This window comes from Lathyrus oleraceus, chromosome 3 (genome assembly GCF_024323335.1).
Source record: "Lathyrus oleraceus cultivar Zhongwan6 chromosome 3, CAAS_Psat_ZW6_1.0, whole genome shotgun sequence".
Taxonomy (NCBI): domain Eukaryota; kingdom Viridiplantae; phylum Streptophyta; class Magnoliopsida; order Fabales; family Fabaceae; genus Lathyrus; species Lathyrus oleraceus.
In genome coordinates this window covers 225,836,650-225,977,233 of record NC_066581.1, presented here as the reverse complement: position 1 = coordinate 225,977,233, position 140,584 = coordinate 225,836,650, and the positions used below count along the sequence as shown (strand labels likewise).

At 36.9% G+C, this 140,584-nt stretch overlaps 3 protein-coding genes and 1 non-coding gene across 4 annotated transcripts; 1 reads left to right on the top strand and 3 right to left on the bottom strand.

Moving 5' to 3' along the window:
* Positions 1 to 49,201: 49,201 nt before the first annotated feature.
* Positions 49,202 to 50,654, bottom strand: LOC127130538 (uncharacterized). Its single transcript, XM_051059527.1, has 3 exons — positions 49,999 to 50,654; positions 49,646 to 49,907; positions 49,202 to 49,528 (listed from the first exon to the last, which is right to left on the bottom strand). The coding sequence occupies exons 1-3, from the start codon at positions 50,652 to 50,654 to the stop codon at positions 49,202 to 49,204; spliced, it is 1,245 nt and encodes a 414-aa protein (XP_050915484.1).
* An 18,351-nt stretch (positions 50,655 to 69,005) lies between these two features.
* On the bottom strand, positions 69,006 to 81,641 carry LOC127130537 (uncharacterized). The gene is made up of 7 exons (XM_051059526.1): positions 81,213 to 81,641; positions 72,277 to 72,354; positions 71,869 to 72,179; positions 71,003 to 71,658; positions 70,681 to 70,899; positions 69,684 to 70,541; positions 69,006 to 69,583 (listed from the first exon to the last, which is right to left on the bottom strand). Exons 1-7 carry the CDS (start codon positions 81,639 to 81,641, stop codon positions 69,006 to 69,008), a joined length of 3,129 nt encoding a protein of 1,042 aa, XP_050915483.1.
* On the bottom strand, positions 76,780 to 76,852 carry TRNAA-AGC (transfer RNA alanine (anticodon AGC)). The gene has a single exon. It is a non-coding gene; the product is annotated as a tRNA-Ala (tRNA).
* A 7,296-nt stretch (positions 81,642 to 88,937) lies between the features above and the next one.
* Positions 88,938 to 90,377, top strand: LOC127126450 (transcription factor bHLH106). Its single transcript, XM_051055380.1, has 2 exons — positions 88,938 to 89,369; positions 89,726 to 90,377. Exons 1-2 carry the CDS (start codon positions 89,055 to 89,057, stop codon positions 90,164 to 90,166), a joined length of 756 nt encoding a protein of 251 aa, XP_050911337.1. The 5' UTR covers positions 88,938 to 89,054; the 3' UTR covers positions 90,167 to 90,377.
* Positions 90,378 to 140,584: the final 50,207 nt, after the last annotated feature.

Here is a 140,584-nt window from a genome sequence, read left to right as displayed (position 1 = left end):
TTAGACAAATGCAAAGACATATTTTTGGTATTTTGGTTAGTAAAATGATAATATACAAGTATGATATAATCACAAAGTGCTTGGTGATCTCTCCCAAAACAAACCCAATGAAAGAGGGGCAAGGCGGATGCCAAGGCATGATCCCAATGCTAATGCTTATGAAGAAATTGCATGACAGATCTTAGGGTCAAAATTGGGGTCTTATAGCTGCCCCTATATAAGGACATTCTAACTGAGGCGGTGAAGGTTAAAATCTTCGGCTCAACTTAGTAGAATGGGCTTAAATAACAACATAAAAACAAACTTTGGTCCCTAAGAGACCTCATGATGCATATGAAAAAGTTAATGCTCTGTGGGGAAATATTGCCACAAAGGAAAAAGAAATTAGAGAGACCGAAAATCCGCGGGAGCACAACGCATTCCATAAGGAAAACTCACTGGGGAACCGAGACTCGGGGGGGGGAGGAGTTATGCGTAGGCCAGGCTACGACTTAAAACTACTGGGGGATTTGAGGAAATCCACATAAAATGGAAAGACTCAGCCGGGGAAATCATGACATCTGCAGGGGATACGAGTGAGTCAGGATAAAACTGAAGTACTCGACTCGTGTAGGGGAACAACGATTTCACTAAGGAAATGCGCACTCAACTCAACTGGGGAAGAAAAACTTCAACACAGGAGGAGCAGAAATCTATTATCTACTATCCGTTATTGGGTAAGGAGATAATAAAGATCTGACATAGAGAACACTTGTCATCGGTTAAGATGAACATATCAAGGATGACTCGCTGGGAAAAGCCAGGAGGGGGTATTCATTATCAGTTACTGGGTAAGAATAAACCTTGCTGGGGAAAACTGCAGAAAATAGGATTTACATCTACCAGTTACTGGGCAGAAGACCAAGGGTGAGAGTATCTGTCATCGATCAGGATGAACATATCAAGGATAGACTCGACAGGGAAGAAGATCTGTCATCGATTAAGATGAACATATCATGGATAGACTTTCCTGGAAATGCCAAGAAGGATACCCGTCATCGGTTAGGATGAACATATCAAGGATATACCAATTGAACAAAAGGGCAGGAATTATATCTATCGAAAACTGGATAGAAAACCATCGGAGAGAAAATCCGTCACCGCTTAGGATGAACAAATCGAGGATTAACTCTGCGAAGGGACAAAGAACATGATTTACAACTACCGGTTACTGGGTAGAAGACTAATCAAAGAGAAAATCCGTCACCGGTTAAGATGAACATATCAAGGATAGACTCTCAAAAGGGGAGCAAAAATAGGGATCACATCTATCAGTTACTGGATAGAATACCATAAAAGAGAATATTCGTCACTTAGTTAAAGTGAACATATCAAGGATAGACTCCGCACAGGGGGAAAAAGTAGGATTTACAACTACCGGTTACTGGGTAGAAAACCACAAGGAGAAGAAAACCCATCATTGGTTAAGATGAACATATCAAGGATGAGCTCTCTGAGGAACAAAATAGGGATTACAACTATCTTTTTACTCGGTAGAATACCAAAAATGAGAATATCCGTCACTGGTTAAAGTGAACATATCAAGGATAAACTCAGGCAGGGAAAATAAAGATATCTATCACCGGTTAAGATGACCATGTCAAGGATATACTTCCTGTGGAATAGATTCACTAGGGACTCTATTGAGGAGAAAAAAACGGCACTTTTGTCGGGTATTGGGCAAGAAGTAACAAACTGCAAACTAAGAAGAATATTACTAGTTACTGAGTAATAGATTCTTAGGGGACCAAAATATCTATCTAGGTAAGAGCTAGAAAGAAATAATCAATCAAGACTCAACCCAATGAGGACATAACTCAAGGGGAGTAATTCCATCCAGAAAATCTATTGGAAAGGAAACTGAAATAACAACCATCCACGAGAAAACAAACTCAGTGGGGAAACGGAGAAAGGTTAAAGTCTTTCTACTTACGGGGCTGACACTCTACAATTGAAGGAGGACAGACGCGAAATTTGGTATGGGGATAAAATATCACCATAACAGAGAATAAGAGTCTCAAACAAATCAAATATGAAGATGCAGGATATGCAAATTATGAAATTATATGAATGTATATGTATATATGATGGTTATGCTGACAAAACGTTCATAAAGGATACAGAGGTGTCGCAAAGAATTGGAACCATCGGTACAATCCTCGGTCAATCCACAAAATATGGAGACAACTGCTGGAAAACAGAGAGATCAACATCCCAAATGTTCAACCCTAGTTGAGGACGGAGGAGATCTGCTGAGGATAGACCATCCAATCTGTGGGGAATTTTAGGTCAACACCATCAAAATGGGGAGACAACCCTAAAGAGAAATAATCAATAACAAAAGCTGCTCAAAAACCAGAAGGAAACTCTGACTGGGAGCAAATTGAATGGCGATTAGTGGGGACACCAAAGCGGTCCACTAGGGAAGATCAACCATGCTAAGGATCCCTCTGCTGAGGAAATATGAACTGTTGGGGATATATAAACTCCGCTGGGGAAGGCAGAAACTCTGTCAGGGAAAACAACGCGCCGCAGGGTTTTTGAATCAACCAAATCAGCTGGGGACAAGGAAAGGACCTCCACCGAGGAACTGAATCAACACTAATGTCTAGGGATACCCAAAGGGTTAACTGCTTGGGAAACCACTGATGCTTCACACTTAAGGACTTGCTATTCATTGAAATGCTGTTGATATTCCTTTTACTTGCTTTGAAAAAAATTCTTGCTTTTATATATTAAAGAAGACTTTATTTTGATTTTTTTTAAAAAAATTAATTTCAAAATGATCATAATAAAATTTAAAACTATTGGATGAAGTAAATAAGAGTAGAAACAATTGGATAAAAGCTCAACTTTATTTAATAGAATGGTAGTCTGTAAATGACAAGACTCCATAGATTTTACAAAGTTGAAAATGGTAATTTACATGGAAAATGGTACATTGAATATAAATGATCCTTAATCCTTCTACCAACTCTTGATGTCCACTTTGCTCTTGTCCGTTGTTGGGGTGATGAATCGATGTTAACGCTTGTGCTTAAACAAACCTTCAAAACACTGAAGACCAGCAGAGTGCAGTTACTTGCCATAATCCCTAATTTTTGCATAAGTTTCCCCAAGGTGGGGTACTCAACTTATCAGGAAATTATTTCTGTTTTATGTCTCTAACTTTTGCATGGATCGCCCTTTCGGGGTTTTAATCCACCGAGACGCTCATTTTTGCCTAAGCCGTCCTTTCGGGTTTTCAACTTAGCGAGTTGTTCTTTTCTTTTTTTAGGCGAAGTATTTCTTGACTGCATTTGCGTTCACATGACGAGTGAACTCTTCACCATCCATAATTGTAAGAATCAATGCACCGCCTGAAAAGGCTATCTTAACAACATATGGGCCTTCATAATTAGGAGTCAATTTTCCTCTGGAATCTGGCTTGAAAGTCAAAATCTTCTTGAGCACAAGGTCACCTTCTCTGAATACACGAGGTCTGACCTTCTTATCAAAAGCCTTCTTCATTCTCTGCTGATATAACTGACCATGACAAATGGCAGTCAATCTTTTCTCTTCAATCAAATTCAGCTGATCAAACCTGGTCTGACACCATTCAGCTTCAGTCAACTTGGCTTCCATAAGCAGACGCAATGAACGAATCTCAACCTCTACGGGGAGCACTGCTTCCATACCATATACAAGAGAGAAAGGGGTTGCCCCTGTTGAAGTGCGAACGAATGTACGATACCCATGCAAAGCAAAAGGGAGCATCTCATGCCAATCCTTATATGTGACAACCATCTTCTGGATAATCTTCTTGATGTTCTTATTCGCAGCTTCAACAACCCCATTCATCTTGGGTCTGTAGGGAGAAGAATTATGATGTGCAATCTTGAAGTCTTTGCAAAGAGCTTCCACCATATTGTTATTCAAGTTCGATCCATTATCAGTAATGATCTTACTTGGCACACCATAACGGCATATGATCAGATTCTTGATAAACCTTACAACAACTTGCTTGGTCACATTCGCATACGATGCCGCTTCAACCCATTTTATGAAGAAGTCAATTGCCACCAAAATGACACGATGTCCATTCGAAGCTTTGGGCTCAATCATCCCAATCATATCAATTCCCCACATGGAGAAGGGCCACGGGGAAGAGATAACATTCAATAGTGTCGGAGGAACATGAATCTTATCAGCATAAATTTGACACTTGTGGCACTTCTTCACAAATTTGCAACAGTCAGATTCCATTGTCAGCCAATAGTAACCTGCTCGCAACATTTTCTTCGCCATTGCATGTCCATTGGAAGTGGTACCAAAGGAACCTTCATGCACTTCGGTCATCAACAAGTCTGCTTCGTGTCTATCCACGCATCTGAGCAAAACCATGTCGAAGTTTCTCGTGTACAGTACATCACCATTCAAGTAGAAATTACCGGTTAATCTTCTCAAAGTCTTCTTATCTTTCAAAGATGCCCCAGGCGGGTAAATCTGACTTTGGAAGAAACATTTGATGTCGTAATACCACGGCTTCACGTCTTTGATTTCTTCAATAGCGAACACATGAGTTGGCCTATCAAGACGCATCACAGATTAATTGGGAACTTCATTCCAATACTTCACGACAATCATTGATGCCAACGTTGCAAGAGCATCTGCCATCCGGTTTTCATCTCGAGGGATATGATGAAACTCAACCTTTATAAAGAAAGTTGAAATCCTACTCGCATAATCTCTATATGGTATTAAACCGGGTTGATTTGTCTCCCGTTCTCCTTTGATCTGATTCACAACCAAAGCCGAATCACCGAAGACATCCAAGTACTTGATTCTGAGATTCATGGCCTCTTCAAGCCCCATAATGTAATCTTCATATTCTGCCATGTTGTTTGTCCACTTGAAAGTCAATCTAGCTGTAAATGGTAGATGCGTGCCTTGAGGAGTAATAATCATTGCCCCAATGCCATTTCCATATTGATTAACAGCTCCATCAAATACCATGCCCCAACGGGAACCAGGTTCTGGCCCTTCTTCAAGCAATGGTTCATCACAATCTTTCATTTTCAAGTACAAAATATCTTCATCAGGAAAACCGTACTGTACTGATTGGTAATCTTCAATTGGTTGGGGGGCCAAATGGTCAACCAAGATACTACCTTTGATCACTTTCCGAGATCGATATTCGATATCATACTCTGATAACAACATCTGCCAACGGGCAATCCTCCCAATTAAAGCAGGCTTCTCAAATATATACTTGATTGGATCCATTTTGGATATCAAACAAGTGGTATGATTTAACATATACTAACGCAGACGCTTAGCATCCCAAGCCGATGCGCAACAAGTTTTCTCAAGAATAGAATACTAAGTCTCATAGTCAGTGAACTTCTTACTGAGGTAGTAAATTGCAAATTCTTTCTTTCCAGTCTCATCTTGCTGACCAAGAACACAACCCATACTATTTTCTAGCACAGTCAAATACATGATCAACGGTCTTCCTTCAACAGGTGGAGACAAAATCGGAGGTTAAAGCAAATATTCCTTGATACTGTCAAAAGCTTTTTGGCAATCTTCGGTTCAATCATAAGATTGATCTTTCCGAAGAACCATGAATATAGGCGCACATGTGGCAGTCATGTGGGAAATGAATCTAGAAATATAATTCAAGCGGTCGAGAAAACCTCTGACTTGCTTCTCAGTTTTGGGCGCAGGCATCTCTTATATTGCTTTGACCTTGGCGAGATCAACTTTAATACCTTTCTCGCTGACAATAAAGCCCAAAAACTTACCAGACCGAACACCAAAAGTACACTTATTGGGATTCAAGCGGAGTTTATACTTCCTCAAACGCTGGAATAGCTTCAACAAATGCTCAACATGTTCCTCTTCATCAATCGATTTAGCAATCATGTCATCGACATAAACTTCAATCTCTTTATGCATCGTATCATGAAAAAGAGTAGTCATTTCTCTCTGGTAAGTTGTACCAGCATTCTTTAGACTGAAAGGCATCACTCTATAACAGAATGTTCCCCAGGGTGTAATGAATGTGGTCTTCTACATATCTTCGGGTGCCATATTGATCTGATTATATCCGGAAAATCCATCCATAAACGAAAAGGTTTTGAATTTAGCAGTATTGTCTACCAACATATCAATGTGTGGCAGAGGGAAATCATCTTTTGGACTGGCTTTATTCAAATCTCTATAATCAACACACATGCAGACTTTTCCATCTTTCTTTGGCATATGCACAATATTGGCCACCCATTGCGGATACTCAGCGGTCACAAGGAAACCGATATCAATCTGCTTTTGCACTTCCTCTTTGATCTTCACAGCCATATCAGGATGCGTTCTTCTCAATTTTTGCTTGAATGGCGGGCATTCTGGCTTCAACGGTAACCTATGCTCCACAATCTCAGAATCTAACCCATGCATGTCTTGATAGGACCAAGCAAACACATCTGAATATTCTCGAAAAAGATCAATCAACCCCTTCTTAGCATCTGGACATAGTCGATACCCAATCTTGACTTCCTTCACATCATCCTCGAAACCCAAGTTGACTAGCTCAATCTTCTCTTCAAACGGCTGAATAATCTTTTCATCTTGCTCAAGAAGACGAGACAATTCATCACTCACCTCTACATCACTTTCCTCCTCGGCCTCAAACACAGGGAATTCAAAATTTGGAAAAGGAGAAGGATCATTGTATTCAATGGGGTTAGGAACCAACCTGCATAATGATTTGATATTTTGATTTTAGAGAAGTGAATTTGTGACCAAATATTATGCAGATGGACAATTATATTGTTTATTTATGTTTTTTGGTGATTACCATCTTCAGAATAAAGTAAAAAGTAAAAATAAACATCAAAGATGTGGATGAATAGAATTAATTTTTTTGATGATCAATTTAAAATGCCCAAACAATGTTCACTTCTCCCTTAGGCATAAGAGAGGGATTTTTTAAAATATAAAAGTAGTTACTTACATCGATGCAAAATAACAGGAATATCAACGACAATCCAATTGTTGCATGTCTTTCCATGCGTTACAAAGTTGGTGCAGTCTTCCTCTTCGCTATCCTCTAGCACAGCAGCTAAGTGTTGTTCATTGCCATGAATGAACCCTCCGTTACGGAAGCTAAGTTGCATATCTTCAGATCTAACAGTTGACGAGCCTTTCTGGAACCCCAAACCGGTTCTGCCTTTGTTGTCGGAGACCTCTACCATGCGCCCCCACTGATCAACAGGACCTTCTTCAACAATCTTCTGGGCATCTTTCAACGAGGACATAGGTGCCCCAACTCCCTTCTCAGCAGCAATAGACAAGGCTTGGAACGGAGTTCCAACCTCATCCTCAGCTTCAACATACGAGAAAGATGACAGGTGGCTAACCACCAGCGCCTTCTCTCCTTCAACAATCACAAGCTTGCCATTCTTGACAAATTTCAATTTCGGATGTAGAGTGGAGGTAACAGCTCCTACCTCGTGAATCCATGGCCTTCTCAATAAACAGTTGTAGGCCGGGTGGATATCCATTACTTGAAAAGTAATTTGAAAATCACTCGGACCTATCTTGACTGGAAGGTCCACTTCACCAATAATTGTCTTGCGCAAGCCATCAAAGGCTTTGACGATTACCCCATTGTACCTCATGGGCTCTCCTTGGTAAGATAGCTTTGACAAAGTTGACTTCGGAAGCACATTGAGTGACGAACCGGTGTCAACAAGAACATTTGACAAAGCTTCTTCCTTACAGTTCATTGAAATATGCAAAGCCAGGTTATGATTTCTTCCATCCTCAGGGAGTTCTTCATCGCAGAAGCTCAAATTATTACATGAAGTGATGTTAGCCACGATGTGGTCAAACTGATCCACAGTAACATGATGTTCCACAACTGCTTGCTCAAGAACTTTTTGTAGTGCTTCCCTATGCGCTTCTGAATTCATAAGCAGAGACAGTATTGAAATCTTTGAGGGGGTTTGAAGCAGCCGCTCCACCGCATTAAACTCTCTCCACTTTATCAATTGGAGTACCTCATCATCATCATTGGCTTTCAAATTTCTCGATTCACCAAACTTATCCTTTGAACAACCAACCGGATCTACATTAGGCACCTCCGTCTTCTTACCAACAATTATTTCTTCTTTACTTTCTAGGAACACTGACCCAAACACTCGACCTCTGTGGGTCACCTTCGTAACATTAGCAATGCTCACTACTGAATTAGTTGTAGGTAATGGGACCTATTGACCATTCTCTATCATTATAGCATTGTACTGGTACGGTACAGCCCTATCAGATGAATACGGGACTGGGCCCGCTAACTGTATTACCAACGACGATACTGATCTTTGACTAACATTCTTATTGCTGCTGCTATCATACTGGATTACCAACCGCTCTTGTTGCCTGAAAATGGGCACTATGACATTGACGTCGTCATCTACATGACGAAATTGAACAATCTGGATCATGCCTTTATCCATCAGACGTTGGATGTCCCTTTTCACCACATCACACCCTTTTGGGTTCACCTTACAAATAACACAACCATCATGGTCATGTTCATAGTCACTCACCATATAGATATCCTTATGCATCTGCACCAAGGATCTTCGGATAAACCGGACGTCAAAAACCTTGAATTCTCCAGAACAACCATCCACCATATTCACTGAAGAGTTCCCATGGACGGGAAAAGGGTTTGCTTTCACATTTGGCGCGCGGTCCTCAAAGGACACCATACCACTCTTCATAAGCTTTTGAACCTCATACTTCAATGGATAGCAGTTTTCAATATCATGTCCGGGTGCTCCTTGATGAAAAGCACAATGGAGTTCAGGTTTATACCACCAGGGAAGTGGTTCTGGGATCTGCGGTGGGTTCCTCAGTTGAATCAAGTTCTTGAAAACTAGCGAGGGATACAACTCTGCATATGACATAGGAATTGGGTCAAAAGAGACCTTCTTCCTCTCAAAGTTCTGCTGATGATGATTGTTGTTGGTATTGTTGTTGTTGTAGGTGTTTGTTCTTTGTTGCGGCTGTTGTTGTTGACGTTGATGTTGTTGTTGTTGAATCGGTGTTGCTTGTTGATTAGAAAATACCAGAACTAATGATGACACTTGATGATGATGATGTTGACGGGGTGGTGGATTTCTTATGATCTAAGGCCTCCTATGCCTCCCACTCATTATTGCATTGGTCTCGCTATCCTTCTTCTTACCAAAGTTGCTACCATATCTCTTGCTTGTTGACGCCTCATCTCTTGACAAACATCCCTCTCAGACTCCTTCCTCAAGCCTCATCCCCATATTTACCATTTCGGTAAAATCACTAGGGGCACTAGCGATCATGCGTTCATAATAAAATGAACTCAGGGTTTTCAAGAAGATTTTTGTCATCTCTTTCTCCTCCAAAGAAGGAGTGATCTGGGCAGCCAACTCCCTCATTCTTTGCGCGTACTCTTTGAATGTCTCTTTGTATTTCTGAGACATAGACCTCAATTGGTCTCTATCCGATGCCATAACCACGTTGTACTTGTATTGCTTTACAAAAGCCTCTCCTAAGTCATTGAAAGTGCGGATGCTTGCACTATCCAACCCCATATACCAACGGAGTACAGCACCAGTCAGGCTATCTTGGAAGTAGTGAATAAGCAATTGATCATTATCTGTCTGAGTAGACATCTTGCGGGCATACATCACAAGATGACTGAGCGGACAAGAGTTCCCCTTATATTTTTCAAAGTCAGGCACTTTGAACTTCATCGGGATTTTGACATTCGGCACCAAACATAACTTGGCAGCACTCTTCCCAAACAGATCTTTACCTCTCAACGTCTTCAATTCCTTGCACAACTCAAGAAACTAATCTTTCATCTTGTCCATCTTCTCATACACATTCGGACCCTCATACGGCTCAGAATGATAGATGGTATCCTCTACACGAGGCAAGGTGTGCACAACGGGAGGTGGCACAGACATGACCGGGCTAGATGCCGGCATGGAAGCAAATGTAGGCGTAAAGCCTTCGGGCACAAAGTTGGGCGGCATTCCCCACGGGAATCCGGCAGGCAGGTTTGGCGCGAAGTGGGCGGTAACAGCAGGCATGGTAGAGGTAGTCACCTCTGAAGTAACAGTCCTCGCGGGAGGAGTTGCAGGCGTTGGAGAAGCTTGACTCTAAGCGGCTAGAACTGACTCCATCATGGCAGTCAGGCGAGCGATCTCGTCCTTCAATTCTCTGTTCTCTTGCTCCAAATGTTCCATGATTTTCTGATGATTAGCTCGGGTGTTGTACCGGTGAGTCAACTTGGCTAAAGCACGGAAGAAACACCAATCAGACATCTGGCGAAAACCTGCTTATACAAATGATCCATCAAATGCAATGCTTGATTTTTATTTCAAGGAACTTACTATATCATTTGCAAATATAAAATATTTAAATGGCAATTGCAACAATTTAATATGACAAAAAATCTCTTTTTATTTATATAAATTGGAAGGATTACACTGAGTATAGTTTCAGAAACCAAAATAAAAAGATACAAGAGAAGAGAAGACTAGTCATCCTAAGGATCCCCAACAACAACGTCAGAAGATCTGGCTGAAGGCGCGTACTTCCTTTGAATGTGTCGAATCTCAGTCTCAAAAGAAGCCTTCATCTGAGTCTTCTCGAGGACAAGCTGATCAATAATCTTCTTCCAAGCAACGGAAGGCTGAGGCATGCTAGAAGATGAAACCTCTGGCTCTATCTGTCTCTTTGTCACTCGGTCTTCAAGTAGCTTAATAAGTGCATCTTTGTCCTTAGACTCAAACTGCAACTCTTCATGCTTCTTGCTCAAAGCACGAAAACAATCTTCCCACATATCCTTATCTTGCTTCATCTTGATGAGCGCGTCTTCCAACTCCTCTACATCTTGGTTAGTGAGAGTTAATGGCTCAACCACAACAATAGACATAGGTATTTCGCAAGGATAAGGCATCTTCAACTCCATAGCTCTCTTCTTCACCCAAAGAGTGTAAGCTTCCAAAGCTACACAATTGCGCGGACCAAGCTCGGATCTTCCTTTCCTATGCACATTATGCCAAGCATGCACAATCTTCTGCTTCAAATGTTGGGAATCTTTACTCTCTTGATAGAAAAGACCTTCTAACAACATTTTATTAGGTTTTTCTCTCAAGGGGAACCCAAGTTGACGACGAGCCAAAGCTGGGTTGTAGTTAATTTCTCCTTGTGTACCAATAAGAGGCACATTAGAGAATTCACCACGACTATCAATAATCTCCTAACTGATCAAAGATAGATCATACCAAACCATATCATCATTAGTAAGAGACATAAGTCTCTGAGACCACCTTAGACATTGTTTGTTCTATACAAAAGCAGGTGTCTGAGGCAAGTGCGAAATAAACCACTTGTACAGAAGAGGAATGCAACAGACAATAGTTCCACCACCCTTAGAATTCCTTAGATGCAAGGAGAAATACATATCACCCAACAAAGTAGGCACAGGATTCCCAATCAAGAAAAGTCTAATGGCGTTAATCATCAACAAAACCGTCAATGTTAGGGAACAAAGCTAATCCATAGATGAGCAACACAAAGATAGCTTCAAAAGCGTCCACACTACCAGATTGAGCAAAAGTAGTAGCTTCCTTGATGAGGAAATCAGATGGCAACCCAAACAATCCTCCTTTCTTCACCCAATGAGCCTCTATCTCAGACTTCTTCAAGTGAAGAGCTTCAACAATAATACTAGATCGGGGAATCTCCTCCAATCCACTAAAAGGCACTCTACTAGAAACACGTATCCCCAAGAGATGAGAATTCTCCTCCAATGTAGGCACAAGCTGAAAATCTGGGAAAGTGAAACAATGGTAGAGACGATCATAGAACTGCACTAGCACACTCAGAAGTCCTTCAACCACATCAACAGAGATAGATAAAAGCTTCGCATGGCGTTGTTTGAAGTCCAAGGGATCTAATACAAAAGATGCTAGCTTCCTTAACTCTTTCAAGTCGGGACATTTGAAAATGTACTTCTTAGTGTTCCTTCGTCCACAATCCATGGTCTGAAAATATTTGCGAATGATACCTCAGTTCCTTGAAATTTTCGTGTGATGAATGTTATGATGCGCATGAATGCATGAATGCAACAATCACAAATAAGGGATCACACACAAGGAAAACAAAGGTCAAGGGATGAATCAAGTCATTGTCAAGATCAATCATCCATTTTGGTGGATTATGGTTTTCACCTTATCAACACCCAAGTTCCATTGATATTGATAAGCTATTGACAAACTAGAGATCAATTAACAAGAGTCGCCACCGCGCTTTTATTGTTTCCAAGGGAAAAGGGAAAAAGTACGAACAAAACCCAAATAGTAAGAAGTTTTCAAATAAAAACTAATAAAAGTCAGAGATCACAGGTAAGGGGGTTGGTTACACAGAGGGAAGGTGTTAGCACCCAAAGTGTCCTAGGTACTCTAAGGGAGCCCTTTTTGTGTGCATATGTATTTTGTACAAAGTGATGTTTACAAACAAATAGAATGGGAGAGTGAGAAAAGAATTCATTAATTATATTTTTGTGTTTGACAAGACCTTCGGTCTTGTGCCTATGTACCAACATAAAAATGAGGAATCAAAACCTCGTAGTTGTAACACCTCAAAATTTGCCCTCCTCTCTTGGGACTAGCTTAGCATATTGCATTTCATATTTAGGGCATTAGTCATTGCATATTGCATATCATGTGGAAAAGACAAGTCATCCTCCTAAGTCTTTCTCAGAAGATAGAGAGGTGAAGAGATTCATGCCTGAGGGTCTTATTGAATTGATCACTAACCATCTGAGGGTTTGAGCTTCAATTAGGGTTTTCTTGATCCTTCAAAGGTTGAGCATTATCTTGTTGGCAAGGATATATCACCATCATCATGGTTTTATCATCACCAAGGGGTGCATTGTTCATGGTCATGTTCCTTGGGATTAGGGTTTTGACCTCTGGTCAACCCTAATCAGTGCCATTCTACCAGTCAGGGTTTCTCAAGGAGATGGGGTTTATTTCTTGGATGAGGATCATATGATTGTTATGTGAAGCTTACAAGAGCTAGGGTTTCATTTTGGAGCCAATTCCTCAAGTGGTTGAGGCTCAAGCTGATCAGAGCACTTCTAAGTCATCTGTCAACCAGAAAGTCAACAGAAAGTCAACTGAGGGTTATGAGGTAGAGAAATGAGTTTCAACATCTCATTCATGTCCCAAAGAGGCTTATTTATCATTACAAATGCATATCTTGAAGAATTTGAGGCCAGATCAAAACTTTCCAAAAATGGAAAATGACCTGTAATTGGAAGTTTCCAAAAATGGAAAGTTTTTGGTTCAAATTCAACGTGATCTTACATCATCAAAAAAATTTCAAATTAAATTTTGTCCAACATGAAAGTTGAATATCTCTCTCTCCTATTTCCAAAAAGTCCAAGATCATGAATTTATGATGAATGGTTGAGGAGATATGATCAAATCATTGCCAAGTGTGCATGGAACTTCAAAAGGCCATAACTTTTGACTCATAACTCCAAATTGAGTGCTCCTTTTTGCCAAATTCTTCTCATGACATGAACTTTCCAAATAATTCATCAAATTGCATGAAATTTCATCACATAATCATTTGCTCATTCATGTGATTTTTGGAGGGAAAATCATGAATTCAAAATTGGTGCATCATGTGGACTTTTTAACCATTCCAACATGTTCATGAGAGGATTTTAAGTGAAATTGCATGGCCATTGCTACTGTTCACGTGGGGATTGCATGCATGGGGTGAAAAAACCAATTTTTGCATAATACCTCTTTTCTCACTAAATTTCATTAACCAAGCTTAAACATGATTAGCAAATGGATTAACATGTCATATAAATAGCTAATCATAACAGAATTGGTCATTATTCATCATTTCTAGATCTAGAATTTTTTCCCTCCAAAATTTTCTCTCCATTGAAATTCAAATTTCTTCCACATAACACATTGATTTTCTTCCATATTCTTGTTCTCTGACCTTCATTTAGTGTAGATCAAGCATTGGTTTGGAAGATTCGAGCAGAAATCAAGCATAATCCAAGCAAGAATATGAAGATGGAAAGTGTTGTTTGAGCAAGATCTAAGCCTCTCCAAGCCTCAATTTCTTCACAAGGCCTCATAACAAGTGCTCAGGAGTAGATCTACGCACGTGTCAAGCCTTGAATCACCAGAATTCACTACTGCCATTGTTGGAGCTTCAAGAAGGTGCAAATTTCGAATCTCCTAATTCTATTTTTTTATGCACATAGAGTTGTAGAGCTTTTCATGCTGGAAATTCTGATATAAATTTCATGAAATTTGGATAAAAAATGAAGAAGTTATGTTGAATTGAAGTTTGTAGATCCAAACTTATTTCGTTCAATTCGTGAAATATTTTGAGAATTAGGCTTAGTTTTTATAATATTTGGAATCTACGTGATGAGAGCTTTCCATTGATATATGCCTTGAAAAATTCTGAAAAAAAAAAAAAATCGTGAACAGTAACCACCACCGTCTTCATGAAGAAGACGGTGGTTTCAGCCCGTAGCGTCCACCTAGCGTCCGCCTGGTTTTGTACTAGGGCACAGCATGTGAAACGACGTCGTTTTGGCCCATGCGCAGCCCTCCCTTCGATCCTCCGCTCCAGCGTTTTTTAAAATTAATCATCATTTCCTCTTTCCCTCCATTATCATGTTTTCACATTTTTTTTCAATATTTTCCTCAACTTCAAAAATTCATAATAAATTGAAAAATGATCCAATTAATCTCCAATTTTTTCTCACATGATCCTTGAGATGTCTAGAATTTTATGGTGTTGATCTCCTGATTTTATCATTTGTGGATTTGGACTGGTGGCTGATTATGTGGACATGTATGCTTTTGTGACCTTGCCTTATTCATCCTAGTGAGAAATGCTCAAAAATGCTCCAATTGCCATGAAATTTTGCATGATGATTCTTAACATGATGAAGGAATTGTGTGATTTTATTTGGCATTTTTTGGTATTGTCTTCACTGTTTGGGACACATGTACTTTAGGTGTGACAATTTGTGTCACACTATTTGATGTCCTATTTGATCATTTTCATTTCCATATAAAATGATCTCTGTTGATTCTGATTTTTTGTATGATGATTTTATTGGATGTGTTGTATGCTCATGAATGTTTCCAGAATTATTTGAATCATTTCTATTTTGATTTGGAATTTTCATTCTCAATGTCCAAATATGTGCTTTGAAATTGTCTTTGACTTCCCTTGCACATGAAATGCCTTTGCTTGATGATTTTGTTTTGGTCCTTTTTAGGACATGTTCATATGTGTTTGAAGTTGCATTGTGTTGAATTTCAGCTCCTGTTTTGAATTTTTTCTTCACCTTTGACCCTAGGCTTTGACCTAGTGGTTTGTACTTACATGTGAGCTTTGAATTTCAGGACCAAGCACCTAATCTCCATGGTTGATGTTGCTTCATCATTTGAATGTTGATATTTGCTATTGATTGCTAACATTTGATTGTTTTGTAGGTTGATGATAATTCACTTGAGTTTGCCTTATGGCATATATGTTGTACATTGGGATTGTCTGTTTGTTGTTGACTGTTGTCTGTTTGTCTGAATACTGTACTAATTTGTTTAGTTGTTTACACAGGTACCTAAGTTGCTTTAAGTTCATTTGAACTTTGCTTTGCTTTGCTTGTGGTTGGCATACCACTTAGGTATAATCCCTATTCTTCATGTAGTCTGGAAGACCTGTCATGTTACTTTGGCAGGCACCTGTCTGAAGCCCTCCTTAAGAGGCAATGTTTGTGTTTGTTTATCTTTGTGCCTTGTACATACAAAAACCTCCTAAGTGAAGAGGCATTGGCAGATAAAAGGGATGTGCAATCCATCCCCTGCTATTCAGTTGTGTCTTTCATCTTGCTCACACCATGTGTTGATGCACTTTGAATAAAAACCCAAAATCTTGTTGTGTCAGTCATGTGGAATAGAGTCCCACATTCTGGACTCCCACACCTTCATTGATCAAAGTTCTCCCAGGCCAGGGATAAGAGCTATGAGGTCTGATCCTCATTTCCCATGTCATCTGCTTCACCCAAACTCTCAATGTTAGGGTTAAGAGCAAACAACACCCCTTTCCAGTTGGCTTGTTTGTCGAGGTTGATGTGACCCCTTGACTAAAGCCCAGCCTTGTATGAGCCACTTGTTTGCATATAGTGTGTGTGTTTGGTCTTGTGATTGCTTATTCGCTATTTATCTGCTGTTTCAACTTGCTGCCTGTGCGAGTTAGGATATGTTCAGATACCTCAACCTAGGACTATTGTGGATTGCATGACAACTTTTAGGCTCGAGTCAGTCTCCCTTTTAGTTGTTATTTCCCGGTATCTGGTTTAGGAGAAAGTTTCTCCCCTGTTAAGGGGAACTACGTTGCCCTGATCCTCATACCAGATGAGGTACGTAGGCAGGAGATCGTGCGAGATCTCTCCGGGCACCCTTTTCCGTTTTTGTGTGTTTGCTTGATAGTTATTGGGCTCGAGTTCCAGACTCCCTATTAGCTTGTCTGTTTGATAACCTCTTGTGTGTGTGTTTGGAGTCTGACGTAAGTCCAGCGATTGGCAGTCGGTTTCCTGTGTGTGGTTGTTTGCTTGGAGTCTGACATAAGTCCAGCGATTGGCAGTCGGTTTCCTGTTTGTGTTTGTGTGTGGAGTCTGATGTAAGTCCAGCGATTGGCATTCGGTTTCCTTGTCTGTGTTTGTTGTTTGGAGTCGGACGTAAGACCAGCCATTGGCAGTCTGTTTCCATTTGTGTGTTTGTTTTGACGTCTCAGCGTCTGTGCGTGTGTTTTGTTTCGGCGTTTGTTAGCCGAACTACGGTAGCTCTGATTCTCATTCCAGATGAGATACGTAGGCATAGGATGCGATATCCTAGCGAGCCCGTTCCCCATTTCCCCGAACTACGTTGACTCTGATGTTTGTTTCTGACAAATTACGTAGGACCAGGATGCGACATCCTGCCGAGTCCGCTTCCGGCTCCTTCCACCTGTGTTTTATTCCATGTGTGCGTGCATTCTTTGAGCAGTTATCTAGCAACCTTATTCTATTCTTTTGAGCGTGGATCCCGTCGAGTACGACGGACGTGAGGGGTGATAATACCTTCCCCTTGCATAACCGACTCCCGTACCTTGTAATCTCCGGTCGTAAGACCATTTCCTTTCCAGGTTTACTTCGAGCGTTTCCTTTCCCTCCTTTGGGATAAATAACGCACGGTGGCGGCTCTGTTTGTTTGCTCTTTTCCCGCCGGTTGTTATTCGCGGATGCGACAGCTGGCGACTCTGCTAGGGACTAAGAAGTTGACCTCCTGCTGGTCCATCTTCCCTAAGCGAGTCATTCCTAGCGCTCTCTAGGATAGTTCAGGTTGCTTGTGTTGTTGTATTTATTGCATTTATGATTATTATACTGTGTATATATTTGCATAAATGTTTGCATGCATCATACTATCATTGTGCTGTCTTCTGTACAAGTGGTTCCTATGATTTGGGGTGGGTGTTCTGAGTGGGGCTAAAACCCAGGCCCGAGTATACACCTAGGATTAGTGTGGTCTCACGTTTCCTCACATGTTGGATCAGCATGTTGTTGCGACGTGACATACCACAAGCCGAACGAGGTTCTTTTGAGGGAGCTTTTCCTTTGTGGAGTATCCACTTTGGGTGACTCACCTCATCTGAGCTATTGACTTCGGTGAACGTTCTTTCCCGGATCTTTGGTTTAGACGATCTTATAAGAGCTGCAGCGGCACACCCGAAAGGGCAAACCCGTTGAGTATCTTATCCGATTGTCGAGACCATTATCCGCCTTAGGATGACCTGATTAGAATTCACCTGTGAGGGGAGGGTTGATTCTTACAGATGCATGTGCTGATGGTGACTTTCTGATGGTGACTAATGGTTCAGTTATTGATCAGAGTTCTATTTATAAGTCGGATTTATGGATTTATTTCCGAGACGCCGGAGTTCTGTCTGTGGTATTTATCAGTGGGGATCCGTTTATTTCTGGATTCCCTGGGCTGGTTCAGAGGGTCTTGTGGTTATCTGTTCAGAGGACTTTCTGATGATGGTGGTGATGTATTCTTAGTTCCGTTTATTTCGGAACTCTCGAGTTGGATTTATGGTTACTCAGTACCTCAGATGGTTGTGATCAGTTCAGAGGCCGTAACTCAGTGCAGCGGATGTTCAGATGACTTGGAGGATGACACAGTGCATTGCATTCATACATCAGCATCATTCACATTTTGCATTTATCTGCATCTAACTCATGTTTATCCATATGCAGGGGACATTCTTGATCGAGATCCTGGTTGAGAGACTTCTTTGTTCCAGACATGAGGCCCGGCTTGAAAGATGACGTCGTCTACAGTTTCTTCAATCCAGAGATTGATGTGTTGAAGGATATGGTAGCATTGATTACACTTGACCATGTGGGGATGTTCCGTGAGGATTTTGGTGGTATTCTGAAGGAGGTTTTCAGGCTTACTGATACAGATAAGAGTGTCATCCACACTTTTCTCCAGTTTTATGACCCGGGCTTGAGGTGCTTTGTGTTCCCGGATTACTTGTTGGGACCTTTGATGGAAGACTTTGCCAGTATCCTGGGTCTTCCGATCAGGAACCAGATTCCTTTCTATGTCACTAAGGACGAGCTTGATGTTGCTGAGATTTCTCGTGCTCTTTATTTGAGCCCGGAAGTGACTAAGGGAGGTTTGAAGGAGAAGGGAAAGTTGCCCGGTTTTCATGTGAGCTTCTTGGAGGCTAAAACCAAGGAGCATGCTGTTGTGGGTAATTGGAGGGCCGTTTGTGCTTTGATTGCTTTGAGCATCTATGGGATCATCCTGTTTCCTAATCAGAAGAAATTTGTGGACATTAATGCCATCCGGGTGTTTATGCAGAGGAATCCTGTTCCTACCTTGGTTGGGGATTTTTATTACTCGGTCCATAATCGGAACGAGAAGAGGCGAGGGGGATTGATCAGATGTTGTGCTCAACTGTTGCACAAGTGGTTCATGGGATATCTGCCTTCCAGAGGTGCCTTTGTTTCTCTTGATCCTACGGTTAATTGGGCGACCAAGTTGATGGGTTTGCGAGCTAAGGACATAGCTTGGACTCATAATGGTGTGGCTGGACGAAACTTCATTTACAGTTGTGGGAGCTTTCCCAATGTGCCTCTTATAGGAGTTCAAGGTTGCATTAATTACAACCCGACGCTTTTTAGGAGACAAATGGGGTTTGCTATGGAGGTTCCTCCTCTCGAGTGTGAGATTCAGGAGTCTTTCTACTTCCCAGTTGAGGGTAATCTATCACAGTTGAGGCAAGTGTCCGGGGCATGGCGCAATATTCAGAGGAAGGGCAAGGTTCCTTTTGGTAAGGTTAATAGCAGGTCTCTTCCTCCATTTGATGATTGGCTTAGGAAGAGGATTGAGCTCACACATTTACCATTTCCTGGAGGTGATCCTTGGTGTCCATTGATTGAGGGACCATGTTCTTCTGTCAGCATGGAAGAGTTTCTTGAGATGAAGAAGGCCAGAGATCAGCTGCAGGGAGAGAAGACTGAATTGGAGATGAGTGTTGCTAGGATTCAGATGGCTAATCAGGAAATCAAAGGGAGAATAGAAGATCAGGATAAGAGACATGCCATTGAGGTGAAGCGCTTTGAGATAGACACCGCGTATTATAGGAAGATCAGCCAAGCGTTGGAGTCGTCTACAAAGGAGCATGACATTACCAAGGAGAAGTTTGCTAGAGCTTTGAGGGATATTGAAGATGAGAAGAGGAGGCAGATCCTTGTGAAGACCCAGAGAGATGCCAGAGTCAAAGTCCTTATCGCCGAGTGGGAAGCAAAGCTGAAGATTAAGGAGGAAGAGAATGTGAAGATTATAGTTGACAGAGATCACTATCTTGCTGAGAGGGATCATTATTTCCGACAGATGAAGATTCACCAGAAGGAGATAGGAAGACTGCAGCAAGAGAACACTGAGCTCAGGTTTGCTGTGAAGTTCACCAGGATGGTTGATGATGCAGAACCGTCTGTAGGACCTTCTTCAGCTTAGACTTTTGTTGCAGTTGTTATCATGTGTTGGATTACCGTCAGGCCTGTTGACGGAATTCACTTGCTTGTATTTTCTTTCTGATTCTGGAGAATTGTAATTTGATTTGTATCAGGCTGATGTATGACTCTTGCACGTGCAATGCACTTTTGATATACAGTGGTTATCATCATTCAGTGATTGATCTTCAAGCTTTATTTGATTTTCTGTGCACACTCACAACACACACATGGTCGGGTGATATCTTTGCTAAATCATAATTATCTGCTTTGTATGGAGAAACCAGATGATTGATGTTAGAATGTTGTTGTCGGATTATCATCTGTCTCGATGAAACCAGGATCAAAAGACAGAATGTTCCTCATATGGATAGACATTGCATTCATGCGTGAGTCATAATAACCTGTTTTTTGTTTTGCAGGTGTCAGTTTCTAACATGTTTGATTGACTCAGGAACGATGAATCCACCCAACGCTGACATTCTCGAATTGAAAGAGATGATGAGGGGGGTGATCAACGCCATGCAAGAGTTTGCCTTGGGGCAGAAAGCCATCGCTGAGAAGGTGGAGAGGATTGAAAGCTGGATGAAAATGGGGGAAGTACAGGGAAATGCTTCGTCGTCTAGAGTAAAGAAGCCCTTGGGTGATGGTCAGCGTAAGAAGGAGGGCGAATCGAGTGATGTGTATACCAGAAAGGAACACGGTAGGGATCGTTACCACCCGTATGCTGCTACAGTGACGATTCCTACTGGTAATCAATCTGTGCAACAGCGACAACAGTCACCTCAATAGAGAACACAGAGAGTTGGGTGCCAAGTGACAAGAAGGACGACAGATCGTCAGTTCGATAGGCCACCCGTGACTTATGCCTTTCTGTTTAAGAGGTTGAAGGATCTTGGGTTGGTTCAGTCAAGGACATTGGTTCCAGTGAGACCGGATCAGAGGCTGGCAAACTATGATGAGAACGTCAGATGTGAGTTCCATTATGGTGCACCCGGACATCACATTGAGGGGTGTAAAGCTTTTATGCATGTCGTTCAAGATTTGGTGGATTCTAAAGCCATCAATTTTGCACCGACGCCAGATGTTAACGCTAACCCCGTGCTGGTGCATGGCCTTATGGGGGTGAACGTGATGTCAGAGGATAAGAGAAAATTAGAGGTGATGGATGTGAACCAGTTGAGGACTCCAATGTCTGTGGTCAAGAGACATCTGATGAAGAGTGGAGTTTTCCCTGGTTGTGATAATCGTTGTGCTGCCTGCACCGTCACTACAAATGGGTGTGTAATGCTGAGGGAGACGATTCAGAGAATGATGGATGAAGGACGTCTCCGATTTGAGAAAGTTGATTAGGGGGAGGAGGACATCTTTGTCAGCCACTTGTCATCGTTCAAGCAGGTAGAAATGGACGGTGAAATATTTGAAACACCATGTCAGGCAGTTGAGACCGTCAAGGTAGAAAATGCCATTTGTGTTGAGAAAGAGAAAAAGCTGTCCATTTCTTCTTACAAACAGGCCATGGAAGTGGTGAAGAACAGAGAGGCCCAAGGCTGGGGAAGAATAGTAGACATTGTGGTAAAAGCTGATAGGTTCGGGGTTGGCTATCAGGAAGGCCAAGACTCGTCTGGGCAAAATAGAGGCCGTCGTCCACCGTTCACATTCATCAGTGCTGGAATGCTAGATCCGGGTCACGCCGGTGCGGTGGGTGAAGAAATCGACAGTGACTGCGAGCTCGATAGTTGGATAAAACCGTGCGTACCAGGGATGAAAATCCAAAACTGGAAGGCCTAAAAAGATCATCACTATCACTCTATGTGAAGAGTAATATTTCTTGTTTTTCAATTCTGTCTGCATGAAAGCCATACGTTTTGCCCGAAACGTAATGGTTCATTGTAAGGGCCACCTCATGTGTTTCATTTAATAAATGGATGTTTTTCACATTAAAAGCGGTGCTCCCTGTTTTTCATTTATTTTTGCAGTTTAAAAACAAATAAAAATGGCAATGTTTGTTTTCATTTTTCCCCCTTTTGATTTGTCTCGTTCCGACTTCAAAAATAATTCTCCGGATCTCATTGATAACAATTCGGTTACACCTTTGAATGACTTCGACAATCCGATCTATCATGCCGAAGAAGAAGGCGAAGAAGATGGTGATCTGCTAGAAGATTAGCCAGATTGTTGAAACAAGAGGAGAAGGTGATTCAACCGCACGAGGAACAAGTTGAGCTTGTCAATTTGGGTACCGAGGAGGTCAGGAAAGAAGTAAAGGTTGGGGCCGCCCTGGAGGCGAGTGTCAAGAGCGGAGGTGATGCCATTCGGTCTCAAGAACGCCGGTGCCACGTACCAGAGAGCTATGGTGACTTCGTTTCATGATATGATTCATCATGAAATTGAATGCTATGTTGATGACATGATAGCAAAGTCCTAAACAGAAGAGGGGCATTTGGCAGACTTGGCCAAGCTGTTTGACTGGTTGAGACAACTCAGACTGAGGTTGAATCCGAATAAGTGCACTGTCAGAATGCGGGCCGGTAAATTGCTGGGGTTTATTGTAAGTGAAAGAGGAATCGAGGTTGATCCTGTTAAAAAAAAGGAAGAAAAGAAAGTAAAAGCAATAGAGAAACGCCTGAACCGAGAACAGAAAAGAAGGTTCGTGGTTTCTTAGATAGATTGAACTGCATTTCACGGTTCATATCTCATCTAACAGCCACGTGTGAACCCATATTCAAGCTATTGGGAAAAAAAAAGATCAAAGGTCAGGTGGAATAATGATTGCCAAGCGGCATTTGAAAAGATAAAAGAATATTTGCAGGAGCCTCCGATTCTGATGCCTCCTGTGGAGGGAGACCGTTAACCTTGTACTTGACAACCCTCGAGGGGTCTATGGGGTGCGTACTGGGGCAGCATGACGAGTCTGGTCGAAAAGAGCATGCAATTTACCTTAGCAAAAAGTTTACCGAATGTGAAACAATATATTTACTGCTCGAGAAAACTTGATGTACTTTGGCATAGGCTGCTCGCCGACTGAGACAGTATATGCTGGTTCATACCACTTTGTGGATTTCCAAGATGGATCCGATCAAGTAGATTTTTGAGAAGCCAGCATTGACAGGACGGGTTGCGAGATGATGAATGATTCTGACCGAATACGATATTCAATGCACCTTTCAGAAGGCAATCAAGGGGAGTGTATTGTCTGATAACCTCGCCCAGCAACTCGTAGAGGATTATCAACCGATGATGTTTGAGTTCCCTGATGAGGACATCGAGGTTCTCAAATCGAAAGATTGTGAGGAACCAATCCCGGAGGAGGGGCTTGACCCTGAATCCGAACGGATTCTGATGTTTGATGGAGTCGTTAACGTGAATGGAAGCGAAGTTGGTGTTGTTTTGGTTACGCCGAAAGGATCCCACATTCCTTTTGTTGCCCGGTTGATATTTGAATGCACCAACAATGTGGCTAAGTACGAAGCTGGTATCCTGGATATTGAACCTCGGTGCGTGCATCTACTGGGGCAACGCCTTTCTCGCTTGTATATGGAATGGAAGCCGTGTTACTGGTTGAGGTCCAGATTCCTTCATTGAGAGTCCTGATGGACGTGATATTGCAAGAGGCTGAATGGGTAAGGATTCGATACGAAGAGTTGAGCCTGATTGAGGAAAAGAGGTTGGCAGCCATCTGTCATGAACAGTTATACCAGCAGCGAATGAAGCGTGCTTTTGACCGAAAGGTGCGACCTCGGGTATATCATGAGGGAGATCTGGTATTGAAAAGGATCCTTCCTCCTCAGAACGATTGTAGGGGCAAGCGGACACCCAATTATGAAGGTTCATTTGTGGTCAAGAAGGTTTTCTCTGGTGGAGCCTTGTTGTTGACGACCATGGATGGCGAGGATTTTCCATCCCCTGTGAATGCGGACGCAGTTAAAAATACTTCGTATAAGAGACCCGCTGGACGAAAAGAATAAAATAGTCCAAGCAAAAATGGGCATCCCGGCGAACCGAAAAAAAAGAAATAAAAAGGTTCGGGCAAAAATTAGGGATATAAAAAGAAAAAACTATACACCCGGCAAGTCGAAAACCCTGCAAGGGCGACTTGGGCAAAAAAGGGTATCCCGGTGGACTGAAAACCCGGAAGGGCGGTCCAGGTAAAAGAGGGATTGAAACGAACAACTGCGTCTAGCATGATCGTTTGCTTTGGTTAAGACACCATGGATAATCCCCAGCAGGGATCGGTCGGAAGCGTCTTGTTCAGAAGGAAGAAAGTACGGAGAGTCTTGAGGACATGTGGGGTGTAACCGAGTTGGAACTCGATAAGATCACAGGTTCACATTGCCATTAGGATAGATTTTCCTTTTGTGCGCAATTACCTCTTTTCAGGAGTTGCTTCTTGTGTATTGCTCAGTTTTGAGCCACACTTTTTCAATCAATAAAATGCATATTCAGTCAAATAATTTTGTTTTTGTTTTCATTACCGCTTTGATTGCAAAAACATCCAGTTATTTTTGATAAAGAATCTTTGCATTTTGAGACGTGGAGATCCCTTCCAATGCATGTTTATAAGATTGAAAGCTTGAAATCTTGTTCGGAAGGTTGAGTGACCCAAGTGTTGAAATTTTGGCACGCCTGGGGCACGTTTTTGTCTAACGATCTCTTTTGCAGGTGCTGTTAGATATTTTCACTCACTTCCAGGTTGTGATGTGAAGCTTTTTGACAAAAGATCCCCGTGGAGTCCAATCAGGGACAAAGGAATTGACGAATGGTGAAGACAGCGAGAAACGTGCGACGATCCTGGAGGATTAATCAAGAAGACTCTTCAAAGTCTGAGGACTGGAAAGTTTGTATGAATCCAGGGAGTTCGATCTCCGTGGAGTACGGAGAAGTCGAGAATACAAGGTGATGAATCAGAAAAGTCCAGACGAGTCTGGGAGCTCTCAAAAGTGGAAAGCTGACACTGTGGTTAGATAATGAATACCAGGGTTTGACAAGTCGACAGGTGTTCCGTGCCAGATATTCCTTATTTCCCCTAGCAGGGTCGGGATTGTTATCTCCCCAGCGGGTTCAGGATCGGTGTTTCCACCGCAGTCAGGAATGAAGGTGGCAATTTCCGCAAGCAATGTCGGGATTGTTATTTCCCCAGCAAGTCGAAGATTGTTATTTTCCCCGCAGAGTGTGTTGGTGGATTCTTCCCCAGCGAAGTCCCCAAACGGATCAGGGTTCAGCGGAGGTCATCCCCGGTGAGAGTGGTCCTTTCCCCAGCAACGGTGCTATTCCCCAGCAGGGTGGAGGTTGGAGTGTTATCGAGTTCCTCAGCAGAGTGCTTCGAGCTCCCCAGAAGAGTCCCTTGAGGGGGATACTTTTTATGCATTCATCATTTAGATAAGCATAGCATATTGCATACCTAATTGCGTAGCATTTCCATAGTTATGGAGCATTACGCTGAAAAAAAATCATGCATCATCATTGCAAGCATAAGTTAGTCTCAAGTCGTGGTTACCGTTTGAGAAGTGGTTTCGCTGGTTGGAGGATCAGCATCAGCATTGCAAGCATCAGTTACTCAAGCCGTGGTTACCGTTTGAGAATTGATTTCGTTGGATGGAGGAGATTTCTGTCGTGCGAGATGGAAGTTTGAAGATGTTACTCTGAGGAGTTTAGCATCGTGACGTTGGGTCAACGGTATTCCCTAGTAGTGCGATACTGGAGGATATTTCTGTCGTGCGAGATGGAAGTTTGAAGATGTTACTCTGAGGAGTTTAGCATCGTGACGTTGGGTCAACGGTATTCCCCAGTAGTGCGATACTGGAGGAGATTTCTGTCGTGCGAGATGGAAGTTTGAAGATGTTACTCTGAGGAGTTTAGCATCGTGACGTTGGGTCAATGGTATTCCCCAGTAGTGCGATACTGGAGGAGATTTTTGTGGTGCGAGATGGAAGTTTGAAGATGTTACTCTGAGGAGTTTAGCATCGTGACGTTGGGTCAACGGTATCCCCAGTAGTGCGATACTGGAGGAGATTTCTGTCGTGCGAGATAGAAGTTGGAGGATGTTACTCTGAGGAATTTAGCATCATGACATCAGATCAGCAATGTTCCCCAGTAGTGCGATACTGGAGGAAAAATTTCCGTCAGGCAGAGATGGGAATGAAAATCAGAGAACGTTACGCGATCAGCGCGAAGGTCGGGGTTCAAATGTGGTGATCCGGGATCATCCGCGTGGAAGAAACATATTTGTTGTGAGGTTAAAATAAAATAAAAAAATCAGAAAGTTTTGGGGTTCAAGAAAAGAAAAAAATATAACAATCCCCAGCGGAGCGCAAATTGTTCGTCTGTTCTTGGTATTCAATCACTCTTCACCCTGATCATCTGAAAGTCGAGGCTATTCATATCGACATGTTCACAGTGGATTGAATAGGGGCAGCTGTAACACCTCAAAATTTGCCCTCCTCTCTTGGGACTAGTTTATCATATTGCATTTCATATTTAGGGCATTAGTCATTGCATATTACATATCATGTGGAAAAGACAAGTCATCCTCCTAAGTCTTTCTCAAAAGATAGAGAGGTGAAGAGATTCATGCCTGAGGGTCTTATTGAATTGATCACTAACCATCTTAGGGTTTGAGCTTCAATTAGGGTTTTCTTGATCCTTCAAAGGTTGAGCATTATCTTGTTGGCAAGGATATATCACCATCATCATGGTTTTATCATCACCAAGGGGTGCATTGTTCATGGTCATGTTCCTTGGGATTAGGGTTTTGACCTCTGGTCAACCCTAATCAGTGTCATTCTACCAGTCAGGGTTTCTCAAGGAGATGGGGTTTATTTCTTGGATGAGGATCATATGATTGTTATGTGAAGCTTACAAGATTTAGGGGAGCCAATTCCTCAAGTGGTTGAGGCTCAAGCTGATCAGAGCACTTCTAAGTCATCTGTCAACCAGAAAGTCAACAGAAAGTCAATTGAGGGTTATGAGGTGGAGAAATGAGTTTCAACATCTCATTCATGTCCCAAAGAGGCTTATTCATCATTACAAATGCATATCTTGAAGAATTTGAGGCCAGATCAAAACTTTCCAAAAATGGAAAATGACCTATAATTGGAAGTTTCCAAAAATGGAAAGTTTTTTGTTCAAATTCAACGTGATCTTACATCATCAGAAAAGCTTCAAATTAAATTTTGTCCAACATAAAAGTTGAATATCTCTCTCTCCCATTTCCAAAAAGTCCAAGATCATGAATTTATGATGAATGGTTGAGGAGATATGATCAAATCATTGCCAAGTGTGCATGGAACTTCAAAAGGCCATAACTTTTGACTCATAACTCCAAATTGAGTGCTCCTTTTTGCCAAATTCTTCTCATGACATGAACTTTCCAAATCATTCATCACATTGCATGAAATTTCATCACATAATCATTTGCTCATTCATGTGATTTTTGGAGGGAAAATCATGAATTCAAAATTGGTGCATCATGTGGACTTTTTAACCATTCCAACATGTTCATGAGAGGATTTTAAGTGAAATTGTATGGCCATTGCTACTGTTCACGTGGGATTGCATGCATGGGGTGAAAAAACCAATTTTTGCATAACACCTCTTTTCTCACTAAATTTCATTAACCAAGCCTAAACATGATTAGCAAATGGATTAACATGTCATATAAATAGCTAATCATAACAGAATTGCTCATTATTCATCATTTCTAGATCTAGAATTTTTTCCCTCCAAAATTTTCTCTCCATTGAAATTCAAATTTCTTCCACATAACACATTGATTTTCTTCCATATTCTTGTTCTCTGACCTTCATTTAGTGTAGATCAAGCATTGGTTTGGAAGATTCGAGCAGAAATCAAGCATAATCCAAGCAAGAACATGAAGATGGAAAGTGTTGTTTGAGCAAGATCTAAGCCTCTCCAAGCCTCAATTTCTTCACAAGGCCTCATAACAAGTGCTCAGGAGTAGATCTACACACGTGCCAAGCCTTGAATCACCAGAATTCACTACTGCCATTGTTGGAGCTTCAAGAAGGTGCAAATTTCGAATCTCCTAATTCTCTTTTTTATGCACATAGAGTTGTAGAGCTTTTCATGCTGGAAATTCTGATATAAATTTCATGAAATTTGGATAAAAAATGAAGAAGTTATGTTGAATTGAAGTTTGTAGATCCAAACTTATTTCGTTCGGTTCGTGAAATATGTTGAGAATTAGGCTTAGTTTTTATAATATTTAGAATCTACGTGATGAGAGCTTTCCATTGATATATGCCTTGAAAAATTCTGGAAATTTTTTTTCGTGAACAGTAGCCACCACCGTCTTCATGAAGAAGACGGTGGTTTCAGCCCGTAGCGTCCACCTAGCGTCCGCCTGGTTTTGTACTATGGCACAGGATATGAAACGACGTTGTTTTGGCCCATGCGTAGCCCTCCCTTCGATCCTCCGCTCAAGCGTTTTTTAAAATTAATCATCATTTCCTCTTTCCCTCCATTATCATGTTTTCACATTTTTTTTCAATATTTTCCTCAACTTCAAAAATTCATAATAAATTGAAAAATGATCCAATTAATCTCCAATTTTTTCTCACATGATCCTTGAGATGTCTAGAATTTTATGGTGTTGATCTCCTGATTTTATCATTTGTGGATTTGGACTGGTGGCTGATTATGTGGACATGTATGCTTTTGTGACCTTGCCTTATTCATCCTAGTGAGAAATGCTCAAAAATGCTCCAATTGCCATGAAATTTTGCATGATGATGGAGTTGTGTGATTTTATTTGGCATTTTTTGGTATTGTCTTCACTGTTTGGGACACATGTACTTTAGGTGTGACAATTTGTGTCACACTATTTGATGTCCTATTTGATCATTTTCATTTCCATATCAAATGATCTCTGTTGATTTTGATTTTGTGTATGATGATTGTATTGGATGTGTTATATGCTCATGAATTTTTCCAGAATTATTTGAATCATTTCTGTTTTGATTTGGAATTTTCATTCTCAATGTCCAAATATGTGCTTTGAAATTGTCTTTGACTTCCCTTGCACATGAAATGCCTTTGCTTGATGATTTTGTTTTGGTCCTTTTTAGGACATGTTCATATGTGTTTGAAGTTGCATTGTGTTGAATTTCAGCTCCTGTTTTGAATTTTTTCTTCACCTTTGACCCTAGGCTTTGACCTAGTGGTTTGTACTTACATGTGAGCTTTGAATTTCAGGACCAGGCACCTAATCTCCATGGTTGATGTTGCTTCATCATTTGAATGTTGATATTTGCTATTGATTGCTAACATTTGATTGTTTTGTAGGTTGATGATAATTCACTTGAGTTTGCCTTATTGCTTATATGTTGTACATTGGGATTGTCTGTTTGTTGTTGACTGTTGTCTGTTTGTCTGAATACTGTACTGATTTGTTTAGTTGTTTACACAGGTACCTAAGTTGCTTTAAGTTCATTTGAACTTTGCTTTGCTTTGCTTGTGGTTGGCATACCACTTAGGTATAATCCCTATTCTTCATGTAGTCTGGAAGACCTGTCATGTTACTTTGGCAGGCACCTGTCTGAAGCCCTCCTTAAGAGGCAATGTTTGTGTTTGTTTATCTTTGTGCCTTGTACATATAAAGACCTCCTAGGTGAAGAGGCATTGGCAGATAAAAGGAATGTGCAATCCATCCCCTGCTAGTGTCTTTCATCTTGCTCACACCATGTGTTGATGCACTTTGAATAAAAACCCAAAATCTTGTTGTGTCAGTCATGTGGAATAGAGTCCCACATTCTGGACTCCCACACCTTCATTGATCAAAGTTCTCCCAGGCCAGGGATAAGAGCTATGAGGTCTGATCCTCATTTCCCATGTCATCTGCTTCACCCTAACTCTCAATGTTAGGGTTAAGAGCAAACAACACCCCTTTCCAGTTGGCTTGTTTGTCGAGGTTGATGTGACCCCTTGACTAAAGCCCAGCCTTGTATGAGCCACTTGTTTGCATATAGTGTGTGTGTTTGCTCTTGTGATTGCTTATTCGCTATTTATCTGCTGTTTCAACTTGCTGCCTGTGCGAGTTAGGATCTGTTCAGATACCTCAACCTAGGACTATTGTGGATTGCATGACAACTTTTAGGCTCGAGTCAGTCTCCCTTTTAGTTGTTATTTCCCGGTCTCTGGTTTAGGAGAAAGTTTCTCCCCTGTTAAGGGGAACTACGTTGCCCTGATCCTTATACCAGATGAGGTACGTAGGCAGGAGATCGTGCGAGATCTCTCCGGGCACCCTTTTCCGTTTTTGTGTGTGTTTGCTTGATAGTTATTGGGCTCGAGTTCCAGACTCCCTATTAGCTTGTCTGTTTGATAACCTCTTGTGTGTGTGTTTGGAGTCTGACGTAAGTCCAGCGATTGGCAGTCGGTTTCCTGTGTGTGGTTGTTTGCTTGGAGTCTGACATAAGTCCAGCGATTGGCAGTCGGTTTCCTGTTTGTGTTTGTGTGTGGAGTCTGATGTAAGTCCAGCGATTGGCATTCGGTTTTCTTGTCTGTGTTTGTTGTTTGGAGTCGGACGTAAGACCAACCATTGGCAGTCTGTTTCCATTTGTGTGTTTGTTTTGACGTCTCAGCGTCTGTGCGTGTGTTTTGTTTCGGTGTGCGTTAGCCGAACTACGGTAGCTCTGATTCTCATTCCATATGAGATACGTAGGCATAGGATGCGATATCCTAGTGAGCCCGTTCCCCATTTCCCCGAACTACGTTGACTCTGATGTTTGTTTCTGACAAACTACGTAGGACCAGGATGCGACATCCTGCCGAGTCCGCTTCCGGCTCCTTCCACCAGTGATTTATTCCATGTGTGCGTGCATTCTTTGAGCAGTTATCTAGCAACCTTATTCTATTCTTTTGAGCGTGGATCCCGTCGAGTACGACGGACGTGAGGGGTGCCAATACCTCCCCCTTGCGTAACCGACTCCCGTACCTTGTAATCTCCGGTCGTAAGACCATTTCCTTTCTAGGTTTACTTCGAGCGTTTCCTTTCCCTCCTTTGGGATAAATAACGCACGGTGGCGGCTCTGTTTGTTTGCTCTTTTCCCACCGGTTGTTTTTCGCGGATGCGACAGTAGTGCGTGCTATAAATTTCAAAATGAGTGTGTTGGTTTTTAACAAACTTTAAGTTTGAAAGGCACAAAGGCCTGAAAATGGTTTGAATGAGTTAGTTCTTTTTGACTTTTTGAAAATTTAAGTCAAGTATAGTTAAATTTATTTACAAGTTTGATTTAAGAAATTAAGTTTGAAAATGCAATGGCATAAGGCCAAAGTTTCTATCTTTTTGAAAGTGGTCAAAGTTTAGGACAAAAGTAGTTCACACAAAGAAGCTTTTGAAAATGGAGGGAGAGATTTTGAAATTAATTAAATAGGGAGAAGATGAAGAGACTACCCTATGCACAAGAATTAAAAGTTTAGAGTTGAAAAGATCTGACCGAATGGGTAGCAATCCAATAGACAAGAATGTCAATAGAAACCCAGAATTCCCTTGGACTTTTTAGAATCAAACAACACACAAATGCACAATTATATTATCTTGAATAGCAAGGCATCAAATAAAGATGGCCTCATCCAAGCTTATCCACTTCATGATCTTCTTCAAAATAGCCCATGTAGCAGATGAATTCCACAAGTCACAGGTTCAACATAACAGCTTAACAATGATCAATGTTGTAGATGAACTGGAGAGATCTTCAAAGATGTATCAGATGAATTTCACATTGCAAAAACTTGGTTCTTCAATAGGTTGACATTGGCCAAGTCCATTAGCAAAGGAATGTTGCCTAAGTTCTAAGTCCATTTGGGCAAGATCAAACCAACAGTCCACTCAAAAGTTTTTTAGGGTTCTTGTTTTTATTATGTGCATTAAATGGTCAAAGACCAAACAAACAAGCAAAGTATAAACAAACAAAATATATCACACAATATGGTCCAAATGAACAAAGTGAAAATTACATTAACATAAACAACTAGAATGTTATTTATAATGGCAAATGATATAAAGTGCTAAAAGTAAATTGCATTAAAGTAAAATCTTGAAATTAAAAGTCAATAGTTAGTAAGTTAGAAGTTAGTTTTGCTTTGCTTTTGCTTTCAAGATATTCTTTGGAGAACACTCAACCCACTTGCCTCAAGCATGAATCCTTGAACCAAAACATCTTCCAAAGGAAGGAAAGAAGGCCAAGTTTCCACATAATACCATGGAAGATGGGAGACTTACAATCTCACTAACTAGAACGCTTATGCCTTTTGTGTCACAAATTTAGCGCTATGTTAAGCAATCGTAATTGGACTTATGTAGAAGTCACAACTATTTGAGGCCGGGCAATAGACTTTTGGTGTTAATGCATGTTGGAGATATAGTATTATGAGCTATGCTCATGAAACATACCACACACAAAAATATGCAAAAGGTGTGGCATAATCTCATCCATACTCATGTTAATCTTTCAACCATATAGCATTAGGACTTTGAGATGTCATTGGCCAAATGGAAATGAATGAATGAAGAAGGGTAATTAGATGAAGAGGGAAAGGGATGAATGAGATCAAATTAATATCTTTCATTCGTTTTGGGAGATGGAATGTACATTCCATCAATCCCCTAAATCCAATGATATTAATTTGACAAAGTCAAATCAACCTTGACCAAGACCGAACAACAAACAATAAACTCAAACAAGTCAATACAAATGGTCAACACAATTAAAATGGCATTTATTTAATTAAAAATAGTAAAATAATGCATTCAATTCAAATATGTTTTGTCCAATTCCTAAAATCTCATCAAAACACCAAAGAAATGTCCATGAGATTTATTATAGGTCAAACAAGGTCAAAGGACCTTGGAGAAAAAATTTCATAACTTTTGGACATTTAAAAATATTTTTAAACAATTAAAAACAAATGCAAAATCAATTAATTCATGAAAAATATTAATAATGATCCAAAAAATAATTTTAATTTAGAATATGGAAGAGAAAAATATTTGAAATTTTTTGGTGAAAGTATCATATTTTTTGGACCAATATTAAATTTAATATGAATTATTGAAGAAAATGCAATTAAAATAAAATTCAGAAAATGCTAAATTACGTGGACCATCAGATCTCCCTCATTAATTGAGGTGGCAGATATGATGATCCAAAACGCGTGTTCCATGTGTTCTTGAGTCAACTGCGTGGTACCATTGGTAATTAAAACAAACGCTTCAGATTAAAACGTGGCTTGAGGATCCTATGGTTCAGATGCAAGACACATCATCGCCGGAGCCAGAGCTCCGATCATCTTCCCCGGTGAGCTCCACCGGACTGGTCATCATGAACCATCACCAAAAAAAGAAACAAGGACATGATCTTGAAGAAAAAACATCACTGAGCTCGAATATGACCTCCAATTCCTTCAATTCCAAATATATTAAGAGATGTCTGGAACTGAAAAATGAGGTACATGATCTGAGTTGCTTCGATTTGACCTCAAAGCAACTCAATCTTCTTGCCTACATTGGTAGCAGTGGCGGAACTGAGGGGGGACGTGGGAAGGCCACGACCACCCCTCAACTTTTTAATTTTTTTTAATTCATATATATTAAATTACTAAAACATCCTTATTTTAAATTAAAATTAATTCTTATTTTTTCTTTTTCATTCAAAGTTAGGTTAAAATATAGATAAGGTAAAAAGCTCATACCTTTCCTTTCTTTCTCATATGGGTTTGCTACCGGCACCGGAATCGGAACAGATTAAAGTGATCGACATCTAACAGGTAAAAAACTTTATTCATTCTTCTTTTATAAAAAGTAACAAATTAAAGTGATTGCTTGATTTGTGTTTTTGAGACTTTTAGGGTTCTTCTTTCTTGATGTGTTAAAATAATCTATATGAGGTTTATTAAGCCAATTCATAACACTGTAATAAGGTTTATTTAATCATTGTTGCTGCTAATTTCTAATAGTAAAGTTATCGGTATTTGAAAATGGATTAAAGTTGATTAATTAAGTTTATTAATTTTTTTCTCTTTTAATTTTTATGTTCTCTAAATTGATTTTTGGATCTGATATGATATTATAGGAAGAGTAAAGATGAATAATAGGAAAATTGATTCTTTTTTCAAAAGGAAAGCATGTGAAATTGAAAGAGAAGAGAGAGATGAAGAAATTATAATCCCGACATCCGAATCTGAAACAGTTCTTGAGAATCCAACAATTGAAGAGCATCGTGGTTTTGAAAATTCTTTGGAACGTGATCCTGGAAAGCGTCCTCCGATTTGGCAATATCCACCAAATCAAGTGGATGCAATACGAAGAGCTTATCTAAAATGGGGTCCATATCAAATTCATTTAGAAAACTATCCTTTCTCCGATAACGAGAATCATCCGAGAAGGTTTCAACATACTTGGTTTAGCATATTTCCATCATGGTTAGAATATTCACCATCTGAAGATGCCGCATATTGCTTACCATGTTACCTTTTTAGCAAAAAACTAAGTGGACGTCCCAGATCACTTGTCTTTATTTCTATGGGTTTTAGAAATTGGAAGAAAGTTAGGAATGGAAAACATTGTTCCTTTCTTAAACACATAGGGAAGGATCCTTGCTCACCACACAACAATACAATGAATAATCGGTTACGACTCAAGACTTCAATTGACACTGTTCGTTGGTTAACACTACAAGCTTGTGCTTTTAGGGGTCACTACGAAAGTAGCAAATCAAGAAATCAAGGTAACTTTCTTGAGTTATTGAAACTTTTAGCATCCTACAATGATGAAGTTGCAAAAGTTGTGTTGGAAAATGCTCCACAAAATTGCAAGTATACTTCACATCAAATTCAAAAAGAGCTCTTGCAAATTCTTTCTAGTAGGGTGAAAAAGAGTATTCATGAGGAAATTGGTGATTACAAATTTTGTATCGTTGTTGATGAAGCTCGTGATGAGTCAAAAAAGGAACAAATGGCTATTGTATTAAGATTTGTTGATATAGTTGGTTTAATACAAGAGAGATTTTTTGATGTGGCACATGTTAAAGACACCACATCTTTAACTCTTAAGGAAGCAATATATGATATACTTTCTCGACATAACCTTGATGTTTCTAACATTCGTGGCCAAGGGTATGATGGTGCTAGCAATATGAGAGGAGAATGGAATGGTTTACAAGCCCTCTTTATGAAGGATTGTCCTTATGCATACTATGTTCATTGTTTTGCTCATCGATTGCAACTTGCATTAGTTACATCATCAAGAGAAGTCAAACCTGTAAATAAATTTTTTGAGAAGCTGATCTTTGTTGTGAATGTTGTTAGTTCTTCTACAAAGCGTCATGATGAGTTACAAGTTGCCCAATTAGAAGAAGTTGCTTATTTGTTAGAGATTGTAACTGGTAAAGGTGCAAATCAAGTTGGTACATTGAAACGAGATGGAGATACTCGTTGGGGATCACATTACGATTCAATTTCTAGCTTGATAAACATGTATAAAGCAACTTGTTTAGTTTTAAAAAAAATTGCAAAAGATAGAGGGAGTTATGCTACACGTGGGGATGTAGATAGTTGTTACAATTACTTGAAGGCATTTGATTTTATATTTATTTTGCACTTGATGAAAGAAATCATGGGAATAACAGATATGGTTTGTCAAGCCTTACAAAAAAAATCAAGATGTAGTTAATGCCATGAACTTGGTTCGTTCAACAAAACATCTTATTCAAGGTTTGAGAGAAAATGGTTGGGATATATTATTTACTAAAGTGGTATCTTTTTGTGAAAAGCATGGTATTGAGATTCCTGATCTTAATGATGTTCATTCAACAACAAGATTTGGATGCTCCCGTCTTGAAGAGAATCAAGTCACAATTCAACATTACTTTAAAGTTGAAATCTTTTTCACTACCATTGATAAATAGTTACAAGAGTTGAATAGTAGATTCAGTGAGCAGGCAATGGATTTGTTAACTCTTTCTTGTTCTTTATCTCCTAAGGATGGATATAAAGCTTTTAGTATTGATACTATTTGTTCTTTAGTTGAAAAATATTATCCTATGGATTTTAGTGATCAAGAGAAGAATAATTTGCAATTTCAACTCCAACATTTTCTATTTGTTGCTCGTCAAGCATCAAACTTGAATAATTTATCAACTATTGAATAAATATGTTCATGTTTGGTTGCATCTGGACACGCTGAAACTTACTTCTTGATTGATAGGCTACTTCGTCTTATCATGACTCTTCCCGTTTCTACGGTCACAACTGAGAGGTCTTTTTCAGCAATGAAAATTATTAAGACTAAGTTGAGAAACAAGATGGATGATGGGTTTCTTGGAGATAGCATGACAGTATATATTGAAAGGGAGATTAGTGCAAGCATTAGTTCGGAGTCAATTATTGACGATTTCAAGTCACTCGGAACGCGTAAAGCATTACTTTAAGGTAGTTTTAAGTCATGTAATTTAAATTTTTAGTAATTAACTTTGTATTTATTTTAACTTTAATGTTTTATTTAAAATACTATTTACATTTTATTTATAATCTTTATTTTACGTTAGCGGCCATCCCAAATTTTTTTATCTGGCTCCGCCACTGATTGGTAGGACTTCAGACAACCAAAGAATCAATGGAATTGAGCAACAATTTAAGAGAATCGAAGAGTTTAAAATTTCTGCAAATTACCTTCAATGGAGGTCTGAACTTGATGGATCTTGATCTGGATTGCACTTGGACTCACTCTAATTGCTTGCAGGAGAGGAATGGAAAGGTTTAGAAGCAATGGATTCCTGGAGAATTGAATTCCAAAATAGTGGAGATTCAAGCTTAAATTCAAATGAATTTATCAGGTTTATCCTATGAAAGTGAAGGGTTTTCAATGGAAATTCAAAGCTGGCGCAATGTGTGTGTCAATTCTGAGCAAATGCAGCTGTATTTATAGATGAATCCATGTGATATTTGCACACTCACTCCCATTTTCCAAAATTGGCAAAATGATGATGGAATGGTGCATGGGCGTGCATAGGCCCCTGGAATGATAGTTGAAAGTCCAAATTTGAAGTTCAGATGCTTTGAAGATTGATTGGATTGTAAGGTACATGTGCATTGTTGCTTGAAGTTGGATCCATGCAAAATGATATCAGTATGTTTAAGCCATGTGCAACCTATGCATTTCAATTCCAAAATGAATGAATTTGAGCTCTTTGGAAAGGTGAGATCAAGAGGAACAAGTTTTATGTTTAAAACTTTTTCATTTGGAGCTTGGAACTTGGAAAAAATGGACATATCAAACATTTTCTAAGTGTCAAGCCATATGTCTCAATATTCCACCTTGCTTAACTTTTTATGGGAGCTTCAAATTAGAAACGTATCTTCACAAAAGTTGTATCTCTCTCAAAGACCTTCAAAATGGTCACCAATTTCATGTCATTTGGATTTGAAATGATAGAGTTATGCATTTTTGAAGTTTGGAAAAATCACTTGATCAATGGTATAGGTCAAAGGTGACCTATAATGTAGCCTCATAGCACATGCTCAAAAAAGTTGAATTAGCTCCAACTCCAAAAATAACATTTTAATTAGACACATTTAATTTGATTGTGAAGCTTGGAAATATTTCATATAATAAAAATTGAGCAAGTTATGGCCTTAGGAAGTTGACTTTCAAATTAGGGTTTAGACAAAATGACCTATAATGTTTTAACATAGAAAATGATTTTCCGAGAAAAACTAGCTCTAGGTCTCAACATGAAAGTTGTTTTTAATGTCATTTAGAGTAAGTTTTCTCTTGGAATCATTTTCATATGGTGAAAAGTGTAGGAGATAGGGTCTAGGGAGACCCAGTTTTGATCAGATGGATTCATCTGGCCAACCACCATCAACCAACTTGCTATCCTCCAATTATCTTGACTTTCTTGGCTCATGGTAGATTAAATATGCATAAGATTATTAAATTTTAAGTGTACCTTGAGAATTTTGATCAATTGGTGAGATAGCTTGTTGGAGAAGTTACTCAAGATACCCAGTCAAACTAGGATTTCCAAGGCAAGTCGCCCTCAAACTCTTGAAGAAAACTTGATCAATATAACATGTATTAATCATTGGGACTCATATGTGATGTTCATAACCATTCTTGGATCAATTCTTGGTTGTGCTCTTTGTTCATGAGGGTCTCAAACCCTAGATGTGATCAATGAATCAATGAGATCATGTCCTACCTACAAAAGAGTTAGACATATTTTTTGGTATTTTGGTCAGTGAAAATGATAAAATACAAGTATGATATAATCACAAAGTGCTTGGTGATCCCTCCCAAAACAAACCCAATGAAAAGGGGTAAGGAGGATGCCACGGTATGATCCCAATGCTTATGCTTTTGATGAAATTGCATGAGGGATCTTAGGGTCAAAATTAGGGTCTTACAATTGGTCCCTCTTTGCAAATTTATATTTCCCAAACTGAGCTATATCCCAGAACCTTTATTTGGTCTCCAGATCCCATTTGCATTTGTTTGTGTTGCATAACCGCGTCAATTTCTCCCCTGTGTAAGTCAGATCCGGTTATCTTTGCCTTGGGATTGGTTTGTTTTGCAATTTCCAAGTAGAATTGGATGATTTATTAAGGAGTGTGACGGTCTTTGGTTTGTTCCAACAAGTCACAGTATCCCCAGCAATTTTCTCGATTCCTCATTCAGAGTTTTATCTCTTGTATTCCCGGAGGAGTTCATCTTCTGATAGGAGTTCCCTCTTTCCAGGCAGTGTTTGGTTCTCAGCAATATTTGATTTTTTTGTCCCCTGCAAGGTTATCTCCCATTTGACATGGTGTTGACTTAAAATTCCCCGCAATGTTGACTTATTTGGATCTTCAGGAGATCCTTCTCTATCCTTGGAATGTTTGGTTGATCATCCTTCAGCAGTGCTCTCTCCCCGCAGAGTTTGTCGTGATTGATTGGAAGCATGTTCTCCATGTCGTGATTAATTTGGAGCTAAATGATCCATTTTCATCCATAGCATATTCTTCAGTTGGTGTTTCCATCTTGTTGAGATTAGCCGAGTGTTTTAGTGATGATTCAAATCTTTGTTATTTGTATCTTTTGCGCTATTTTGTCAGCATAATCATAATCATGTGCATGCATATCCACGCATAAACACATCATCGAATATTTCATTGTGCATTTTATGACATTGATTTTTCTTCTGATCCCCTGCTTTGGTGATATTATTTTCCCATGCAGATTTGGTGTGTATGTCCTCCTTCAATTGTAGAGTGTCAGCCGTGTAAGCAGAAAGAGCGTATCATTTCTCATTCCCCACTGAGTTATTTCGTTGTGGATGATTATTATTTCAGATTATTATTTCCATATTGGGTTGAGTTGAGTACCTTACTTTTGCCTAATACCCAGTAAAATGTAATATACTTCCTTTATTTTCCCCAGCGGATTCATTTTCACGTTTCCCTGGTAAGTCTATCCTTGATATGTTCATCCTAACCGGTGAAGGATATTCTTCCTTTTTCATTTTCTACCCAGTAAAAAGGTAGTTGTCATCCCTACTTTTATTCCCCAGAGAGTCAATCCTTGATATGTTCACTTTAACCGGTGACGGGTTTTCTCCTCTTTACGGTCTTCTGCCCAGTAAATGGTAGATGTAAATCCTACTTTTCCCCTCAGAGTTAATCCTTGATATGTTCACTCTAACCAGTGACGAATTCTCTCTATTGTTGTGGTCTTCTGCCCAGTAACCGATAGTTGTAAATCTCGTTTCCTCTATTGAGTTTATCCTTGATATGTTCATCCTAACCGGTGACAGATATTCTCTATCTTTGGTCTTCTACCCAGTAACCGGTAGTTATAATTCCTATTTCTCCCTGGCAGTTTATCCTTGATATGTTTACCCTAACAGGTAACGGATATGGTTCCTCTTTCCCCAAGTGGTTTATCCTTGATATGTTTATCCTAACTAATGACATATATTCTTCTTTTGAGTTTATTCTTGATATGTTCACTTTAACCAGTGACAGAGACTCTCTCTTTGGTCTTATGTCTAGTAACTGATAGTTGTAAATCCTATTTGATCTTCTCTCTCCATTAGGTTCTTCTTACCCAATAATCGTTAATGAATATGCCTTTTTTTCCTCAGCGAGTCATCCTTGATATGTTTACCCTAACTGGTAATGAATGTCCCTCTGTCAGAGTGTATTGATATTCTTACCCAGTAACCGATAGTAGATAATACATATATTTTACTCCAGTGTTGAAGTTCGTTCTTCCCCAGTTGAGTTTGAGCGTGTATTTCCTCAGTGAAGTCACCATCCCCTGAAGATAACCTTATCCCCAGGCTGAGTCCTTCCATTGATTTATTTTCATGGAAAACCCCTCGTGTTTCCACCAGTTTTTAAGTCGTAGCCTGGCCTACACATAACTTTTTATCCCCTAGAGTCTATGTCTCCTCAGTGACTTTTCCTTATGGAATGCATTGTGCTCATTTGGAATTTCAGTCTCTCCGAATTCTTTTCCTTTGTGGCAATGTTTCCCCACAAAGATTATTTTAACATTCATATGTATCATGAGGTCTCTTAGGGGTCAAAATTTGTTTCTTGATGTTGTTATTTAATTCCATTCTACTAAGTTGATACAAAGATTTTAACCTTCACATCCTCAGCTATAATTTCCTTAAATAGGGGAAGCTGTAAGACCCCAATTTGGACCCTAAGATCCCTCATGATATCCCATCATTTGCATTGGCTTTAGGATCACACCTTGGCATCCTCCTTACCCCTTATTCATTGGGTTTGCATTAGGAGAGATCGCCAAGCACATTTGATTGTATCATACTTTGTTTTTCTTTGTTTACTAACCAAAGTACCAAATATATATATATATATATATATATATATATATATATATATATATATATATATATATATATATATATGTATAGCTTTGTTTCTTTTGTAGGTAGTGTGTGCATCCACCAATGCCCTATCAAGCTCACAACTAGGGTTTGAGACCCTCAGGGCAGGGAGATCAATCAAGAGATGGTTAACAATGGTTCTAAACATCATATATGTATCCCTATGTTCTTCATTTATCATTTGTATCAAGAAATCATCAAGAGTTTGAAGTTTGTTTGCCTTAGAAACACTAATTCATTTGGGTATCTTGTGTGACTTCCTCAACAAGTTTCTTCAACATTTGGTCCAATATATCAAGGTATATTTCATCTCACATCATCTTATGCATATATTATCCTCCATGAGCCTAAAAGATAAGAGAACTTCAAGTTTGCAAGTTGGTTCAAAGAGGTTATTTAGAGAAAGTCAACTAGTCAAAACTGAGGTTCCCTAGACCCTATCTCCTACAATATTTGTCATATGAAAATGATTCCAAGAGTGACGTTACTCCTTATGACATTACAAACAACTTTCATGTTGACATCAAGAGCTAGTTTTGCTTGGAAAGTCATTTTTTATGGTGAACAATTATAGGTCCTTTTGTATGTTCCCTAGTTAGGAGGTCAACTTCCAAGGACCATAACCTGCTCAATTTTTATGATTTAAAGGTCATCCAAGTTTAATGATCAATTTAAAAATGTAATCTTCAACTTTGATTCTTTGATAAGTTCCAAATTCAACTTGCAAGGGCATGTGCCAAGAGGAAACCTTATAGGTCATTTTTGGCCATTACCATTGAACAAGCAATTTTCATCAACTTCTAAAATGCATAACTCCCTCATGAAAAATACGAATGATGTCAAATTTGTGACCAAGTTGAAGAGGATTTAAATAGATACAAATTTTATGAAGGAACTATTTCCATTTGAAGCTCATAGCAAAAGTTATTCAAGGTGGAAGAAGTGGTCATTTGACTTGGTACTTAGAAAAATTTCAATTATGTTTGATTTCTCAAACTACCACCTCAAAATTCATCATGATCCAAGCTTCAAATAGAAAAATGTTCAACATAAAAGTTGTTCCCCTTGATGTTACCTTTCTAAAACTTTCAAGATCACTTCATTTTGATAAGATTTGAAGGACTTGCGCATGGTTCCTTTCATAGGTTTGTTTTGGCGAGATTTGAATTCATTTGTCCATTTCCTTTTGCGTGCTTACATGTTAATGCTACAAGATGAATTGTGCACGAATTGGAGTTAAATTGAATCATGAGTTGGGCCCAAATCATTGCCCATGCATCCATGCATCAAAGTTTCTAAAATTGGCAAAATTTCAAAGTGTGTGAAAAGAAACTTGCTAGGCTATATATACATGACCACTGTGATCAGAATGAGGATCCCTTATGCCCAAGCTTTGAACCCTTGCATCCCTATCCTCCATTAAAGGATAAACTTGAATATTTCACTTGAAATCTAGTTTCAATTCTCCTTCTATTTTGAGATTGAAACTCAAAGAATCCAAGCCTCTCTTTGATCCATTTCACTTCCTTCAAACTTCTAGAGTCGAGCCAAGGCAAATTGGAAGCAAGATCAAGCTGAATTGAAGCTACCCGAAGGTGATTTTTCTCAAACTTCTCTTCTTCGATTCTCCTTCATTTCTCAACTATTTTGCTTTATTATTGGTTGTCTGAAGTCCAGCAATGTAGACAACAAGATTGAGTTGCTTCGAGGTCAAATCGAAGCAACTCAAATCATGAATATCAATTTTCAAATCCATGTATCTTTAAATATACTTGGAATTGGATGAAATGGAAGTCAGATTTGAGCTCCTGAGCATTTTTCCTTTAAAATCATGTCTTTAGTTTTCATTTTTGCGATGGTTTGTGATGGACCAGTTCGGTGAGGTCCACCGGAGAAGATGACCGGAGCTAAGGCTCTGGTGGTGCGTTGGCACCTTCCAAACCATCTGATCCTTTCAAAACGTTTTAATCCTAGCCTTTCCTTTTGATTACCATGTGTGTGGCACGTTGACTGAAACGCATCACGGATAGCACACGCTTGGCCATCAGATATGTCACCTCAATTAATTAGGGAGATCCGATGGCCCTTGTTTTTATGTATTTTATGAATTTCCATTTAATAGCTTTATTTTATTTAATTCATAGAAATTTCATTTTTAATCCAAAAAATATGAGACTTTCACCAAAAATCTTTAAATATTTTTCTCTTCCATATTCTGAATTAAAATTGTTTTTTGGGATTAATTTTGGTATTTTTCATGAATTAAATGTTTTTGTGCATATCTTTAATTGTTTTAAAATACTTCTGACTTTTTAAAAGTCATGAAATTTTTTGTCTAAGGTCCTTTGACCTTGTTTGACCTAGGATAAATTCTTTGACCATTTATTTGGTGTTTTGAAGGGATTTAAGGTTTTGACCAAATTAAAATGCATTTTAATACATTTTTAAATTTATTTTTAATTGATTAAATGTTCAAAAATTATGTTGAGCCATTTTTATGGTCTTATGATATTTGAATTTGTGTTTGGGCCTTGTTCATGGTTGGTTTGATTTTTGTTTGATCAAAACTATTGGAATTAGGGGATTGATGAAATGTACCTTTCATCTCCCAAAATGAATGGATGGTATTGATCAGATGAAATTCCTCTCATGATCAATTTGTGTTTCTATTTCCCCTCCCCTCTTCATCTTCATCCATATTCTTTCCCAATCCTTCATTTGACCAATGATTTCTCTAATGTCTAAATGCTAGTTGGTTCATCAATGACCTTATGTCAGATGAATCAACACAAGTATGACTGAGATAGGTCCTTCCCACCTTTTCTTTTAGTGTGTGGTATGTTTTAGGAATTTGGTTCTTTGTACCAAATCTCTAACATGCATTAACACCTATATTTTTATTGCCCAGCTCAGATAGTTGTGACTTCTACATAAGTCCAATTACGATTGCTTAACATAGAGCTAAATTTGACCCTCCAAGCATAGCATTCTAGTAAGTGAAATTGTAAGTCTCCCACTTTTCATGGAATTATATGGAGACTTGACCTTTTTTCCTTTCATGAGAGCTAGTGGCATACTTGTTGAATTATCCAAGTTGGAGCCCTTCTCATGGAAGATGTCTTGGTTCCAGGATTCATACTTATGAATGAATGGTTGAGTGTTCTCTAAAGAATGACTTAATCAATTAAAACTCAACACTAATATTTGACTAAACATTGACTAACTCTTATTCATTTTGCTTTTACATTCAAGTCATTTACTTTATGCAATTTAAATTTCAGTCATTTATCATTCATTGTCATTTACATTTCATGCAACTTGTTTGTGTTTAAGTCCTCTTTCACTTTGCTCACTTGAGCCATATCTTGTGATTGTATATATTTGTTTGTGTGTTTTAATTTTGTTTGTGGTCTTATGACCCTAAAACACCTAATAACAAAAAAAGACCCAAACATTTGGTGAACTGTTGGGACTTGATCTGAACTTTTAGACTTAGAACTAGGCAACATTCCCTGTGCTAAAGGACTTGGCCAATGCCAACATTTGAGACTGAGTTATCTTTGACAGTGACTTTCATCTGATGCAAGACCTTGGATCTCTTTGATTCATCTGTTACTTTGTCTCTGTGCTTAATTGTAATCTTGTTATAGTATATGTATGATATTTTGTTCTGAGCTGATTAAGGAATATTTCATCTAATACATTGGAAGACACTGGAGACTGCTAGCTATTGGAGTGCTTGCTTGGATTTGGCTATCTTTATTTGATGCTTTGATCTTTATGATGTCTGGGTATTACTCATTGCTTATTGCTTGTTGCTTGTCAAAGTCCAAAGGAAAATGGGTTTCTATATGACATTCTTGTTTGTTGGATTGCATCCCATTGGCCAGATCTTTTCAACTCTTCACTTTTAATTTTTGCTTAGGGTAGTATCTTCATCCTCTCCCACTTCTTTAATTTCAAAATCTGTCCCTCTTTTCAAAAACCTTCTTTGTTTGTGATTTCAAATTTATACATGTTTTAATGTTAGAAACTTTGGCCTTATGCCAATGAATTTTAAAATATTTTCTTAAATCAAATCTGTAAATAAATTTAACCATATTGACTTAAACTTCAAAAGACAAAAAGAACTAACAACCACATTCAAAACGTTGGCCTTTTATGCCCTCTTCTTAAATTTTTTGTTAAAATCAACTCACTAGCTTCTTTGAAATTTTTACCACGAACTACGAGGTTTTAATCCCGAAGGTCTTGTCAAACACAAAATATAATCAATGAGTTATTTTCTCATCCCCACACTCTATATTTTGTCAAACATCATTTATACCCAAAAACATGTGCACACAAAAAAGGGCTCCCTAGGAGTACCTAGGACACTTTGGATGCTAACATATTCCCTCCGTGTAACCAATCCCCTTACCTGTAATCTCTGGAATTTTATTAGTTTGGATTTGAAAACTTATTACTTTTGGGTTTTGTTCGTACTTTTCCCTTTTCCTTTGGAAACAATAAAAGTGTGGTGGCGACTCTGGTTTTATTGACGTCGGGTTAACCCATAGCTTAATGGTCATGAATTTACCACTACAATCATCATCAAACTTTGATCCTCCATTCATAAGCAAGCACTAATCTTTAATGAAATGCATGTTCATATTCTTTTTGATAAAATCTAATCTTTCAATAGTAAGGGGTTTGGTAAATATATCAGCCAACTAATGATCAGTATCAATGAACTGTACATCTATCACACCCTTTTGAATATAGTCTCTAATAAAATGATGTTTTATTTCCATGTGCTTGGTTCTAGAATTTTGAATAGGATTCTTTGTCAAACAGATAGCAATAGTATTATCAAAAGAGATTGGAATATTGCTTCCACTTATCTGATACTCTTCCAACTGATATTTCATCCAGAGTAGTTGTGTGCAATAACTTACAACTGAGATCTATTTTTCTTCTGCGGTAGATAAAGCAATAATTGCTTGTCTTTTACTAGCCCAGGGTATTAGGTTTCACCTATGAATTGACAACTTTCACTAGTGGATTTTATCTCAATTATATCCCCAATATAATCAACATCAAATAATCCAACTAGCTTATAATCTAGGGATTTTGTATAAAGCAACCTTGATTGGTTGTTCCCTTTATATACCTAAGGATCCTCTTAACAGTTTTTAAGTGAGTCTCTTTAGTATCTGACTGAAATCTTGCACACAGACAAACACTAAATAAAATATTTGGTCTAGAAGCTTTTAAATAAAGTAGAAAGCCAATGATACCTCTATACAACTTTTGACAGACCTTGGTGATGCTTTCCTCTTTGCTTTGATTGCAGGTTGGATGCATAGGAGTGTTCATGATTTTGCAATACTAGCATGAACTTCTCCATAAGCTTCTTTATTTATTTTGTTTGATAAACATAGACTCCATATTTGCATTGATTGATTTGAATACCAATGATGAACTTCATCTCTCCCATTATACTCATCTCAAACTTAGTTTGCATTGTGTTTGAAAATTCTTGTCAAAGGAAAGCATCTGTGTAACCAAATATAATATAATCAACATAAACGTGGATAATTAAGGTGTCTTTATTAAGTGTCTTTCTTAAGAGTTTAGTATCAACTTGCCCTTTTTGAAAACCATTTTGTAACAGAAAATTACTCAGTCTCTCATACCAAGCTCTAGGAGCATGTTTGAGTCCACAGAGTGATTTCTTAAGTTTGAAAACATAATCTAAATTGACTGAATACTCAAACCCATACGGTTGTTTGACATACACTTCTTCAGAAATTACTCCATTTAAAAATGAAATCTTAACATCCATTTGGTATAAAATGATGTCATGTTTAATAACATAAGAGAGAAGTAACCTAATTGCCTCTGACCTTGCAACTGGTGCAAAGGTTTTGGAGAAATTTATACCTTCTTTCTGAGTATAGCCTTGAGCTACAAGTTTATCCTAATTTCTTACCAATTCTCCTTGCTCATTGAACCTATTTATGAATACCCATTTTGTTCTAATAATGTTCTTCTGCAAAGGTTTGGGTACCAGATCCCATACATCATTTCTTTGAAACTGATTCTACTCTTCTTGCACTACTAAAATCCAATCATCATCAGAAAGTGCTTCATCAACAAAAGAGGGTTCCATCATGTAGATGAGTCCTAACATTGAAGGATCTTCTCTAAAGGTGGATCTTGTCTTTATGGGACTATATTTGTTTCCAAGAATTAAATCTTCTAAATGAGAATACTTGTACTTAAATGCCTTCTTGGATTGTGATGCATCTGTGGAGCCATCTTGAGCTTCTTCAGAATCCTCAACATTTGGATGAGCGTCTGAGGTTGGATTAACTTATGGACCACCAACTTCTGAAGTTCTAATAGCTTATAAGCATCTAGCTTCTGATAGATTGATAGCTTCTAAACGTCCAACTTTTGGACCTCTAGCTCCTGATGTGTCTTCAGATGCATATATTTCTGAAAAACTTTGAAGTAGCTCTGATATTTTATTGTCAGGCTCTTTTTCATCAAATTTGATGTGTATTGACTCTTCAACCATATTGGTTTTAGAGTTATACACCCTGTATGTCTTTGAGCGTTCATAGTATCCTAAAAAGACACCCTTTTACGCTTTGGAATCAAATTTCTTCATATACACTTTATTATTTAAGATATAACAAGTACATACAAACTGATGAAAATAATAAATGTTAGGATTTCTTTCCTTGAATAGTTCATATGAAGTCTTATTCATAATAGGTCTGCTATAGATTTTATTCTGAACATAACATGTTGTGTTTACGGCTTTTGCCCACAAGTACTTAGGTAAGTTATTTTCATGGATCATGGTTTAGGCCATTTCTTGTAAAGATCTGTTCTTTATCTCTACAAATATATTTTTATGTGGAGTTCTAGGAGAAGAGAACTCGTGGATGATTCTATGTTTTTCACAAAAAAGTTCAAATGGTTCATTTTCAAATTCACCACCATGATCATTTCTTACCTTCAAAAAAATTTATTCCTTTTTAGTTTGTACTTATATGCAGAAGATGTCGAACACATCATATGATTTATCCTTGGTTCTAAGGAATTTAACCCAAGTCCATCTGCTACAATCATCAATAATGACCGGTCCATATTTCTTCCCATTGATTGATGCAGTACTAACAGGACCAAACAAATCAATGTGAAACAGTTCTAAGGATCTAGAGGTAGAGAAAATAATTTTAGTTCTGAAAGAAGTTTTACTAATTTTCCCTACTTGGCATGCTCCACAAAGAGCATCTGAGTGATAATTGAGTTCTGGAAATCCTTTAACAAGTAAAAACTTGCTAAGTTTAGAGATTAATCTCCAGTTAGCATGACTTAACCTTCTGTGCCATAGCCATTTCTCATCATTCACTAATAAAAGGAAAAGCACCTTTTGATAAACCAATTCAAAAAAAATCAATTTTATAAACATTGACTTTCCTCGTACCTTTAAACACCATGGAGTTATCATATTCATTCATTACTATATAGTTGTTCTTATTAAACGTGACTTCATAACCACTGTCACAAAATTGACTAATGGTCAGTAGGTTGTGTTTAAGTCTATCTACAAGCCAAACATTATTAATTGAGATAGAGGAGTTACCAATAGTACCCATACCAGTGATCTTTCCTGTCTGGTTTCCTCAAAATTCTACAGTTCCTTTCTCATTCAGAGCTAAGGCTTGGAACGTATGCCTTTCTTCTGTCATATGCCGTGAGCAACCATTTCAGGTACCATGACTGCTACATTTCTTCTCCCTTGAAGTATATTTGTAGCAAAAACACTTCGAGATTTAGGCACACATAATCTTATGGATCCTTTAGGGTTAGTTTTGACGAGTTTCTTCTTGTTTTGTACCTTTTCTCTCATGTGATAAAGCTTAGGATCATTTAAGACTTTTAATTTAAAAGTTTGTTGTCTTGAATTGATGTTGAACTTAGGTTTTGATCCTTTCAGAATCTTAGCTCCTGATGTCTTAGGTTCTGGCCATTTCAGAACCCTTGACTTTAGAGTCTTAGGTTCTTGTTTCTTCAGAACCCTTGACTCAACAACTTCAAGTTTTTACTGGTTCACAGTCTTTGCGTTTTCGGTATCAAGTACAAAATAATATTCAAGCCCTCTCTTAGCAGAGCTTGATGAAGAAGGATTTTTTGGTTTACTCAAGGTTTCAAACTTTAGATTAAAAGCTTTTTGTGAGTAACCTTCCCATTTGCTTCTACTTACTCCATAAATCATGGAAGCAAGTTTAGTTATATTAAAACCATTTATGATAAACTCTTGAAGATGCATTTCATGATCATTAAAAGGTTTATCATACACTTCCTTTACAAGAGCAATATGATCCTTCTCTAAGGCTTCATTTTTGTTTTGAACAAAATTTAATTCTTCCTTCAAGAGACCATATTTCCTTTTCAATATTTTTATGTGTCATGATTTCTATCGACACCTTCCCATGAGATCTTGAATGAAATTAATTAAATAAGAACGAGATAGTTTAGAAAATACCTCATCCTCTTCCTCAGACTTTGAACTAGAATCGGAGTCAAATTCTTCTCCATAAGATGTAAGAGCCATCAAAGCAAGGTTTGCATGCTCTTCATCCTTTTCAAAGTCTTCTTCATTATCAAGTTCATCGCATGTTTCCATGAGACTTTTCTTGAACTTATTTATGAAGCTATCCTTTTGAAATCTTCCCTTCTTTGATGTCCTTTGCACTTCAGGACAGTCAGTAGTGAAGTGACCAAGCTTCTTGCAGAGAATATATATTCTAAAGTGACCAATAAGCAATGGAGCTATATCCTTTGAATCCACTGCTTCTATCAGAGAATCTCTTGTTCCTCTTATCTAGATACTAAAACCTTTTTATGATTAAGGTCATTTCCTCATCATTTGAAACATCTTCAGAACCTTCTATATGATAAGCTTCTTCAGACTCCCAGACTTGATGAGCCTTGGTAGTTTTAGCAACATATTTCAAAGCAAGAGGCTTTGACTTTCCGACAGGTCCATCTCCATTAAGCTTCATCTCATGGATCTGGAAGTTGCTGATAAGACTTTCAAGACTTAATATGTTTAAGTCTTTATCCTCCTCGATAGTTGTCACCTTTGGTGTGTATCTGACAGGAAGCCTCCTAAGAATCTTGACATGATTAGAGGTAGTATATCTCTTATTCAGAACCTGAAGCCCAGATACAAGAACTTGAAACCTTGAGAACATGGTTTCAATGTCTTCATCCTCTTTCATTTTGAACAACTCATACTGGTGAACAAGAAGGTTATCCTTAGCTTCTTGAACTTGTTGATTCCCTTCAGAGGTAGCACATAGGGATTTGAAAATGGTCTTAGCAGAAGATCTATCAATGATTTTAATGTACTCTGAATGAGGTAGAACATCAACCAAGATTCCTCTAACTCTATGATGTTTTCTATAGATATTTTTATGAGCATGTGTGAGAGTTTTTCTACTAGACACGATTCTAACTTCATTGATTGGAATATCAATGCCATCTTCCATAATATCCTACAACTTATCATCAAGACCTATAATTTCAGTATACTCTTGCTCTTCTACAATTCAAACTCAGTAAAGTTTCCACTGAAAGTTGGAGGTCTAGCTGTACAATTGTTCTTTTTCTGAATTTCTATGATCATGATTAATAACAGCATGTGAATTAGGAGTACCACTGCCACATTCAGAAACTCCATACATGATTTGATATGTTTTTCTCATAATATTTTCTTCACCATTCTTAAGTGTTTAGCACAAACCAGACTCTGATACCAACTAAAGGTGAGAAAAACACAAGAAGTGGGATTTTAATTGTGTTGACTTTTTATTTCTTTTAGAAACTCTTGGTTAAGTTCTAAACACAATGTATAGAATCAGATTCAATAAGAGGTAGGCAGCAAATATGAAATGCAAGAAAGAATAGAGACATACAGAGTTATCCTGGTTCCTCTCACAACTTGAGAGTAATCCAATCCCCTTATACTTACAAGAGATTTTTACTATAACCACACACGATTACATTTGCTCAAGCCCATAAGCAAGAGACTTCCAATGTTCAAACACTAAAGTAAGAGACTTCTATGCTCAAGCACACAAGCAAGAGACTTCCAATGCTTATACACTAAAGTAAGGGACTGATATGCTTAAGCATACAAGCAAGAGACTTCCAATGCTCAAACACGTACAAAGAGACTTCTAAAAATCTACATAATAGATAAATGATTGTTTTAGAAAATACACTTGATAAACAATCAAAGGTGTAAAAAGAATACAATGCAAATAGACTCTCTTAAGACTTAGGGATTTCTAAGATATACAAGGATAAGAAATTCTAAGTTCATCTTGTGCTTTATTTTGACAGAGTAACTTCTCTTTTCAGTGTAAATAGTTGTTGTTTTAAGTCTTCAGCTTCTTAAATAGAGAAGAAAAAGATTCATTGAAGTTCCAGCACAATAGAGTCTTTGAGAAGCTTGAATATAGACGTTGAGATGTTTCTTCAATTGGTTATTAACGTTGAAATCTTGTATGAAATTCCTTTGCTGCGGAAGGAATCATCAATTGCATCTCAGTTGACTCTATGAAGAAAATAAAGCTTAGATATTCATTTTATAACGTAGGTTCAGAGGTTGACAATGACCCATCAGAGTCACCTTGGTCCTTGCGCTTTAATGTAGTCCATATCATGATTCTTCACTCCATTCAAATTTATGTATGGCTTGTGAATTCCTTGAAGACTATTAAAGGTTGGATTAGAAATTTCCTTTGTAATGGTGATGTGGATAAAATTAAATTGATTGTTGTGGCTTGGCACAAGTGTTGCAGGCCAACCATAGAAGAAGGATAAGTCTGAGATCTCTAATCACTCTCAATAAAGCATCCAATATAAAATTATGTTGGTATTTGGTCCACCCTTCTAAAAGATAGAGTTTTAAGAAATGGTAGACCAATTAAGCATGTCATTCTTTCATTTGTGTGGAATGGGATGAATGGCCAATTTATAACAGTTCAAGAAAACTCTTCTTGGTTAATTGGTAATGGTATGGAGGCTAACTTCTAGCTTGATAATTGGTGCGATACATCTCTTGCTTCCAAATACAACATTCCTAACATTTTTCACAAATCTCTATAATCTGAAGTGAGTGAGTTCATTGTAGATAAATGTTGGACATTTTTTCATAGTTTAAACGTGGCTTTCCCATATCTAATGGGAATTATAAATCATTGCATCATCCCTTTAGAGGACAAGCAATATAGTAGAATTTGAAACCACACTAATAATGATATTCTTAATTTGAAGATTTCTGATGATTTCCTTGATAGTCATGTCACACCTATCATGTGAAATAAATTCCTTTGGAATTCCTGCATTCCATCCTCTAAGTCCCGGGTGGTTTGGAGATTTATAGTTTCATGATGCCTAGCTTTTGGATATTAAGCACTACTTATTTATTATGTAGATGCTAATGACAATGCTGTTTTTCAACATTTGACACTAGAATTTTTGAGTTGTCTAAAAACTTTTGGATTGCCAAACCACTCCATTAAATTGAAAGTTGGAACAACCATCATGTTAATAAGGAATTTGGATCAATCAGAAGGGTTTTGCAATGATAAGAGATTGGGAGTTACTAGGTTGGCCAACCATGTAATCGAAGCAACAATAACTTCAGATACAAATATTGGAAACACTATTTACATCATGAGAAAGTCTTTGTCTCCTTCTCAATCTCCATGATCATTCAAACTTATTATATGATAATTCTCAATTATAGTATCATTTCCTATGACAATCAACAAATCTCAAGGTCAATCATTGGACTATGTGGGTTTATATTTGCCCAAGAATGTTTTTATCACAGACAACTATATGTCGCTATTTCAAAAGTGAAGAGTAAAGCTGGATTGAAAATCTTGATACACGACAAAGACAACAAATCCTTACCTCAAACTAGGGGTGGAAAAATGGATGAATTCGATGGATATGAATTGAATCGTTAATGGATGGATCAAAACAATCCATTAGTCCACTAACATTCCACTAAAAGTTTCTTAAAAATATCAAATCCAATCCATCCATTAAGAATAAAATTCATCAAATCCATCCATTATCATATTTGTAGTGGATGAATATCCATCCATCCATTTTTTTCCTTCGAAAAAAGATACATATTTTTTTTTAAATATTAATTTTTTTATTTTTGAAAAAAATCGATTTTTTGAAAAAATCACTTATTTTTTTGAAAAAAATTAATTTTTTGTATTTTAATAAAAAAAGTAAGTTTTTGAGGAAAAAAACATATTTTTGTATTTTCGAAAAAAAAATTTAAAAATCATTTTTTTTTCGAAAAAAAGTAATTTTTTTATATTCGTAAAAAAATAACTTTTTTGAAAATAAAATCGAATTTTGGTATTTAAAAAAATGATTTTTAAATTTTTGGGAAAAATCGGATTTTTTTATTTTTTAAAAAAATTGATTTTTTCCCCAAAAAAAATTAATTTTGTATTTTTCAAAAAAAAGAAATCATATTTTAAAAAATTCATTTTTTTAAAATTAGATAAAAAAAATCAACTGGATAATTAAAATGTGTTGGATGGATTGGATCAAACCATACTTATAAATCCATTAATTTAATTCAATTCATTAACTTAATTTTTATGTAGTGCATGGATACGATGGATTTTTTTTATGGATAGATCGGATGAATTTTGTCTTAATGGATCGAATTGCCACCCCTATCTCAAACCACAAATATTGTCTTCAAACAAGTTTTCCATAACATCATCTACGTACCATATATATTTTGCTTATGACTACTTCATTTTATTTGTTTGTCAAAATACTTTATTTTTTATCTATAACTCTAATATATCACTAATTCATGACAATTATTACAATTTCACTTTTTAATATCCTTTATTCGACACTTTTCTGATGTTGTTATTCAAAGTCTTTGTACTATTATGAAGTTTATATTGACTATCATATTCCTCTTTGTTGTAATTTAGTTAATGTTATATCTATTACATTGTCTTTATTTCAAGTCTAAATGTCTAATTTAATTTAATCTCATTTTAAAATGAAAGGCTTATCATCTCATATTTTATACGTTGAGACTTATCCGTGCGGACGCACAGGTCTTCTACTAGTTTATTCAGAAAGGTCTTCGTACTGATGGAAATTTGTATGTTAGAGGTTCCCAATTCCCTTCTCAATGCAACTTGTGTCAAACTCATGCTGAAACTTCTGATAGTGTTTTCTTTTATTGTGAATATGTTACTTCTATTTGGAATTGGTTTTCCAACATACTTGCTTTGCCTTACATAATCTCTTGTCTTTTGGATTGCTGGAAGACCATAGACAGGAAGTGGTGCCCTCAAGGCCAGGCTGTGATAACAACTGGAGTTTGGTGCATAATTTCGAAAATCCCGATGGCTAGGAACATGTCCAGATTTGAGCATATCAACACTCAATGAAAAAAAGTGCATTAAGTCAATTGTCTCATCTGTGAGAAAGAATTGTTGGTAATAACTATAACAAGGTTGCAGGTTCCTCTATCACAGAGTTCTCCATCTTAAAATCTTTCAGCATCAACATTCATCCTCTAAAATCCAGAAGATCTATTGATGTTCTTTGGATCAAATGTAACATAGAGGATGTATCAATGGGAATCCCTTCTTTTAGTGCTTGTGGTGTTAAATAATGTAAAGATATTAGTATTAGATAGTACATATATAAATAGTAGTGGAAAGAAGATGCATGTTTCATTTTTAAAATAATTTTTAAAAAATAATGAAGGATGCACTAATAGTTTAGTTTTGAAGAAAGAATGCACTAATGCTAATGTTGGCACTTATATAAGTACATAATTGGTCTAGAAATTAAGTGGATTTAACCACTGTTTGAGTTTTGCACAAAATTGACAAAATATATATGGACTGTGATTCATGAAGAATAATGAAATGCATTGATCATTGGCTGAACAACAACTGATTTTAGGTTTTTGTACACTCAGGACGCCTTTAATTTTGTTGTATGTATATTTCTTTTAATTGTTAAATCTAGAACACAACTTAGAGATTGAATCAAATTATTTTTCAGCAACATGGAGAAAAAAGAAGTAAAAAAACAACCATTCCTTTAGTATTTTGTCAGAGGATATATAAAAGAAGCAATCTAAGATTTTAAATGAATATGTATGGTAAGTTTCTTAGATTATGAATGTTTAATAGATTGACTTTTTTGTGCTTTTCAAATTCTTTAATAAATAATATCAAAGTCATGATTGGTTTAGAATAGGAGTGATATCCCAATATAGTTTTATACTATTTCAATTATTCCTAGAATATTATTAAATAGTATTTTTTGGAATATTATTAAATAGTATGACATAGCTATTAAATAGTATTAAATAACATAAAATATTTAATTATTATTTAGTAATTAAAAAATTCTTTTACCATTAATTAATAGTTACAATATTTTTATATAATATATTTTATTATGGTTGAAACGTTAAATAATTTATTAAGTATAAAATAATTATTTAATTATGTTTGAAAATTGTTTAACAAAATAAACTATATACTTTAAGTATTAATATTTCAACTATTTAATTTATTAAATTATTATTTTATTAATTTTTTGTATTATTTAATATTTCAAGTACTTAGTTTATTTAAATAATTAATTTATTAAATATTTCAACTATTGATACTTTAATTATTTAATTTATTAATTGTTAGGGATTTTATCCAGAAAAAAAGATTTTGAGACTAAAATAAAGAGATCAAAAGTCTATTTAAATCGATATATTAAATCAAACTAGAATAATTTTTGTGTTTAAAAGATTTTAAATTCTCATTTTACATTCTTCCAAAAAGAGTATTCGAATCCAAATAATTTTTAAGCAGTTTAAAAAGTCTTTATCGAAGAGTATTTTCCTTATAGAAAAAATCTCTTTTGATACAAAAATTACATTAATTTTTTCCCTTAAATACCATACTTTTGAGTTAAAAAAGGACAAAAGTAATATTTTAATGTCTTCCTCCAACTAAAATGGCGAAAGAGTAAACTTTTAACAGTGGTATTCCTCCTTTTCTTATTTTATTATTTATTATTATATTTTATTAATTAATTAGTGCAGAATAATATTAAAAATATATATGGTTTTTAAAATATATAGTGTTAGGCAACAACATGTGGATTAACGGGTTAAAACAATCTCCTTTTAAACTATTTTAAAAACTTTTTCCTATACCAAATCATAGTTCATTTCTAAAAATTGAATGTGGCGAGCGAGTAAAATATAGCAAATAAATTCAAAAATTATATGTTTCATCTCCTTTCTAATATGTATGATTTAATTAAAATTAAAACTAATTGAGATTTAAAAAGCTTTCTTAATAAGAAATTCAATATTGATGAAACTCTTCTAATTCTAGATAATCACCATCAAATACCATAGACAAAAAGTGATCTTTTTTCCTGATACACACATCAAAACTTCACAAAAAAATAGCTTTCTCAATGTACCTTGGATCTACCTCTCAGACTCAATCTTTAGGATTGACCACCACAACAATGATTTTTTGGTTTAAGATTGAAGATGATGAAAGGTGTAACATCCCTCATTTCTCTACTAATGGATAAAAGAGATTAGTAAGAGATTATTGGGAAGAATGATAAGTAAAACATTAGAACTTCTTGTTTAGGAACTCAATGGAATGCTTAGTAAATTGAGTAAAACTTAAGGATTCTTTTGTCAATCCCATGGGGAAGTATATAAGTTCCTTGTAACAAGAAAATCTCATCATTTTTCTCATTTCTTCCTTGTTTACAAACTCAAAACTAGAATTTTCTCTCTCTCTCTCTCTCTGTGTGTGTGTGTGTGTGTGTGTGTGTGTGTGTGTGAGAGAGAGAGAGAGAGAGAGAGAGAGAAGCAAAGCAGAAGTTGTTCCCTGTTTTTAAGTTCATCCTTGCTTTCATGTTAAGAGATAATACTAAAGATCAAGGAAGAAGAGGGATCAAGTTTCATAATCAAGAGATTTTTCATCATCTAAGTTGGGAGAGAGAGAGAGAGAGAGAGAGAGAGAGAGAGAGAGAGAGAGAAAGAAAGAAAGAATGGAATGCATAAAAGAATTTAGAAACAATTTTGAAAAGGTCTAATGCATGAAAAATAATTATTTTGTGAAAAATGCATGAAATTTTTTTTTGTGAAAAATTGCATTATAGGTTGACATATGTTGTTTATAGGTTGACCCATGTCGTCTACAGGTCAACACATGTTGTCTACAGGTTGACCTATAGAAACATTTTCACTGATATAGGTCGACACATACATTCTATACGTCGACACATGTATTGTGTTTTTAAAGCTTGTTTTATATGATGACTGCATAGGTTGGCACATATGATTTTCAGGTCGGCACATGTACTACATTTTTAAAGCTTGTTTTATGTGTTGACTACATAAGCTGGAACATGACCTTTACAGGTCGGAACATACGTTTTCCAAGTCGGCACATGTTGCAGTATTAAAGCTTGTAGCTTCTGTTTTATGTGTTGACTCCATAGGTCGATACATAGGAGGCGCATAACCTGTACAGGTCGACACATGACTTCAACAGGTCGACCTATAAGAGTGATTTTTGCATATTTTCCTATTTTTCTCAAACTTTCTTGTCTTCCTTATGCTTTCCACTTACCCATGCATACATATACTTCATACATGCATCATTCTCTAGTAAGGTTTCTAGAGTGAGTAAAACCTACATGAATTTAGGATTTCAAAGCATCTCATCATCTTTAATTCAATCTATGCATACACACAATTAAACTACATATAACCATTTTTTGATTGGGTGTCATCTAGATTATGATTGATAACGTCCAATTAGGTTTGTTATACCGAGAATATTGGGTTGCGATCTTTGAGGGATTCAAATAACAAAATTGATGTGGAGTTTTCCTTTAAGATCTTTAGGGTTTGAAGGTTTTGGACAAGATTGTTCAATTCGGATCCGATCAAGTGAAAGCCTTGAGACTAGGCGTGTCGGCAAGGAAGTAGCATGAAACGATGGATCGTGTTGACAAATCTTGGGTTTAACAAGTGTTGCTTGGGATTAATTCAGTCGGGTGAAAGCCTTGAGACAAGGAGGTTGTGCAAGGAAGTACCAATAACATGTGAATTGAAGCGGCATTGTTGGTGACTTCAGCAATATTTTATCAAGATTTTTGGAGGTGCTAGAGTCAAGAACAAACTTAGGGTTTGTGGGATTTGATTTCTTATCTCTTGTATTGATACATTTCTAAAGTAAGATTTATTATATTAATATCTCGATTCGAATTCGAATTGAAGGCAGACGTACCCATAGCGAGGTCGATTGGGGAACTGCCTAAACAAATCCTTACGTACTCTCTCTTCTCTCTCTCTCTCTCTCTCTCTCTCTCTCTCTCTCTCTCTCTATATATATATATATATATATATATATATATATATATATATATATATATATATATATATATATATATATATATATTATTTTTCGACTCACAAAAAATCGATTACTTTGGTCACCAGATCAATATAGTTTGGATCATAACTTTGATTACATTTTGAATCTTGTGTTTGTTGTATTGATCATTAACCATTTGGTTGTGATTGGATTTCTTAGAACAACAAACGCCATATAATATTCCAAACTTTGTTTTTTGCACACCAAGTGTTTGACAAATTGCTTGACTTAGTTTTTTTGTGTGAATATCATTGGAGATAGACTTTTACTAATATAGAGTATTCAATTAGTTGTGCTTAATAGTTGTTGATCGACTAGTGGATTATTATCATTCTTTTGGTACTATTACGCATATTTGGGCTTTTCAATAGAAGGCTCGATTAGATGATTTTGAATCCGAGAAATATTTGAAACTTGTTTCCGTGCCAAAAAATTTCAAAATCAAAGTTTCAAATAATTTTTTAACTTTTGATCTATTCATCTCTCCTCTAGATCTAGGCCTATCGTCTAACAAGTGGTATCATGATCTCCGGTTGTTCCAGTCTTAAGATTTTATTATTAGATAATTGCTACCGAACCTAGAGGAACGTATAATAGAGCACCTATTTTCACCGACGAAAATTATGGTTATTGGAAAGCTTGTATGCATATCCAAATCAACTGCGTTAATAAGGGTGTATGGGATGACATCGTCAATGGTCCTAATCAAATTACAATGACCAATGGTGATGGCATCATTGTACCAAAACCGGAAAATCAAGAAATGATAATGATAAGAAGTTGTGGTCTCATGATTGGAAAGCACAAAATATTCTCATATCTGCATTAGGTGTTGATGAGTATTATCGTGTCTCTCATTATGAAACCACCAAGGCTATGTGGGACGCATTAGAAGTTTCCCATGAGGGAACTAATGAAGTCAAACAAGCTAGGATCAATACTTTGAGTCAAGAGTTTGAACTCTTTCGTATGAAGCATAGTGAAACCCTTACAGACATGCAAAAGAGATTCATATATCTTATTAATAGATTGAATGCTCTAGGTAATCCTATCTCCAATGTTATTGCTACTAACAATTTTTTAAGATTTCTTAACACGGAGTGGCAGCCCAAGGTTACCACTATCAAAGAAGAGAATGATCTTAAAGCACTTGATCTTACTACTTTGTTTGGTAAATTGGAAGAACATGAGCAAGAACTCACTTGCTTGTAAAAACATGAAAAATATTATGAAAAGATGATAAAGAAAGAGAAAGGTAAAGACAAGGAAGAGGTGAAAAATTCCATTGCTCTAAAGACTTCAGTTTAAATTCCTCAAAGAATGAGCCTAGTGAGTGTGAATAAAGGGATGACAAGAACTCTGATGATGATGGTGTTGGGCTATTTGTCAAGAGATACCAAAGGTATATTCGGAAGAATAAATTCAAGCACTCTAAAGGAAACTTAGCCAAATTTAGAAGGGAGTCCAAGTCTTCAAAAGATGGTGAGAATAGAAAAGATAAATTTCGAAGCTCTTGTTATAATTATGGTGAAATTGGTCACTATAGACCAGAATGTCCCATGATTGAGAAAGACAAAGAAATAGGTCATCAAATTAAGTATAGTAAATCTTGAAGAGGTTATGTAGCTTGTGAGAGTGCAAGTGATTCCTCAAGTGATGAAAGCTTCACTTCAAGTGTAGAAACGGCCCAGATTTGTCTTATGGAAAATGGAAGGAAGAAGAAACAAGTAAGTCCTTCTAAAATTGAGCCTACTAGTGATTTATCTTATTCTCAATTTCAAGACACTTTTGATAATATTCATAGAGAAGCACTAAATTCTTTTAAGAAATTAGCTTCACGTGAAAAGATATTTTTGCAATTATAAGCTAAAGTGTTAGAATTCGAAAGGAAGTTGGAAGCTATTAAGAGATCTATGATATATATTCAAAATGACAAGAATGAGAGTGAAAAGCCTTCTAGGTTTGGTTGTGAATCTTTTCATAATTGGCAAAAAAAGAGATAAATTATCTTCAAGTCAAATTAGACAAAGCTTTACAACCTAAAAGTGTGTTTGCTATTGATCCTTCTAAGTATGAAAGATCTTTGAATCATTCATACAAAAAGTTTAAAAGTTTCAAAAAGGATTTGAATGGTAAAATCATATATCATCGTAATCTATCTTGTCATTATTGTTGCAAAAATGGTCATACCATTGAAAAGTTAAAATTTAGGAAGATGTTAGTTCCTAAAGGAGCCTCTTAATGGTTGCCTAAATGTAACCTTGTTTTCACTCACCCCTAAGGACCCAATGAATATTGGGTACCTAACACTTGTTGATTTTATATGATAAATGTATTGGATCTATGAAGAGAGTATGCGATCTTGTTTGTGGATACTCAAGACATGTGACATGTTACATCTCTCTATTTCATTGACTTTGTGGCAAGGAAGAAGGGTTGCGTGACCAAAAGGAATCAACTTCTAGTGTTCTTTAATTGGTAAAAGTGTGTCAATTATTATTAATGTTTTATCCAAGAATTTTCAGGATAGGTATTTATTTTTATGATATAGGTATTGTTAGAACAAGATTTGGTTCTGCATCTATACCTTGAGTTTTGATGATAACAATAATGTATTTGTGTGAGAACAATTTTGGTACCCTAATGGTTTATTATTGTGTAGCTTTAACAACCAGTTCTGATTTTGATCATATGATGTGCAACATCATCAGTTTCTGAACTTTGTGTTCCAAATATGCTTTTACACTTACTATTAGAAGTTTTGAAAGATGTCAATATTACTATTGCAGTGTTATTTCTTCTTCTGTGTTATTTCACCCATCAGAAGCTTCTGAGGAGACACGATGTTGTTGTTGCAATGTTCTCTCATATCTTGCTTCTGGATGTGATTCTGATCACCTAAATTCTGAAGAACGGCAAACTTTTGAAGTTGTGTTATGAAGCTGAAGACTCTGAAGATCTCAAGATAGACAATTGAAGTTATCAAGGTTCTGACTGAGGATTCTGAAGATACTGAAGACCTCAAGTCAGACTACTAACGTTGTCAAGGTTCTGAAGTTTCTGAATCCAGCTCTATGTATATTCATTTCATGTTTCATCAAGTTTTCATCAGAAGACAATGAATTTAAAGATAAGATCAAAATGGGAATGTGATCAAATAGTACACGATACAAATCAAACAATCTTTCCACTACCTGATTTCATGGGCAAGGATAGTACTATACATCACACTTGTCACTGCTTTTGTGGGCGAAAGGACAGTATGCAATATCATTCCGTTCCCATCCAACAATGGACAACCGCTCAAGAAGCTTTCCCCATTTTTCCCTTAAACGGACACATGCTTGTGCTATATAAGCATGCATTGGAGACTTGAAGAAAATGCTAGAATTACACACACTTTTGACAAGCTACATTTCTTTGTGAAAAGCGATCATTCTTTGTATACAATTTTCTTTAAGTGTTTGTTTTTTTTCATTTGTGTAAATTTGCTTATCTAAAAGCATCTTGTAACACACATAAAATATTCTTTAAACTATTTGTTGAGTCCTTAAGGAGGTTATCCTTGAGAAGACAAAGAAAGTTGTTCTTTGTAAGTCCTTGAGGAGACTAAGGTTTAGTTGGATCCTTGAGAAGACAAAGAAGGTTATTCTTTGTGTTTATTGTAATCTGTTTATTATAGTGGATTAAGTCCTTGTGTATAAGGCAAATCACCTTGGCGGGTGGACTGGATTAGCTTTGAGTTTCAAACGAACCAAGATAAAAATCTTTGCGTTTTTTTCTCTTCATTATTAAACTTGTTAGTGGTGTTTTTGCTTTGGAAAAAGATTTTTCTTGTAAAACCGAATTCAAACCCCCCATTTCTTGTGTTCTTCACACCTTCAATTGGAATTAGAGCTCCGATTCTAATTGTGATAAAAAAAATTATCAACACCTCACAATGTTCAGCACCGATCAAGTTGTGTGAGAAACAATGGTTGTTGCTAACATTGTTAATAATAATGATAGAGATCATTACAGTGCAAAACCATATATTTTTTATGGTGAGAAAATTGACTACTAGAAAGACATAATAGAAAGTTTCTTTCTTAGTTACGATGTCGATCTCTGGGATCTCGTAGTCGGTGGCTATGTTCACCCAGTAAATGTTGAAGGAAATACTTTAGAAAGAAGTGTTATGTCTGATCAACAGAAGAAAGACTTCAAAGATCGTCATAAGGCCAGAACCATTTTGCTTAATGTTATCTCTCATACAGAGTATGAGAAGATAACAAATAGAGATTCTTCCAAATCCACCTTTGACTCTGAGAATGACTCATGAGGGAAACACTCAAGTAAAGGAGACAAAGGCCTTGGCCTTAATCTAGAAATATGAGACTTTCAAAATGGAAGATGATGAAAGACTATGCTCTCAAGGTTTCAGTTGCATGTCACAGGGCTTAAGGTTCTGGACAAAGGGTATTCTATAATTGATCATGTCAAGAAAATTATCAGAAGTCTTCCCAAAAAATGGAGACCTATGGTAACTCTCTTGAAGCTGGAAAAGAATCTCAACAACATCAGTCTTGAAGAACTTGTTAGTTTTTTAAGAAGTCATGGAATTGATCTAGAAGAAGATGAACCTCAGAAGAGAGGTAAATTTGTTGCTATAAAATCCAAGCCTGGGAAGACTATAGCATATCAAGCCAAGGAAGAATCAGAAGGATCTGATAAAGACTCGGAAGATGATGATGAGTTATCTCTAATCTCAAAGAGAGTCAACAGACTCTGGAAACATGGGCAAAGTGGTCAACAGAAGTTTAGAGGAGTTAGAAGGACTACTGGTCGCTTAGAATCTTCATCTAGACAAAAGAAGCAAGCTTATGGAAAATAAGTTATCTGCTTCGAGTGCAAGGAGCCAGGCCACTACAAAAATGATTGTCCTAAGCTAAAGAAGGACAAAAGACCCAAGAAGAACTTCTCAAAAGTCAAGAAGGAGCTGATGGCTACCTGGGATAACTCGGAATTTGAAGAATAAGATTTTGAAGAAGAAAAAGCCAATGTTGCACTGATGGCAACTACTGAGGATCCCACTAGCTTTGAGGAACCAGAAGACAAGGTATCATTAGAATCAGAATCCGACTTCGATTTTGAAGAGGTATTTTCTAACCTATCTCATTCTGATATTGAAATTTGTATCTCTGAAATGCTGGAAAAGTACCAGAGTCTTTAGAGTAAATACAAGGACCTTAAACAAGCCCAAGTAACTGCTTCTAAAACTCAGAAAGAGCTTGAAAAATATATTTCCTATCTAAATGAAAAAGTATTTTATTTAGAAAGTAACAACTCTTCTTTGAAAAGAAAAATTTCAAAACTAAAGGAGGAAATAACTTCAGAAGCTTCTAGTACTGATTGCGTCATCAGATATGGCAGAGTATTCCAGTACTTTCTCGCTAAAATCATAGATAGAAGCAAAATGGCTTCCTTTATCTATGGAGTTAGAAAAAATGGCAGGAGAGGTTTAAGTTGTACACAATCTATAAAACCTGACGAAAGTCAGAAGGTCAAACTAAAACCTCTCTATGTGCATTTCGTGGCTACTGGCACTGAGCCCGATACTTCTGCACAGACACGAAATCATACTAAGAATAAGAACTCTATTCTGAAACCTAATTATCATGCACAAATCTCTCATGATTATCCTTCTGCTAAAAAACCCAAAGTTGTAAGAAACTCTGGGAAAACTAACAAAAGAGGACCCAGAAAGTAGGTACCTAAGGATAAAATCATTTATGTTGCAGATATCCTTAACAGCTCAACCGAAACACCAGTCATGGTTCCTAGATAATGGATTCTCACGACACATGATAGGAAGAAGGTCTATGTTCCAAGATTTGGAACTTAAGCCTGAAGGATTCGTTGGTTTCGGAGGAAACCAGAATGGAAAGATCATTGGCTCTGGAACCATTGGTAACGGTAAACTTACCTCTACTACTAATGTTCTTTTAGTTAATGGTTTGATGCATAACCTGTTTTCTATTAGTCAACTTAGTGACAATGGTTATGATATCATCTTTAATCAAAAGTTTTGTAAGGTTGTCAGTCAAAAAGATGGTACAATCCTTTTTAATGGAAACAGGAAAAAACAATATTTATAAAATTAGACTTCCTGATCTTGAAGATCAAAATGTAAAATGCATGATGTCTGTTAATAAGGAGCAATGGGTCTGGCATAGGCGTTTGGGTCATGTTAGCATGAGAAGGATTTCTCATCTAAATAAGCTTGAATTAGTCAGAGGTCTACCCAAACTGAAGTTTCCTTCAGATGCTCTTTATGAGCCATGTCAGAAAGCAAATTTTTCTAAAACTTCTTTCAAAGCAAAAACTGTTGTTTCTACATCTAGACTGTTTGAACTTCTGCATATTGATTTGTTTGGATCAGTGAAAACTGCTTCTATAAATGGAAAGAAGTATGGATTAGCCATAGTTGATGACTACGGTCGTTAGACATGGGTAAAGTTCTTGAAACACGAGGATGAGTCACATTTTGTGTTTTCTACCTTCTGCTCACTAGTGCAAAAATAAATGGATTGCAAAATAGACAAATTCAGAAGTGATCATGGTGGAGAATTTGAAAATAAACATTTTGAAAATCTTTTTGATTCAAATGGTATTTTCCATGATTTCTCATGTCCTAGAACTTCACAGCAAAATGGAGTTATAAAAAGGAAGAATGAGACTTTGTAAGACTAGGATATCACATTATTACTATTTGGTTCTTTATGAACTACATTGTAATCAAATTGATGCTCTTTTTAATTATGAAGGCTTCAACCTATTCTGGACTAATATCATTATATATATATATATATATATATATATATATATATATATATATATATATATATATATATATATATATATATATATATATATATATATATATATATATATATATATATATATATATATATATATATATATATATATATATATATATATATATATATATATATATATATATATCAGAAAGATAAGTCCGACATGTATCGAAATACGATACTTTGATACATAATTGTCCAGAGATTTCAGAAGACTTACATTTCTCTTTGTCACAAAAAAACCACTTGAATAGGCACAACGTTTAAAACATCATTTGATGGTTTACTTGAATTCTTTTCTTGAGGGTCAGTGGATTCTTTGGTGCTTTTGGATGCCTTCGTAGCAATTTCTGAACCTTTCTCGGTTAGTTCAACCATTGTGAGAGGGACACGATCACCAAGTCTCTTGAGTTTCTTCTTATTGAACTCCTTCGGACATTCGATGGAGGAAAGACCTTTGGCCTGACCATCGACCGTTCCTCCTATCACAATGCCTTTCATCCTGACACCATGGACTTAGACGACTGCCTGATCATGTTTGGATACCATATTTACCTTTTTTACATTTTTCTTTTCCTTACTAGAAGTATTTGTTTTCATTGACAAATACCAACCATGCTTGCAAAGAAATAGATTGAAGATGAATCAATGGAGACACAGACAATAGAGTTAAGGAAGAAGAATAGTGAGTGGTATGAGGGAAGCGCAAAATAAAAACGTAAATGATAAATGGGATATTTTGAATATGAAGCGGTTTAGGTCTCCTATTGGTCCTGACAATATTGTTTACACTATTCCTGAAAACAGGGGACTGAATGGACAAAAATCTGATCCATGTATTTTTCAGCCACCTCAACATTATTTGCTACAAGATGTCTAACACACACATAAGTCTAATGCATTTCTCAGCTTTTAAAATTGAGTTGCGTCCAAGGATTTACTAAATATATCCTTAAGTTGTTTTTCAGTAGGCATATGACCAAGAGAAATGACTTTTTCTTCTAGAAGTTCCCTAATAAAATTATGGCTTATATCAAAGTGCTTGGTAGAACTACGATGTACTTGATTATTGGAGATGTTTATAGAATTCATGTAGCTGCAATATAATATCATAACATCTAGTGTGATATTGCACTCTTTCAACATCAACTTCATCCATATTAGTTGAGTGCAATTGCTTCCTTCAACAATGTACTTGGCTTCTGTAATGAAAAGGGAAATACAATTTTTATTTTTGATAAACCATGATATGAGATTGCTTTCCAAGAACAAACACACACGTGAAGAACTCTTCTTATCCTCAACATTTCCAATCCAATCATTATCAACTAGAATAAAGTTGGTATTGAAGGAGTATAGAAGACCATAATCAAAAGTTTCACTTATATACTTGATAATTCTTTTGAGTTGTATGAAATGGATCTTTTAATGATTGACATGATAATGAGCATACACCTATAAAGAAGGTGATGTTAGGACGACTAGAGTGAGATATAATAGACTCTCAATCATACTTTTGTAAAGACTTTGATCAATAGTCACTCCTTGATCATCTTTAATGAGTTTGACATGAGTGACAACATAAGTACGTTTATGCATAGCATTTTCAAACTCATTTTAAACTCAGATTGTATTTGTTGAACAAAATGTTTTATCCAATGTTTTAAAAATCGGACCGAACCGTCCGGTTCAACCGGTTAGACCGGGAATCGGAGATGAATCCGATTGGGTCTACCTTTTAAAATCGCTAGTGGGTCAAAGCCGGAGTAAAACCAGAAAAATCAGGTTGAACCAAAAAAACGGAGCCGGTTTTAAAAAACAGTCTAGTTCAAAAAATGCATCAAATTGACCATTTTTTTAATTTTTTAAAAAATTTAATATGTCAATATCAAAATTTAACCTACATTCTCAATCACAAAAAAAAAATCCGTATTTTTTTTATAATCATACGAACTTCTAAGTTTTGTCATTCAATTATAGTTTTCCTTTCAATCATACTCTATCATCATCATGTTGTCCCTTTCAAACATAGTCACGATATCCAACTCAATATTGATTATCGTTCAAGTCAATATTATTTTTTGTTGTAAATTAAGATTTATTTGTCATAGTTCAACTCAAATTCATTTTTTTTTAATTATATTGTATTATATTATTTATTTTTGGTATTTTATCTTATTTAATTTAGATATTTTTAATTATTTGAACATTATTTTAGTTATTATATTCTATTATTTTAATTTTGGTTTGAATTAATTTAACTTAGTTTATTGTAATTCTTTAATTTGGTCAAGTTATTCTTAAATGAACGTTGAAATGAAGTGTAGAACTATGTTATGTTATTATATGTATTATCGATATTGTTGTATTAAATTTGTAATGAATTTTTGAAATAACTAGTAAAGGACCCGTGCGTTCGCACGGGTCGCACAAGTGCAATAATTTATTTTAAAAAAATTAAAATATAATATTTTTTTTTTTTATATATATATATATATATATATATATATATATATATATATATATATATATATATATATATATATATATATATATATATATATATATATATATATATATATATATATATATATATATATATATATATATATATATATATATATATATATATATATATATATATATATATATATGGTTGGATCAACGTACACAAATTTATTGCATAAGAGTTTTTTTTTAATGTAATGGATGTTAAATGATCAATAAATGGGTTCAAAAAATTTCCACAAATAACTTTTTCCAGTTTGTGACATAATAAAGTAAAACATTATTAATTTATAGTAATATAATTTGCTTAATTTTTTTGTATACTATATTAAGGAAATAATCAAAAAATATAATACAAAAATATTTTTACAATTTATTGGTATATTGATATATAATAAACATTCCATTGTTAATGTTATGAATAAACATTCCATTTATCATTGAGATTTTGGACATAAGAAATAAAAATATATTTATTTAGTAATGAATGAAATTTTCCAATCTGTTACTAATTTGAGGTATAAAAGCGCAAATATTAACCTTCATAATAAATGATTATTTAACCAAAATACATAAACCATGTAAAAGAAATACCAGAACCTCATTTGTTTTAAAATATAGTAATGAATACTACCAAATGTTGAAATTAATTGCAATTGATACAGTAAGGTTTAATGCAACAAAAGATATTGAAACAAAAGGTTAACAATTTTAGCTAAAATTGTGAGAAATAAGTCCAGCAACAAAAATGATTTAACTTCGTACAATTCTTTGGTCCTTAAAAAACTGGGTTTATACAAAACCTGCCCGCAACCTTTTAGGAAGTGATGATTCATTACCCTGTAAAAAACAATTACATCCATATAAACAAATGTTAAAACATAATGTATATTTTATACAACTCATTTAATAAAATTCTAATAATAAACAACGACATTTGTTGATATAATATAACTAATGAAAAACTTACGTTCTATAAGTTTTCAAAAACTTCTTTGAACACGACGTTTGTTGTAGAATTCAATGGATGGTTATCCTTGTCATGGATTAATATCTTAAGCCCTTTTTTGCTTTTGACCCTTGATATTGCAACATATAGTTGACCATGACTAAATACACTTCTAGGCAAATACAATCCAACATAATCCAATGACTGACCTTGAGATTTGTTAATTGTCATAGCATAACATATAGTTATGGGAAATTGCCTTCTAGTCATTTTGAATGGCCACGGAGATTGTGTTGGAGTCATATCCATTCTTGGAATATAGATAATCCCTCCAATATTCTTTCCAGATATAATTTTTGCCTCGATAACGTGGTTTGCCAATCTTGTAACTATAAGCCTTGTTCCATTGCAGAGACCTTCAGGTTGATCAATGTTTCGAAGCAACATAATAGGGGTCCCAATCTTCAATTTAATCTTGTGGTTAGGTAGACCGGAAGTTGTAAGTGTATTCAAAAATTCCGGGGTCAAAACATCAAAAGCTTCATTTCCTTCACCGTCAAATATGTCTATAGAATCTGAACTTAAATATTCCTTTTCTTCACCTTTGGGAAATTTTTTGAAATTTTATTATTATAAATCTATGTTAGTACATATAAATATATGAATGTATCTATAAATATGTTTACAATGGATAACGCATACCTGGTATGAATCCCAAAACGTATTGATTTATGATGTCAACCGTTTCAATTGTTCCTGCCAATATAGCTCTTGATTGCAAAAATTCTGGATTCTTGTAATTGTTAAGAAAATTCGGATATGTTTCACTAACAATGGCTTCTAGTGGATCATCATAGTTAGAAATTAAGAAATCATTTGGAATAGGAATATCCGTGTAACCATCGTTAGGTTCTTCCAATTTCCCATCGCCAACTTTTAATATCCAATTAGAAAACAATTCTAATTCAGATGTACTTGAAGTATTGTCGGCTTGTTGGAGTCGCATGTTCTTTGTAAGCTTCAGCACAACACAATGATCCCAGATGTATGATGAATTTATTGTAAAATGTATTATATCTGAACGGCTGCCCCTTGGTACAACTGGTAATATTTGCCGAAAATCTCCACCAAATACAATTACTTTCCCTCCGAATAATTTGTTAGAACAATTGGAACGCCCCATTATGTCTTTAAGGGTTTTATCAAACACTTCAAAACAAAATCTGTGTGCCATTGGAGCTTCATCCCAAATTATCAACTTTGCCATTTTTAGTAGCTCTGCACGATCACTACCTTTGTCGATATTACATGTAGAAGACTCCATTGTAGGTATTGGAATCTTGAACATTGAATGAGTCGTTCGACCTCCTGGAAGTAGTAGTGAAGCTATGCCCGATGAAGCAACAGTTAAACAAATTTGTTTCTTTGATCTTATGTAGGAAGCTAGAGTTTTCCACATGTAGGTTTTCCCTATGCCACCGTATCCATACAAAAAAAATACGCCTCCTTGTTGATTGTTTACTGCTTCCATTATTCGCTTGAATACACCTCTTTGCTCATCTAATTTAAAAAAAAATACATAGCAAACATGCAGTGAATAAATTAATTATACATTAAAAAAAATTGTAAGATAAAATCATACTTTAAAAGTTAACTTTATAAAATTATGACAAAACTTACAAACATTTAACATATTTACCTGTAAGATTTAAGAACAAATTATTGTATTCTTGCAATTGTTCGGCTGGATTGTAACTCCGCTCTTTGTATATGAGCTTATTTCCCAACTGCTCAACCACATATCCACTTGGATAAGGCATTCCAGCAAATTCCTTTAGACTTCGGCTCTTCCTTTGAAGATTTCGTTCAATCTCAATTAATGTTAAATTCATTATCTCTTCATCCGACAACCTCAAACCTTTATACAATAGTAATTATAAGTGTAAACTATAAAACAAATTTACTTTTAAGAATCAAACAAATAAATATAATAAAAATTCACAATATAGGAAAAATAATACCTCTATTGTTTGCAATTCGCTGTTGAGCATATAGTATTCCATCAGCTAAGAGATGACATGTTTTACTCCATACATGTCTTGGCCTGTTAATGATGCCTGATAATAACATGTGAACAAATAGTAATCTCAAATATTGATCTGAACCCCAATGATTTGCCTCTTTAATAGCTGCAATGAATTCTCTATCATCGCCGATAAAACCCATAGCAAAACAGGCATCCCGGAAAGTATCATATTTTACGTTATTCACTGTTTTTATATCATTATAACTGCGGGGGACTTTGACATGTGTGAGCATCAATCTAAGATAGTACAATTCGCCAGTTGTTGGAGGAACCCATATAAGCCTACCAATTGTGTAACCTTTTTGACGGGGTTTCCATTCTCTTTTTTTCTTAACATAAACTATTTTTGAAACAAATTTGCTGTAAGTTAAATTTTGTGCTTCAGGATACTTGCAATTTGCTTCGAACCATGATGTAAACATCGATTCAGTTACACTTGGTTTTTCCAGAACTGTATTGATACGATCAAAATCAGTGTAATATACCGAATTTTGACCTTCACAATGAAAGTACATTCTCTCAACAGTTGGTTTTCTACCATGGATTGGAAAGGAGAATATCCTCCAAGATGCTTCACTCGGAGAAACGTACCTACAAATAATATAATGAAAGGCAATGGATTTAAAATTAATAGAATGATTATTGTAGACAGAATATATAAATTTTATTATAACACATATAGTCAAAACAGTGTACATATAAAATTTTCTACACCATACATGTAAAGAAAAATTGCACACTTTTAGTTGAAATAGATAAATTGCATGACATCATATTTCAAGTGATATATTAGAAACGTACCTACAATCAATATAATGTTTGATCTCATCAATGTTCTGCGGCTGGTTGGAAGTTCCATCATCATTCGGTACAATGGCAGCGGTGATTCTGTCGTAACCTTTGTTGATGTACTTGAATAAGTACTTAATCGATGTACTTTGATTGCACCATTCCATGTTTATGTGAGCTTGGTACTTTGTCAACAACTTTGTATTGTATGGAACAACATTCCGATTATCGACTTGAATTCCATTCTTAAGAACTGTATGTCCATTGTCCCTTCTTCTATATACCGGAAACCCATTTTGATCAACAATTGTTTCGGGCTGAAACTGTTTTGGAAAATATTTAGAACATTTTCCATTTTTCATGCACGGTGAAGATCGATTTGCAAATCCACACAGACGCTTGGGAAAACGTTGACTGCACCTTAACTCTAAAAGCCATTTTCTTATTCAACAGCATTTCAAGCTCATCAGGATAAACCATTGGATCATCTTCTCCATTCTAATGGAAAAATAAAATATCAACCATGAGTGATAATCTGAACTTTACAACTCGATAAACTATTAACATTTTAACTTATGTATAACAATGTACCTCCACCATAGAGTTATGCATAAATTCAGCAGTCATTCCAAGTATAGCAGCACATTCGGAATCCCAGAATACAAATCGATATTTTGATTCACCATTGCTAACATATATCTCAATCTTGTACCTATAGTATTTTAAACAAAGAAAATAATATGATTAATAACAAATCCATTACCAAATTTATTTGCAATTCATCTAGATTATATGTACCTTGGTATAGGCTGTTTGACTTTTTGCCCACATGAACATTCATAAGCTTTTTCAGGATTAGGTGCCTTCGAAGAACACCTTGTGCAGCCATAATAAAACCATCCATACTTTGAGACAGCAAATTTCAATGTGGTTGCTACAGTAACACATAAAGTTTCCTAAAAGCAAATCAAAAATGATATTAATTTCAAAAAGCAAACAATATAATTGTAATAGTAAAGATAAATTCGGCTCTATAGTATTCAACTTACATGTTTGATTTTGCAGAACTGACTTAAGGACATACATTTCGCATTATGAACAAACCTTTCTACTGGCGAATACTGAGAACCACCAGACCAATTAGAAAGAGATTTTGCAGATTGAGTAGGCTTCTCCTTCTGTTCATTAGTAGGCAACCTATAGAAATAAGATTGTTTTTGAAATTAAAAATTATGTATAATAATCTGAATATAAATAAATAAATAAAATCCATACTTAGACATAAAATCTTGAATTTCAGGGATGTCTTCATTTATCAACAATTTGGAACCACTCCATGCATTTGACACTGTAAATTGTATAATTAATATAAAAATTATTGAACGTATAATGAAAAATACAAATCAGCTATGTATTTATAAAGTCTGATAGTGTAATACCTTGGCCATCTTTTACCATTGCATGAGTGAGCAGAATTACAATAGCTCCATTGTTTTTAGGATCATTGTAGTAAGCCAAAAATTTTGATCCATAGATTTCCCATAAATTGCAATTTATGCAATTACCCCTATTTTGCAATATAAATAAACAATATTATATGATGGGATTCAGTGATGCAAAATATATAAATTTATCAAACACATAAGTTATGAAAACAATGCGCATTACTTCAAATCTTTCAGCACAATAGAAACAACAACTTTCTTCCCCGGAGTGTTGGATTGGATATGGTTTATCTCACTAACAGCACCAATAATATCTACATTAAAGTAAGGTTCATTATTGAATGTGTTTGCAAATATATAAGTTATATAAGTTATAATAGAATTTAAATTACCTTCCAGTCTATCGGTTTTGCATTTGCCTTGAAGTATCTCACCAAAATCTTTAAAGAAATATCCTTTAGGTGGAATATTTTGAAGTTCGATTGCCTTCATTGTGGTACCACCAAGAAACACAATTTTTTTTGAATGATCACATACCTTCCACTGAAAATCATTGTTATAGACACTGCCATTGTTTATAATGCAGGTCATATTCTCCTTAATGACCTCTTTCCATTTCAGTAAATGGTCATGACGAATAAGGACATGAATCCGATCACCCTAACAAAATAAAAATAATCTTCTTTTTATATGTTATACAAAAAAGCATTTTGTTGTAATTACTAACTATCATACAAAAATCTATACTTAAAAAAAGAAAAGCAATTTACCAAGGAATCCATAACAATCATCTCCAAATGTTCAATACCCTTATTATTCACAACACTCCAAACATCCATTATTCGAATAGCAAGACGCCAAGTTTCTTTTGAGTCATTGATGTCTTTCACAGGATCAACCTTTCTACTCATTTTCACTGAAAAAAAATTCAAAAATTAATGTAACTGCAAATTTAGATGACTATAAAATTACAAACCTAATAACCTGGAAAAAAAAGAGTATATAAATTTGATAGAGGTGTGTGGCAAAATGCTGAAAAGGATCCAACCTTTGATGTTACACATATATAACATCGAATTGATTAGCAGCATTCTTGAAGAAGAAGGCGTGAAGACTGTTGTGTTCCCAATGAAATTTTCGGCGTGCAAGTAATAGGAGAAGGCGTTTTTTTATGTTGTCGAGGCAAATTTATTAAATTGTAAAATGGTAGAGTTAGTTAAAATGGTATAATATTGTCAGTGGTTTTGGAATAGTGGTTTTGAAATATTTTGAGTTATTAAATGGGTAAATGGGATTAATAATGATGATAATAAATATTAATAAATAACAATATTAATAATAATAATAATATCAATTTATTCAATTAAATAAAATCCTAATTTTCATCAAACCGTTTCATATTACTTCTCCCTCTTTTCATATTCTCGGTTTGACATTTCAGAAAGACCACTTAAAAAATCAGTATATTTATTATTAAAAAAATTTATTTTGTCATTTAAAGAAAATCAAGTAACGATAATATTTGGCAAAAAAAACTACAATAATAATTAATTTGATTTCAGAATATTGATTTCATTTTGGAATGATAAGATTGCAACAACAATAAAATAACGGTAATATTTATTATTAAAAAAAATTCATTTTGTCATTTAAAGAAAATCAAGCAACGATAATATTTGGCAAAAAAACTACAATAATAATTAATTTGATTTCAGAATATTGATTTCATTTTGGAATGATAAGATTGCAACAACAATAAAATAACGGTAATATTTATTATTAAAAAAAAATCGTTTTGTCATTTAAAGAAAATCAAGCAACGATAATATTTGGCAAAAAAATTACAATAATAACTAATTTGATTTCAGGATATTGATTTTATTTTGGAATGATAAGATTGCAACAACAATAAAATAACGGTAATATTTTTTAGTAGTATAAATAGGTAATTTATTTTATCACATTTTTCACTCACATCTAGTCTAAATTTGACCAATTTATTTTATTTTATTTTAATTTTTTTGTGTACACATTTTATTTGAAAATGAACCTCAATCAACATAACACATGCTCCAATTTTATGCAAAATGATGGAAGTCCTCTTTGTATCCCAAATCAACAAAACACCCCATATTTTGGAAATCCACCTCTTATTCCAAATCCACACCATAATTCAAGATTTCAAAATTCTCTTTTTATCCCAAATCCATAAAATAATTCACCCATTGAAAATTACTCATATCATACATCACCTTACCCAATGAAAAACTCTCTTTTAATGTATTTTGATATATTTGAATCAATTTTTTAATTATATTTTATATAATATACAGTTGAATCAATTTTTATGTTGTCGAGGCAAATTTATTAAATTGTAAAATGGTAGAGTTAGTTAGAGTATTAAATAGAGTTTAGTTAGAGTATTAAATAGAGTTTAGTACGAAATTACTTATAAGAACATGAAATTAGCTGTATTATGGATTGTAATTAGGGTAATTAAGTAATTATGGTGATAATTAACTTTTATATATTAAAAGTAGATTATTTTATTAAGTTGTGAACATATGATTATATGTGACATATTTATGAAATTTAATTTTATATTATTAGTTTATTTAATAAACGGTTCGACCGCAGGTTTAACCGATTGTACCAATTGAACTTTAAACCGCAAATTTTATCAGTTCAATCTCCATTCCGATTTTTAAAACATTGATTTTATCATCTTGCTTGACATTCCTCCAAATACAATATCATCCACATAGATTTGGGTTATCATTAGCTTTCTTTCTTCTTTCTTAACAAATCGAGTTTTTGCAAATTCCTCATCTAACATAACCATTACTAGGGAGAAAAGATGTGATCCTTTTATACCAAACTCTAGGAGTTTTTTCAAGCCATAGATCACCTTCTTGAATTTGTAAATATGATCTAGTGAGCAAAGATCATTGAACCCTTTAGATTTTTGTACACAAACTTCTTCATTCAAATATCTATATATTCAGAAATGTACTTTTCATATCCATTTGATATAATTTAACAAATAAGTTTGAATTTATTTAAACTATTTAATATAAAATTGTAAATTTGTTAACTAAAATGCATGATATAATCATGTAAACAAAAATGATCTAAAATAAATTAATAAATAAATTTTGATTGAATCTGAAGTGCATATCTAAAATTTATTGCTAAACATGTAATACAGTTAGATTAAAAAAAGTTATGATTCTCGTGAGATATTTGCTTGCAAAACAATAATGATATTAACTTCAAAAAAAAAACCTACAGTAATAAGATATTGCAGAATAATAAAATTGTCTGAAAAAAGTTAATGATGAAAGTTCAATGTTTTTCGCGAAAAGGTATGATAAAATAAAAGTCTGTTTGGTTTCATTCACGACAAAAAAAAAAGTATGCAACACGCGTAAAAAGTACAAGAACATAACTGAACGAAAACATTGAAGAAAAAGAAATTTGGAGATGCGGGGTATCGATCCCCGTACCTCTCGCATGCTAAGCGAGCGCTCTACCATCTGAGCTACATCCCCATTTTATTTAACGTTTCACATTCGTATTTATTTATCAATTATATTCACAATCATTATGACAGCAAAAGTACTACCAGATGTACTACTCCACTTAAACAACACATTAAGATTATTGTAAGAAACAAAGACAATACAGCAGAAACTTTGGCGTAAAATAGTTTCGTACACTAATTCATTATTTAGAAGCACAAAATCAACAAATATTTAATTTAGAGAGACTGAAAATATAATGTGGATTTAGGTTCTAGCTAGTGGGCATTAGTATTATGTTCCTTCCCTACCACGGTCATATTAATAAAGGTATACAAAATTGATTTAATTTACTAATAACTATTAAAATGGTGTGAACTAAAATCTCACAACATCTCACATGAAAAATAAATATTTGAACTACATCCAGTATTTGACATTATCTTGAATAAGATGTTTTTAAGGGAACTTATGAGATTATGAAAAGCAAACTCCATCCATAAAAGTTTTTTTCCGAACATTTGGAGGTTAAAATGTCATTTATTTTATAAAAATATTTTCTATTTCTATTTTTTTAATATTTTGTAAATTTTACTTATTGACAAACAGATAATAGATAAAAAAAAACTATTTTATTATTTTTATAGATATATGTATTTGCTAAAAAAAAGTGAGTTGAAGCATCTTCAAGCGACAAGTGAGTTGAAATCTCCATTTTCCTTTGTCAAAAGGTGTCTCTAAGAGCATTAGAGGGCAATGATGACCTTGGTGAATGAGATAAATGATATGGAGCTCCCCCCCCCCCCCCCCCCCCCCCCCCCTTAGAAGAACGAGTTTATGCTGAGGAGTGGGAAAATTTGAAGGGATCCCTCGAAAAAACCCTTAACTCAATAAAAGAGAGTAAGAGGTATCATCGCTCAAGGATGATGCAGTGGCTGCTTCTGATCAGTTCTTTTAAAGGATGAAGAAACATATAACCTTTTTCTATCCAGGGTTGGACCTAAGTCAGATGTACCTATCTTAAGTAGTTCGAGATGGTCACCTAAGGGACGATGAGTAGGTCCATTAGTGCCCTTTTTGTATCATGCATTTTCTATGGATTTTTGTAGTCGCCTTATTTGTCTCCTTTTTTTGGGATGACAACATTATATGAACAGAAGAGATTCATCCCCTACTCTTACGGGAATCAGCATTACCTACGATGTCGCACACACACACACACACACACACACTCTTTACTTTTGGAAACATACACATCATATACTTTTGGACAGTACAATGGAACCCACCGTGGAGACTGGTAAAACTAATATGGGTCACACCCCTTTTTAACAACCATCTTGTTCCCTGTTCCACCCTTAACTCCATCCCTTAACTATTATTGACCATGGTGAACATAAGAGCTTCATCCCCTACTCTTGAGAGTACCAACAGTATATGCGTTGTTGAGGCAATTGCAGAGATGTGAGCCGCCGTGGATGAATTAAGACGCCATAACCAGACGTTGGAAAATGACGTCTAGATCATCAGGCAGCCCCAACAAGAGGTCAATCCCCCGAAAGAGGTGGAACTGCTGGATCCCTAGCCACTCTTGGACGAAGTTTTCAAACCCTCATCCTTGGCCAATTTCAATGGACATAGTGATCCCTATGAACACATCGCTTCCATCAACATACAAATGGCCAACATAGGAGCACAAGACTACCTAAAATCTAAGATGTTCTCAGGCACCTTCAGGGAGGCTGCCCTCAGATGGTACATGACCTTCCATGTGCCTCTATTAACATCTATTAGGAATTTGTGAGAAAGTTGGTACACCAGTTCGGCACCAGACTCCATAAGAATATGTCCACCACGAGCCTGTTCAACATTCTTCAAGCTCCGTCATAATCGTTGAGGGAACATCTCGCACATTAATTCAATAAGCCATTATCAAGATTTTCTATCTGAACCAAGAAATGTTTGTGGGAGCATTCCAAAATGGAGTCAAGGTGGGATACTCCAATGAATCTCTCACCCAAAAGCCAACATTCACGTTAGTCGAGGTATTCGCTAGGGCGAAGTGCTACATCAAAGGCAAAGAAAGTAATGTTGAAAAGAAGGCATGCGATGTCAAAAAGCGTATTCCCGGGGCTGGGAGCTCTCATCCCTCGAGGAAAAACTGTTATACCTTGCCCATAAAGAGAAAATCCACACTAAAAAAGGTGAGGAAGACGACAAAGAGTTTCATGTCTTTGAACACCCGCAAATGACAAATATTGCACGAGGTACTCCACCTGTACAACATCGCGACACCACTTTCCCATGGGTTCGAGGTGATGGAATATGATCTTGAAAGGTAGTGTAAGTTCCAAAGGGTAAAAGAACATTATACCGACGACTACTACCGATTAAAGATGGAAATAGAAAAGCTGATACAGGAGGGCCACCTCAAGAAGTATATGAAGAACGAATCCTCCATCCAAGTGGAACGACATAACCTGCATGGGCGGGAAGATGCAAGAAGTCCAAGGCCAAGCAAATCCAAAGAAGCATCCCAGGGCGAGGGCAGTACAATGGAACGTCACACGCTTAATTTCATAGCATGAGCATTCATTGGGGGTGACGAGACCAGCTCCGCCCGCAGAAGATACGCTCGTTAAGTCCTGAGCATGGAAGACCTCCCCCAGGTCAAGGATACGAAAGAACCAAAAGCCACAATTGTCTTCTTGGAGGAAGATGTATTTGGAATCTTTACTCACAATGAAGACCTTATGGTCATCTCCGTCAAGTAGGAGGAATGGGAGATCAAAAGGGTTCTTGTGGATCAGGGAAGCTCTGCCAACATATTGTATTAGGATGCCTTCGAGAGATTGTGTATGAATCCAAAGACTTGAAGCCCTTAAAGGGATTGTTGTTTGGATCCTTATGAGAACATGTGCGGGTGAAAGACTACCTCACCCTAAGGATCACGTTCGAAGAGCAAGACCATGCCAAGGAAATAAAGGTTAAGTACTTAGTCACTAACGCCCTTCCTCGTATGATATGATTATTGGATGACCAACCTTTAACTGTCTGGGAGCCGTTTTATCTACCTTGTATTTGTGTATGAAATACCTGCTCCCCAATGGGCGAGTGAGAGTTGTTCAAGGAGACCAGGAATTTGCCAGTAAATGCTAAGTGAGAAACCTCAAGTTAAAGAGGGTGCATTTTCAGGACGTAAAGGTGAAAAAAAGATGGCTATGGGATCATGCCGCTAAGAGAGAGGGGCGAGAGTAAGTAACCTCCCCATCTGACCTCAGGAGACAAGGGAACCTGCAAGCAAGGGGAAACACCCACTTCTCCTCTGGATCCATCTATTTTGTTTTTGTTATCCATTTATGTAATTGTGTTTATCTTCTCTTAACCTAGTTGACATTTTTAGGCGAGTAATGGAACTCGGTCGGTTGTAAGGACAAGTTATTAGTTCAGATGCACTTTCTTCCCTCCGTTCCTTTAGGGGGCGAGGGTTTTTAATGAGGAAACTCATCCTTATTTATCTATATTTATTCATTATTCCATATCTGTGTAGGAAATTTAAGTCCATAAAAGACAAATAATAAATATGTTGGATCCCCCAAGGTGGGATCTTTGTTGCCTATAGAGGCAATTATTAAGATGGATTCCCAAGGTGAGATTTTTCCCCCCATAAAGGAAATTATTATATTGAACCCCCAAGATGGGATATTTTCCACCCATATAGGTAATCATTATGTTGGATCCCCCAAGGTGGGATACTTGTCACTCATAAAGGCAATTATTATGTTGGATCCCCCAAAGCAGAACCCTTCTCGCCCATAGAGGCAATTATTATGCTGGATCCCCCAAGGTGAGATTCTTGCCGACCATATAGGCAATTATTATGATTGATCACCTCAAGATAGGACCCTTTCCATCCATAGAGGCAATTATCATGATGGATCCCCCAAGGTGAGATCCTTGTCGCCCATAGAGGAAATTATTATGCTGAATCCCTAAATATGGGATCCTTTCCGCCCATTAAAGCAATCATACACATGTAATACCCCAAGAGATATTCCTAGTCACCTTGGAAGCTGCCATAGTTGCAGTCATCCCGAGATTAAGCCAAATAACAGAGCAACTAACACTAAAAGAAATTAATATAAAGACACCCACAAAGGGACAACACTATCTGGAATTGTTACAAAAAACCCAAAGGGGTAAATAAGATTACATCAAAAATGAAAAAATAAAAGAAATTATTATTCATCCACCAACTCCCCATATAGAACCACCTTAAAAAGGTCTAAAGGGCTTAAATCCAGATGGGATAAAAGAGAGATATCTGTCTTCTCGCCTCCTCAAAGTGATGAACAAATTCTGTCATGAAATCATTTGTAAGCTGAGAGACCTTCTCCTTCATACCCTCGAGAGCGTTATGGGTTTCCTCTAGAGACTTCTTTAAACCCTTCACCTCTTCCTGTTGAACACGCGCATGGGCGACCACTCCTTCGACGAGCACCTTCATATCTTCCCTCATTACCTTCATTTTCTTCAACACCACCTCGCCATCCCCTGTACGTTTGTTCAAATTGTACACCCTAGAATATATTATCCTTAGCGTATCGAAACGCTTCTCCCTTAGTGCTTTTTCCTCCAAAAAGAATCTCACCAGCTGGACCTCTATCAAAGTCGATAGTTGGGTATGAGACACGGAGGAAAGCATCTGATAATCGTCGAGGAAGTTCTCGGGGAAGGAAAATAAATTATTAGTGGAAGTCACAACGTCAAAAGTGGAGTTGTTCCATAAACAAGGTTTCGGGGGAGGTTGAGCGTCCATCGGCCTCTCCGCCCCAGGACCTACTCATTGGTTCCCACCCAGATCATAAAAGCTCTCTTCCCACCTAAGAGCTTTATAAGGGAGAATCTCCTCCACCCAAAAGAATTCACCTTGCGACGCCCTTGGAGCATTAAAGGTGCCACAAGAAAAAGACCACATCACACACTGCTCATCCGCCTATATTTTCACCAGAAACTCCCTTTTTTCATCAAGAGGCACCAGTATCATCTTTCTTGCATATGATAAACCTTAGAAAATGCCTATACAAATGGAATGCCAATAAAAATATTCACACTTACCTAAGTACTCGTCCACTCCTTTGACATCTTCACGGTCTCGAGCAATAAGAGTACTGCACTCTAGAGGGAAGAAACACTCTAAAACCTGGATTACCTCACGGTCAAAGGGAGGGAGGACATGTGAGTCCACCCACACGATGAACTTAGGATCAGAGGTCTAAGAAAAATGGAATAGGGGCTTGCCTCCCGCCCCACCATAATGGGTAACGCATTGTCTAACCCTCTTATTTGAGCAAATTTTTCCTTCGAATCTTCGTAAGGACTAGCGAAGGAGTTTAAAAAACTCACCTCTAAAAAAAGGTGTAAAGTCACCCAACCACTGCTGAGAAGAAACTCCATCCAAAAAATGTATAAAAGCACCCTAACAGAATGAGACACGCCCACGTGACGAGACATTATCTGAAAGGCCCTAATATACCCCAAACATTTGGAATAACTTGAGAAGGGGCCACATTAACAGCAAATAAAAAGCATGTTTCAAAAGAAGTAAAAGGAACCACAACCCCTAAATCATAGATAACGGAAAGATGGAGGTAGAAATAAAGAACGGACAGATCATCAAAGGTATCCATATTTTCTCTTTAATCCCTCGAACAATGCTCCATAAGCACATACCTCTCTCTTTCTGTGCTAGAAAAACTAATCCCATGGTAAAAATTTGTTGATCATATCCGTAGTAGAGTACAAGGAGGCTATGTTTCGCACATGGATAAACATAGCTTTTCTCGCCATAGTAGATGAAAGTAATGGTTCAAGAAAGTAACAGTCCAAATGAAAGAGGCTTTGAAAAAAAGGAAGAAGGAGTGAAGTAATACTTCGGAAAATATATAGGAAGTGCAAAGAAACAAACTCACATATTCACCCAATACGCTGACTCCAGAAGCGGGAATGTCTCCACGCCTAAAGGCTACGTGTAAACACGGGAGATGATTTGTCTTCCTGAGAAATATCATCATGAGGTGCATTAAATTCGACCTCTGACTCTTATCATCAAACACTCAATCTAGCCAAATTGACTGACGTTTGAGTGTCTCGGAATATCACCTAAAAAAAGACGTGTTTCCTCGAATTTGTAAATGGCCATGCCACATAGGTACCTGTGAGCTTGTACGGTTTCAACTGAGGGACTCGTCTACTATTTCACTTGCCTATGAAGGGAGCGTCGCTGCCCAGTGACCCCGTTCTCAACCAAGGGGCTTCTAAACATATATAATCTTATTATAATTAGTTTTATTAAGTTAAACCCAAAGTTTAACAATGTAATATTAAATTTGTTCCATCACGCCTTACTATTATAGAACACGCACATCGCAATAGGTAAATTTTATAGTATTCGATACTAGTCTAGATGAGTGCGAAATATTAGAAAGCTACAATTTAATATTTATTATGAAGGGAATTTGTAATTAATTTGATCTCACTGTCTTACTTATCATATAATTGTATCTCACACGCATCAACATACATATAAAATAAAATGATACAATTATGACCCCTATCACAGTTGTTCTCTCAAGTCAATGGGAGAACCTAAGTTAAACCTAAGAGTAAGTTATGATTGTCCAAGCTAGACCTATATGGTTGACCTCCTTTGATTTTGTCTTCTTCTCTTTCTTCATTACACTAATATAAGAATATTCAACGAGGGAATAGGATGAGAAAATAAGTTAATAATAGAGTATAAAGAAAAACAACACGACACACAGACCGTATTTAAAAATTCTCAAAACAAAGAAAATGAAAAACTAAGGTCATAATTGCTCATCACAAGACAATAGTAATAAACACACGTTTATTATTATTATTATTATTATTATTATTATTATTATTATTATTATTATTAAATTATTTTAATTAAATAAAAAAAAATTGGCGATTTATCATACTACGTAAAGTTAGCCGGGGACAACACTGTGAAAGCTAATTCTTAATGAAAAATTTATTTTCAATCGACATATTATTTTGCATCATTACTTAATACTTTTACAAACCCTAATCGCATAATGCATGTGCCATTTATAAACCCTAATTGTATGATTCATGACAACACACCTCTTGAATTTTTATAAGTCCTAATGCAATATTTTCATACTGTTACAAAAATAATGATTGATTATTAAATACGACTTATCGAAATGTCGCTGCTTCACCATACATATGTTGGTCACGAAGCAAAATCAACTTTGATCATTCAGATGTATATCAATCATTATACAAATCGAATGAACGAAAAAAATAGTATATTAAATACAATGATGTTGCATCATAATTATTTCTATCATATATAAATCCATCAACATATTTGTATCACTATGGGTGATCGAAGTATCATTGTTTCACCATACAAATGTCAATCACGGAGCATAGTAAACATCATACATCCAAATTTTACAAATCATGATACAAATATTTGATTTGTCTATTATTATTATTATTATTATTATTATTATTATTATTATTATTATTATTTAGTTCATCTTGTATGTTTAATCAAGTTAAAACAAAGGTACAAAAAACAAACAACTACTTGACTCATAATTTTGAAAGTGCCTCTGGTACCACTCAAGGGAAATTGCGGTTGAAACACACAGAATAAGACCAAAAATCCCCGCTAATCCTTACGAATGAACATGATCAGTGATAAAATGGTTACTCCTTGTGGTGATTAACCATTGATGCAAAATTCAGAGAATGATCATTAGCGTTAAAAGAACAACAATACCTTTACTCAATCCACAAGAAGAAAGTGTTTCCAATCTTAGTGTTAGTTATTCTAAATGAAAACTGTGAATGTGTATGTGTATGTGAATGAGAGAGAGAAAGAGAGAGTACATATAGAGTTTAAAAAAAACTAATTTTATCAAGTGTAAATACTTCAATACAAGTGCTTTATTTATAAATCATCTTGTATGTGCTACAATATGAACAATCCCACTTAAGGCCAATGTATTTTTTGGTGTACTATATTCCATTTAAGTTTATCATAATTTTTAACATTTTTTATTCTAGTTAAGTACACCATACCTTATAGTGTTTCCTATTTCACTCAAGTACAATAAACCTTACAATGTTTCATATTTCTCTTAAGTACATCGTATTTTATAGTGTACTGTGTTTCTCTAATTAATATTAGTGCTTTATAAGACCGCACAATCGAATGTGATTCACTTATTCATTCCATCTCTCATCAATTTTTCCTAATGTGTGATACCGTATAGGTTCTCATCATGTTGACAATTATAATAAATCGCACATTCAATATAATAAACAGTGTGCATTATCCAACACATCACTACTACCCAAATCACGAAAATATTATGTGATCTGACAAAACCTTTATGTGATAATGTTTATGTGTAGAATTACCTTTTCCCCCTCATTTCTAAATTTAATACAAGACATAAATTGTGTCACCCTTGTCCATTTCAATATTGAACCCTTATACATTTATCTTGTTACGCATGGTGGGAAATTTTTATCTAGGTCACTCATGTCCCTTAATATGATTTATGGAGTATTCATCAATTATATTTATAGTCATCATATTATATACAACATTTGCATAATATTATATGTAGTATTCTCATAGTGATTTCAGGTCAAATGGTGATATACATTATTATCACCTTGAGAATAATTTATGACACTTGCATAACATTATATATAGTATTCTCATGGTGGGTCAATCCAATATAAATATTATTCATAATATGTATACCTATGTGAATACTTGATAACTCTTTATCCATGATCTGTGAGATATGATCATCAGTTTATCCCTATAATAGTCTCAATACTTTAATGGTATATCACTTCACAATATTCATTAAGAATAATGTCTTTATATTTAATGAAGTATCATAACTAAGTGACATGTAATGCTCATAAAGTGAAATAGCGATTATAGAGACTTTATTATTTTGAAAGAAAAAAAACATAATAAAGAAATGTCTTATTATTATTAATAGATCATTTGATATAAGTATCAAGTTCTAATAAAGTTATTGATCTCGAAGGCTCACACCAACTCATAAAACTTCCCCTCACTCTAAGATCATCTACATTCTCCCGTTACTATTTCCCATATGTAACCCGACTCTTTGTGTAACTCCTCTTTTCATTAAAAAATCATATCTCTTCTAAAATGGATTTATCAGAACTAAATAGAAAACTAACAACCATTTGTAATTCTAAAATTTTTACTATTCTAGTGGAACCCACTATTGGTTTCAATATCCAAACTAACAACCATGGTTTGAAAGAGCCAAATGAATGAACTTGATTCTAAAAGAAAACCAGAATATACAAATCTTGCCAAATAAATTTGGATGTATGCTTCTCTGATTGAAAGTTATATAACTTTAAACGTTCAAGGTGCTGAGTTTGTGATACACATGAATGCTCTTGTTGCATTTACTGAGGTAGAATTCTCAAGTAAAGATGTTCATTAAGGATATGATTCAACTCTGGATTTTGGAAGAGTTATTCAAGTTCTTTTCTTAAAAACTCGTAAGTAACATAAGCTAGAAAATTTGAAAGATCACTTCAAGGTTATTTATAAAATCCTTTTGAAATGCATCATGCAATAATTAAATAAATTTAGGTTCTTAAATGGTGAACATTTCTCTGTATTATAGTGTTGGACCAATATGTGTCTGCCAATCTGAATTAAACAATCTTCATATTTCTAGAGAAATGTATTTGGTGGACTAGATTATGTTTATCTAGAGAGATACCGTTTGGAAAAGAGTGGTCTTATTGACATTCTAATCAATAAAAATTAAGAAAAAAAACCCATCAACCTGTTATAGAGACCTTTCAAAGGATCAGGGGGTATTTCCATTGATACTCTTGATGCCACAGACTAGATGTCATCAATAGTGCAATATTTGACCATGGAAGAGCTACATTAGAGGAAGACAAGGCGAAGAAGGTAAAAATATTAGCAGTGAAGTACATTATGGTGTCAGAGGAGCTTTACAAGATGGGAATAGCCTCCAAAATGTTAAGGTTTTTGAAAAAAATTGGAACATATTAGTGGAAATGCATGAAAGGGTTCGTGGAAGCCACTCAAATGGTTTATGGTGTCGATGTCATGTTAATTATTGGTCGAGATTGACATGCCTCTAACGGCAAGAGCATTTCAATGAGAAAGGTATAACTCTTCAAGTGGTGTTATTATTTCTTTAAGTGTTAAATAAATATCTAACAAATGTCGAGCCTTACTAATACATATGATTAATAATTTATTAAAACCATTAATTTGTATATGAAAAGAAAATGAAACATGACTCAAGTGTGCGACCGACCTACTCGAAGAAGCCTAATATATCTTCTATATTCAAGAGTATGCGGCCAAATAAAGGTCTGCTAGAAGATATAATTCTACTATGGTTCCGATGAAGGAAACCTTGTGCTTAGATAGGTCATGGTGCCTACTCGGATTGGAAAGATGTTCCTCAACTTGGAAGGACCCCACAGAGCACACGAAAGATTGTCACATGGTGCATACAAACTGGTTGAATGGTATCATCGTCCCAAGGTCACTGAGCAATTATTATAACTAATTATTTATGGTTCAAAGATAAAATTATTCGTGGTTCGTTTAGTTTTTGATGACTAGTTAAAAAAATCTTATCTGATCAGATCCAATTTCATGCGATTTAATTTGATCTATTTTTGAATATTTAAATTACAAATTATAATTTTTTATTTATATTACTAACATAAAAAATACTATAAAATAATATATTTGAAGTAATATATAACATATGATATATTAAAAAAAATACAAAATGAGAAAAATTAATTATGTTTAAAACAAACAAATATTAAAAATAAATTAATTAATTAAACTAATAAATAATATTAATAAAATCAAATAAATATTAATAAATAATAAATTAACATAATATATTATGCTAATAAAAAAATATTAAAATATAAGCACGTGGTTCAATTCGATTTGAGTCGATTTTAAAAAATAAATTATAAATCTAATCCTATATAAACAATTTTGATAAAGAGAATCCGAACAAATTCGAAACTATTTGATTTTTTTTTTCTGTTTTAGATATTTTAAATTGATTTGTAATTTTTACTTGAATCCGTTTAAATTTAAATACGCCTAAATAAAGACATAACATAGTGATTTAGGGCTCGTTTGATTGAGTTTTGATTTTCTATTTTTAAAAATGATTTTATAAATCAGTTTTAAAAAATTATTTTTAAAAAAATTAATGGAATAAAATCTGTTTGGTAGCTCTGTTTTTAAAAATCGTTTTAAAAATTTTAAAGTTAAAAATTTGTTTGGAGAAATTGTTTTTGGTTTCTAAAATCTAAAAATTGAAAAATTTATAGTTTTTAAAAACTATTTTATAAATCAATTTTAAAAGAGTTTTGAAGAAAAACAATAAAATAAAACATGTTTGGTAATTCTACTTTTAAAAATCGTTTTAAAAAGTGTACCACTTTTCCTTGTTTTTTCCTCATCATAATTTCCAAAACTAAAAATCAAAAACCAAAACCTCTAAAACCTGTTTTAGTTTTTTAGTTTTTAAAACTCTCAATAGAGAATAGTTTTCAAAAACAATTTTATAAAATTAGACTACCAAACAAATTTTCTTATTTTCAAATTTTAAAAACTAAAAAACAGTTTTACAAAATCAAATCAAACAGGCCCTTAGTCTCTACTAATCTATCATGCTCCTTAATTTTTCATTCTCTCATTTATTTGAATTTTGTTTTTGAGTCAAAGGTGCTTAACTTGATAGGTACTAATAATGAGAAAAATGTTAGACCTGTATTATTCTATGTCAATTAGAGTAGTTAAATTGAAAATGAAAATGTATGATTCTATTTTAACGAAACAAAAAAGGGCACCGAAAGGGAAATAATATGGTTTGAAAAGTTGAAAAAATTCCACAAGGGTAGCATGAACAGTGGAATCCTTAAGTTGAGTCAAAAAGTGCAATCATAAGCATCATTTCTTTCTTCACGTTCATATCACCACCACATGTTTACACTCAAAAACTCTACCACTCACTTTCTCTTATTATAGTTTTCTATTCTTATAGCTCTATCCACACCCCCTCTTTTCCTTCTCTTTCACGATATGCTTCACCAAAATATTGCAATGGAAAACAACTCCGAACTCTTTCAATTCATTGTTGCTAACAACCCTTCCTTCTTTGACTATTCTAATACTCCTATGATGCAACAAAGTTTATGTAGCTCTTCTGATAACAACAACAACAATAACAACTACTATCACCCTTTTGAAGTTTCTGAAATCACTGATACACCCTCCTCCCAACAAGATAGAGCTCTTGCTGCTTTGAAGAATCATAAGGAGGCTGAGAAGAGAAGGAGAGAGAGAATCAATTCTCATCTTGATCATCTTCGTACTCTTCTCCCTTGCAATTCAAAGGTTAATATTTTTAATCTATTCTAAAAATTGTTTTCGAGCTTATTCTTTAGAATTCTCTTTTTGCTTCTTTAGTTCTCAAAGTTTGTACACTTTTTGACCAATAAAGGTAACTGTGTTTATTTTTGTTGACTACATAATTATATTTTACTCACTTTAGTAATTAAGTTTCCATGAAACGTGTAGCACTTTTTAAGAGTTAGAGTGAAAATGATAAAATAAACCATGTCTTTAATTACTCTACTTTTTACAAGACTTATAAAAGCACAAGCTATTTATGAAAAATAATCAAATTTATACTATTTTACAAAAAAATAATTTAATTTATAAAATGAATATTTGTGTTTGGTTGATTTCAGACAGACAAAGCTTCACTTCTTGCAAAAGTTGTGGAACGAGTGAAAGAGTTAAAGCAGCAAACATCTGAGATGACAGAACTGGAAACAGTTCCATCGGAAACCGACGAAATAACGGTAATCTCCGGCGGGGGCGGAGACTTCAGCGGAGACGGTAGACTGATATTCAAAGCGTCGTTATGCTGCGAGGATCGGTCGGACCTAATCCCGGAGCTAATAGAAATTCTGAAATCTTTGCGGCTGAAAACAGTGAAAGCTGAAATTTGCACACTGGGAGGAAGAACTCGGAACGTTCTTGTTGTTGCTGGTGATAAAGAAGATAGTAGCATTGAGTCGATACATTTTCTTCAGAACTCGCTTAGGTCGTTGTTGGATAGGTCGAGTAGTTGTAATGATAGGTCAAAACGGCGTCGTGGGATGGATAGAAGAATGAATATGCCTTAAATTAACAGAATGAATGACCTCGTTTTCATTTCCTAGTAATCATTCTGTATCTTCAGTTGTTTGTTTTGTAATAGGATTGGTTTGTTTTTCTTGGTTTTTGTTTCTAGGGCATTGGAAAGAATAGGGTTATGATCAATGTCATGTGATTTTCTTACACAAATTAGTATGTGAATTGGAATTTGATGTTTTGAGAGAAGAAACATTTTAATTAGGTGAAAATAATTTTTTTTTAGAGAACTTAAAGTAATTAGAACAAAATTTATATTTTGGATAAAAAAATATGGAGAATTGTTAAAATGATATAAATTTATGAAGTATTTTATTGAAAATTTAAGGAATTTTAAATAATATTAAAAAGTAAAAAATTTGAAATTACTTCATCATTTTATATAATTTTATAGAATGCAAATGTTAATTTGTTTATTATTAAATTTTCAAATTTTGCAAAATAGTCCTCATATTGTATGAAAAATTTAAAATTTTATTTTAATATTTTCAAAAAATTATAAATAAGTCCCTAATAATTTTCAAATTTTATAAATTGGTCCTTTTAAATTTTCAAATTTGTAAGTTGGTCTTTTAAAAATTACAAAATTAGTCCCTTTTTTATATTTTAACTTTGAGCAAAAGATTTAAAATTTATGAAAATGATCCCAAAATTTTAACAATGAATCATTTTAATATTCAATTCAAACAGAATTAAAAATGATTTCAATTGAATCATTTGAATTGCATTTTAAATTCTTTAAAAATTCTTAATTAACTCATCCAAACATACACACTAAGAGATTTTTAAATGATTTGACGATAATCCTTTGTTTGGATGTAAAATATGGCGATTTGTTAAAATAACAAGAATTTATAAAGAATTTTGTTGAATTTATTTTAGAGAATTTTCAATAACACTTAAAATTGAGGTACACAAAATAAAATATTCAATTGATCTTCATATTTTAGAATTTTTTTTTTTAATTATCTAATCCAAAACGCACTATAATTTTACCTCGATGATATGAAATATGGTTAAACTTCCAAATTAACCATTAAACCCTTAAAATTTTGAAATTTTAAATTATAAAGACGGGTTAACTAACATATAAATGTTTTTATTTTTGTAAATTCTTACAAATTCAAATCAAATAAATTTTGATAAATTTGTTAAATTCTCAAGTTTACAACTAGTTTACAATTGGATACTGGTTTAACCTTAAAACCTAATATTTTGTACAATATTTTTGAATTTTTAGTTTAGCTAGTTATGTATTTTAATGTATACTAGTTTTATAATTTAAATGCACAAGTTTAATGTTAATTTGAAGGACAATTATCATACTTCAATATGATTTTGTTACTTTTTGCAATTTCATTTATTTAGGTTTTATTTTTTTTATTTACTTAAACTTGTAACATTGTATTCATAATTTAAAGAATAGACAAATGATAAGGGTGTCCTTAAAGTATTTTTTAACAGTTTAAATATCTAACTTTTTGTAGAAATTTATGTCTTCAAGATATTGAAAATTAAAATGCTCAACTTTTTAAAATTTTATTTATTTAAAACCCTTAAAATATGTGTCATTAATATACTCGTTAATAAGATCTTAAAGCATATTTATTCCCGTAAGAATTATTCTTAATAATTAGTCTCTGGTCTTTAAAATAAGAAAAAAAAAATATTTTAAATTTATTCTAAACTATACTATATCTCAGATATATTGATTTTTTATAGAAGTATATAGTAGTATGATAGATGAATGAGTGTTGTCAAGGATATCTATATATAGCTAGGGTTTATGTGATGTTTGGAATTTTTTAATTAAAGTATATCTTGCATGTAAGTAGGAAAACAAGAGGTTAATCAATGGAAGAGATTAAGAATGTGTGTACTTGTAGTATAATTAAACAACAGTTATGATAGCGAAGGAAAGGAGTCTGTGTTAACTGTAAAAGCAATGCTTGTGTGAGTTTCCAAGCTACAAAAATTGGCATATTCGTTTTCTCTTTCAAATCATAGCCTTCTGGATTTTAGTACTTTGATTTATCTTTTTACTGAGTTTACACTGATTCTAAAGAAACAATTTGGGAGAGAAAATGATGGAAGGGTTGTTGGGAAGTGGAATTCGGGTTTGGATTCTAGCTCAGCTCAGGTTTGAGTTTGATGCTGTTATAATACTACTGAAAGAATTTAGTTTCAGTTGTGTTTCTGCTTTTGCTTATTGTTTGAATGTGACAGTGAAATGACAAAAAGGGTTATAGAAATTGGAAGTGAAAGAATATGTTTGTGAAATGTGTTGCTTTTGGAGATTAAAAGAGGAAAAGTGTAATGTCTAAGTGAGAGAAAGAGTGCACATTGCAAGAATCTAAATGTTAAAGATGGTGGAGCATATCTCTGAGATATGCATAAATGTTAAAGCCTTTTGAATCTGAATCCACTATATCTCTCTCTCTCTCTGATGAATTATGCTTGTGGATGATGACAAAAAAAACAGCAAACTTGTGCTAGGATAAGGAAGAAGCTTTGCCCATGGCTCCACTTGTCAGCACAGATATATATAGGAATTTGAATTCTTAATCTCTTATGATTATGGTGATTGAACAACATTCTGAATTATTGAGACAAATTGAATGATAAGTTTAAGGCTCTTTCTATAATTTTCTGACACATGTGTTTGGTTGAAAAAACATTAAATAAGAAAACAGTTATATGGCATGGGAGAATTATTAAGCTGTACGTAAGCTGCCAATACATTAGATCACATGGTTTCTGTAGAAATAGATGTTGAATTTTAAGAAAATGAAGGGTTTTATTAGTGTATACGTGTGACAAATTTAGGATTTAACTATTAAGGAATCGGTCGATATAAGGATTTATATGATGTAAGTAGTGAGAGAGTCAGGTGTTGATATTTTATGCACCGACTATTTTTTGTATTGTGATGTTTTATGCATTGAAATTGTTATCATTGTTTATCTTGTTTAAATTTTTAATTGGGTTATTTGAGTAGTTAGTTTTTAAATAGGATTAGGATGATGATATGTGTTGTTTTTCTTTATTTGTTTATTTTGATATATTTTTTCTTGTGTTAGAGTCTATTTTGTTATGGTATTTGTTTATTTTGATATACTATTTTCTTGTGCTTGAGTCTATTTTGTTAGGTTGTTCTTGTAATTGTTCTTTATTTATTTTATTTTTTGAATTATTTTGGACTTAAAACATGTTGAAGTTCTATTATGCGATGTTAAAACATATTTTTTGTCGGTGTCTTTGGTAATGATTAAATTTTTTTAAATTATGTAGTAAATCAATTTGTAAAAAAAAGGTTGGTCAGTCTGTCAATCCGTCAACTCATTAGTAAGCGGAGAAGGCTTGACTTTTGAGCTTGGACTCCTAAGTTACCCCGTCCCGCCCACCCCACTTTTGGACGGGCTTAAACGAGGCGGATTGTCCGCTTTGTCCCTCCTAGTTCTAACAATAATATGCACTCAGTGATAATAGTACTGAAATTTGAGTAATTCAGTTGCTAATCGTTCGCACTATATGTTACTAGTTTTTTGTTACCAAACTTAACATGCGAGTTCATAAAGTGAAGTTCTAACAAACGTATGCACTCAATGATAATAATCTTGAAATCTTAGTAATTCAGTTTCTATTGTTCACATTATATGCTACTCGTTTTGAATCGAGCTTAAATAAACTTCATTAAGATTGAGATCGTTTAACCATTTCACAAATGATAGAAGACCTAAGACCTCCCTTGTATCGACATTGGTGATATGATAAAACCACTTGGTTCAAGCTAATACAACCTCATCTTGGATAGAAGCTTCAAACCTACCTTATTATCAACCTCTAAGAAATATGTGTCGACATTACAGTTGGACTGTCTTACATAAGGTTTTATCCAAGTGGTGAGCATATGATCGTTGGTTTCCTTTTGCGATATTTAAATAGGAAACATTGTAGCGGTGTTGTGCCAATAAAAATGATAATATAGTGAATAAAATTATTATATCCACAAAAAACGAGAAATATAATGTATTTGCAATGTATATATTTCTAAATACAAAAAGGGTTTTAAGTTTTTGCAAAAGTTTTTTCTCATAAAAATAAAAGAAAATAGAATAGTAGAAACAACAGTGATTGAGAGTGTTGGGATAAGAAGTTTCAATTCTTATTATAATTTCATGCATATCAGATGATCAGTTATGTTCATTCTAACCTTTAATACATGTTATCACCTATTGTTTAGCAATGTTATCCATGTCTAAAATAACATCATGATATCATTCAAAGTGACAATCTGATATTCTAATACAAAAATAATATGCTTCAATAGTATATGCAAAGCATTGAGCATTATTTCTTAAATTCATTGGTCGAGTCAAAACTTGCCTAGAGAATTTGGTCTAACTTTGGCTACTAAGTCTCAAATCAAATGATCTTATTTGGTTCGGCAATTAATCCATTTTTCTTTGATTTTCCATTTTTCAACCTATAATGGTATAAAACATGATCAATTCATATTTATTAGCAAAATTTTCAATAAAGCATAAATTAGGGTTTATAGTATTTTCTTTGTGTCTAAGAAAGCAAATAAGTGTGTGAAAATGATAGTGTCAAACAGGTAAATTACACACATATCAGGGTCTTGAACTTCAGTTGTATGAGTTGACCGGAGGTGTTATGAGTTTCTCCATTCCAACGAGATGCATTATGCAAAATCACAAATGATATATAATGATCTTTATGTGTGCTCCATATGGAGTCGTTCCTACACTTGCAAATGCTCCACAAAATGGTTGAAACCAATGTCAATTGGTTATGATGTAAAACCTACAAAAAAAAAGTATTGTTGCAAAAGACATTGTATCACTCATGGACAGAGTGCCACTCTCCCCCAACACTCAACACTCTTAGGGAATAACAAGAATAAGTGTTTTTCATATTCAATCCTTAAAACAAAGACACAATAATTAGTTAGACAATAAACTTCTTTCCCTATGAGGCATCTTCACACAGACACATAATTTATACAATCACAAGAGAAAGTTTTTGTCACTTGGAGGAATCTTTAAACTTTAAATAATCGATAACTTTTCGCTTACTCGTATATCTGTTGTATGAATAGCCATATCTATGCAATAACGATAGGCACTACAGACAAAAACTATACCATTCTTAGCATCATGCATTATATTTGTTGCCTAAAGTTGTTGGAGCTTATATGATAGATCCATCTAATAAGATTGAAATGGTAGTGAATGAGTAGGTAGTTATGATTTAAGAAACACACACAAAAATTGGGTTGACGAAAGTTGAAATGATTCTTGATTGATTGATTGAAAATTTGATCTGATGTGGAGTTGTGACTAGTGAAACAATTAGGATCACAACTTTTACACCTGGTTTCTGAGTCTGTTCTTCCATTGTTGTGGGGGGAGTGTCTTGAAGCAATTAGAGTGGTGATCGGACGTTAGACATAAGAATGTTGTAGTGAGTTGTAGATTGAGTCACTATGGGTACTCCCATTAAAGATGATAATATGAAACAATGGTAAGAAGGTTAATAGCGATTGGGACTTTGTAACATAAACGATTATAAATCTTGGAATAGTTAACAAAAAAGTTTATGGTTGTGCAATGGAGGAGATTAGAAAGACCGTGATTGTAATTTACGTGAATCATAAAATGATTATCACAAAAGACATCACTATTTCACAAAAATGATGAATCATAAAATGATTATCACAAATGATTAGTTTGCACCTTGTATTTTATAAACTAAACTAAACCAAATAAAACCATAATATGTTACAACCCAAAATTCACTTGACCTATATCCAACCCAAACTTAACCCCATTCTACCTTAGCCTTACAATTACAAACGTTTTTCTCTTGCTCACACATAGGGTTTCAGTTTCAATCTTCTATAATCTCTCTTAGAACTATCGTACCTTCTTCTCATCTTTTTCAGAAGTTAAATCTTTCCTCTTCTTCTCTAATCCCATATCTATTATTTTATTTCTCTCTCATCTTCTCATTTTAATGCTTTTCTTCTCTCTTCCAATTTTGTTTTTATCTCTCATATTCTTCACTAATATCTCCAATCGTTCATTCTTTCTTTCACATATTCTCTAATCTCTCATCTCTTATGTCAATTTTTATGTTTAATTGTGTATACAAGCTTTATACATAATGAAAAATATGGATGAGTTGCCTTTTTTGTTTATTGAAAACGAAGAATCTCGTCATTTTATGAGTGTGGCACAACTTAGACTCCCACTTCCAGGAAGGGTGTCAATTGCTAGGGACTGTTTGAGTCTTTACACGAGAGAGAAACATAAGTTAAGAAACTTGTTTACTAAAACAAACCAATGTGTCTGCCTAACAAGTGATGCATGGACTTCAGTGCAAAATATTAATTATATGGTTCTTACTGCGTATTTCATTGATCAAGACTAGGTAGCCTGGTTTCGATCTATATGATGTTTTTGTGTTTCTATCATAGTATTGTAATATAATGCACTAATGTTATTGTCTGGAACTCCAGTCTATACTTTGTTATACACATTTCTATTTTGTTATTTAATTTCTTTTGTTATTTGGTACTGAAATAGTGTTGTAACGGGTACCCGTTGTCATTGTTATTTGTTATTTGTTAATGTATAAATGATTAAACACAAAGTTATGTTGTCCTTTATATGGGCATGTATGACTCAATAAAAATCGTGTACAAACACTACGCCAAATAAGGGAAAAGAGGGCGCTTATTTTGGCCTATAACAGCGCTTTTAAGCGCCCTCTAATCTGGCGCTGGCATAGGTAAAGACAGCGCTTTGATTTCCTGGAGAAAGCGCTGTCTAAAGTGGCCACATTATAGTGCGCTTTAAGAAAAAAGCGCCCTCTGGAGTGGTCCATAAAGGGACACCTTAGAGGGCGCTTTCAGGAAAAAGCGCCCTCTAAAGTTGTCAGTGTAAAGTGTTTAGAGGGCGCTTTCTGGAAAAAGCGCCCTCTAAAGTTGTCAATGTAAAGTGTTTAGAGGGCGCTTTCAGGAAGAAGCGCCCTCTAAAGTTGTCATTGTAAAGTGTTTAGAGGGCGCTTTCAGGAAAAAGCGCCCTCTAAAGTTGTCAATGTAAAGTGTTTAGAGGGCGCTTTCAGGAAAAAGCGCCCTCTAAAGTTGTCAATGTAAAGTGTTTAGAGGGCGCTTTGTCCAGAAAGCGCCCTCTAAAGTGTTAGTTATTTTAAAAAAATTTGTTTGAAAAACAGTGGATATATATTTAATTGGTAACCTGTTCGCATGCTGCAAAAGTGTAAAATTCATATTGATTTCATCCTTTAATCCAATGTTATACACCATTAATCCATTGATATATACAACATGAATCCATTTATATACAACATTAATCCTCCATATATACAACATTAATATATGATTCTTTGATCAACAATATACAACAACATATTCTCAAAGTACTACAATTAAGAGAATAAAACATAGCAACCAACACCCAGTGACCACTGTATCCAAAAGCTGTCTAGTAGTTCTAACCAATACTAAACAAAAACGTCCATCCACCCATGGTGGCAAACATGTTCTGTATATCCAAAAGCTGTCTAGTAGTTCTATCGCACATCCATACAAAATAAGGCTCAACCAAAACAACAGATGGCAGCATAAGTAGTCCCCTGCAAAAAGAACACGTCCAAATGCAAATAACACAGAACTGTCAAAAGGCGATTGAGCAACAAATAGTAAACAATGGCATAAAGTTAAATGACATAGCTAATATTACCTGAATTCCTGCATGGCTGTTAAGGTAAAAATCAAATTCCCTAGGGTGACAAATGCTGGTGTCTACCACGGTTCCTTTGACAATTTAGAACAACAAAATCAGCAAAAAGTGATAAATTCAAATGATAATATATACCAGCTGCGTTGAGAAATATATTGAAAAAACCTGGCATAATATTTCCACTTCTATCGGTCTCTTTGGGGTTGACAGGAAAGAGACGGGTGTGATGTCTCTTTTGGACCACTACAAAAGTAACTTTAGGTAGATACCCATCCTCTATTGAGACACAAGCGTGATGAAAAAAAGTTAAAAATTAAACGCATAGAATTTAGTGGTGTATTTTATGAACGACAAAGTAACAAGAAATCAACTTTGAGAAGTCCTAAATTCTGCCTACAATACAGGGCTGCAAAGTTGATGCAACAAAAAACATATAACAATATATGGTAAGTACCTGTATCTCCGACCCTATTTTTTCTTTGCCAACCTTCAAGTCCGGACTTCTCCAATTATCACATGTAATCGGAATATGTTGTCGAACAAGGAAACCAATGTAACTTGCCAACATTGAACCCTTATCTTTTGAAGATAGAATTGATATATGTTTAGATGGACATGTTCCATTGTCGTAGAGGGATACTTTCAAATATCCAGCATCATCATCTACGCGAATGAGGCTTGACGACAATAGAGCATCTCCATCTAAACAAATATCCAGCATCATCATTTGACCTGTACCTTTTTCACTAAGTTCTCTTTCTTTTCTTGGTTGGAATATGTTCTACAAGTCTCTTAACAACACGGACGGTTGGATTGATCCAAATACCCTCATTATGATCATTTCTAATATATGAATCATTTGATATAATATTCTCATCTTGATCATTTCTGGTAAACGATTCAATCTCAACATCAATATCACCTTGATCTCCAGTGTTTTCATCAATTACTTTGTTGGAAAAAAGAACTATAGACCATTTCGTACTTTTCGGATCATTGACATAGAACACTTGTCTAGCTTGAGAGGCTAGAATAAAAGACTCATCTTTGTATCCCACCCTATTAAGATCCACTTGCAAAAATCCTGACTTATCCATTCGAATGCCGTTATTATTTTCAACCCACTTGCAACCAAATATAGGAATCTGAAACTTCTCATAATCAAACACCCAAATGCGCTCGATAACACCAAAATACGACAGATTTGCAAATTTGGGGTTTAAGTCCTTCACACTTGATATGTGCATTGCTTCAGCTACCACGATGACACCACTATTCTGCATAGTACTTTTATCATCTTGTTCTTTGGTATAAAATGTGTATCCATTAATCGCGTATGCGCTATAAGAAAAAACATGGAAACTTGGACCATATGCTAAGCATCTCAACCTTTCTGTTATTGAAGCGGGATCTGAATAATACTTTGAATAAATATGATCCTTAAACCAAGGTATAAAACATCGATTGTGCTCTCGTACTATCCAATTTTCATTTCTATTGGGATTTAAACCTCGGAGAACATCCTTGTGAATTTCAACATACGGCTCAACCTCATTCTCATTGTGCAGAACATACAAATGCACTTGATCCCGTTCGACCCTTGATACTGCCACGATTTTATTTCCAATTAGATTTTTTCCTTCTTTCTTTTCGACAAGCTGAGACTTGGGGAGTCCGATTGACTGAACATTAGACAAATATTCAGTACAAAACTCAATCGCTTCTTCAACAATGTATCTTTCAACCATACAACCTTCTGGTCGACTTCGGTTCTTCACGTACCCTTTTAATATTTTCATATAACGTTCAATAGGGTACATCCATCTCATATAAGCTGGTCCACACAATTGTGTCTCTTTCACAAGATGAACAACTAGATGTACCATTATGTCAAAAAATGATGGAGGAAAAAACATTTCAAGCTCACACAAAGTAATAACGATTTCTTTTTGCAACATTGGTAAGATCGCAGGATTGATCACCTTACTGCAAATTGACTTGAAGAAAGAACACAACTTAGTTATAGAGCTTCTTACTTTTTCTGGAAGAATAGAACGTATACCTATTGGGAGAAAATGTTCCATTATAACATGGCAATCATGGGTCTTTAAACTCTTTAACTTGAGGTCTTTCATAGACACAAGTCTTCTAATATCTGAAGAGTACCCTTCTGGAACTTTAACTTCACTTAGAAACTTACACAATGTTTTTTTCTCCTTTCTAGATAGAGTATAAGCAGCAGGCGGTAGATATGTTCGTTTTCCTTTCTTCAAGGGTCCTAATTCAGTTCTTATTCCCATCGCTATCAAGTCCTTTCTTGCCTTAAGTCCATCCTTAGACTTTCCTTGTATATTGAGTAACGTGCCAATAACACTTTCAAATACATTTTTTTCAATATGCATAACATCAAGAAAATGTCTCACATACAAGGACTTCCAATACGGCAATTCAAAAAAAACTGACCTCTTCTTCCACCCACTTTTGACAAGTGTGTGGGCAAAAGGCTTGCCAAACTGAGTATCCAAATCTTTCACCTTTTCAAAAATTTGATCACCCGTCAATATAGGTGGAGCTCTGCCTTGTTCTGTCTCTCCATTGAACGCCTTTCTCCATCCACGGTAGTGATGATTTGAATTTAAGAATCTCCGATGACCGAGAAAGACATTCTTCTGACCAAACTCCAAGCGCTTCCAATCTGTTTTATCTTCACAAACAGGACACGCACATTGACCTTTTATGCTATACCCTGATAGATTTCCGTATGCTGGAAAATCATTAATTGTGCCAAACAACATCGCCCTCAAGTTGAAACTTTCTTTCCTATATCCATCATAAACCTCCACACCGGTCTCCCACAAAATCTTTAAATCTTCGATTAAGGGCTTCAAGTACACGTCTATGTCATTCCCTGGTTGTTTAGGTCCAGAAATCAACATAGACAACATCATGTACTTACGCTTCATACATAGCCATGGAGGTAGGTTATAAATCATAATAATCACAGGCCATGTACTGTGTGAGATACTCTGGATACCGTGTGGGTTCATTCCATCAGTAGATAATGCCAAGCGAAGGTTTCTTGATTCTTCTCCAAATTCAGGATAATCATTATCAATTTTCAACCACTGTGGTGAATCTGCCGGATGTCGATACTTTCCATCTATAATTCTTTCATCTGCATGCCAGGTCAAGTGTCTTGAATCGGTTTCACTACGAAACATGCGTCTAAATCTCGGAATAACAGGAAAATACCACAAGACCTTTGCTGGAGACAACTTGTTCTTATATCGCGAGACACCGCATTTAGGACACTCATTTAACGATGCATACTCATTTCGAAACAAAACGCAATCGTTTGGACATGCATGTATCTTATCATAGCTCATGCCAATAGAGCACAACATCTTTTTGGTCTTATATGTTCGATTGGGAAGAACATTATCCTCAGGAAGCATATCTTTCAAAAGGGCTAATAACTCTGTGAAACTTTTATCCGACCACCCATTGCCCGCCTTTAAGTTGTACAACTTTAATACCGCAGACAATCTTGTAAATTTAGTGCAACCATCATACAAAGGTTTCTCTGCATCACTTACCAACCTCTCAAACATTTCGGGACAATCCTTAAGATCTCCTTCAAGTGCTTCTGCAATCTCTTCAACTCGATCACAATCGTATGTATCTGCGCCACTATAGTTTGAGGCATAGGTCGTACTATCCCCCGGTTCAACATTCTCGTTACTTTTCTCACCATGCAAATTCCAACATGTATAACTTCGATCAATTCCATGCCTCATTAGATGCGATGTCAACTGAACTGCGTCAACCCGTTTCCCATAACAACAACCCAAGCAAGGACATATCATTCTACTGGGGTCTTCGGCGTGCGCAACGGCAAACTTAACGAATTCTGATACCCCATTCTCGTACTCTCTCGACAACCGATTGGAAGACATCCATGTATTATCCATTACTAATTAGAATAAATAAAAAACAATTTCAGAAGAGTTCAAACACATTTGGACCTAGGTTTCTAAAAACCAACCGTCAATTTCCTAGTGCATCCGCTATCATGGTCGAAACAAACGTAGAAGGAGGAAACGCGCAGTAATAAGGTAAAACAGAAATTGGGCAAAGATAAAACAAAGCAATAACATAAAACAGTAATTGGGAAAAGCGTGTACCTTTGATGGGTAGAAGGAGGAAACGCGCATGTAGATCTAACAGAGGTGGAAGGAAAACGCCTCAGAACCCTAACGTGAAAAAGAACGCTAATAACAGATAGTGAAATAACAAAACGCGCAGTATGTTATAATTTTAATGTTTACTAAAGGAGACATTAGAGGGCGCTTGTGGAAAAAAAGCGCCCTCTAAAGGGGGCCTAAAAGGGCGCTTATGAAAGCGCTCTCTAAGGCTTTCCAGAAGCGCTTTATAAACTGGAAATGTACATGGACTTAGAGAGCGCTTTTTCAAAAGCGCCCTCTAAGGGTAACCTTAGAGGGCGCTTTCACAAAAGCGCCCTCTATTGTTGTCCCTCCATTTTTTTTTGGCTTCACTTTAGAGGGCGCTTTGTTACAAAAGCGCCCTCTAAAGGGGGCCTAAGAGGGCGCTTCTAAAAGCGCTCTCTAAGGCTTTCCAAAAGCGCTTTATAAACTGGAAATGCACATGGACTTATAGAGCGCTTTTTTAAAAGCGCCCTCTAAGGGTAACCTTAGAGGGCGCTTTCTAAAAAGCGCCCTGTATTGTTGTCCCTCTATCTCCTCCTTATTTTTTCGCTTCACCTTAGAGGGCGCTTTATTACAAAAGCGCCCTCTAAAGTGCGCTGTCTATTCCAGTTGTTCGCTCCTTATTTTTTCTCTTCACTTTAGAGTGCGCTTTTGTAATAAAGCGCCCTCTAAGGGGCGCTGTCTATTCCAGTTTTTGGCGTAGTGAAAACCAAATCAACCCAAATGTCATTGGTTTGGTTTGGTTTTATTTCTAAAAGCCAATTGAACCGCATATTTTTTCTCTTATAGTTTGGATGACTTTTAGCGTCAAAATCGCCCAAACCACACCGCGAACACCCCTAATGATGACCATCGTGGGACAATGTTTTTCGTGGTGTTTGTAACACCCAAATTTTTAATTAAATATTTAATTTAATTATTGATGTGTTTATTTGTGTGTTCTTCAAATTATTTGTGTTATTTGATGCTTATGGGTATTTTGGTAGTTTAATAATTAGCGGGATTATAGAATTTGAGATAAAATAAAATAAAATAAGATTTATTGAAATTATTATAAATAATTGAATAATTTAATTATTTAATAATAAATTGAGAAAATAGAAATTTGGAGAATTTAATCAAATATTTATTTAAATGGAACTTTTTATTTAATTAAAATAATAATAATATAAGAATTTTAAGAGTTGAGTAAAAATTGGAATATTTTGAGAATGAGAGGTGGATTAGTGAGAAATTGAGTAAGTTGTGTCAATAGCATAATAAGCTAATATTTTAATAATTAGGGTAAAGTCAATAGAAAAGTTTGAGGAGGAGGCTAGGTTACTGTATGTGTATTTAGGAATTGAGAGATAAGGGGCAGCGAAAGAATTGGAAGAGGGGGAGTTAGGAATCCATAACCAAGAGTTTGAAAGTTTCAGTTTCGAAATAATGGGGGATTTCCTTATTGATGGGTGACAATAGGAAGTCAGAATGGTGAGGAATCCTTTTGTAGAATATTTGGCAAATAAGATCTGGGAAAAATCTTATTGGCCTTGATCGATGAATAACATCTGTGATTTGTTTTGTTGTTGTGGGTGGCCAATTGGAATTTGGGATAAATCTCATATGATCTCCGTATTTAATAGTGATGCATGAAATGTTTGGCCAAATAAGGTTTGGAAAAAACCTTATTCACAATGATCGATGAATGAATTGCTTTGTTTAAGTTGCTTTGAAAACTAAAGTGGATTTAGGATAAATCCCCTAGGGTCATTGTAGTATTATTGTTTGTTCATTTAATATTAATTGTTGTTGATTGTGATATTATGTTTGTTGAATTGTGCATATATGATGTGTTCACACTTTAGAGATCTTGAGAAATGTTTGTAATTTTGAGCGACCCTATTTGGTCGTGTTTCCCAAAAAAAAAATGTAGAAACCTTATGATGTGTATTCCCCAATTTCCAAAACCTTGATCGGTTTTCCAAAGTATCCTAGATGTCAGAAAAACCTAACTTTTTCAAAAATTGAACTTTTTCATGAAAAATAAAAAATCAGACTTTTGAACAAAAATTAAAAAAAATGGGATTTGTTGGAAAAATCGGAAATTGAGTTGGGGGGGGGGGGTGGCGGTTGTATGGCGATGGTACATCGACATCGAGTAGTCACACGGCGGGTCATGCCGGACGCCGACATCTAAATGTGATCGGAAGCTAGAGGTGTCGCGTGGGGAGCCGTACGACGACGGTCGGTGGGCACGACGTGTAACACCCTAAAACCCAAAATGCGAAATAATGTGAATATAAAAAAACTACACACGTAGGGTGTCACTCAAACACAACATAAACCTGTTCTGCAAGGCGATTTAGATAATACATTGCATTAAATTAAACACCAGTCATCACATGCTTTCCTTTACATAAGCTCATCGCAGCTGAATAATCAATTGAAATAATTCAACAATCAAGTAAGTCTCATAACATAAAACATACGGCAAAATGCCTTCAACATCAACAACATCGCGAATAATAACAACTAATAAAATAAATCGTTCACCTGCCTAGTGTTACACATCAGAGCAACAGAATCTAAATATCACATCAAACGGAAAAAAAGAAGAACATCATCAACGCCATCCTTCATCTTCTAATCAGCTACTCATTTACCCGTTTGTATGTACCCCAAGAAGTAGCACAACATCACACAAACAACAAAGGGTGAGAATACGCTCATAATATATAACAGTGCAGAAGTATGCAAGGGTAGCCAAAACAAACTTCAATAATCATTCAACACAATTCATTTGCATACACCACCAAAGTATTCGCAATCGCTAATATCAACATAATCATTCGATACATATGTGTCGCGCCGCGAAAAATACAGAGTCGGCACTGAACTTTGTTTATTCCAAAAGAAAGGGAAAATATCGATAAAAACCCTAAAAAAGAAAAAGAAGATGGTCGTCGCAACTAAATTCGGGTTTGGGAGTCGATTATGTATGGGGAAGGTATTAGCATCCCTCACACCTATTGTACTTAACGGGAACCGTTTAGATTATTTTGCGTGGATGAGTGTTATTATCTAAAGGTTGCTTGCGATTGATTTTCAATTAAGAAGAAAAATAAGTTTTTAATTAATGTGTTTGCCAAGATTCTGAAATCTTGTGCCTACGTATTCCCATATTACAATGAAAAAATCAGAGTCTGGTAGTTCTTGGGGTAGAAAATAAGTATTTGTTGGTTGTTTTTATTGAATGATGCTAACGTTCGTGTTCTAGCAGTTAAATGTTGTTTGTATACTCGTGCGTGTGAGGTTTAAGCATTGTTTGTATTAGGGTAGAATGGAAATAACATATCCTTTATGAAAAGATTTTGAATGCCCTAAGGAGGAAGAGTTGAATTTAATTGGTTGTGATTGATTTTAAGTGGGAGACAAGTATCGGACCACAAGCTAAGTAGGGCTGACAATTCAAGTACTCGGGAGCTGAAAGAACAAGTGCATCTTGACCTCTCTTTTTCATCCCAAAAGTTTTTGTTGATGAAATTTGTGAGGCGAGTTTAATCGTTAGTACTTAGAGGGAGATAAGCATCTAACCACAAGCTAAATACGGTCGACGACAATCAGAATACTAGGGAGCTGAAAGGATAAGTGCATCTCGACCTCTCTTTTCATCCCATGAGGACCGAATTAAACTCGTTTATTTTAAGTATTTTGAATAGAAGACACGTATTGGGTCACAATCTAAGCACAACCGACAACCCAAGTACTTGAGAAATTATGTGGACAAGTACGTACACCCCATCCTTTTTCATCCGGTTTATTGTAAAAATGTTTTTACGATATAAAATAAAGTGAATTTGCTATTTTTTAGGATAAAGTATCAAGATAATCGCAAGTTTCTCTTACATAACCAAAGGAGTTCTTATGTACATGACTACATTCTAAGTATATATCCATGACTAATTCTTAATTTCCAATGTATCTAATCAATTAAACAATCCAAAGAATTAATTAATCGAATAAACAAAATAGGGGAAATAATCCACATAGTACTTATCATTCATTTTGGCCACTCAAGAATTAAATCAGAAGTACTAACAAGCATGAAAATAGAAAATATATACAATAAAAATAAAGGCGATAAAATAACTCAAAACAAATTAATATAGTGGGTGTGAGAACTTAGAATGCGGTGAGATAGAAAAAATATAGTAAAGTTATATTAAAATATATATATTAAAAAAGCATAGTACAAATAATATGAGGAAAAAAAGGCATAGCAATAGAAGTGAAACGCAGTATGAGAGTGATGAAAACGCAGAAAAGTGAACTTTGGCTGGAAACACATCATGAAAAGGCGGGTGGGACGGAAAAGAAACGCAAAAATGCACGGTAAAGAAGAAGCTCATAATCTTGTTTTACATAAGTGATTCTTGAATAAGCCATTTTTCCGTGTGATTTCTCCAAACGTGATTAAACGCGGTTCTCACGCACCAACTAGTCGCTCGGATTTCTCAAGGTTTCGACTCAAGTTTGAATCCAGTTCTGACTCAATTTTCATTTTGATTCAGTTCTAAATTTTGAGTGGTGTTCAAATAGTTCATGTTTGGACTCAGTTCTGGTTTTTGTTTCACATTCTTGCATTTTTACGGTTTTGACTAAATTATGGTTTGTGCTACAATTTAATTACAACGTGATTATGACTCGATACAGATATGGTTTGCATTAAATTAAATCTACAACAACACAAATCACAACAAAGTCGGAAGGAACTTACTTGTTAAAGCGAAGAGGGGAAGAAAATGCAGCTTTCGTTCCTACTCACAAGGCTCGATGAAATGCCTTAACCAATCTTTTTGCTTCTTTTCGATTTTGTTTTGCTTTATTTGTAATTGCTGCTTGTTGTTGATGATTTGGCTCAAATCGTTTTGTGAACTGGTGAAGAATTATTGTCGTAATCACCGTTCTGCTTCTTGCTCACCATATGCTTGATGAAATATTAAACCAATCTTCTTCTTCCCTTTTTGCTTCTTGTTTTCTTGCTACTTGAATCATTCTTCCGCTTCTTGCTTACCACTTGCAGCCTTCTGATGGAACTTTTGTTTCCCTTTATCAGATGGAGTCATATAAGGTTTACCGCAATATTGAATCCCACTTTTCTTATCACTAGCACTCTTGTAGTGAGCATACCTGGCCCTGCTATCTTCATCATAGATTCTACACTTATTCACCAGCGTTGAGAATCGACGAATCTCTTGATGACCGATGAACTGCTTGATCTCAGGATGTAAGTCAGTCTCAAACTTTATGCACTTCAACCCTTCCACTTCCACACCATTATAGTGGGGACAAAATCTCACTAACTCTTCAAACTTCGTCGTATAATCAGCAACATTCATGTTTCCTTACTTCAGATCAAGGAACTCAATCCCTTCCTTATTGCGAACATCAGCCGAAAAATACTTCACCATAAACTTTTTCTTCAATTTATCCCAAGTGATCTCAGTACTTGCAGTTTCCAACCTCTGGCGGGCATTATCCCACCAATACTCAGCCTCTTCTGAGAGCATATGGCTCCAAAATAGCACATTCTATGCATTTGTGCAAACCATAACTCGGAAGATCTTCTCAATTTCTTGAATCCAACTATGAGCTCCCTATAAATCATATATCCCTATAAAAGTAGGTGGATTGTTCCTCTCAAACTTTCCTAACCTAAGAATTCATCAGCACTAGCATTCTGATTATGGTTTGCCTGCAAAGCATCATTCACTTGTGCCATCACATTAGCCATTGCTTCCAAAGCATCAACAATTGCACTGTCATTTTTTCCATCCATTTCTCTCTGCACAACCAGCCAAACAAGTTAAGGAATTGCAATCAGTAGAGCAAATAATTGTAAAGCATCGACAATGTTCTCACAGATGTCGCGCACAAGGGTACAAATTAATCACAACCTAAGCCGAATGAAGCGACCAACATTGATACCAATTATGTAACACTCTAAAACCTCAACTATTTATTTAAAATTAAAATATATAAGCATTATTCTCTACCAAACATTTATCAAATAAGCATAATGAAAACATCATTTTATCATAAAAATTCCCCATACCGAAAAGATAATGAAAAAATCTAAGATATATATGAGAATATAAATGTAACAAATAGCTCGTCCCCAGTGTTACATATCAATAGCGACTTCAAACTATAAGACTCAAAAACAATAAAGTAACTGAAGAGAAATCAACACCATCCTCTAGATCAGACAATAGCTACTCCTCTACCTGATTATTTGCATCCTGAAAGAACACAAAACAACACAACAAAACAACATGGGGTGAGGATACATTCAAAAATGTTAAAGGTGTATAAGTGATAAAGGATATCACGCTCAACTCAAAATGTATTCATATCAATCGCAAACATCACCAATCACCAAAATAATTATATATAACACTCACAATCATCACGTAACATAAGTGCAGATGTATATGCAATGCACTCATCACCAAATACATGTGATATCAACCTAATCACCAATTGGATGTCATAGTTATGTTACTTGAAATTTTGGTAAGCAGATCCCGAATGTCGTAGACGATGTCACAACACCAGGGTCAGCATATTATCACACCACAAACAATATTAGGATTTAAATAACAATATGACAGGAAATAACATAATCAGTTGTTAACCCAGTTTGGTGCAACGTCACCTACATCTGGGGGCTACCAAGCCAGGAAGGAAATCCACTATCACAGAATTAGTTTGAAGTCCTGAACAACCTCGGAGTTTACAAAATTCTCACCTAATCTCTACCCGTGGATGTGTCTATCTAAGACTCTCCTAGATATGAGATTCATCTCATTTCCCTTCAACCATACAACAACTTATAACAGAAAAGTACAATCCACTCTTGCTTAAAAGCTTATGAGGGATTGTTAGTTACAACTTAAAAAACCAGGTTCAATTCAAGTATTGAGGAGATACTCGAATGACTCACACAAAGCACAGACACGAAACCTTAATTTAGACAATATTATGCACTGCTTCGTTGCCTTCTTAGGTTTATAACCATTCTATAAATAGAAGTGGAAAGCTATGGGCTTCGGGCTTGATTTACAGCAGATCCAAGATCTCTTCACAATCTTCTGCAGATTTGATCTCAATCAAATCAGATGTTTCCTAAAATGTCTTGACATCGTTACTTCATAAATAAGTCAAGACAAAATAGTATTTTGCTTTTTAGAAAATGCTCTACATAATTCGTGAATTAAATCTTCAGATAAATCATTAAAGAAAATAACTCTCACAATATACTAAAAATAGGTCACACTCCAATGTTGAAACAACATGTCAGGACATCTTGTTCAACATCTATCAATAAAATTGTTTTTCCAAAATGTAGCCAATCACTACATACCAGGCCTAACAATCTCCCCATTTGGCAAATTTTGACTAAAACAATCTTTGCATTGACCAAAGTCTTGGGCATCTTTTAGCTCAGCAAGGATGCATGTTCTACTAGTAGGTATGGAAGGTGATGAAGGAGACAAAGAGTTTCACACCTTTGAACACCTGCAAATGACAGATACTGCACGAGGTACTCCACCTGCAAAACATCGTGACACCACTTTCCCATGGGTTTTAGGTGATGGAATCTGAGCTTGAAAGGTGGTGTAAGTTCCAAAAGGTAAAAGGACATTATACCGACGAATAATACTAGTTAAAGATAGAAATAGAAAAGCTGATAAAGGAGGGCCACCTCAAGAAGTATGTGAAGAGGAACTCCTCCATCCAATTGGAATGACGTAACCTGCGTGGGTGGGAAGATGCAAGAAGTCCAAGGCCAAGCAAATCCAAAGAAGCATCCTAGGGCGATGGCAGTACAATGGCATGTCACACGCTTAATACCATATCATGAGCATTCATTTGGGGTGATGAGACCAGCTCCGCCCATAGAAGATATGCATGTCAAGTCCTGAGCGTGGAAGACCAGCCCCAGGTCAAGGATACGAAAGAACCAAAAGCTACAACTGCCTTCTCGGAGGAAGATGTATTTGTAATCCATACTCACAATGAAGACCTTATGGTAATCTCCGTCAAGTTGGAGGAATGGGAGATGAAAAGGGTTCTTATGGATCAGGGAAGCTCTGCCAACATATTGTATTGGGATGCCTTCAAGAGATTGTGTATGAATCCAAAGACTGTAAGCCCTTAAAGGGATTGTTGTTTGGACCCTTATGAGAACATGTGCGGGTGAAAGACTACCTCACCCTAATGATCACATTCGAAGAGCAAGACCATGCCAAGGAAATAAAGGTTAAGTACTTAGTCATTGACGCCCTTTCCTCATATGATATGATTATTGGGTGACCAACCTTTAACTGTCTGGGAGCCATTTTATCTATCTTGTATTTGTGTATGAAATACCTGCTCCCCAATGGGCGAGTGCGAGTTATTCGAGGAGACCAGGAATTCGCCAGTAAATGCTACGTGAGAAACCTCAAGTTAAAGAGGGTGTATTTTCAGGACATAAAGGTGAAAAAAAGATGACTATGGAATCATGCCGCTAGGAGAGAGGGGTGAGAGTAAGTAACCTCCCCATCTGACCTCAGGAGACAAGGGAACCTGAAAGCAAGGGGAAACACCCACTTCTCCTCTGGATCCATATATTTTGTTTCTATTATCCATTTATGTAATTGTGTTTATCTTCTGTAAACCTAGTTGACATTTTTAGGCGAGTACTTTGTCGGTTGTAAGGACAAGTTACTAGTTGGGATGCACTTTTTTTCCCTCTGTTCCTTTAGGGGGAAAGGGTTTTTAATGAGGAATCTCATCCTCATTTATCTATTTTTATTCATTATTCCATATTTATGCAAGAAATTTAAGTCTATAAAAGACAAATAATAAATATGTTGGATCCCCTAAGGTGGGATCCTTGCCACCTATAGAGGCAATTATAAAGCTAGATTCCCAAGGTGGGATCTTTTCCGCCCATAGAGGCAATTATTATGTTGGATCCCCCAAGATGGGATCTTTTCCACCCATATAGGTAATCATTATGTTGGATCCCCCAAGGTGAGATACTTCTTACCCAAAGAGGCAATTATTATGTTGGATCCCCCAAAGCAGGACCCTTCTCACCCATAGAGGCAATTATTATGCTAGATCCCCCAAGGTGGGATTCTTGCCGACCATATAGGAAATTATTATGATGGATCCCTCAAGATATGACCCTTTCCACCCATAAAGGAAATTATCATGATGGATCCCCCAAGGTGGGATCCTTGTCTCCCATAGAGGAAATTATTATGCTGAATCCCTAAATATGGGATCCTTTCCACCCATTAAGGTAATCATACACATGTGATACCCCAAGAGATAATCCTAGTCACCTTAGAAGCCGTTATAGCTGCAATCATCCCGAGATAAAGCCAAATAACAGAGCAACTAACACTAAAAGAAACTAATATAAAGACACCCACAAAGGGACGATACTATCTGAAATGGTTACAAAAACCCCAAAGGGGTAAAAAAAGATTACAATAAAAAATGAAAAAAGAAAATAAATCATTCTTCATCCACCAGCTCCCCATCTAGAACTACCTTAAAAAGGTCTAAAGGGTTTAAATCCATATGGGATAAAGGAGATATTCGTCTTCTCACCTTCTCAAAGTGATGAACAAATTCCGTCATGAAATCATTTGTAAGCTGAGAGACCTTCTCCTTCATACCCTCGAGATCTTTTTGGGTTTCCTCTAGAGACTTCTTCAAACCCTTCACCTCATCCTGTTGAATACGCGCATGGGCAACCACTCCTTCGGCGAGCACCTTCATATCTTCCCTCCTTACCTTCATTTGCTTCAACACCACCTCGCCCTCCCCTGTACGTTTGTTTAGAGTATACACCCTAGAATATATTATCCCTAGGGTATCGAAACGCTTCTCTCTTAGTGCTTTTTCCTCTAAAAAGCATCTCACCAGTTGGACCTCTATCAAAGTCGATAGTTGGGTTTGAGACACAGAGGAAAGCATCTGATAATCATTGGGGAAGTTCTCGGGGAAGGAAAATAAATTATTAGTGAAAGTCACAATGTCAAAAGCGGAGTTGTTCCATAAACAAGGTTCCGGGGGGGGAGGTTAAGCGTCCATTGGCCTCTCCGCCTCGGAACCTGCTCATTAGTTCACACCCAGATCAGAAGAGCCCTTTTCCCACCTAGGAGCTTTAGAAGGACGAATCTCCTCCACCTGAAAGAATTCCCCTTGCGACGCCCTTGCACTTATCATTCATTTTGGCCACTCAAGAATTAAATCACAAGTACTAACAAGCATGAAAATAGAAAATATATACAATAAAAATAAAGGTGATAAAATAACTCAAAACAAATTAATATAGTGGGTGTGAGAACTTAGAATGCGGTGTGATAGAAAATATATGGTAAAGTTATATTAAAATATATATATATATATATATATATATATATATATATATATATATATATATATATATATATATATATATATATATATATATATATATATATATATATATATATATATATATATATATATATATATATATATATATATATATATATATATATATATATATATATATATATATATATATATATATATATATATATATATATAAAAGCATAGTACAAATAATATGAGGAAAAAAGGCATAACAATAGAAGTGAAACGCAGTAGGAGAGTGATGAAAACGCGGAAAAGTGAACTGTGGCTGGAAACACATCATGAAAAGGCGGGTGGGATGGAAAAGAAATGCAAAAACGCACGGTAAAGAAGAAGCTCATAATCGCGTTTTACATAAGTGATTCTTGAATAAGCCATTTTTTTGTGTGATTTCTCCAAACGCGATTAAACGCGGTTCTCACGCACCAACTGTCGCAACCTAAAATGCGAAGAGAAACAACCGGCGAAAAAAGGAAAGAAATGACAGAAGAGTCGCCACCGTGCGTTATTCATCCCAAACGAGGGAAAGGAAACGCTCGAAGTAAACCTGGAAAAAAGGAAAGGAAGAGACAAGGTCTCGCAACCAAATCTTGGGTTCGGGAGTCGATTATGCGAAGGGAAGGTATTAGCACCCCTACGCATCCGTAGTACTCTACGGAATCCACTCTTGTTGTTCTTGTCTAAAGGGTGTGGGTTTATCTAATATACTATTTACTAAAAGAGAGGTCAAAAGAAAATGACTCGCACGGATGTCGCATCCACTGCATACATATCTCATATGGATATGAGAATCAGAGTCTTCGTAGCTCGGCTACCTATGGGTTAAAGAGGAGTGTGCTCGCTAAGACATCGCGTCTTATGCCTACGTACCTCATCTGGAATGAGAATCAGAGCAAACCGTAGTTCGGTTACCTATTTCGTTTGTTTTGTGTTTTATAGGTGAACGACGTTACTACGCAATCTACCGGATGCTCGACCTTTGGAGACTTACTCACCTGTAGTAGAAGGAGTTAACGTGTTCTTAGGAGAAGAAAAACCAATGAGTTTGTTTGTGTTTTAGGATGCTCATGCAAAAAGGAAGTCCTAGACGAAGGAACCGTGCTACCTTAATTGACATGCAAACGAGAGACTATACGAAGCCTAGCAATCCCATGGGGGGACGATCACACCATACAAAACAAATATGCACAAAGTAAATACGCCAACAAGGGGGGCTCAAACATACGTGGGTAGGGCTTTAGTCAAGAGGGGTCATATCAACCTCGACAAACAAGCCATGGAAGGGTAATCAGATGGGCTCTTAACCACTGACATTGAACGTCAGGGTGAGCAGATCAAAAGGGTAATGAGGATAAGATTTCAGAAACCCTAAATCCTAAACCCTAAACCCTAAACCCTAAACCCTATGGTATCCATCTCATAAATTAAGTGATTAAACATTCAAGGCATTGCTTTACACATTCATGCACATATAAACCCAAATGCCTCATACATTTAGAAATTTCAAATTGAAAGCGTGGGAATAAGGGGAATAAGGCAAACCTGATTGGCGAGATCGGTTGAAACTGAACTGCACCTTTGGGTTTGCAGAACGATCTCAGGGTTTATATGAGATGGGATTGGTTCTTCGCAGATGAGTTCCCTTCGGTGTGTATGGAGGCTACTCTGAATTCTGTTAGCTCTTATCTAGGGTTTTGTTCCAAGGAAATTTCAGAGTGTTTTCAGCTTTCACCAATCTCTTCTCTTTTTATAACCTGATTTTCGTGGCTTGGTGGGCTCAAATGAGAGAGGTCCAAGTCCAAGATTTTTCTGTTATATTTTTAAAACGCGTGGTCTTCGCCTAGCGAAGAATTTGCTCGCCTAGCGAGCATGACAGTTCAGACCTGGGATTCGCTAGGCGAACCACTCTGCTCGCCTAGCGAGCATGACAGCTCAGGAACAAATTTTTGCTCCTTCCAGATTAGCATTTTGAATGATGAATAGACCCCATTTGAACGTGTTGGAAGTAACTCAAGTCATTCCCTTGTGTTGACTGATCGCCCCGATAGAACCCACAAAGTGTCTTGGATGATATTCAAGCTTCTTGGAGCTAATTCTGATTGACATGATGAAATGCAATATGAAATGTTAAATGACCTAAAAATGAATGCATGAATGAGGGGTGCAAATTTGAGGTGCTACAGCTGCCCCGATTCAATCAACTGGAGACTCGAAAGGAAGATGGCAGCGACTTTCGCACTTTCGAGGTATTAAGGGATTGAATACAATAAAGCCTGAAAATTTGCACTGAAGTGAAGTGAAGTAACAATGCCTGTCAGAATCGGCAAAGAGGTGGTCTTGAAAGAAGAATCCGTCTGGTACGGTGAGAGTCGGTCTGAATACCGAAAAAGAATGTTAACCTGGATACCATTATAACCATGGCCTGAACGCCGCTCATCAGTCTGAATGTCGGAAACTTCTTCGATCTGAACATCGGGAGATTGGCATGAATGCCACTTCGGTCTGAATACCAGAAACCTGGCCTGAATGCCACAAGTTGCTTCGACCTGAATGTCGGAAACTTCTTCAATCTGAACATCGGAAAATTAGCCTGAATGCCACTTCGGTCTGAATACCGGAAACCTGGCCTGAATGCCACAAGTTGCTTCGACCTGAATGTCGGAAACTTCTTCGATCTGAACATCGGGAGATTGGCCTGAATGCCACTTCGGTCTGAATATCGGAAACCTGGCCTGAATGGCACAAGTTGCTTCGACCTGAATGTCGGAAACTTCTTCGATCTGAACATCGGAAAATTGGCCTGAATGCCATTTCGGTCTGAATACCGGAAAACTGGCCTGAATGCCACAAGTTGCGTCGACCTGAACGTCGGAAACTTCTTCGATCTGAACATCGGAAAATTTCATTCCAGTTAGCATCGGCAGAAATAAGGAAAATGATAATTGGGGCGACGCGCGGGCCAACGGCCCCTGCTGAGAATAATAAAGATAAGTCATGAACAATCTTCAGTCTGAGTACTAGAAACAACTTATGGCTTATCACTTGGGATACCGCGAATGCCTTATGCTTTACATGCGTATGTTTGAATTTTTCAATGGCGTAATGCTCCATGAAAATGGAAATGCTACGCAATTTGGGAGGATGCAATGCAATATGATTCTACATGCAGGGATGAGAAATGCTTTATTAGAGAGAACGCCAAGATGAGGCAAGGAATTCTGCTGGAGAAATGATCACCATCTTTTAGACCCTGGCAAGGCTGTTGGAGATGCGCAACACAAAGAACTCTGTGGGGAAATGATCTGCCACACGGTGTTCTAGCAAATAACAAAATACCGAGGCTCTGACTAGGGAGAGAATGGCACTGAAAACTTGCTGTTGAGGAAAGCGACAGTGGTTCTGGCAACCATAATCTGCGAGAGAGACGACTCAGCAGGGGAAGCAAACACTGATACGGTACCGAGATTCTGCTTCAAGGAAAGAGACCATGGGTCTAGCGTCGAGATTATCGATCTGGCGTCGAACTCTGAGGAGCAGCCGCTTCTGTTGGGAAGATACAGTCTGGCACTGTCAACTCCGCTGGAGATATACAGTCTGGCACTATCAACTCTACTAGGGAGTGTATAGTCTGAAACACCTGCTTGGGGAAGTACAGCAGTGAGAGCCTACTGGGGATTGAAGAATCCAACGCTCGGACCAGCTTTGCAGGGATAAGATACCGAATTTCAACTGTTGAAGAAAACATCCGCGATCATTTGATGGGGACCTTAAGGAAATGCCCCGAGTGTACCTGTTCTGAATAGACGATCCAAAGCACTTAAAATTTACAGTAATTTTAAATGTTTATTAGGCATGTACCTGTAAAGCTCTTATGTTTCATGATGCAATGTTTATCAAAAATTCGGACGTAATTTTTGCAAACAAAATAGTAAAATGAAAATGAACACAAAGATCTACTGAATATCATGATTTTATTGATTGAGTGGCCTCTGAATAGGCATTTACATTAGGAAGCAATCCCTGGAAAGAGGTAATCACACAAAAGATAAAAACAGAAATTAATCTAATGGCAATGTGAAATGGATTTCTATCGGGTTCCAGTTCCGCTATGATTCGCTCGTCTTCAAGATCCTCAAGATGATCAGCTTTCCGAAAAAGGTGATTGGAATGTTTCCTACCTTTCGAAAGTTTCCAGTTATCGACATGAGATGAGATTCAGAACTACTCAGAACGCAGTCATTCGCTTAATCCCTAACTTTTGCCTGGATCGCCCTTTCGAGTTTTCAATCCACCGGGATACCCATTTTTGTCTAAGTTGCCCTTTCAGGTTTTCAACTTACCGGGTGTACAATCTTTTCATTTTTTTAATCCCTAATTTTTGCCCGAACCTTTTCATTTTCCTGGTTCGTCGGGATGCCCATTTTTTGCCTGGATTATTCTTTTTATTGTCCAGCGGGTCTACTTTATGCGAAGTATTTTTTAACTGCGTCTGAGTTCACAGGGGAAGTGAAGTCTTCACCATCCATAGTTGCAAGCATTAAGGCTCCACCATCAAAAACCTTGGTGACAATATACGGTCCATCATAGTTAGGAGTCCACTTGCCCCTGTGATCTGTTTGAGGAGGGAGGATCCTTTTCAACACCAAATCTCCGACTTGGAAGCATCGAGGACGCACTTTCTGATCAAAGGCTCTCTTCATCCGACTCTGATACAACTGCCCATGATAAATGGCTGTCATTCGCTTTTCTTCGATAAGACTCAACTCGTTGAACCTTGTTCGAATCCATTCTGCTTCGTCTAACTTGACATCCAACAAGACTCTTAGAGAAGGAATCTCCACTTCAACAGGTAGGACTGCTTCCATACCATACACAAGGGAGTAAGGGGTTGCTCCGGTCGATGTACGTACTGAAGTACGGTACCCATGCAAGGCGAAGGGTAGCATCTCATGCCAATCTCTGTACGTAACGACCACCTTTTGCACAATCTTCTTTATGTTCTTATTTGCTACCTCAACAGCACCGTTCATCTTAGGACGATAAGGGGAAGAATTGTGATGCTGAATGTTGAAATTCTGGCACAACTCCTTCATCATTTTGTTATTGAGATTAGAACCATTGTCAGTAATGATTCTTTCGGGAATCCCATAACGACAAATGATTTCTTTCTTAATGAATCGGGCAACCACATGTCTGGTGGCATTCGCGAATGACGCTGCTTCGACCCACTTGGTGAAATAGTCGATGGCAACAAGGATGAAGCGATGCCCATTGGAAGCAGTCGGACCAATCTTTCCAATCATATCAATGCCCCATATAGCAAAAGGCCACGGCGAAGACATCACATTCAGAGGATTTGGCGGCACATGTACCTTATTAGCATAAATCTGGCATTTATGGCACTTCCGAGCATATTTGAAACAGTCAGATTCCATGGTCATCCAGTAATAACCCGCTCTCAACAATTTCTTAGCCATAGCATGTCCCCCGGCATGAGTACCGAAAGAGCCTTCATGAACTTCCTGCATTAACATGTTTGCTTCGTGTCTATCCACGCATCTGAGCAAAACCATGTCGAAGTTCCTCTTATACAGAACATCGTCTTTGTTCAAGAAGAAATTGCCTGCCAATCTTCTCAAAGTCTTTCTATCACTGTTGGATGCCCCTGCAGGGTACTCTTGATTCTTCAGAAAGCCCTTGATGTCGTGGTACCAAGGCTTGTCATCAACTACCAGTTCAGCAGCAAACACATACGCGGCCCTATCAAGGCGCATAACATTGATCCTGGGAACCTGGTTCCACCGACTCACCTTGATCATGGAGGATAGAGTAGCAAGAGCATCTGCCATCTGATTCTCATCACGAGGTATATGATACAGCTTTACTGTTGTGAAGAAAGTCAACAGTCTTCTCGTGTAGTCTCTGTAGGGGACCAGAGTAGGCTGGAGAGTATTCCAATCGCCATTCACTTGATTGATCACTAGAGCTGAATCTCCGAAGATGTCCAAAGTCTTGATTCTCAAATCAATGGCTTGCTCAATACCCAAGATACAAGCTTCATACTCAGCCTCATTATTGGTGCACTCGAAAGTCAGACGAGCAGTGAAAGGCATATGGGCACCTTTCGGAGTAGTAATGACAACACCAACTCCACTTCCTTTAGCATTGACGGCCCCATCAAACATTAAAATCCACTTCTCATCTGGATCAGGTCCCTCCTCAACAACTGGCTCTTCACAGTCTTTCATCTTGAGGAACATGATGTCTTCATCCGGGAAATCAAACTTCATCGGCTCATAATCATCAATCGGCTGCTGAGCAAGATAGTCTGATAGAATACTCCCCTTGATGGCTTTCTGGGATGTATACTGGATGTCGTACTCTGTCAGTACCATTTGCCAACGAGCAACTCTTCCGGTGAGAGCTGGCTTCTCAAATATATACTTGACTGGATCCATCTTGGAGATCAGCAAGGTTGTGTGAGTCAGCATGTATTGTCTCAATTGCTTAGCAGCTCATGCAAGTGCACAACATGTCTTTTCAAGCATTGAGTATCTCGACTCGCAGTCTGTGAATTTCTTACTCAGGTAGTAGATGGCATGCTCTTTCCTACCTGTCTCGTCGTGTTGACCGAGAACACAACCCATGGAATTGTCTAGTACTGTCAAGTACATAATCAGCGGTCTCCCTGGGACTGGAGGCATAAGGATAGAGGGATTCTGCAAATACTCTTTTATCTTTTCAAAGGCCCTTTGACAATCGTCATTCCACCTGATAGCCTGATCTTTTCTTAGCAATTTGAAAATTGGCTCACACGTGGCTGTTAGGTGAGAGATGAACCTTGCAATGTAGTTCAACCTCCCTAAGAAACCACAGACTTGTTTCTCTGTTCTTGGCTCAGGCATTTCCTGTATCGCTTTTACTTTGGCAGGATCCACCTCAATCCCTTTTTCACTAACAATAAAACCCAGCAGTTTTCCAGATCTCACCCCGAAAGTACACTTGTTCGGATTAAGCCTCAACTTGAATTTCCTCAAACGCTCAAACAGTTTCTGCAGATTCACCAAATGTTCTTCTTCTGTCTGAGATTTGGCAATCATATCATCGGCATAAACCTCAATTTCACGATGAATCATATCATGGAAAAGAGTTACCATAGCTCGTTGATATGTTGCCCCAACATTTTTCAAACCAAACAGCATCACCTTGTAGCAGAAGGTGCCCCATGGGGTTATGAAAGTTGTCTTCTCCATGTCTTCTGGTGCCATCTTAATTTGATTATAGACAAAAAAGACATCCATGAAGGAGAATACCGAGAACTGAGCCGTGTTATCCACCAAAACATCGATGTGAGGTAATGGGAAATAATCCTTAGGACTAGCTCTGTTCAGATCCCAGTAGTCAACACACACCCGTACCTTTCCATCCTTCTTAGGTACTGGAATGATATTTGCAACCCATGGCGGATAATTTGTAACTGCTAGAAACCCTGCATCCAACTGTTTTTGCACTTCTTCCTTTATCTTGACATCCATCTCTGGTCTTGTTCTTCTGAGCTTCTGCTTGACCGGAGGACAATCCTCTTTCAGAGGCAAACGATGTACCATAATGTCTGTGTCAAGCCCTGGCATGTCCTGGTAAGACCAAGCGAAGATGTCAACATACTCTTGCAGCAATTCAATCAGCCCCTTCTTCATATTATCTTCCAAAGCGGCCCTTATCTTGATTTCTCTCTTGGCGTCTTCGGTGCCGAGATTAATCACTTCAATAGACTCTTGATGCGGTTGAATGGCCCTTTCCTCCTGTTTTAACAACCTGGCGAGTTCTTCAGGGAGTTCGCATTCTTCATCACCCTCTTCTTCAGCTTGAAAGATTGGATTTTCAAAGTCGAAGCGAGCCATAGCAGAACTGTTATCAATAGGATCCGGTGATGTGCATTTGCATGAGTGATGGTATGTGCTTATGAGTGTGAACAAGGAATGAAAACTAAACAAAACATTGCCAAATATATTTTTTTGATTTTTGAAAACAGCAAAAATAGAAAGACAGTGAACAAAACATTTGAATGCAAAAACACTTCCTTTATTTATGATAAAAAAATGCAGGTATTCACATAGATGAGCCCTACAATGAGTCATTACGCCCTGGGCGGAATGTAAGACTTGGATATGCATGAATAAACAAAGAAAATTACTCTTCAAGAAGAGTGACTTGGATAATCTCTTCAGAAGACCAGTTGCGGAGAACTTCACCCGGGACCCTTGGACGCACCCAGTTATCAATGTCGCAATCACTATCCCCATCTTCTTTGTTGATTGCAGAGATCTGGCTAACTGATTTGGCTTCTCCTTCAACCATGTTAACATTTGCTCTACCATGATGCGGCATAGGATTGTTGACAACGTTAGGAGTCGGTGCAAAGTTAATGGCCTTTGAGTCAATAAGGTCCTGAACTACATGCTTAAAAGCTTTGCAGTTCTCAATAGTGTGGACAGGTGCCCCAGAATTGAAATCACACCTAGCATTGGCGTCATAACTCACTGGAAGCCTGCCAATAGGAGGAGCCAAAGTGCGTAACTGCACAAGTTGTAGTTGTTGAAGACTAGAAAGCAACTGAGCGTATGACATTGGAAGAGTGTCGAAACGCCGGTCCATCATCCTTTGCCTCTGTTGGTAGGCGGGTCTGTTACCCGGTTGTTGTTGTTGGTACTGAGTTTGCTGACGTTGTGGTTGTTGTTGTTGTAGTGGTGCTGCAGCCGGAATGGTCACAGCCGCAACATAAGGTTGTTGATGGTAATTCTGAAAGTTATTCCTTCGGTTACCCCTGTTTAGATAAGAAGATATGGCATTTGCATCCCCTTCTCTCCTCTTCTGTCCTCCTAAGAACGGCTTCTTTGACCCCGAAGATGATCCAACCCCATTTTGGATCTTACACGTCTTCAAGTAGTTCTCCACCCTCTCACCGATAGAGACCACATCAGCAAAATTCGAGGCGTTGCAACCCACCAGACGCTCCAAATAAGATCCAGGAAGTGTGTTCATAAACATGTTGGTCATCTCTTTTTCCAACATCGGAGGCTGAACACGGGAAGCCATCTCTCTCCAGCATTGAGCATACTCTTTGAAGCACTCATTGCTCTTGAGAGACAGATTCTGGAGTTGAGTCCTGTCAGGTGCGATATCTGCATTGTACTGATATTGCTTCACAAAGGCCTCAGCCAAGTCTCTCCAGCCTCATATACCACTCCAAGGATGCCCTAGCTAGGTTGTCCTGGAAGAAGTATATGAGCACCTTCTCATCATCAGAATACGCGATCATCTTGCGGAAGTAAGCTTGTACATGAGTCTTCGGGCAAGAGTTGCCATTGTACTTATCAAACACGGGGACTTTAAATTTTGGCGGAACTCTGACGCCTGGGACCAGCCCCAAGTCAGCAACATTCACACCAAGAGCATTCTGCCCTTCCACAGCTTTCAACCTCTCTTCTAGTCTGCGAAACATGGGGTCCATACCATGGCCCATGCCAAAGTCCTCTTGAAGTAGGGGGAACTGATCCTCCTGATTGTCATGGATGGGTTGTTGATCAAGGTTGACATGTGGGATCGGGATAGGCCCCGGTCCAATGGGTCCATTAGCCTCTCCACCTGGAGGATCAGTCACAACCTCTGGTTGAGTAGTAGGGGGATCCCTCTGTACCAACAATCTAATCTCCTGTTGTCCCTGAGCCACTCCTTGGACCACTTCCATGAACTGATTCATGCGAATCCTCATCTCAGCGAGCTCTGCTTGTAAACCTTCCATTGCTCTCAGTTGATTCCTTCAGGTACCGTATCGGTGAATGCCTGAGTCAGCTAATCTAATAGTGGGATACCAGACAAACTGAGAACACTGCGGCGGTACCTGTTATGCAAGACATGCTAATGAATATGCAAATGCAATGACATGTTTATCAATTGCAAAAGGTATTTTATCCCTTGATTCCAGTCTCTCAATAGATAAAACAGTGTAATAAACCCCGACTAGAATCAAGAAGCAGATATAAACCCCTAGAAATAGATAAACATGTGTTAAATGATATGAATGTAAAATGATGTGATGCAATGCAGTGACATGGGAATCAGGATTGCTGTATCTGCTTGAACAACTGTCAGGTCGCACTGTCTGAAGAGAAAACCACTAAGGAACATATAAGAGATCAAAGCTCTGCTCCAATAAGAATACCAGAAAACCGGGTTGGTTGAAGGTTAAGGTTTCTTGAATTTAGCCCGCCCCTCACAGGTAGGTTCTAAGAATAGAAGTTTGTCAGCTTCTAACCCTTCAGTCGAGAATAATACGTTTACCACTGAAGGTTTGGCATTATTACGAGACAAAAGACCTCCACTGACTCCCCTCAACAGGACATCCTAAAAGCAAGTTCCCAGCCTCGGGGTCCTCGGATTAAGCAGCAAGAATGCGCCCACCAGAGCTAACATAACCGCGTCTCGGAGGAGAGGCCTCGACTGAGTCCTCGGGAAATGGTCACCAGAGTCGACGATTTCTAGAGGAACATACTGTCGTTACGGAACACCCGTAGGACAGAATGTATCCAAAAGAAACCTCATCTGGGTGTGGGTCTTCATGAACGACTTAACGTAGCAACATACTACGCAAGCCTCATGACTATCCACTCTAAAACTTGTGTGTACCCTCAAGCCTGGGTAGTGGGCTTATCTCTCATAAAACAACCCACCCCAACAAACAGAACCAACAAATACAACAATCATATGTACACAATGCAATAAGATAAAGCAGATAAATGTTGAACGTAAATAACTGTACAAAATAATAAACATCCAACAAACAAGAAACTCACAAAAGCTAGGAGGGACTCGCATAGGGAAACCGGGTCCCCAGCAGAGTCGCCAGCTATTGCAACCTAAAATGCAAAGAGAAACAACCGGAGAAAAAAGGAAAGAAATGACAGAAGAGTCGCCACCGTGCGTTATTCATCCCAAACGAGGGAAAGGAAACGCTCGAAGTAAACCTAGAAAAAAGGAAAGGAAGAGACAAGGTCTCGCAACCAAATTTGGGTTCGGGAGTCGATTATGCGAAGGGAAGGTATTAGCACCCCTACGCATCCGTAGTACTCTACGGGATCCACTCTTGTTGTTCTTGTCTAAAGGGTGTGGGTTTATCTAATATACTATTTACTAAAAGAGAGTTCAAAAGAAAATGACTCGCACGGATGTCGCATCCACTGCATACGTATCTCATCTGGATATGAGAATCAGAGTCTTCGTAGCTCGGCTACCTATGGGTTAAAGAGGAGTGTGCTCGCTAAGACATCACGTCTTATGCCTACGTACCTCATTTGGAATGAGAATCAGAGCAAACCGTAGTTCGGTTACCTATTTCATTTGTTTTGTGTTTTTTAGGTGAATGACGTTACTACGCAATCTACCGGATGCTCGACCTTTGGAGACTTACTCACCTGTAGTAGAAGGAGTTAACGTGTTCTTAGGAGAAGAAAAATCAATGAGTTTGTTTGTGTTTTAGGATGCTCATGCAAAAAGGAAGTCCTAGACGAAGGAACCGTGCTACCTTAATTGACATGCAAACGAGAGACTATACGAAGCCTGGCAATCCCATGGGGGGATGATCACACCATACAAAACAAACATACACAAAGTAAATACGCCAACAAGGGGGGCTCAAACATACGTGGGTAGGGCTTTAGTCAAGAGGGGTCATATCAACCTCGACAAACAAGCCATGGAAGGATAATCAGATGGGCTCTTAACCACTGACACTGAACGTCAGGGTGAGCAGATCAAAAGGGTAATGAGGATAAGACCTCATAGCTCTTAACCCTGGACAGGGTGAGCTCATGACAAAAAATGGGGATTCAGAAAGGTGGAACCCTCTCCACTGACCGACCGGACAAAAGATCTTGAGCTTTTGTTCTGGAGCATCGGCACGTAGTGCGAGCATAAAGAACGACACACTGAATAACAGGGGATTGACTACTAATCCCTTTTATCCGTCAATTGCCTCTTCATGGAGGTCCTTAGGCACAAAAGTAAACACACAAAAACATTGCCTCCTATCGAGGTCTTCCAGCTAAGAAAGCGATAAAATGCGGGAAAGATGTAAAAGGGATCAAAAGATCTACCACACGGATAAAGATCCGAAATAACAGCAACTAAAGAGACAAGAAACCCAGAGATCTCTCAAGCTGGCACCATCAAAGAAAGCAAGTCAGTACAAGTAATCGGAATAAATCTCCAAGTGGTATCCCACAAATAAAGTGGAATACCAAGCAAACTATCTCTCCAGGAGTCATGTGAGCCCTCATAAAACTCAACAAACAGGTTAGGATAACCGGATGGAATCAAGAGAAAACATGTCACAATAAACACAAAATAGATTAGAGCAAACAGAAAAAACCAGTTACTGTCACGCTCTCTACTGCTTCGCTTAGCGAGGTGCTAGAGAAGCTTTCGCTATAGATTCACCTAGCGAAGGTGCTAGCGAATTCTTGCGGGTTTTGGGTTCTTCCTTGATAACAGTCCGATTTCAGAAACCCCAAACCCTATGGTATCCATCTCATAAATTAAGTGATTAAACATTCAAGGCATTGCTTTACACATTCATGCACATCTAAACCCAAATGCCTCATACATTTAGAAATTTCAAATTGAAAGCGTGGGAATAAGGGGAATAAGGCAAACCTGATTGGCGAGATCGGTTGAAACTGAACTGCATCTTTGGGTTTGCAGAACGATCTCAGGGTTTATATGAGATGGGATTGGTTCTTCGCAGATGAGTTCCCTTCGGTGTGTATGGAGGCTACTCTGAATTCTGTTAGCTCTTCTCTAGGGTTTTGTTCCAAGGAAATTTCAGAGTGTTTTCAGCTTTCACCAATCTCTTCTCTTTTTATAACCTGATTTTCGTGGCTTGGTGGGCTCAAATGAGAGAGGTCCAAAGATTTTTCTGTTATATTTTTAAAATGCATGGTCTTCGCCTAGCGAAGAATTTGCTCGCCTAGCGAGCATGACAGTTCAGACCTGGGATTCGCTAGGCGAACCACTTTGCTCGCCTAGCGAGCATGACAGCTCAGGAACAAATTTTTGCTCCTTCCAGATTAGCGTTTTGAATGATGAATAGACCCCATTTGAACGTGTTAGAAGTAACTCAAGTCATTCCCTTGTGTTGACTGATCGCCCCGATAGAACCCATAAAGTGTCTTGGATGATATTCAAGCTTCTTGGAGCTAATTCTGATTGACATGATGAAATGCAATATGAAATGTTAAATGACCTAAAAAAGAATGCATGAATGAGGGGTGCAAATTTGAGGTGCTACACCAACTAGTCGCTCGGATTTCTCAAGGTTTTGACTCAAGTTTGAATACAGTTCTTACTCAATTTTTATTTTTATTCAGTTCTAAATTTTGAGTGGTGTTCGAATAATTCATGTTTGGACTCAGTTCCGCTTCTTGCTCACCACATGCCATATGAAATATTAAACCAATCTTCTTCTTCCCTTTTTGCTTCTTGTTTTCTTGCTACTTGAATCATTGTTCCGCTTCTTGCTTACCACTTGCAGCCTTCTGATGGAACTTTTGTTTCCCTTTATCAACTGGAGTCATATAAGGTTTACCTCAATATTGAATCCCACTTTTCTTCTCACTAGCACTCTTGTAGTGAGCATACCTGGACCTGCTATCTTCATCATAGATTCTACACTTATTCACCAGCATTGAGAATCGACGAATCTCTTGATGACCGATGAACTGCTTGATCTCAGAATGTAAGTCAGTCTCAAACTTTATGCACTTCTACCCTTCCACTTCCACACCATTATAGTCGGGACAAAATCTCACCAACTCTTCAAACTTCATCGTATAATCAGCAACAGTCATGTTTCCTTACTTCAGATCAAGGAACTCAATCCCTTCCTTATTGTGAACATCAGCCAAAATATACTTAACCATAAACTCTTTCTTCAATTTATCCCAAGTGATCTCAGTACTTGCAGTTTCCAACCTCTGGCGGGCATTGTCCCACCAATACTCAGCCTCTTCTGATAGCATATAGCTCCAAAATAGCACATTTTATGCATTTGTGCAAACCGTAACTCGGAAGATCTTCTCAATCTCTTGAAGCCAACTATGAGCTCCCTTTAGATCATATATCCCTGTAAAAGTAGGTGGATTGTTCCTGTCAAACTTTCCTAACCCAAGAATTCATCAGCACTAGCATTCTGATTAAGGTTTACCTGCAAAGCTTCATTCACTTGTGCTGTCACATTAGCCATTGCTTCCAAAGCATCAACAATTGCACTGTTATTTTTGCCATCCATTTCTCTCTGCACAACCAGCAAAACAAGTTAAGGAATTGCAATCAGTAGAGAAAATAACTATAAAGCATCAACAATGTTCACACAGATGTCGCGCACAAGGGTACAAATTAGTCACAACCTAAGCCGAATGAACCGACCAACATTGATACCAATTATGTAACACTCTAAAACCTCAACTATTTATTTTAAATTAAAACATATAAATTTTTTCAAATAGGGAATTACACATTCTTCACTAAATATTTTTCTCAACCAAACATTTATTAAATAAGCATAATGAAAACATCATTTTATCCTAAAAATTCCCCATACCTAAAAGATAATGAAAAAAAATCTAAGATATATCTGAGAACATAAATGTAACAAACAGCTCGTCCCCAGTGTTACATATCAATAGCGACTTCAAACTATAAGACTCAAAAATAATAAAGTAACTGAAGAGGAATCAACACCATCCTCTAGATCAGACAATAGCTACTCCTCTACCTGATTATTTGCATCCTGAAAGAATACAAAACAACACAACAAAACAACATGGGGTGAGGATACATTCAAAAATGTTAAAGGTGTATAAGTGATAAAGGATATCACACTCAACTCAAAATGTATTCATATCAATCACAAACATCACCAATCACCAAAATAATTATATATAACACTCACAATCATCACGTAACATAAGCGCAGATGTATATGCAATGCACTCATCACCAAATATATGTGATATCAACCTACTCACTGTCGCTCCCCGAGGATTTCCCGAATCCAGGTACAAACACGAAAAGAGGCGGCGAGGAAAAAAGAGTAGAGTCGCCAGCTATGTACTTTTATCCCAAGAGGAGGGAAAGGTAGTACTGCATAACCAAGAGGGAACGGATAAAATAAAGTCTCGAACCAAAGAAAACTGAGTAAGGGGGCCGGTTACGTGAAGGGAAGGTTATCGCACCCCTTCACGTCTGTGGTACTCCACAGGATCCACGCTTGCTATTTATGTCTAAAGTGTGTGTATAAAAAGTCCTATATGCGATGCGAAAGAGAGAAAATCAAAGTAGGGAAAAGAAAGAGTTATTTCTCGCACAGGCCCTACCCTACTGCATACGTATCTCAAGAAGGGTTGAGAATCAGAGCACCGTAGCTCGGCTAACCTATTTTTGTTTGATTTGTATTTTTTAGATGAACGACGTTACTACGCAATCTACCGGATGCTCGACCTTTTGGAGACTTACTCACCTGTAGTAGAAGGAGTTAACGTGTTCTTAGGAGAAGAAAAATCAATGAGTTTGTTTGTGCTTTAGGAATGCTCATGCAAAAAGGAAGTCCTAGACGAAGGAACCGTGCTACCTTAATTGTCATGCAAACGAGAGACTATACGAAGTCTAGCAATCCTATGGGGAGGATGATCACATCACACAACAAACATATAACATAGAGTAAACACACCAACAAGGGGGCTCAAACATACATGGGTAGGGCTTTAGTCCAGAGGGGTCATATCAACCTCGACAAACAAGCCATGGAAAGGTAATCAAATGGGCTCTTAACCACTGACATTGAACGTCAGGGTGAGCAACTCAAAAGGGTAATGAGGATAATACCTCATAGCTCTTAACCCTGGACAGGGTGAGCTCATGACCAAAAATGGGGATTCAGAAAGATGGAACCCTCTCCGCTGACCGACCGGACAAAAGATCTTGGGCTTTTGTTCTGAAGCATCGACACGTAGTGCGAGCATAAAGAACGACACACTGAATAACGGGGAATTGACTACTAATCCCTTTTATCCGTCAATTGCCTCTTCATGGACGTCTTTAGCACTGGTGCCTCTTCTTGGAGGTCTTTGGGCACAAAAGTAAACACACAAAAACATTGCCTCCTATCGAGGTCTTCCAGCTAAGAAAGCGGTAAAATGCGGGAAAGATGTAAAAGGGATCAAAAGATCTACCACACGGATAAAGATCCGAAGTAACGACAACTAAAAAAACAAGAAACCCATGAGATCTCTCAAGCTAGCACCGTCAAAGAAAGTAAGTTAGTAAAGTAATCAGAATAAATCTCCAAATGGTATCCCACAAATAAAGTGGAATACCAAGCAAGCTATCTCTTCAGGAGTCATGTGAGCCCTCACAAAATCTCAACAAACAAGTTAGAATAACAAAATGGGGTGAAATCTGTCGCATTACGCGAAAAACCGGCGGGAAAACAAAACAACAGAGCCGCCACCGTGCGTTATTTATCCCAAAGGAGGGAAAGGAAACGCTCGAAGTAAACCTGGAAAAGACATGGTCTCGCGACCAAAGAGAATGGGATCGGGAGTCGGTTATGCGAAGGGAAGGTATTAGCACCCCTACGCATCCGTCGTACTCGACGGGATCCACGCACAAAAGGAAGGAAAACGATTGCTAAAAAACACTGCTCACAAACAAACAAACACTGGCTGAAAGAGACACGAGAAAACAAACGAAACTAACTCGGCAGGATATCGCATCCTGGGCCTACGTAGTCTATCAGGCATAGACATCAGAGTCGACGTAGTTCGGACTAGGGGAAAGGTGCTCGCTAGGATGTCGCATCCTATGCATACGTATCTTCTCGGACTAAAGAAGAATCAGAGCACTCGTAGCTCGGCTAACGCACGCCAAACAAATCCACACAGGAAATCGACTGCCAATCGCTGGACTTACGTCAAACTCCAGACAAAACAGGCAAACATGGAAACCGAATGCCAACCGCTGGACTTACATCAGACTCCGAACCAAACCCACGCACACTGGAAACCAAATGCCAATCGCTGGACTTACATCGGACTCCAAGCACACAACAATAGGATACGGAATGCCAATCGCTGGTCTTACCTCCATCTCCTAACGCACACAAAAGACAAAAGCAAAAAGGGCACCCGGAGAGATCAGCTCATCTCCTGCCTACGTACCTCATCTGGTATGAGGATCAGGGCGACGTAGTTCCCCTACGCAGGGACACAGGACTAGCCTAACCAGATAACAAAGGGAGACACAACTAAGGAGACTACGACTCGAGCCTAGATGTTATCATACAAATCATCCCTAAGTTAAGGTTGCTATATAACTTGCACAGGGAGCAAGCTAACCTAAACAGCATAGGCAAAGCAAACAATCACAAATAGCACACACTATATACACACAAAGTAGGCTCACACAAGGGTTAGGCTGCAAAAGCAAGCCAAATGTATCAGGGTGATGTTAGCTCTTAACCCTAACATTGAAAGTTAGGGTGAAGCAGATGAAGTGGGAAGTGAAGATGAGACTTCACAGCTCTTATCCCTGGCCTGGGAGAGCTTTTAGACAAATGAAGTGTGGGTTCAGGAAGTTGGAACCCTTCTACACTTATGACACTGACTCAACTGTACAACTGTACAAGGATCTTGGGTTAATATCCACAATGCATCAACACAGTGGTGTGAGCAGAGGGATGACTCAACTGAATAGCAGGAGATGGATTGCACATCTCTTGTATCTGCCAATTGCCTTATCAAAGGTCTTTTCCTGCTTGGGGACAAAAATAAACAAGCACAAGCATTGCCTCTTAAGGAGGACTTCAGACAGGTGCCTGGCCAAGTAACAGGCCAGGTCTTCCAGACTACATGAAGTTAGTGATGCTATACCTCAATTGGTTAAGCAACCAAGCAACAGCAAAAGCAAGTTTACAATGGAACTATAGCAACTAAGGTGCCTGAAAACAATCCAACATAATCAGTACTCAACTCAAACAGAGGTCAAACAGACAATGGTCAACAGTTAACTGTACAGTCAAACAAGCATCATTGCACAAAGGTGCAAGCCACAAGGCACAAGCACAAGTCTCAAAGCCTACAAAATAAACTCAAGGTTAGTCATAAACAAGCAATGGACCAATCCCAATTGAGTTCACATAATCAAGTATAAGCAATTGTGCTCTTTGACCTGAAACAAAGCTCAAACATTAGGCACTAACCACTAGGACATGGCCTAGGGTCAAAATGAGAGCAATAAACCAAAACAGAACATGAAAATTGGTGAGAACCAAGTTCAATCAAATAAGAAACAAATCCAAGTGGTCTCATATTCATTTCATCAACCAATTTCATTTCATGAAGCATTTAGTGCAAAGCATGCAATTTGAAGCTCATAGGACCAAACAGAAAGATTCAATCCACATCAACTCAAAAACATTTCAATAAATCCCCAAAACATTCATGGCTAAACAACATTCATTCAAGGATCAACACACCAAATTTCAAGTCATTTGGACAAGAGGAAGCATGTCAAATAAAATCATCAAGTCAAGGCATGTTCAAACAAGCTCATACAAGGCACCAAATCATGCATCAACTTCAAGCAAGCATAAAACATAATCCAAACATGATATGGACATCAAACCAAAGCCATGGCAAACTTCAAAGTGTCTAGAACACATGTGCAAAATTTCAGGTCCATCCAATAAACATCAAGAATTTCACAAATCATATAAAATCATGACTCACAAAAAGTCCACAATTGGTCAAACAGAGGGAAAATTCTCAAACAAATTGGAAATGCACTCAAAAATTCTCCAAAAATTCATGATCAAACTTAACATCCAGAAGAGTCAACATGAAAAAATTCAGATTATTTGGAAAATGAATGGCATGGAAAAGAAATTCCACAAGTTGGACAAGAAATGGTGTGACACACATTGTCACACCTCCAATAATCAGATCATATCTCACAAACCAGAAATGCAAAAATCACAAACTCTATACCAAAATGTTCCTAAAGGTGTCTAGTTTACTCATGTAAAATTTCAGCTCCACTGGATTAAACATCATCATTTCATGAAGGATATGACAAAGTAGGTCATGAAAACATACACATACACAATCCCTAAGCCAAATAAAAATCCAGGCGTGCACAAATTCTGGAAAAATATCCAAAAAATAGTTGACATCATGAAGATCATGGCACAAAATATCTCATGTGAATTGGACTAATATTGAATGAGTTATGATTTTTGTAAGATTGAAGATGAAAATGAAATTAAAATTGAAATAGAAAATGATTAATGGAAATAATATGATATAATGGCAAAGTTGTAAATAAATGGAACTCTGGCTAGGTCCAAAACGCCGCGTTTCATTAAAATGAAACGCGAGCCAATGAGCATTTGACACACGGACCAGTACATGTGAGGGAAACAGCAAAACGCATGCAGGCCAGGCTTATGAAGATCAAACACATGTTCTGGGAAAGAAACCCTAATGTTCATACGCACATTCATCATGTTCATCACTCAAGAACAAAGTTGCACAGAGATTCACAAACGACATACCATTGAACTCGTCTTGCAACATACATTAACAATCTAACATCAATTCAATCTAATTCTCAAGAACATGAACGGATCGAGCAGAGAAAGTTTTGCACATCAATCTTATAATCAGCATATCTTGCTTAATTCTCAATGAAAATCAACGATTCAAAGTGCAGTACACTCAGCATGGAACGATCTACATGAAGCATATCACTATTTCATGAATTGAGAGCATCGAAATCCAACCTTAATTGAAGAGCAGTAGTGTAATCGTGGTTTCCTGGCTTTTGAATGTTGAAACAGATGATCCTTCAAGCTCCAATAGATGAATGGATGATGGATCGTGGCTCAATTGTCCTTGAAGCAGCTCGAATATTCATTTGCCATTGATGGAGCTTGATGTCACAGTCCAAGAAACAGCACGAAATTGATGAATCCTTGCTTGCAGAAAGCTCAATAATGCTTGTAGATGTTGGATCAGTGAAGCACAATGCAAGTTCTATGAAAAATTTGCAGAAAAAATGAAGAGGAAAAGTTGAGAGAATTTGCAATTTTCAATCTAGATCTGAGATGAATGAATGTTAATCCAAAATTCTGTTAGCATTATGGTTATATATGATGGATTAATGAATTTGTTAATCACACTTAACCAAAATGCAATGGTAATTAGTGGAATGAGTGTTTTATGCTAAATGGCCAAAGTAACCTTGCATGCATGAGAACCTTGCTACAGTGCACGAATTTCTGCCTAAACACACTCCAAATGTTGTTTAGGACCAAATGCAATTGATAAGAAGTGTGGAAAATGCTCATTTTTGAAAATCAACTTTTCCCTCCAAAATCCAAATTCAAATCACATGAAAAATGCAATATTTTTGTGATGATTTTTGATGAAATGTAATGAATGATCATGATAGAGCATGTTAAACCAAGATTGTAGCAAAAAACCCCACATGATTTGGCCATTTGGTGTGAAAGTTATCCAAGCTTGAAGTTCAAAATTTCTTGACAATGATTTGATCATAAATTACCAACCACACATGAGAAATGGATGTTCTTGGACTTTTTAGAAAGGTGAGAGCAATATCTTCAACTTTCATGTTGGACAAAATTTCATTTGAAGCTTGTATGATGATGTAAATTTGAGGAGAAGACCTTTCCATTTTTGGCAGTTTGAAATTACAGGTCACTTACTATTTTTGGAAACTTTTCATCTGACCTCAAATTCTTCAATGTTGATCTTTGACATGTCAAATGAGACTTGTAGGGACATGAATGAGGCCTTTCTAACCATCTCCCACCTTCAAATCCATGATTTCATGCACAGTTGACCACAGTTGACTTTCTAGGGTTTCAGATGAAACTTAGCTTGACTGTTGAGCTTTGATCATCCAACCCTTGGCCAAACCACTTCAAAATGATCCCTAGGGCATATGAACTTGTTGAACCAACCATAGGGCTTTGCTTCAATAGGAAAATGCACTTGCTTGCTTGCACAACTGATCCTCCTAACCAGTCTTGACTGATGATCTTGCACTTGGGCAAATGGACAATGCAATGCTATGCAGTGGACAATGTAATGTTAATTACCTAATATGAAAATGAATGTACAAAATGGGAGGTTCAAATTTGAGGTGCTACAGCTGCCCCTATTCAATCAACTGGGAACCCGAACGGATAAGAGCAACGGCTGTCAGACTTTCAGGGTAAACAGGGATTGAATACCGAAGAACCGTAGAAATTTGCACAATGCGGGGATCCACCAACGGAAACGTCCACTGGGATCTGATATTTACTACTGGGGATTTTGATTTTTCAAAGGTACTGTCACATCCAGACATCACAATACGATGAATGGGAATGGGAATCACAACTAGATGCCAATGGACAACTAGGAAAAACTCAACGTTTACCGAGACCAACGGAGAGGTAACTCAACTGGGGAAAACCAGGAAAAACTCGACGTTTATCGAAACCAACGGAGAGGTAACCAGACATCATCGGATGACTGGGAAGACTCGACCAGACGTCAACGGACGAACAGGAGAAGCTCGACGTTTATCGACACCAACGGAGCGGGAGAACACTTCACTAAGGAAGGGATACAACAACCAGAAACCGAATAGGACGTCCACCAACGACTCTACTGGGGATTCTGGCTGGGAATCAACCAGACATTAACGAATGACTGGGGAAGACTCGACCAGACGTCAACGGACGAATGAGAAAAACTCAACGTTTATCGAAACCAACGGAGAGGTAGCTCACTGGGGAAGATACATCTAGATGTCAACGGACAACTAGGAAAAACTCGACGTTTATCGACACCAACGGAGAGGTAACCAGACATCATCGGATGACTGGGAAAGATACAATCATACGTCAACGGACGACATGGGAAAAACTCAACGTTTATCGAAACCAACGGAGAGGTAGCTCACTGGGGATCAAAGGTCGCGACAGAGAGCAGACAGGAAGGAACACCAAGAATACCGGGTTGTAGGAATGAAACAGGTGACCGACCAAAGCGTGAATTGGTTTGTGTTACAAAACACTCATCATCCTGAAGAGGGCTAGAAAAGCAATCTTGTTAAAGGATGGACATTCGATTCCACAAGGAGTACGAATCTTACTCAGTTGGGGAAACAAACAAAGAGTTCAGCCAAAGAGCGCATGAGATATATCATCTATAGCCGTCAAAACGTAGATAATATACTCGCATGGCAGATTATCCGTAACTGGTTTGTAGGTTGTTAAATGGATAAATCGACCGACATCATCCTGAAGAGAGCGAAAGCAAACTTGTTAAAGGATGGACATTCGATTCCACAAGGAATACGAATCTTACTCAACTGGGGAGGAGGACTTCGACCCAAGAGCGCATGAGATATATTATCTATAGCCGACAAAACGTAGATAGTACACTCGCAAGGAAGATTATCCATAACCGGGTTGTAGGTTGTTAAATGGATAAATCGACCGACATCATCCTGAAGAGAGCGAAAGCAAACTTGTTAAAGGATGGACATTCGATTCCACAAGGAATACGAATCTTACTCAACTGGGGAGGACGACTTCGACCCAAGAGCGCATGAGATATATTATCTATAGCCGTCAAAACGTAGATAATACACTCGCAAGGAAGATTATCCATAACCGGGTTGTAGGTTGTTAAATGGATAAATCGACCGACATCATCCTGAAGAGAGCGAAAGCAAACTTGTTAAAGGATGGACATTCGATTCCACAAGGAATACGAATCTTACTCAACTGGGGAGGACGACTTCGACCCAAGAGCGCATGAGATATATTATCTATAGCCGTCAAAACGTAGATAATACACTCGCAAGGAAGATTATCCATAACCGGGTTGTAGGTTGTTAAATGGATAAATCGACCGACATCATCCTGAAGAGAGCGAAAGCAAACTTGTTAAAGGATGGACATTCGATTCCACAAGGAATACGAATCTTACTCAACTGGGGAGGACGACTTCGACCCAAGAGCGCATGAGATATATTATCTATAGCCGTCAAAACGTAGATAATACACTCGCAAGGAAGATTATCCATAACCGGGTTGTAGGTTGTTAAATGGATAAATCGACCGATAAGAAAGGCATCGGGATACCAGGACTAGGTATGCAAAGATGACCAATCAAAAGGGGAAACCACAAACATTACCAGCAAACGGTGAATGAAAGAGGACCCGCTGGGGATAAAGTTGCTTACTCGGAGCAAATATCCGAATGGTGAAAGGAATATCAATACCGAAACTGGATAATGATAACCACAAAGAGGGGATTACATCTACCGGTTAGTAGGTAGAAAACCACGGAAAAGTAACAGTCATCGCTAGGATGAGCACAAAGGGTTGATTCCACCAAGGGGAGAACAGAGGATTCACATCTACCGGTTAGTAGGTAGAAGACCACAAAGATAGGACTTACAACTACCGGTTCGTAGATAGAAGCCACAAATTCCGCTGAGAGACAGAGTGAGAAAAAAGGATTTACAACTACCGGGTAGTAGGTAGAAAACCGCAAAGATCGGACTTACAACTACCGGTTCGTAGGTAGAAGCCACAAATTCCGCTGAGGATAAAATGAATGAGTGCTGGTTAGTGAGCAACTATTCATTTATACCACAGGGAAGCACAAGAAACAGCCATACGGAAGCCAGTTTAGGATCGATCCAAAAAGGCATACTGAATCAAGACTCATCCTAATGAGGAAAGAACTCAATAGGGAAAACCCATCCCATTATGTGTGGGGAGGGAACAAAAACAACCGTCATCCACAAGGATATAACTCAGTGGGGAGTGCAAAAGGAAATGACAGACACTTTCTGCTTAAGGGGTCGACTCTATATGGAGAGATCAGACACACCCACATCTGCTAGGGAGAATCTACTGAGGAGATCTGTATCACCAATTAGTAGGAGACAACCATCAACAGATACGCGGCGACAGCTGCAACATGAGTACCTGAATGTTATGATTATGCATGTTTGCATTATGCACGAGGAATGTATGATGAATGCTGACAAACAGACATGCTCAACACACATAGGTCCAGGAATCATCCGGTGCTACTCTTCTTCCATAGGGAAGGCCAAGATCACCAGAGAGCAAACGCGATCTGCTGGAAACTGGGATATCAGGGAACAACATCTTCCTGCCGGGGAGGAAGGCCACCAGAAGCTTCCGGAGGGATCATCAATCACAACCGGAGATAAGAGTTCACTATACGGGCAGACACGCCACAACCACAACTCATGCTGGAGATCAGAGATACCAATAAGAAACCAGATCTCTGACGAAGATAGCTAGGTATTGATAAAGCTCATCATGCCAACAACTCTGCGGAGGAATCTATCCGAGGGAATGTCGGATTATTGGGACATCAATCCACCAAGTACCGAATCTTCCAAAGACAAGCACCCATGCCGGGGAGAGGAGAAGACTGCTCTGCTGGAGAGACGAAAGTTGAAGTCTTCAGTAAACACTCTGCTTGGGGAACTGCCCCACAAGAGTATTTTAACAGCAACCTTGTTGGGGATGCCCCACAATAGGGTTCAAACAGCACTCTACTGGGGATGCGCCACAATAGAGCTAACAGGGACTTGGAGGAAGAATGTTGCACTGCCGGGGACATGACGATAAACAACTTCAACCGACACTGCACTAAGCAATCTCGCTGAGGAGAAACCATAAGAAGTTCTACAGGAAAGAGATACAGTTATGCTCGAGATATGAACAAACGTCTTACCTGTTGGTAATCACACCACCCTTGGGAGAGCACTGCGGATCTCCTAAGTATCCTTCCATCATTGCGAATGTTCACTTTGTTTAAGAACAATTTTTGTGAAAAAATTGTTTATTTTGAAAACAATGATACCTTATCAATTAAACATGCAAAACATTTGTTGAGTTGAAACAAAGAAGAGTGCAAACAATTGGATAAAAGCTCAAATTGATGTGATGGAATGGTAGTCTGCAAAGGGCGAGACTCCATAGATCTGTACAAGTTTGAAATCGGTGATATATATTGGAGAGGGCTACATTGAACACAATGACCTTTCCTCTACCATTCCGAATTTTCGATGTATCCGGAGCTTCAGTCGACGACGAATCGAGAATTCCTGGCGGATGACAGATGTAGAACACGGTCTTGTCAGGATGCAGTTACTTGCCAAATCCCTAATTTTTGCCTAGATTGCCCCAGTATGAGGTACTCAATCTAGCGGGATGTAGATTCTTTTTTTTTTCAATGTCTCTACCTTTTGCCTGGATTGCCCTTTCGAGTTTTCAATCCACCGAGACGCTCCTTTTTTGCCTAAGTCGCCCTTTGGGGTGTTCGACTTAGCAAGCTGTTTTGCTTTTTTTTTTTAGGCGAAGTATTTCTTGACTGCATCTAGAATTCACAGGACGAGTGAACTTCTCTATCCATTGTTGTAAGCGTCAAAGCACTGCCTGAAAAGGCTCTCTTGACAACATATGGATATTCATAGTTTGAGGTTCACTTGCCCCTGGAATCGAGCGCGAAAGACAAGACTTTCTTGAACACAAAGTCACCTTCTCGGAACACACGAGGCTTGACCTTCTTATCGAATGCTTTCTTCACTCTCTGCTGATATAACTGACCATGCCACATGGCAGTTAATCTCTTCCTTTCGATCAGATTCACTTGGTCGTAACGACTCTGAGTCCATTCAGCATCAGTCAACTTGGGACTTTGAGGGTGCTACTTTTCTTTTGTTTCTTTCTTTCTTTTTTCCTTCTCTTTTTTCTTCTTCTTTTTTTTTCGATTTCTTTTGATTTTGCACCCTCCTCTTTCTATTTTTTTTTCTTTTTTGTTAATGCCCCAGTTGGCTGTTCTGCTGATTCTCGAGATGCAGCTGAGTGATCTTCTTTTCTTGCTCAAGAAGTCGGGAAATCTCGTCAGGAATCCCTTCAACATCATCTTCTTCCGCTTCGAATACAAGGAATTAAAAATTGGGAGATGACGTCGGATCACTATGTTCAATGGGTTTAAGAAACAACCTGCATAATGATTTTGAGTATAAAAAGCACTTTGAAAATCAAACAAGACAATCGTTATGCAGATGAAAAGATTGCTTTTATTCTTGTTTTTAGGGTTTTTTGTGATCACCAATTTCATGCAAAAAGCAAAAAGTGAAAACAAATGGAAAAACAAATGTTTTAACATGCTTTTATTTGAATGAAAATATCATTGCACAAAATGCTGTCAACAATGTCATCACTTCTCCTTTTGGCATGGGAGAAGGGTTTTTAAACAAAGTGACTATTACTCTGACTTATGAACAACTGTAGGAACGCCCACATTGACCCCAATTGCGATAGATCCCACCAGGGATGACAAATGTCAGAATCCTTTGCATCAGCAGCTTCTGCTTTTGAACAACCCTCTTCGTTGAAGACCTCAGAAGAAACGCCACCGCCAGCCCGGGGCTTGTTATCTTCAAGCTTGATTAACCTTAGGACCTAAGTCCTCAAAGCTCAGAATCCCTGATCTCACAAGGTCCTTCACCTTATTCTTCAACTGAAAGCAGCTTTCCACATCATGACCAGGAGCACCCGAATGATACACACAATGCTGATCAGGCCTATACCACCACCGAGGGTTGACGGGTATAGCCGGCGGGTCTCTGGGAGTAATCAAGTTTCGCTCTATCAAAGAGGGATACAGTTCTGCATACGACATAGGGGTCGGATCAAAAATGATCTTCTTCCTCTTATTACTCATATTGGCTTGATTACCATTGTGAGGCTGGTAAGCCTGCTGCTGAGGACGAGGTTGTTGATGCTGATATTGCTGAGCTGGTCTTCTCTGCTGTTGTTGAGGTTGAGTTGCTGGAACAGTCACAGCAGCAACCTGACGATATTGTCCTCTATTCACATTCCTTCGACGGTGCACAGCATTTGTTTCACTTTCTCCCCTTTTTGGTGCCCCGGAGAATGGCTTCTTAGAACTCGAAGAACCTGAAGAGCCAGGATCTTGAATCTTTCCTGCTTTAATGAGACTCTCAGTCCTCTCCCCACAGACAACAACATCAGAAAAGCCACTGAACGGGCAACTCCCCATGCGGTCCATGAACACACCCTGTAAGGTCCCGATGAACATGTCAGTCAGCTCTCTCTCCAACATCGGGGGTTGTACTCTTGCGGCTAGCTCACGCCACCTCTGGGCATATTCTTTGAAGCTCTCACCAGTCTTCTGACACAAGCTCTGCAGTTGGGTTCGGCTCGGAGCCATATCCATGTTGTGCTTGTATTGCCTCAGAAAGGCTTCACCCAGATCTTTCCAGCTTCTGACTGATTCTTTCTTCAGATCCATGTACCAGTCCAAAGACGCTCCAGACAAACTGTCTTGGAAAAAGTACATCCACATCTTCTCATCATCAGTATAAGCAGAGATCTTTCTATAGTAAGCCTGCACATGAGTGCGAGGACAGGAAGTGCCATTGTATTTGTCGAAGGACGGCGCATTGAATTTATAAGGGATCCTCAACCCATCAACCAAACCCATATCGGTTACATCGAAACCCAAGGAATTCTGACACTCCATGGCACGGACTTTCTCAGCAAGGGCATCCACTTTTCTATCCCTCTCTCCGGTTCTCACAACTTCATCATCCTCACTGAGCAGAGTGAACATGTCCTCTTGTCTATCAACAAACGGAGCAAGATGACGAACAGGAGCCCGGGTAGCTCTGACATTAACAGTCTCTGCAGCAAGAGGATGTCCATTGATTCTTATCC

Coding starts and splice junctions, on each gene's coding strand:
- LOC127130538 (XM_051059527.1), bottom strand. CDS start 50,654: ATGGAAGATGGCATTGATATTCCAATCAATGAAGTTAGAATCGTGTCT. Junction 49,908..49,998: donor ATGACCTTAATCATAAAAAG/GTTTTAGTATCT, acceptor TGGTCACTTTAG/AATATATATTCTCTGCAAGA. Junction 49,529..49,645: donor AGTCTGAGGAAGAGGATGAG/GTATTTTCTAAA, acceptor GGTCTCTTGAAG/GAAGAATTAAATTTTGTTCA.
- LOC127130537 (XM_051059526.1), bottom strand. CDS start 81,641: ATGGACGCTCAACCTCCCCCGAAACCTTGTTTATGGAACAACTCCACT. Junction 71,659..71,868: donor AAACATTATATTGATTGTAG/GTACGTTTCTAA, acceptor TATTATTTGTAG/GTACGTTTCTCCGAGTGAAG. Junction 69,584..69,683: donor CGTTTTGGGATTCATACCAG/GTATGCGTTATC, acceptor AATTTCCCAAAG/GTGAAGAAAAGGAATATTTA.
- LOC127126450 (XM_051055380.1), top strand. CDS start 89,055: ATGCTTCACCAAAATATTGCAATGGAAAACAACTCCGAACTCTTTCAA. Junction 89,370..89,725: donor TTCTCCCTTGCAATTCAAAG/GTTAATATTTTT, acceptor GGTTGATTTCAG/ACAGACAAAGCTTCACTTCT.